Source organism: Molossus molossus, unplaced genomic scaffold (assembly GCF_014108415.1).
Source record: "Molossus molossus isolate mMolMol1 unplaced genomic scaffold, mMolMol1.p scaffold_m16_p_6, whole genome shotgun sequence".
NCBI classification, from domain to species: domain Eukaryota; kingdom Metazoa; phylum Chordata; class Mammalia; order Chiroptera; family Molossidae; genus Molossus; species Molossus molossus.
Window position 1 is genome coordinate 26,252,696 of NW_023425399.1, and position 117,151 is coordinate 26,369,846.

General features: G+C 47.2%; 4 protein-coding genes and 1 non-coding gene across 7 annotated transcripts; 3 read left to right on the forward strand and 2 right to left on the reverse strand.

The window, feature by feature from the left end:
- The first annotated feature begins 3,334 nt into the window (after nucleotides 1–3,334).
- On the forward strand, nucleotides 3,335–68,373 carry EBF4 (EBF family member 4). 2 transcript variants are annotated; one of them, XR_004957054.1, is made up of 18 exons: nucleotides 3,335–3,685; nucleotides 4,193–4,314; nucleotides 15,641–15,797; nucleotides 15,998–16,061; nucleotides 16,230–16,285; nucleotides 18,052–18,125; nucleotides 19,165–19,233; nucleotides 59,330–59,411; nucleotides 60,232–60,349; nucleotides 60,449–60,582; nucleotides 60,675–60,801; nucleotides 62,156–62,244; nucleotides 62,367–62,432; nucleotides 62,534–62,711; nucleotides 62,788–62,976; nucleotides 65,970–66,051; nucleotides 67,226–67,301; nucleotides 67,536–68,373. XR_004957054.1 is itself a non-coding variant. In XM_036244615.1 (18 exons), the coding sequence occupies exons 1-17, from the start codon at nucleotides 3,683–3,685 to the stop codon at nucleotides 67,294–67,296; spliced, it is 1,797 nt and encodes a 598-aa protein (XP_036100508.1). In that variant the 5' UTR covers nucleotides 3,421–3,682; the 3' UTR covers nucleotides 67,297–67,301; nucleotides 67,536–68,373. The 2 variants fall into 2 exon arrangements, 1 of the variants encoding a protein (XP_036100508.1); XM_036244615.1 differs by having other exon boundaries at nucleotides 3,421–3,685; nucleotides 65,854–66,051.
- A 14,762-nt stretch (nucleotides 68,374–83,135) lies between these two features.
- Nucleotides 83,136–83,242, reverse strand: LOC118619516. Its single transcript, XR_004957275.1, has one exon. It is a non-coding gene; the product is annotated as a U6 spliceosomal RNA (small nuclear RNA).
- An 8,781-nt stretch (nucleotides 83,243–92,023) lies between these two features.
- On the reverse strand, nucleotides 92,024–98,191 carry CPXM1 (carboxypeptidase X, M14 family member 1). Of its 2 annotated transcripts, XM_036245065.1 has the most exons (14): nucleotides 97,982–98,191; nucleotides 96,465–96,626; nucleotides 96,194–96,303; nucleotides 95,937–96,076; nucleotides 95,743–95,833; nucleotides 94,976–95,126; nucleotides 94,788–94,873; nucleotides 94,348–94,471; nucleotides 94,069–94,265; nucleotides 93,803–93,982; nucleotides 93,422–93,719; nucleotides 93,131–93,270; nucleotides 92,428–92,530; nucleotides 92,024–92,325 (listed from the first exon to the last, which is right to left on the reverse strand). In XM_036245065.1, the coding sequence occupies exons 1-14, from the start codon at nucleotides 98,151–98,153 to the stop codon at nucleotides 92,084–92,086; spliced, it is 2,196 nt and encodes a 731-aa protein (XP_036100958.1). In that variant the 5' UTR covers nucleotides 98,154–98,191; the 3' UTR covers nucleotides 92,024–92,083. The 2 variants fall into 2 exon arrangements, with proteins under 2 accessions (XP_036100958.1, XP_036100959.1); XM_036245066.1 differs by lacking the exons at nucleotides 94,348–94,471; nucleotides 94,788–94,873.
- A 6,875-nt stretch (nucleotides 98,192–105,066) lies between these two features.
- CUNH20orf141 (chromosome unknown C20orf141 homolog) lies at nucleotides 105,067–105,661 on the forward strand. The gene is made up of 2 exons (XM_036244123.1): nucleotides 105,067–105,332; nucleotides 105,424–105,661. Exons 1-2 carry the CDS (start codon nucleotides 105,067–105,069, stop codon nucleotides 105,659–105,661), a joined length of 504 nt encoding a protein of 167 aa, XP_036100016.1.
- Nucleotides 105,662–106,137: 476 nt separating this feature from the next.
- Nucleotides 106,138–106,816, forward strand: TMEM239 (transmembrane protein 239). Its single transcript, XM_036244003.1, has 2 exons — nucleotides 106,138–106,201; nucleotides 106,334–106,816. The coding sequence occupies exon 2, from the start codon at nucleotides 106,348–106,350 to the stop codon at nucleotides 106,801–106,803; it is 456 nt and encodes a 151-aa protein (XP_036099896.1). The 5' UTR covers nucleotides 106,138–106,201; nucleotides 106,334–106,347; the 3' UTR covers nucleotides 106,804–106,816.
- The last annotated feature ends 10,335 nt before the right edge of the window (nucleotides 106,817–117,151 follow it).

Below are 117,151 nucleotides of genomic sequence, written 5' to 3' on the forward strand. Positions count from 1 at the left end.
AGAGCGTGTGGGACCTGTGTCTGAGGAGCTGTGATCTTCTGCGTCAGGCAAGCAGGAGACTCACACAGCAAGAGAATGGAAGGAAGGCTGGCAAGAGACATTGGATCAGGCATCAAAGGACCTAGAATGTCCCTAAACTGAGTCCCTAAGTGTCTCCTTGGGGAGCCATGAGAGATGTTTGGAAGTTTCTAAAAAGGTGATGGCATGCTTTTAAAAAGCTGGCAGGAGGACTGAGGGTGGCTGTGGGGTGGACAGCTTGGGGCAGGGAGATAGCTAAGGAGGTTGTCATCAGACTGGGGTAAATGTCTCCTCCAGCCAGGGTGAAGCACAGGAGAAGACAAGTTTAATTGTTAAAGATATTCACTGTGGGCCCTGGGGTAGGGAGGACATAGAGGGAGAATCCTTAAGATCTGACAGAGGTGTCTGTGGGCAGGGAGAGTGAGGAAAGTATCAGAAATAAATGCCTGGGCCCCAAGCCTGGTGGGCATCAGGAGGAGGTGCCATAGGCAGACATAGGAGAGCCAGGAGGAAGAGCTGGTTTGTAGGGAATGGGCAATGTGGCCTGGGCATGTGCAGACAAAGCAGGCTGGGCCCAGGGGCAGAGCGATCCCTCAGTGGAGGCAGGTGCTTCCCTTCCCCAAGGGTCAAGCCCAGCTCTGTCCTCACCAGCTGATGTTCAGGACTGACAGAAGCAGGATGGAGGTCCATACTAGATCTTTTTCTACAGATGGCCTTCGAGACTGTGGCAAAGCATAAGTTCTCTGAGGGAAGAAGGGAGCAAGGCACAGAGGGGCTGCAGCACTCAGAGGGGTAAGAAGATAGACAGAGGGCTCTGGTCATCAGGATGGCTTTTCCAGGTGGGTGGGGAGCCCAATGCTGCAGGGGTCAGAGGCCTGAGGTAGAGAGAAGAGAGAACAGGCAGAGCTGGGAGGGGGCCAGACCACCAGGGCTCCAGAGTTGCTTGCTGGGGGCTGGCAAGAAAGGCATCGTTTGGGAGAGTGTGCCTGTGGATTTTCTCAGAAACAAGAGGGGTACAAGAAGATGGAGGTGGGGGGCAAGGGGACAGTTCTTTTAAGAATGGGGAGTTCATGCTAAACAGAGGAAAGGTGGATCAAAAGCCAAACAGATCAGATGGGGTAACATCAGAAGATGCAAAAGATAGGACTGAGCAAAGAGGTCCCTGCTACTTGCTTCTCCAAGGTGCAAGGAGAGGAGAGAATGGATGAAGAAACTGAGAAAAGACGAAAGACAGCTGAGACATACATAGCAGGATCCTGTCAAGACACCCTGTATCCTCTCCATTAAGTGAGAGGTAGGGTGTCTGCTTGAAATTTAAAAGCCAGAGGCAGGTTTAAAGACTGGAGAGAAGGGTGGAGCATGCATACAGCAGCTTTGGCAGGTCGTTCTATAACAATCCTGCTCAAATGTAATGTGTATACAAATCACCTGGGATCTTGTTAAAAGGCAGGTTCTGATTCAGGCAGAGCCTAAAGAGTCTACATTTCTTCTTTTTTATTTGTGGTTTTTGTTTTTTTTTTCCATTTTTTGTTCAGGTAGAGTGGGAGGGAGAGAGAGGAACAGAGAGAGAGAGAGAAACATCGATGTGAAAGGAACACATCGAGTGGCTGCCACCCACACAACCGACCAGGGCCGGGGACAAACTGCAACCGAGGCACGCGCCCCTAGCGGGAACCGAACCCAGGTCTCTCAGGACCACAGGCCGACGCTCTAACCGCTGAACCAAACCAGCCAGGGCATATTTGTTTTTCTTTATTGGTTTTTTAGAGAGAGAGGAAGAAAGAGAGAGAAACATCGATGAGAGAGAACATCAATTGACCGCCTCCTGCATGGCCCTCACTAGGGATTGGGCCCACAACCTGGGCATGTGCCCTGACTGGGAATTGAACCGGTGACCTCCTGGTGCATGGGTCGATGTTCAACCACTGAGCCACATTGGCCAGGCCAAGATTCTACATTTCTAATGAGTTTCCAGGTAATGCCAATGCTGCTAGTTCAAGGACCACACTGGGAGGCAGTAAGGATTTAGAGAGCCAGAGGAGGTGGAGAAAGAGGTTTGCATAATCACTTTAAGGAGAGACCTACTTTTGATAATCTCAACTGGGGGCAAAAGCTGAGACCTTGATTAGTCTGGGAGGGGGTGGCAGGCCCTGCAGGTAATGGAGAGGAGGGCAGGGAGAGGGAGGGGTGGTAAAGAGGACAGAGGTCAACAGGAGGTGAGGGGACCTTTGTGGTGGTAGGAGTCCCATCAGTGTCCCTGGGACCCCTCATCTGGATCCATGTGGGGAGGACCACTAACTGCAGACTGGAGATCCTTCAAAAAGAGGCTAGGAGTCAGTTGGGGCAGGAGAGTAGTATTCCAGGGGTCTGAGAGCGACACAGCAGGCAGGGCAGGCCACCCCATGCTGTCCTGGAGGAAAGTGCTGGACTCGTTCTGGGCTGGTGCAAAGTCTGGCAAGACGCACCAGGACAGAATGTGGGGAGAGGGGCAGAAATGGCTCTGCCTGGGGGTCAAGGGCATGATGATTTCTGTGCCAGGAACTAATAAAAGAGAATGAAATCTGAGAAGGGAGATTCTCTGGCTGAGGAGAAAGACAAAGTGAGTTGGCTCTGAGTCCCAGCTCCAAACCCTAAGTCTCCAACTTGCAATAAAAAATCAAGCGGTTTCTGAACGACACAGGTTGGAAAGAAAATGCTTTAGGTTTAGGCAACAGGGACTAGGGATGACGGAGCAGGGGGTGCAGGGACTCCACTCAGATTTTAGTCCTGGGCTGAGGTTAAACCGAGGTCAGCTTCATCAGAGAAATTCGGGGAGCACAACCGGGCGAGCAAAGAACATCACGAATAAAAGCTTGGAGGCGTCAAAATGAGCAGCAAGTACAGGACCAGGGCGTCGGCGTGAAGAGCGGCGGGTACCTAGATGAGGGAGCTGAGGCTGAGAAGCCTAAGGAACGTCCTGGGGCGACCCCGAGGTGGTGGCGGTTTCTGAGCGCTGCATGGCAGGCTCCTCCGCCTCCTGCCAGGCTCCCCTGCAGCACAGCCCCATCTGCTCACTGCCGGGGCCTCCCTGGTCTCGCAGGTCCCTCCAGTCCTTCCTGCAGCATCGGCCAGGCCGCAGCCCCCAGCCCCAGCGACAGACTCGCCAGGGTCCGCCCCGCCGCGGCGGCCCGGGCCCGGCCGCTCCTCCCCCGATGATGTCACGTCCCTGGCCGCCCCTCGGCCGGCCGCGCCGCCCCGCCCCCGCCTCCCCCGGCCCCCAGTCCCCTGGGCCCGCCCGCTCCCGCCATCCCTCCTCCCGCCCGCGCTCCCTCCCTTCGGCTCCCGCTCCCCCGGGAGCGGCGGCGGCGGCGGGATGGCCCGGGCCCGCGGCCAGGCCCTGGGGAGCGGCGGTCGGCGGCGGCCGCGGCGGGGCGGCGCGGGAACCGGGCCCCGGGGGGAGTCGGCCGGGCTGTTGCTGCTGCTGCTCCAGGTGCTGCCGCCCGGGGCTGCGGCAGGGCCGGGGCGCCGGGGCACGCGGGGAGCTGGCGGCGGCGGCGTCTGCTGGCCCGGCGCTGCCCCTGCCTTTCCCCGGGACGCGCGGCTGCTACTGCTCCTGCCTCCACTGCCGCCGCTGTCGCCGCCGCCGCCGCCGCCGAGCTCCGCGCCCTCAGCCTCCGCCTCCCGGATGGTAATCAGCGCCCCGCGCCGGCGCCGCGGGCGGGCGGGAGGTGGGGGCGGCGAGGGGGAAAGGGCGGGCAGCCCCGCGCCCCCTCCTCGCCGGAGGCAACTCCCGGGGCTCTCAGGCCCCCCTCCGACGACCACGGCCCTGGGCAGCCGCCAGAGCGCGCCTCTGGGGCGCCTCCGCGCGGACCGGGTGCCGGCTGCGCTCCCGCCCTCCCCACCCGCTCGCAGTCCGCCCGCCAGCGCTCAGGCCGCGGGGGAATCCCTCCATCTCCCCGCCCCGCGCCCCGGGAGGGGAGGGGACAGCGCCGGCGCTCGCGGACCCGCTTTCTCCGAGGGAGCGCCCCAGAGGCCAGTGCGCACTGAGCCGCCGGGACTCAGCGCTGCGCTGCGCTCTTAGAGGCGTCCGGTGCCGTCGGGTCCCGGGAAGCTGAGACGACTACAGCCACAGGGGGAGCGGATCCCCCGCGGTGGGGGCGCCCACCCACTGCGCGCCCTTATGTTCGCTGCGCAGGATGCTCTGCCCCGCAGTGGGCTGAACCTGAAGGAAGAACCGATACTGCCTGCCAGCCTGGGCTCGGTGCGCTCCTGGATGCAGGGCGCGGGCATCCTGGACGCCAGCACCGCAGCGCAGAGGTAAGCGCTCGGACGCGACCCAGCGCGCTGGGGTTGGACGGCTCCGCGCCGCCTTCGCTCAGCTTGCTGAGCTGCTAAAGAGAGAGCTGGAGGGAGCCCTAACTTTGGACAGTCCTAGCAAGCTCTCCCGCCCATCCTGCCCCGAGCGTCAGTGCCTCCTCCTGAGGATGTGGGGCGGGCTGGGCCGGGGCGGGGCTTCTGTCTCCCTACTCGGCTGTCCCAGCTTTGACTTCTGACTGTGGCAGTGGGCCCGGCCATCCATGGCTCTAGAGGACAAATGCCCGCCGTCCCAGAGCCATGCCCCACTGCCACCAGCCATCAAGGAATAGCCAGTCCCTGCTTCCTGGGCAATCCCAGTACCTCTCCAGATACAATTCCGTGGTTCTTTACCAGGAAAGGCACAAACCCAGCCCCCTTTCTGCTTCCTCAACCCCCACCCCCCACCCCCAGAGTTGGAGAATGGTTGTGCCGGGCTGGAGAAGTGGCAGGGGGCTGAAGAGGGGGGAAAGATGGGTGGGCAGTCCGCTTGGCTAGAGTGATTGGGGCTGGGAATGGGGCAGGGCCCCTCAAGTCCCGCCTCTCCTTAAGGTGTTTTTCCAGTGGGTCCTGCGGCAGACAGGGTGTCCCTGGGAACCCACCACCCACGCCCATCCCCTCTGATTCCTTTGCAGGAGTCTGGGCAGGGAGGCTGGGTGGGAGATGGACTCCTGGATTTGAAGAGGAAGTTGAAAGATTTGTTGACCTGCCCCCACAACACTAGGGCCCTCAGCTTTTTGTATCCCTGGTTGTGAGCATCGGGGTGGGGTAGGACTTGGAAGGTGCTACTTCTGCAGACAGCTGGGGCATGTGAAAGCCGAGCTTCCCAGATTTCTGAGCGGCTGCTTGCTTGTCCGGCAGCCTGAAGGGATTCTGCAAGGGAGTTGCCTGGGCAGACCAGGCCTGGCACACGAGCCATACATTCACATCCCAGTCCTAGCCTGGGGACACCCTCATAATTCAACCCCAACCTTACCCCTTAACAGACACACACCCCTTGTTTCGTGCTCAAACTGAACCAGTTCTGTGTTCCTGAGCTTTTATGACTGTCAGGAGGGAGCACAGTTCTCTCTGGAGCTCATCTCTTCAGGAAGAGAAAGGTCTTGCCTATGAATTAACTCACGATATAACTATAATTCAGAAAATTGGAAAATAGAAAATGAAATCCCATCTCTCTAATACAACTACTGTCAACATTTTAGTGTATTTCCTTCCCATCTTTCTTCTCATTACCATGTTGTTTTTTCTTTTCCTGTGCTGTGCATATAATTCTGTATCCTGCCTATTTTTCTGTTGGTTCTTTTTTTTTTTTAATTTAACTTGACATGGTCAATTTCTTAATGTGGCCCCATGTTTTTCTCCGTTATTGGCTGTGGGGTGAAAGCTCATTATAATAGTGAATAGGGAGTTCCAGTGAGGCCTCTGGGGTTCATCTTCCTGTTTCTTTTGGCCTCTCCCGTGTGCCCCAGCCCCAGGCAGCAGGTTGGATGAAGGAGCAGATAGATGTGAATGAGGCGGTGCCCTTGCAGCCTGTGTGGGTGCAGAAAGTTTGGGGATGAGGCTCTTCCAGGGGATTAGGCCACCAGCAGTGTTGTCTTCACTTGGGGGCCTCGAGTGGTGGTTGGGGGGTCAAATCTGAGTCTCCAGGGCCACACTGCTGGGACTCAGAAGGCTTCCCCAATTTGAAAAGGGACATTTCTTCAGGCTTGGGCTACTTATCTCCAATTCCAGAGACTTGTCTTAGGATACAGCCTCCCCTCCTCCACCATTGATTGACTCTGGGCCACATTCTTCCAGAAAGCAGGTTAATCCTTTCTCCTCATCTTCCTAAGGTAGCCCAGCCTCTCTCCTGTTTGTATCTCAACACCCTCCTCCCCCGCATTGGTCCTGTGCTCAGGTCTTCCCATCCTAAACATGGCAACAGTAAAACTTCCTTTCCCATCCCTGCCTCCCTCTTCAACCTCTGCCGGGTTCCTCTACCTCTCATCTCTAAGAAGCTTGCCCAGGAGCACTCCCCTAGGCTGCTCGGAATCTGACCATTGTCTTTGATGCTCTCCTCCACCTCATAGTCTCCTGGTTGTCAAGGCTTCTGGAAGTTCCCTCTGTGTCCTACTCCCAACTCAGGGCCCTGGCCAACTTTTAATGATGACAAGCCCTGGCCCTCCCCCACTTCCTCACTGGCTGAAGGTTAACCTGCCCAGGTTTCCTACTGTCCAGCCTCAGCCTCTCACCACTCCCCCAAATCATCTGCCCTGCACCGGGACCAAAGCAATATTTCCAAAGAACTTTTCTCTGAAAAACTTCAGTGACCCTACTTCCTCCCAGATATTCAGCATTCAAGTCCCATCACAGTCTGACTTCAAATTTCCTTGCAGCTTCTGTATGATACTTGTCACCCAGTAATGTCTCTTGAAACAGTTCCCCTGCCCCCAGCACCCACATGTCCACCGAACAGCCTTACCCAGTATCTTCTCTGTCTGTGCCCTCCCACCCCTCCCAGGGGAATGGTTCTTAGTGCTGCCTAAGGATGCTCACCACAGTCCAGAGTCAGCTGTGCCTGCCTCTCCCAAGCTTCCTTGCCCTGCCAGCATGTTCCTTCCCTCGGAGCAAGGGTGGTGGCTGGTGTCCACATCACAAATAGAGACTCGAGCAGTCAGTAGGGGGGCGATGAGCATCTGCTGAAGGAAACAGGAGTGCGTGTTAGAAGGTTCCCAGATCCCTTTCTGTTGGGCTCCCCTCTCCACACTGGTGGTCTCCAGGATCTGCCTGAGGCCAGGAATCAGGCACTGGAGCAGCTGCTGATGCAGAGAACTTTCCAGTGGGGAACTCTGCACAGGACCCTGGCCATTGCCATGACTGTCCCTGCTCTGGGCCAACAGGACTTTATCTCTGAGACCCATATCCCAGCTTGAGCCCACCTTCCCCGGCCTCCCCTTCAGACCTACATCCTCTTGTTAAAGTGCTCAGCACAGAAGCAGATGTCCTCTCTTTCTGATGTGGTTCCCAGCCTGGGGAGACTCCTGGAAGACTCAGCCCTCCCCCTTGAGCTGATTCCATCGCACTTTCAAGGCTCGGAGAGGCAAGCCAGCTGGGGCTGCCTTTCCTGTAAGCAGCTGCAGGCTCGCCTCCCTGCTAGGAAATGCTTTTGTTTGCTTTAATAATTAATAGCCGCTCCTCAGCCTGGGACCTGGCAGACAGGCCTGTGGATGGGTGGTGAAGGAGTGGGCAGAAAGAAGCAGGGTGGGCAGTCTCTTCCCCCCTTGTTTAGGGACCTCAGTGACTGAGACAATTTCCTGGGGCAGGTGATGAGAGCTGCTGCTGGGGCAGTGGGAGCAGAGGATATGAAGCAGCCCCCCAAAGCCTCCTCTCCTTCAGCAGGCTTCTCTGGACATAGGTTCTGAACAGCTGCCTCCAGCCACTAGGTCCTCCTCTGCGTGTGTGGTGGAGGTGGGTACACCCCCAACGAGCTCCTGCTTTTATCTTCTCTGGTCTGTGACACAGCCAGGCTCTGGGCATGTTGGGCTGGGCAGGGCTAGGCCAGTAGATCTTGGCTAGGCCAGGAATGCCAGGCCCAGCCTGATGGTTATCAGCAGTCCCCGGAGCTCTGGCGATGCCTGCAGGGAGTGTAGGGGCCAATGGGATGCTTGGAGGAAGCGAGAAAGCCGAGGAAAGGAAGGAGGCCACTTAAGGAACCATGACAGGATAGGGAAAGGAAGAGCAGGATTTAGCAGAGACTCGAGGAAAATCTGAGACCAGGGTTGAGATGCAGGAGACATACAATTTTTGTTACTTCCATCTTTGGGGGTGGGGAGTCAAAAAGAAGCCTTCCCTCATTGCTGATGACCCCAGGGCTTGTGCCCATCTCCCCATACTCCATGACTGATCAGGCCCAAGGCCAGGCACTGCTAAGACCCTTGGGCTGCCAGGGAGGGTGAGAGGGATGATTAGGTGGGGGACAGGGGAGGAAGAGGCCTCAGGGTGCCTCTGGGGAAAAGTCAAAGCTCCAGCTTCAGCCACTTGTCCTGTGGTTTGAGATGCTTGTTTTAAATTGCCAGTGTTTATAATAACCATGTAGTCAAGGATGCGAGGAACAACTACTGGCTTCTGAGGACAGAGCAGAGTCTGAGGGAGGTGTTGTGTGTACTACACAGTCATGGCGAAGTCCAGCAGCTTCTGTGGGAGGGACCCTGGGCGTCCTGCTCAGCCTCACAAAGGAGCGCCTCCAGGTACTGCTGGGTGGCCCTAGGACAACTGGGTGGTCCTAGCAACAGTAGCCAGACAACTGGGCAAACCCCAGCATGTCCCCATACACACCCACCCTTCCCCCTTACTCTGGAGCACAGGCCACCTGAATGTCCCAGGCTGTGAAGGTCAGGTTGTCCTTGGTATCACCTTGAACTTGGCCTCCCAGCACAGTACTCAGGAATCCATGCACACACCACGTTTGCGGCAAGGCCGGTTGTCCTCCCACCAAAAAATAGCAGGGCAAAGCAAAGCTTTTTTGTCACAGTCGCCTTTAACTTTGGGGCTATTTCAGATCAGAAGATGGGAAGGGGTGAGTAGGCCCTGGTGGAAATATGACAATGAGCACGTTCTCCTCCCACATCCTGGTTCTTTAGGAGCAAATGGCCCACCATCTCAGCACACTCGGAGTTGATAGGAAAGTGTTTTAAACGTTTTGTTGAAAACAATCTTTTTAAGAAAGCGAGATGTGTAACTCATTTTGGGGTCTTACAGAAAGTGGTTAATGTGGCCGTTTTTATCACTCAGCCACATTTATCTGAAAAAGGCGCTCGTGTGGCAGGCTTTGTGTACTAATGATGCTACATGACCGAGCTGAATTCTAGGCCCAGCCACACACGCTCCAGGTGAGGCGGTCCTTGTGCCTATCTGTCAGGTTGCACTCAGGCCCTGGGGCTGGAGTTTGCTGTCTCCCTCCCATCGTACCACTGGTAGTTGGTACCCTGCCCATGCCCTGTTGGAGCCTTGTAAAGGGTCTGCTTTTCCTGCCAGTATCTAATTCCTAAGACTTAAAGAGCCTGCTCTTTCCACTTGCACATCAGGCCAGAAGGACCTGAGAGTATCCCAGAAGTCCTTGACCAATGACTGGCTGGAGTTGGTGGATAAATACTGCAGCTTTCTGGTGCAGTAACTCAAAAATCCACGATCTAGATGTTTCCAGAGCTCCCTGGGATGGAGCTGCAGTTGTCCACAGGGGCAACTTCTCAATAATGCACCCTTTATTTTATTTTTCCTTTATTGGTTTTCAGAGAGAGGAAGGGGGAGGGAAAGAGAGATAGAAACATCGATGAGAGAGAACATCGATTGGTCGCCTCCTGTATGCCCCCCACTTGGGATCTGGCCCACAACCTGGGCTATGTGCCCTGACCTGGAATCAAACCAGTAACCTCTGGTGCATGGGGTTGACACTCAACCACTGAGCCACACTGGCCGGGCAATAATGCACCCTTTATTGACTGCTTTTCCATTTCTCACTCCCCAACCCCATCAACGTTCCTGGACTCATTGCCCAAGTATGCTTTGCATGTGAGGGTCCTGCTTCTGGAGAAATGAAAATAAAACACATCCTCTCCAGACTCCGGGGGGGGGCTTTACACCTGCCCTCTTCCTTTTAGATAAAGGAGTCACATCAATAAACACCCTTGCAGTTTCTCTCCACACTCTGAACTTGGGCAACCCCACTATGAGACCACAGAATTGGAGACATTGGCCTTCATCCACATGTGTCTATAGCTAAGTTAGTGTCAGAGCAGACAGTGGTCCCTTTCCACCTCCCATCTGGATCCCATGCTCTGCACCCGGTCCCCGCAGGGCACTCAGACCTCTGCGAATCCCGCTGTCTCTCTTCTGAATTTGAGCTTTTCTCTGTGTTTCTTTTTTTCTATTCTTTAATCGTGGTTTGTTTTCGCATTACAAGAACATCAGCTATTCCCAAGGGGAGAAAAGCAAAAGTCTCTCCTTCCCTCTCTCAACTCTCTCCCTTTGGGGCTTATAGGTCCATTCAGGATGTTGGTTGGTCACCGACTGCACAGTGGGGGTAGAGATGCCTGGGGGAACCCGGAGAAGAAAGGCAGAGTCTAGACCAGCGTCTGGGGCTCTCATTGATGTGCTGACCCTTTGTCATTCTCTGTCTTTTGTTCATAGGAATACCAGGATGTCTTTAAAGTAAAACCTTTTCTATCTCACCTTGATCTCACATGTCCGGTCTGGGTGTGAACAGAGTAAGCTGGAGACACTCACAGACCAGGAGCAGCCCTGGGTGTGCCCAGCAGGGGGCAGTCTTCACCCGGTCTGCAGGGCTGGGGCTGTTATATTGTTCTGTTCAGGAGAGCAATCCTGTCTCACACAGTAGCCACCTCTGGCCCATCGCTTTGTGGGGGTGGGGGTGAGCCCAGCAGGATGATTGTGCCTCAGACCCACCAAACTAGTTGGGGAAGAGAGGATGATGCTGGGCTGTCTCAGGAGAAGGGGAACTGAGCCTGATCCTATCATGGGGTAGAGCACAGGCCTATGAGGCAATGTAGCCCCTCCCTACACCCCGGCCCCCAGCACCAGTGTCCACAGACCCTAGGCAAGGGTACCTGACCTCCCTGAGAATCCCCTCCCGTGGGGAGAGTGGGCCCTGTGAAAGGAGCTTGGCTTGGGGCTTAGGCCAGACTTCCCAGGTCTGGTCCTTAGGAGCCTGGCAGGAGCCAACCGGCAGCCAGGACCCAGGACTGACTGATACCCGCCAAGAGGGATGGATGGGAGAGGCCAGCATCATTGATTTACTCTTGGCCTGGGACTACAAGGGTGTCTGTGTAAAAAGGGTGTATTGAGTGGTGTAGGGGATTGTGTTACTGCCCAGCATCCACACCTCCTCCTTTAAGACCTTTTTTCTCTGCATCCTTACTCCCTGCTGTCTGACAGCTTTCCCGTGCCTTCCTGGACTAGATGGCAGAGTAAAGGGCAGAGGGATCTGGATGGTTCCATAGGCCCGCCCCCTCTGGCCTTCTCTTATCTCAGGTGGTCCTGGAACCAGTCCCTGGGAGCCTTTCTCCCCCTAGTGGTCCTGGGGACTGGAGGGAGGAGTCAGGGTTGCTGCTTCATTAGCATATTCATCAACAGTAATCAGGGACCTGCTGTGATCAAAGCCCTCTTCTGGCTTCCCCGACTCCTGGTAAATGGGAATTTGGAGGGTCAAGGCCAGGACTGTAGCCTGAGGGAGAAGGGGGGAGGGGAGAGGAAGGACGAGGGAGAAAGGGGGAAGGACATCCTGAGAGAAAGGAACTTGTGTAGAAAAACCTTTGATGGGGAAGAGGTAGCACCCCCCACCTCCCCACCCTGGCTCCTCATCTTGATATGGAAAAACAAACCCATCACTTCTGCCTCTGAAACCAACATTTCCCATGGACCACCGAGGCTCCCAAGCAGGCTTTCAAGAGGAGGAACAGTTTTCATTCTATCATTTATGAATTTACTGTAATCTATGAGTACAAACACAACAAGCCTCTCAACTCCCAAGCCCGTGACATCCCAAATATTATGGCTTCACATGAAGTTGAGTAAGTTGATTTTAAATTATATGAAGGAAATCTTAAGTAGTGATGACTACGGCAGACCTTGTCCCAGTGGCATGTCCATGATGGGACTCTGGTCTAAGCGGCTGTCAGGCAGTCCCACCCCACCCCCACCCCCTTCCGCCTGTAGCCCCTTCTAAGCCCTGCCTGGCTTCAGAATCTTCTGGTGGCCTTTAGTCCTGTTTCCCAAGCCACATCCCTCAACAGAACTGCTTCATAGTCAAGTAAACATGGTATCTTAGTTATCAAGTACCACACACACAAAAATTGCCCCAAAACTCAGCCGCATAAGACCACAAACATTCATTATCTTACACTGTTTGCGAGGGTCAGCCGTCAGGGAGCAGCACAGGGGGGTGGTTCTGGCTCAGGGGTTCTTTCTTTTTTTGTAAAAGCAAGTAATTTATTTTTTAAATTAAAATATAATTGACACAGAATTATATTAGTTTCAGGTGTACAACATAATGATTCGATATTTATATTTGTTTCAAAATTATCACCCCAGTAATCTAGTTAATATCTGTCACCACTAAGTTACAAATTATTTTCTTATAATAACTTGTTTTTGTTTTTTTAATCCTCACCACAGGATATTTTTCCATTGATTTTTTTTTTTTTTTTTTTTTTTTTTTAGAGAGAGTGGAAGGAAAGGAGGGAGAGAGAGAAACATCAATGTGAGAGATAGACATTGATTGGTTGCCTCCTGCATACACCCCTACCAGGGCTGGGGATTGAACTTGCAACCCAGGCACATGCCCTTGACTAGGAATCAAACCCTCAACCCTTCAGTGTGCAGGCTGACGCTCTAATCACTGAGCCACATTGGCCAGGGCTTCTTGTGATAACATTTTTTATTATTATTATTTTTTTTATTTTTTTATTTTATTTTTGTTACAGATGTTTCTCCTTTTTTACCCCATTGATACCCTCCTCCTCTTCCCTCCCCCCGTCCGCGGCTTTGTTGTCCATGTCCATTGGTTATGCATACATGCATATAAGTTCTGTGGTTTATCTCTTCCCACCCCCCACCCACCCCCTCTTCTGAGGGTTGTCAGTCTGTACCCTACTTCTGTGTTTCTGGGTCTACCCTATTCCTCAGACTGTTATGTACATTATATTCCTTATATAAGTGAGATCATGTGGTATTTGTCTTTTTCTGCTTGGCTTGTTTCACTTAGGATAATACTTTCCAGGTCCCTCCATGTCGTCTCAAAGGATAAGAGATCTTTCATTCTTACAGCTGCATAGTACTCCATCGTGTATATGTACCACTGCTTTTTTATCCATTCGTCTACTGATGGATACTTGGGCTATTTCCAGATCTTAGCTATTGTAAATAGTGCTGCTACAAACATGGGGGTACATATATTCTTTCTGATTGGTGTTTCAGGCTTCTTAGGGTATATTCCTAGAAGCGGGATCACTGGGTCAAATGGAAGTTCAATTTTTAATTTTTTGAGGTAAGACCATAGTGTTTTCCATAGTGGCTGCAGCAGTCTGCATTCCCACCAGCAGTGCACTAGAGTCCCCTTTTCTCCACACCCTCGCCAACACTTGTTTGATGATTTGTTGATGGTGGCCATTCTGACAGGTGTGAAGTGATACCTCATTGTAGTTTTAATTTGCATCTCTCTGATGATTAGTGATGTTGAACATTTCTTCATATGTCTCTTGGCCATTTGTATGTCCTGTTTGGAGAGGTGTCTATTCAGCTCCTCTGCCCATTTTTTAATTGGGTTCTTTGTCTTCCTTTTGTTGAATTGTATGAGTACTCTATATATTTTGGAAATTAGCCCCATATCTGATGTATCATTGGCAATGATGTTCTCCCATGCAGTGGGTTGCCTTTCCATTTTGACGGTTGTTTCTTTTGCTGTGCAGAAGCTTTTGAGTTTGATGTAGTCCCATGTGTTCATTTCTTCCTTTGTTTCTGTTGCCTTAGGTGATGTATCAGTGAAAATTCTGCTGCGTATGATGTCCGAAATTTTGTTGCCTACATTTTCTTCTAGGATTTTTATGGATTCGCGGGTTACATTTAAGTCTTTTTTCCATTTTGAATTTATTTTTGTGTATGGTATAAGTTGATGGTCTAGTTTCATTTTTTTTGCATGTAGCTGTCCAATTTTCCCAACACCATTTATTAAAGAGGCTGTCTTTACTCTATTGTATGCTCTTGCCACCTTTGTCAAATATTAATTGAGCATATTGCCTTGGGTCCATTTCTGGGTTCTCTATTCTGTTCCACTGGTCTATATGCCTGTTCTTGTGCTAGTACCAGGCTGTTTTGATTATAGTCGCTTTGTAGTATAACTTGATACTTGGTATTGTGATCCCACCTACTTTGTCCTTCTTTTTCAAAATTGCTGTGGCTATTCGGGGTCTTTTTTGGTTCCATATGAACTTTTGAAGTATTTGTTCTAGTTCTGTGAAATATGTCATTGGTATTTTGATGGGGTCTTGTGATAATTTTTAAGATCTACTCTCTTGGCAACTTCAAATATACAATACAATATTATTAACAATAGTCACCAAGGCTCAGGGTGTCTTATGAGGCTGCAGTCGAGGTGACAGCCAGGGCTATAGTCCTCTGAAGGCTTGAAAGAAAGTCTAAACTCTGATTTTTGTGTCCCTGCATAGTCTAGCTCTTCCAAAACAGCCTTTTCTCACCTGATTCACTTTTGAAATATGTAGTCCAGTCACACTAATCCTCTCACCTACAGCCATTTCTTATGCTGTTTGGTCTGCTCTTTTGTCTGCTGCACCTGTTGAACTCCTATTCATCCCTCAAGGACCAGGTAAAAAGCCTCCGTCTCCATGAAGTCTTTCCCTCATTTCTCACAGAAAGAATTCACTTTCTTCTTCCTGTGCTTCTATATTTTTTTTACACAGTAACATCTCTTGGAGGTCTTTGTGTTACAGCTCTCTGTCTTCCCGCCCCTCCCAGGCATCTAACTCCAGCCCCTCGGTGCCATGTGTTCAGTGGTATGTCACTGGAGGTCAGGAAATACTGGGCGAAAGGGTCTTGGTCCTCCTACTCCTGCTCTCACCTGCCCTTGCTTCTGGCAATAGTTTCTGGTGAACCAGGAGAAAGCCCTTGGCAAGGCCAGACCAAAAGATCCTCCTGACCAAGGAAGCCTTTCCCAAAGCGTGGAGGCAGGTCCCTCCACACTTGGAGAGGGCATCCCCTACCTTCAGCCATAGCCCAGGAGCCAGGCTGGGCGGGCTGATGGCCCTGAGCCAGTGTGATATCTCTGAGAGTCCGGTGGAGCGCATCTCCCAGGCAATGCTGCAAGCTCGTGTACCCAACCATGGACTGGGGTACAGGGGGGTATTTGTTCCAGAACCTCCTAACTGCCCCTCAATGCCCTAAAGGGCAGTCACAGGAGCCTCTGATCAGTAAGATGAGGTGTTCATGAATTTGGTTTTGGAGATCAACCTTTCAAAATGCGGGGCCCAGGGAAAAGCCTGGGAGGGATCCTGGCAGGGACACCTTCGTTGCCACTGCCTGTTCCCAAGGGAGCAGGCTGGGGCAGCCTCAGGGCTGAGACACCTCTGCCTGGACCTGAGATGACACTGGCAAGGGCGAAGCAGGCCCCTCCAATGTATTCCTTGCCCACACTCCTGCCGTATCAGAGCCACCACCTGGGCAGAGACGTGGGGGTCTCTCTCCGAGATACTTCAGTGGCTTCCCGGCTCCTTTGCTCCCACAGTGGCGTGGGCCTGGCACGAGCACATTTTGAGAAGCAGCCTCCCTCCAACCTCAGGAAATCTAACTTCTTCCACTTCGTGCTGGCCATGTATGACCGGCAGGGGCAGCCCGTGGAGGTGGAGCGCACGGCCTTCATCGACTTCGTGGAAAAGGACCGAGTGAGAGGCTCGTGGGCTCGGCTGGGGCAGAGAATGGGGCAGGAGGGCTTCAGGGACCCCCCTCACTCAGGGGCAGATAAATGGACAGCTGGTGGAGGCGTGGAGAAGGGGACGGGTGGCAGGGAGGGAAGACGGTGGGTTTAGAGAGGAGGGCTTGGGGGGAAATCCCTGGGAGCATCCTCCCCATCTTGGCCCTGTAGGAACCTGGGGCTGAAAAGACGAACAACGGGATCCATTACCGCCTCCGGCTGGTGTATAACAATGGTGAGTGAAGCCCACTGCACGCTGGGTGCCAGAGCCCAGGAGACACAAAATACCCCGTCCTCAGGGCTGAGGAGGCCCTGCCTCCAGGTGGGGAGCGTGGAGCGCTCTAGTCGTCAAGACCACAGATGCTCCCCGCACAGCAAGCCCTCTCCACCTTCCCACCCTCAGGGCTTCGGACGGAGCAGGACCTCTATGTGCGTCTCATCGACTCCATGTCCAAGCAGGTGAGCCAGCCCAGAGATGCTCTGGCCTTCTTGGACCCCATCTCCTGGTGAGAGTGAGCATCCTCATCCCTGCCCCCGCCTCCCCGTGCTGTCATCCCCATGGGTCTGGCTCCCTCCTTTCTCACCCCAGCCTGTGTGACCTTTGCCGTCTAGACTAGAAAAAGGCAATCTCTGTACAAAGACCTCATCCTAGGTCGTGTTCCCTAGGAGCCCAGCCTAGACACAGGGGTCTGTGCAGCAGGTTTACTGGGGAGTCAGACAGGAGCTCTCAGGAGAAGGGAGGGAGGGTAGCAGACAGGGCAGGGAATGCTCAGCAAGCATGAGGTCTCAGCTGGAGTCTAATCTCAGCCTGATCCACAGGGAGCTCTGGAGAAGCAGTGACAACAGAGTTGTCTCCCCTTGAGGCAAGGAGGCCAGGATTCTGTACCCTGTATGAGTCAGTGATTGGCTGGGGAACACTCCCCAGGGGAGCCTGTAACCTTCCAGACGTTTTCAGGCAAGGCAGCGCCTATCTGCTGAGAGCCATTCTCAAGAGAAAGCACATAGCTGCCAACACTAACTGAAACTGGGGGGCAGGTGCACTAGGGGCGGGTGTACTGGGGGCAGGTGCACTGGGGGCGGGTGTACTGGGGGCAGGTGCACTGGGGGGCAGGTGTACTGGGGGCAGGTGTACTGGGGGGCAGGTGCACTGGGGGGCAGGTGTACTGGGGGCAGGTGCACTGGGGGGCAGGTGTACTGGGGGCAGGTGCACTGGTCCAGGAAAGGGGATGAGGTGAGGCCCCAGAACTTCTACTGCAGACCTTCAGCACCCTGCTGATGTGGAAGGTCACTGGAAGGAGGCTCAGGGGCCAGGGTCCTCAGACGCTCTGGGGGACTGATACCTGAATGAGCCCTGATGGGCTCTTACTAAGACAGGCTGCGAATCTTGGGTTTTGCAGAGAAGTGATAGCTGGGAAAGAGGGAGCTGAGCTCAGATGGGCTGATCAGTAGCCCTGAGTGCAAGGTGGACACTTGGGCTTTCTCACACAGGCAGGATGTTCCAGCGGCCTCCACCTAACCCCAGGACAGAGGAAGAAATGGTTCCTTTCTGGAAACCCTGTGGTCACTGTCATGGGGGAGGCAGACAGGCAGGCAGTGGCAAAGTGGGATTGTGGGGGGGCTGGGTATGGAAGGGGCTGGGTAAGTCCAGAGAAAGAAGGATTCCACCAGTGGGAGACGGCTAAGAGGCTCGGGGTTATGAAGTGGGAAGCCAGATTTGCAGTTTGCTTCAGGGCAGAAGTGGGGGGAGGGCTGTGAGGAAGGTGGTCCAATAGCCCAAAGGAGAGCTGCTGGCCTGGGCTGGTGAGGTGATAAGGATGCGGGTGGGGGGCTGCCTAACCAGCTGGGATAGCCTAGAGGACAGTGTTTGTGAACAGAAGCGGAGGTCCACTCGGGCCGTGGGAAGGGTGGGGATAGGAGTGTCTAACCCCATCCCAGCCGACCGTGGTCTTTGGTCTGGGCACCTCCCTGGTCCCAAGCAGAGCTGGACCTGGAAAGAGTTGCTTCTGGACAAATAGAATCTGTAGACCTCATGCCGCTGTTGCCCACCCTGGTGGTAATCCTGGTTTGGGGAGCCAGGCTCCCAGCTCCTGCTTTGCACTCCTAGGCGCCCCCAGAGCGACTTGGAGGGTATGATCTTCCCAAGGGGCAGGTCCCACCTCCCCCTACACTGGGACATAAGAGGAGCCTACTGCCACTTGAGCCAGTGCTCTTCCTCCCTCCCTCAGGCCATAATCTATGAGGGGCAGGACAAGAACCCCGAAATGTGCCGAGTGCTGCTCACCCACGAGATCATGTGCAGGTAAGAAGGGCTGTGTCACTTGCACCTGACCGTTGGCCAAGATGTTGCCAGAAACCCCCACCAGGCCCTGCCCCCTGCCACTGCCACCACCCCCTCCCTGTTGCTTCCTGGGAAAGCCTGGTGGGGGAGGCGATGTGGGAAGAGGGAGGCCCCTGGGCACAGTGCTGGCTGAGGAGAGGGTCCTTGAGGCCCCATTAGCCCAGCCTGTTTATGTGGCTTCTTGGAGTGTTTTTGTAAGAGAGGCCTCTCGCCACTGCTGGGAAGCTTAACTAACAAAGCTCAGGGGACAGCTCTCTGGGGAAGTGGGGGCAGGGCCTGGCCTCCTGGATTCCCTCCAGAACAGGAGAAAGGAAACTTTGCTGCCTCCTGCTTGACCCTGGGGCACTTCCTGGGTGGGGCAGGGTGGAGTGGGGGACACAGCTCCTGGCTCCCCTTCTCCATTACTACAGCACTGGCATTTCTAGGCAAGGTCTCCCCAGGAGATGCCGGTCAGACAGCATCCAGTTCCTCGTACATGGAAGAGAATACAGTGTTCGAATATCTGGTTGGGATGATGGCTACCTTGGGAAGAGTAGTGACAAGAAGGGGGCTCGCGGGGGCTTCTGGGGCCCTGGGCACATACGTGGTATTTCTCGTCTGGGTGCTGGTTACACGGGTGGGTTCACTTTGCGATGATTCATGAGCTGCATGCTTATAATCTGAGCTGGTCTCTGTGTGAATAAAAAGTGTCCACAGAGAGAGTGAGGCCCTGTGGGTGGCCAGCAGCCTGCCCTTTCCTGCCTCCTCCAGGAGCAGTGTGCCTTTAGGAGGAGGTTTCCCTGCCAGTCCGCCAGCTTTATCCCCAGGCCTGGGCTCTCCAGGTCCCTGTCACAGGACCCTCACTGCCTTTCTCCCCCAGACCCCTGGGAGTGAGCCCCACTGGCCCAAGGATTCCATACCCAGAGGCTGCACATCAGCACCCTCACCCCACAGGGACACACACACACACACACACACTGTAATCTCCCTCTCCTTCTCTCCCTCCTCTTCTTTCCATCAGCCGGTGCTGTGACCGGAAGAGCTGTGGCAACCGGAATGAGACACCCTCAGACCCCGTCATTATTGACAGGTACAGGCTGGGGGAGGGGGCCTGGGCAGGCTGGGCTCAGTCACAGGGCACGGTGGTGGCTCCAGGGAGGGACGGAGCTGCCCACCATGTGACTGGCTCTCAGCAGAGAACAGAGAAAAACTGGACATTTTGGCTGTTTTCATTTTTCAGGGGTAAAATATGCTGCAATGACTTACTTTGTCCATGTGTCATTTTGCACATGTATGAATCTTATGAAAGATATTAGTAGAAGTAGAATTGCTGAGTCAAAAATCTGTGTGCATTTAGCCCTGGCCGGTTTGGCTCAGCGGTTAGAGCATCGGCCCGTGGAACAAAAGGTCTCAGGTTTAATTCTCAGTCAAGAGCACGTACCTGGGTTGCAGGTTTGATTCTCAGCCCCTGTCGATATTGTGCGGGAGGCAACCAGTTGGTGTGTCTCTCTCACATTGATGTTTCTCTCTCTCCCCCTACTTCCACTCTATCTAAAAAATTAATGGAAAAATATCCTCAGGTGAGGATTAACAACAAAAGATATATGCATTTGTAATTCTGATAGTTATTGCCAGTTTACCCTCTGTAAAGATTATGCTGATTGGCATTCATACCAACAATTTTGAGAATGCCTGTTCCCCACACTCTGGCCAATTATGTATGTGGTTATTCATTCAACAAATAATTTTTTAACATCGACTCTGTGCTAGGGTCTCTTCTACATTCTAGGATTAAGCAGTGACCAAAATGGACAAAAAACTTTGTGTTCATGGCCTTATGATCTGGTAGGAGGGATAGACCTAAACTGAGTGGATAGAACGTATAGCATGTTAGGTGGTGACAACAGCTCAGGAGAAACGGAGAGCTCAGTGTGCCCAGGAAGGGAGCATTGCAGTTTTAGATCATGGAATGAAGGTCTCACTGAGAAGGTGACGTCTGAGCCAAGACCTGAAGGAAGAAAGGGAGTGAGCCATGTATGAATCTGGGGGGAAATGTTCCTGGCAGGAGTGTACCTGGTGTGGTTAAGGAACAGCGGGACTGCACAGGTGACTGGAGGAGGTGATGTCAGAGAGTTAATCGTGGGGCAGGAGAAAGGCAAGATCATGCAAGGCCGTGTGGGCCATTGTAGGACTTTGGCTTTTATTCTGAATGACATGGGAGCCACTGGGGGTTTTGAGAAGAATTATATGACCTGATTTATATTTCAGCAAGATCCCTCTAGCTCCTGTGTTGAAGATGACCTGTAGGACGAAAGGGAGGAAGCGGGGAGATGAGTTAGGAAGCCTTTGCAGTTATCCAGGTGAGAGATGATGGAGGCCAAGACCAGCGATGTTATAACAAGGGGCTGTAAGAAGTGGTTAGATTTGGGGTGTATTTCGCAGGCAGAACGGACAAGATTTGTTATGGAAGGAGAGACAGTGACAGAGAGAAGTCAATGATGTCTCCAAGGTTTCCGATGTGTGCAAATCTTATTAACTGAGGAGGAGGAGATTTATTTATTGGGAGGAGGAAGATCAGGAGTTTGGTTGTGGATGTATTCTGTTTAAGACGGGAATGTTGACAAGCAGCTAAAACATGAGTGTGCCTCTCAAGGGAGAGGTCCAGCTGCAGATAGAAATTTGAATGAATGGAATCATCGAGGGAATGAGTCTTGATAGAAAATAGAACAGGTTCAAGAACTTAATCCTGGGCTGTCCACTGTTTGGAAGACAGAGAGATATGGAACCAGCAAAGAAGAAGGAGAAGGAGCAGCCAGGGAAATCAGGGGAGTGGTGTGTCCTGGGGACCTCGATAAGGAAATATTCCAAAAGGGAAGTAGTGGTCAACAGTGTCACATGCTGCTTGTGGATATGATAAAAAGACTAAGGATTAACCGTTGGATTGGGCAATGTGGGGGGCATGAGTGACATCAACAAGAGCTATTTCAGTGGAGTGGAGAAGCAGAAGTCTGACGGGTAGGTTTAAGAAAGAATCAGAGAAGAGAGATTAGAGACAATGACTAGAGGAATTCTTTTGAATTTTGCTCTAAAGGGATCAAAGAAATGGGGTGATGGCTGGAGTACTATGTAAGGCCAAGAAAAAAATATAGCTTGTTCATATGCTGATCAGAAAAACTCAGTAGAAAAGGGGGAAATTATGAAGCAAGAGATAGAAGAGAGAATTGCTAAAGCCATGTTCTTTAGTTGGCAAAGGGCATGGCACCCTGTGCACAGGACTGGTTTTAGCTGGAAGCACAAACAGTTATCCATGGAAAAGCAGTGAAGACAGAAAAGCGAGGCTCAGAGATGGGTAAACGGGTATATCCAGCGTGGGAGCTTGCGGACGTTCTCTTCTGATTGCTTTGTTTTCTCAGCAAAATAGGAAGCAAGGTCAATGATTGAGGATGAGGATGGAAAGGGAGACATTAGGGCACAAAATAGTTGTCCAGGGCAGTAAATGGACCATGGAAATGTTGTGTGATTGCCAAGCAGCACTAAGGACTCACCTGAGGTTTGTGGTCGTAAATTTAAAGTGAGAACTCTCTCCAGCCAAGCAGAGCCATACAAATGCAGGTACAGAGTAGGGAGTGGTGGCGGATAACCAGTTAGGGGTTTGCCGGATGAGTACAATGAAACATGAAAGGGCAAGAGAGTGAAAGTGTATGCGAGGGATGTTTACAAAAATGGAACAAGAAATTTAAGCTGGCCCTGACTGGCTGGCTCAGTTGGTTGGAGCATCGGCCCGTGCACCAAAAGGTTGCATGTTTGATTCCCAGTCAGAGCACATACCTAAGTTTTCTAGGTTGATCCTTGGTCTGGTGCATATGGGAGCAACTGATCAATGTTTCTCTCTCACATCTATGCTTCCCTCTCTCTCTCTTCCTCTCTCTCTCAAATTAATAATAAAAACGCATCCTCGGGTGAGAATTTAAAAAAATTTTCAGCTGAAGCCTGGCTGGTTTGGATCAGCAGTTAGAGCATGGGCCCACAGACCAATGAGTCTCGGGTTCAATTCCAGTCAAGGGCATGTACCTCGGTTGCAGTTCATCCCCGGCCCTGGTTGGGTCGTGTGGGAGGCAGCCAGTCGATGTGGCTCTATCACACTGACGTTTCTCTCTGTCTCTGTGTCTCTCTCTCCCTCCCACTCTATCTGATGATAATTGGAAAAGTATCCTCCGGTGAGGAATAAAAAAAAATTTTGTTTTTTAAAGCAGGCTAAGGAGAGGAGTGTGGGAGACTGAAGAGAAGGCAGGATAAATGGAACATGGGTTCTGATAGAGCCAAAGAATTATTGGAGTTGATGTACTAGAAGGGGGTTACAGAGAGGACTGCCTGTAGGTAGGATGATTTGGGGATTGCATTTATTGGTAATGTGTGATCTAGCGGGGCTGGAGACAAGGATGTTGCAAGAGAGATGCTCAAGGAATGGAGAGGACAATGTGTTGGAAGAATTATATACCTATATCTATATTGATATTGAAGTCACCAAGAATTAGGACCAGTTTGGCTCAGTGGACTGAGAGATCCCAGTTCCATTCTGGGTCAGGGCACATGCCTGGGTTTCTGGCTTGATTCCCAGTATGGGGCATGCAGGAGGCAGCAGATTGATGTTTCTTTCTCACATCGATGTTTCTATCTCTCTCTCAAAAAAAAAAATCAATAGTAAAAACATATTTTAAAAACATCTTCAAGGAGCCCAACTGGTATGGCTCACTGGTTGAGCATTGACCCATGCACCAAGAGATCACTGGTTCGATTCCTGGTCAGGGCACATGCCCAGGTTGTGAACCCGATCTCCAGTGGGGGGCATGCAGGAGGCGGTCAATCGATGTTCTCTCTCATCGATGTTTCTATCTCTCTCTCTCTCTCCCCCTCTTCCTTCCTCTCTCTCTAAAGTCAACAAAGAAAAAATATTTTTTTAAAAATCTTTAAGGAATAAAGGCAAGTGATCTCAGGGTTGAGAAATGACTGCAACAAGCAGTGGTCGCTATCATTTTCTCCCACCTTCTTTACCGTGCAGGTCAGCTGTGATATCCCAGTGAATTCCGTTTCTCTTCCTCTGAGCTTGAGCACATTTTCATGTATTTAAAGTCTATTTGTATTTCCATTTCTGTGAACTGTCAGTTTGTAGCCTTTGTTTTTTTTTTCTTTTCTTAAATATGTTTTTTTTCTTTTTGTTTTTTTGGGGGGTTTTTTAGGCCTGAGAATTGGGGGGGCTGATGGTGTAAGTCCTGATCTGAGTCTGAAAGTCCAAGAAGTAGAGCACTAGTGCCCAAGGGCAGGAGATTGTTGTCTCAGCTCAAGCAGAGAGAGAGAGAGAGATTAAAATATGTTTTATTGATTTATTTTTTTAGAGAGAGAGGGATGGAGAGAGAGAAAGAAACTTTGATGTGGGAGAGAAACATTGATCAGCTGCCTCCTGCACACCCCTACTGGGGATTGAGCCCACAGCCCAGGCATGTGCCTTGACCAGGAATCGAACCCAGACCTCTCAGTCCATGGGACGATGCTCAGTCCACTGAGCCACACCAGCTGGGTCCTTTGTTTATTTTGCTATGAAGGATTGGCTTTTGTTACCAAGTTGTAGGAGTATACATTAAGGAAATTAGCCCTTTGTCATAAGTTGCACATATTTTTTTCTAGTTGGTTGTTGTCTTATAACTTTTTATGGTGAAATTCACCCAATTCCTCAATCTTTTAAGTATTGGATTTTTATTATGTTTAGAAAGGCCTTTATCAAGCCGAGATCATTTTAAAAAATCTATCCTTTGGTTTCTTCTAGTACTTTCATAGTTTCATTGTTTACAATAAATATTTGATCCATTTGAAAAACTTTTAAGTTATTATGTCCTAGATAATACATAGAAAAAAATATTATAACAAAATAAAAATTAGGAAGCATAATAATCAATGTATACTTGTGAACCTACCAACAAACTTAAACTTAGAACATTAAAAATACATTTGATACCACCACAATCTTCCTTCCCTGTCTCATACCACTGCCTGCCCAGCTCCTAAAGGTAATGAGAATGTGGAGGTTTGTGTTTATCATGATCTTGCTCTTTAAAAAATAATTGCTCACAGGTTGTATAACATTAAACAATATGTTGTTTAGTTGTGCTTATGTTTAACTCTATAAAAATGATGTTATTTTATATATAGCAGTCTTCTAAATTTTATTTATTTATTTATTTACTTATTTACTTATTTACTTATTTATTTTCTCCTCACCCGAGGACATTTTTCCATTTTTTGTTCAGGTAGAGTGGGAGGGAGAGAGAGGAAGAGAGAGAGAGAGAGAGAGAGAGAGAGAGAGAGAAACATTGATGTGAAAGGAACACATCGAGTGGCTGCCACCCGCACAACCGACCAGGGCCGGGGACAAACTGCAACCGAGGTACATGCCCTTAGCGGGAACCGAATCCGGGTCTCTCTGGACCGCAGGCCGACGCTCTCACCACTGAGCCAAACCAGCCAGGGCTACAATGTTTTTTTTTTAATTCAGCATTATATTTCTAAGATTTTTCTATTGCTATATTTAGCTGTAGTTTGTTGTATTTCATTTTTCCTATGCTATGCACATTCTTTTTTTTTAAACAGAAAGTGCCAATTGTTTATTATTTTTTTTAATATTTCTTTTTTATTGATTTTAGAGAGAGAGGAATGGAGAGGGGGAGAGAGATAGAAATATCAATGAAAGAGAACATCAACTGGCTGCCTCCTGCATGCCCCCTATTTGGGATTGGGCCCACAACCTGGGAGACCTCTTGGTGCATGGGTTGACGTTCAACCAGTGAGCCACACCGGCAGGGCTGCTCTGCACATTTTTGTTTGTATCTTCTAATTTGAATAGGTAGAACAGTTTGTTTAGGATATAAACTTGGCACTGGAATGCAATGTCTTTCATTTATTTTTCTTTATTTTTTTAATTAACTTATTTATTTTTGTTACAGATGTTTCTCCTTTTTCCCCCACTGATTCCCCCCCCACCCTGTCCCCAGCTTTGTTGTCCATGTCCATTGTTTATATATACATGCATTTAAGTTCTGTGGTTTATCTCTTCCCCCTCACCCCTTCTTCTGGGGATTGTCAGTCTGTACCCCACTTCCACGTCTCTGGGACTACCCTGTTCCTCGACTGTTATGTTCATTATATTCCACAAATAAGTGAGATCATGTGATATTTGTCTTTCTGTGCTTGGCTTGTTTCGCTTAGGATAATATTCTCCAGGTCCCTCCATGTCATCTCAAAGGATAAGAGATCTTTCTTTCTTACAGCTGCATAGTACTCCATCGTGTATATGTACCACTGCTTTTTTATCCATTCGTCAACTGATGGATATTTGGGCTTTTCCAGATCTTAGCTATTGTAAATAGTGCTGCTACAAACATGGGGGTACATATATTCTTTCTGATTGGTGTTTCAGGCTTCTTAGGGTATATTCCTAGAAGCGGGATCACTGGGATCACTGGGTTTTAATTTTTTGAGGTAAGACCATAGTGTTTTCCATAGTGGCTGCACCAGTCTGCATTCCCACCAGCAGTGCACTAGAGTCCCCTTTTCTCCACACCCTTGCCAACACTTGTTGTTTGATGATTTGTTGATGGCGGCCATTCTGACAGGTGTGAGGTGATACCTCATTGTAGTTTTAATTTGCATCTCTCTGATGATTAGTGATGTTGAGCATTTCTTCATATGTCTCTTAGCCATTTGTATGTCCTGTTTGGAGAAGTGTCTATTTAGTTCCTCTGCCCATTTTTTAATTGGGTTTTTTGTCTTCCTTTTGTTGAGTTTTATGAGCACTCTATATATATTGGAAATTAACCCCTTATTTGATATATCTGATATATTGGCAATTATGCTCTCCCATACAGTGGGTTGCCTTTCCATTTTGATGATTATATCTTTTGCTGTGCAAAAGCTTTTGAGTTTGATGTAGTCCCATGTGTTCATTTTCTCCTTTGTTTCTGTTGCCTTAGGGGATGTATCAGTGAAAATTCTGCTGCGTATAATGTCTGAAATTTTGTTGCCTACATTTTCTTCTAGGATCAGTTATTTTTCTTGCCCGGTTGTATTAGACCTTCTAGTACAATGTTGAATAGCAGTGAGAGTGGACATCTGTCTTCTTTCTGATCTTAGGTAGAAAGTACTCAGTCTGTCTGTCTGTCTGTATGTGTGTGTATGTATGTATGTATGTGTGTGTATGTATGTTTGTGTGTATGTAGCTATATGTTTTTCATAGATGCCTTTTATCAGGTTGAGGAAGTTCTCTACTATTTTTAGTTATTGAGAGTTTTTATCAGAAATGGATGTTAGACCTTTTCTTTTTTTTTTTTTTTTTTTTAGTTTAACATGATTAATTACATCAATTGGTTTTCCAATGTTAAACCAACCCTACATTTCCCAGATAAACTTTACATGGTCATGGTGTAGTATCTTTTTAATATACTGTTAGATTTGATTTCATAAAATTTTATTTAGAATTTTTACATCTATGTTCATAGTGGATATTTGTCTCTAGTTTTCTTGCAACTTCTTTGTCTGGTTTGGGTATCAAATATAATATGCTTGCCTTATAGAATGAGCTGGGAGGTATTTCCTCCTCTTCAGTCTTATGAGTTTGGGTAGAATGGTATTACTTCTTCCTTAAGCTCTTCTAGAATGAGATTTGTGAATTTGTATCTTTCAAGGAATTTGTCTATTTCTTACAGGTTGCTGAATTTGTTGGCATAAAATTGTTAATAATATCCCCTATCCATTTAATATATCTAGAATCTTTGACAATGTCACTATTCTCATTTCTGATATTGGCAGATTGTATCTTCTCTCTTTTTTTTCCTGAGCAATATATGGCTACAGGTTTATCTATTTTATTGATTGGTGTTTCAGGCTTCTAAAAGAACTAGCTTTTGATTTCATTGATTTTCTGTTTTTATATTTTTTAGTTCCTTTCATCTGCTTACTTTGGGTTTTATTTCCTCTCCTTTTCTGGTTTCCTAGAGTGGAACTGAGGCCTTTCTTTTTGTCTAAAACAGGCTTTTAATGCTGTACATTTCTCCCTCAGTACTGCTTTGGGAGTATACCACAAATTCTGACATGTTATGTTTTCATTTTTAATCAGTTAAAATGCTCTCTAATTTTTCTTTTGAGTGTTTTTTATACCTATGTGTTATTTAGTTTCCAAAATTTGAGCCAGTCTCCTAGAATCTTACCATTATTGATTTCTAATTGAATTCTTTTGTTGTCAGAGAGTATATACTTTGTACATCTTGAATTGTTTTTAATTTACTGAGACTTGTTTTATGCCCAGGATAGGCCTACCTGATAAATGTTTTGTGTCCACTTACGAAGAATGAGTATTGCATTGTTATTGGGTGAAGTGTTCTATAAATATCAAACAGGTCAAGTTAGTTGATAGTATTGTTTGAGTCTAGTGATTTTCTGCCTGTTTATTCCACTGTTGAGAGAAGGGTATGAAAATCACCAATAATTATTGTGTATTTGTCTATTTCTCCTTGAGATCTTATCAGTTTTGCTTCATATAATTTGAGAAACTATTATTAGGTACATAGATATTTAGGATTATTATGTCCCCTTGTTTAATTGACCTCTTTATCATGAATCCATGAAATCTACTTTGTTTTTTTGTTTTGTTTTGTTTTGTTTTTTTTATCCTCACCCGAGGACATTTTTCCATTTTTTACTCAGATAGAGCGGGAAGGAGAAAGAGGAAGAGAGAGAAACATCAATGTGAAAGGGACACATCGAGTGGCTGCCACCCACACGACCCAACCAGGGGCGGGGACAAACTGCAGCCAAGGTACATGCCCTTAGCGGGAACCGAACCCGGGTCTCTGTGGACCGCAGGCTGACGCTCTAACCGCTGAGCCAAACCGGCCAGGGCCATGAAATCTACTTTGATAATAATGTAGCCACTCCAGCTTTCTTTTGACTAGTATTGGCATGATAAATCTTTCTCCATCCTTTTTACATTTAACCTATTTATGCCTTTATATTAAAAGTGCATTTCTTGTAGGCAGCATATAGTTTGGTCTTTTTAAAAAAAATTCAATCTGATAATTTCCACCTTTTAATTGGAATATTTAGGTTATTTACATTTAATGTGATTATTAGTATGGTTAGGTTTGAGTTTATCATCTTGACATGCTTTCCATTCTTCTATTTTTTGTTCTTTTCTTTTTTTAAAAAAAATTATTTTAGATTTGGGGATTTTTATTATTCTATTTTATCTTCATTAGCAAAATTTTATTTTGTTACTTTAGTGATTGCTTTAGCACTTACAGTGTACATCTTTAACTTATTGCAATCTACTTTATTATGCCACTTCATGTATAGTATGTTATTGTGTCATGAATATTATGTTTATATAGGTTCTAAAATACACAATACATTGTTATTTTTGTTTAAACAGCCAAGTATTTTTCTGTTGTTATTGTTAATCCTTACCTGAGGATATTTTTCCATTGATTTTTAGATAGAGTGGAAGGGAGGGAAGGAGAGAAAGAGAGAGAGACAGACAGAGAGAGAGAGGGAGAAACATTAATGTGAGAGAGACACATCAATTGGTTGCCTCCTGCATGACCCCAACCAGGGTCAGGGATCAAATCTGCAAGCCAAGTACATGCCCTTGATTGGGAATCAAACCCAAGACCATGTGCCATTGCTCTAACTGCTGAGCCAAACTAGCCAGGGCAACAGCCAAGTATTTTTAAAGAGAGTTAAATAATATGAAAACATTTTATATATTTACCCATGTAATTACCATTTCCATTGTTTGTTTGTTTGTTTTACTTATTGATATTTTTTAGAGAGGAAGAGAGAGATAGAGAGGGAGAAATATTGATTTGTTGTTCTACTCATTTATGCATTCATTGGTTGATTCTTATCTGTGCCCTGACTGGGGATCAAACCCACTACTTTGGCATATAGGCACAACACTCCAACCAACTGAGGTATCCAGCCAGGGCTCCATTGTTTTTTAGTCCTTTCTATAGATTTTGATTTCCAGCTGTTATCCTTTTTTTTTTAATCCTTACCCGAGGATATGTTTTCATTGATTTCTAGAGAGACAGAAACACTGATGTGAGAGATAAACATTGATCGGTTGCCTCCAATACAAGACCCGACTGGGGTTGAACCCACAACCTAAGTATGTGCCCTTACCAGGAATTGAACCCACAACCTTTTGGTGAACAGGATAACACTCCAACCAATTGAACCACCCTGCCAGGGCTCCAGCTGTTATCATTTTTGTTATTTGAAGGGCATCCTTTAATATGTCTTGTAATTTTTTTTTTTTTTTGGAAAGATATTTTCACTGGGTATAGAATTTTAGATTGACAGTTGCTATTTTAAGATGTTCTGTGTTCTCTCTTGCATTTCTGATGAGATATTTGATACCATCGTTTTCTTTTTAACATGTGTCTTTTATCTCTATCTGCTTTTAAGATTTTCCCTTTAGTATTCATTTTTAGCAACTTGATTATTATGTGCCTTGGTATAATTTTCTTCCTGTTTCTTGTGCTCGTAGTTTATTGATATTCTTGAATATATGCATTTACAGTTTTCATTACATTTGGAAAGTGTTTGACCATTATTTTTAAAATATTTTTCTGCCCAGCCAGTATGGCTCAGTGGATTGAGCATCATCCCATGGACTGAGAGGTCCTGGTTCGATTCCCAGGCAGGGCACATGATGGGGTTTCGGGCTCAATTCCCCAGGAGGGGGCATGCAGGAAGCAACCAATCCATGTTTTTCTCTCACATCAATGTTTCTGTCTCTCCATCTCCCTTCCTCTCTCTCTAAAAAAAAAAAAAATCAATAAAAACACATTTAAAATATATATATAGCCCTGGACAGTTTGGGTCAGCGGTTGGAGCGTGGATTCAATCATGGGTTCAGTTCCGGTCAAGGGCTTATACCTCGGTTGCAGTTCGTTCCCAGACCTGGTTAGGGTTGTGCAGGAGGCAGTCAGTCAGTGTATCCCTCTCACGTCGATGTTTCTCTCTCTGTCTCTCTCCCGCTCTCCCACTCTATCTGAAGATAAATAGAAAAATATTTTCAGATGAGGATTAAAAAAATAATAAAATAAAATATATTTTTTCTGACACTCCTCTTTTGGGGACTCCTATTATCCATATATTAAAGTGCTTCAGGTTGTCCGGTAGCTCACTGATAATTCATTCTCTGTGTTTTATTTTTGGATAGTTTCTACTGCTGTGCCTTCAATTTTTTTCCTAATCTTTTCTTCTGCAATATCTTTTCTGCTATTAATCCCATCCAATGTATTTTTTATCTCAGACATTGTAGTTTTCATTTCTACAAGTTTGATTTGTACCTTTTTTATATCTTTACTGTCTCTTCTTAAATTTTTGAACATACCAAATATAGTTATAATAACTCTTTTAATGTTTTTTTCTGCTAATTCTAACATCTGTGTCTCTTCTGTGTCAGTTTCAGTGGATTGTTCTCTTTACTATGGACCATATTGTTTTTTGCATTTTGTCCTCTTTGGATAGTAGATATTTTTATATTTGTAAAATCTCCTTGAGCTTTGTTCTAGATACAATTAAGTTACTTGGAAAGTCTTTGGTATTTTTGAGTCTTGCTTTTATGACTTAGTAGATGGGTTCACAGCAATAATCAGTCTGGGACTAATTATTCCTCACTACTAAAGTAAGACCTTCTTGAGAACTCTACAATTCCCCACGAGTTATTAGTTTTCTTCAGTCTAACTGGTAAAAATCGACATTATTCCTATTCCTATGTGAGCACCAGAACTCTTCCCTTTATTCATTTATTTTTTCTTTATTGATTTTAGAGAGAGGAAGGGAGAGGGAGAGAGAAACATCGATGAGAGAGAATATCGATTGGTCACCTCCTGCATGCTCCCCACTGGGGACTGGGCTCACAACCTGGGGCATGTGCCCTGACTGGGAATCGAACTGGCGACCTCTTAGTGCATGGATCTACGCTCAACCAGTGAGCCACACCTGCTGGACATCCCTTTATTTTTTTAGGGTGAGTCTTCCCCTGGCCTTGGGTAGTTCCTTCACATGAATACACTGATGAGTAGTCTACTAAATACTCAAGTGCGACCCTCCACAAAATTTCTGGGATTCTCTTTTTATGCACTTTTCTCCTCTGTGAGACTCTGTCCTATGAAGTCTAGCTACTTTCATCCCCCTGAGCTCTCAGTTCCTTCTCCTCAACTCGGGAAGTCTGCTAGACTCTGCCTCAGTTTCCCCTCCCTGTGCTGTGGGCTAGAAAATCTCAAAGCATCACGCTGGGAAATTTGTAAGGTTCACCTTGTTTATTTACCATTTCTCAGGGACCACTACCCTTTGTTGTCTAATACTTATTGTCTTGAAAAGTGTTGTTTTGCGTATCTTGTCTGGTTTGTTTTATTTTCAGGTCATAGGTAAATGCGGTCTCTGTTACTCCATTTTGGCTTAAGCAGAAGTAAAAGTGTGTTTCTTAATTTCAAAACAAGTAGTACTTTTCTAGTTATCTTTTGTTATTAATTTCTAACATAATTGAGTTAGTAGTCTAAGTGAGTCTACTGTTTTATATATGGCCATTAAATTAAAATTGTTAGTTGTATTGTTCAGATCTAACTTTACTTATTGTCTGCTTGACCTATTAAAAATTAAGAGATGAGCCCTGGCCGGTTTGGCTCAGCGGTTAGAGCGTTGGCCTGCTGTCCTGAGAGACCTGGGTTCGGTTCCCGCTAAGGGCACGTACCTCGGTTGCAGTTTGTCCCCGGCCCTGGTTGGTTGTGCGGGTGGCAACCACTCAATGTGTCCCTTCACATCGATGTTTCTCTCTCTCTGTTCCTCTCTCTCCCTCCCACTCTACTGAACAAAAAATGGAAAAATGTCCTTGGGTGAGGATAAAAAATAAATAAAAATAAATAAAATAAAATTCTTAAAAAAAAAAAATTAAGAGATGAGCCCCGGCCGGTTTGGTTCAGCGGTTAGAGCGTCGGCCTGTAGTCCAGAGAGACCTGGATTTGGTTCCTGCTAAGGTCATGTACCTCGGTTGTGGTTTGTTCCCGGCCCTGGTTGGGTCGTGCAGGTGGCAGCCACTCTGTGTGTCCCTTTCACGTAGATGTTTCTCTCTCTCTCACTCTCTCCCTCCCACTCTATCTGAACAAAAAATGGAAAAATGTCCTTGGGTGAGGTTAAAAAAAAAAATTAAGAGATGAGCCTGGCTGGTGTGGCTCAGTAGATTGAGCAACATTTTATGGACTGAGAGGTCCTGGTTCCAATCACAGTTGGGGGCTCAATCCCCAGCAGGGGGCGTGCAGGAGGCAGCTGATCAATGTTTCTTTGATGTTTCTAGTTCTCCCTTCCTCTCTAAAAAAAGTCAATAAAAACACTTTTTTTTTTTTTTTTGGTACGTGCCCCTAGCAGAAAGCAAACCCGGGACTCTCTGGTCCGAGGCCAATGCTCAACCACTGAGCCAAACTGGCCAGGGCAATAAAAACATTTTAAAAACAATTAAGAGATGAATGTTAAGTTTATCCTTGTGGACTCCATCAATTTTTTAAAATATGTTTTTATTGATATTTTTAGAGATAGAAATAGAAACATCTATGTGAGAAATATCCATCGGCTGCCTCCTGCATGCCCCCTACTGGGGATCGAGTCTGCAACCTGGGCATGTGCCCTGGCCAGGAATGGAACCAGGACCTCTCAATGCATGGGGCGAAGCTCAGTCCACTGAGCAACACCAGCTGGGCGTTCCATCAAGTTTTGATACATATATATTAACTATTTTATTATGTGTGGACAAGTTTAAAATCTTGTAGCTTCCTTCTGAGTTTTTCCTTACATCAGTATTTATTGATCCTTTATTTTTAATAATATTTTTGCTTTAAAGTCTATTTCATAGATATTATTTTCAGGCTTTATCAACTTACTCTCGGTTACATTTGCCTCATATTGCTTTTTTTTTTTTTATCCTCACCCGAGGACATTTTTCCATTTTTTGTTCAGGTAGAGTAGGAGGGGGAGAGAGGAACAGAGAGAGAGAGAAACATCGACGTGAAGGGACACATCGAGTGGCTGCCACCCGCACGACTGACCAGAGCCGGGGACAAACTGCAACCGAGGTACATGCCCTTAGCGGGAACCGAACCCGGGTCTCTCGGGACCGCAGGCCGACGCTCTAACCGCTGAGCCAAACCGGCCAGGGCTCATATTGCTTTTTACATCCTACTGTTTCCAACTATTATGTCCTTATGTTCCAGATATTTCTTTTAACAGCATATTGCGGCATTTATTTTTTTTTTAATCTAGTCTGTTTTATTTCCAATTTTTATTAATTTATTTTTGTTACAGATGTTTCTCCTTTTTCCCCCCAGACACCCTCCTCCCCATTCCACCCCCCTCCCTCCTAGCATTGCTGTCTATGTCCATTTGTTATGCATACATGCAGATAAGTTCTTTGGTTCATCTCATCCATTCCCCCTGCCCCCCTACTCTGAGGTTTGTCAGTCTGAACTATACTCGTTTCTATGTCTCTGGGTCTATTTCATTTCATCAGCCTACCTTGTTCATTATATTCCACAAATAAGTGAGATTATGTGATATTTGTCTTTCTCTGATTAGTTTATTTCGCTTAGCATAATACTCTCGAGGTCCCTCCATGTTGTCTGAAAGGTTAAGAGGTCTTTCTTTCTTTCTTACAGCTGTGTAGTACTCCATTGTGTATATGTACCACTGCTTTTTTATCCATTTGTCTACTGATGGACACTTGGGCTGTTTCCAGATCTTAGCTATTGTAAATAGTGCTGCTATGAACATAGGGGTACATATATTCTCTCTGGTGTTTCAGGGTTCTTAAGATATATTCCTAGAAGTGGGATCACTGGGTCAAATGGCAATTCAAATTTTAAGTTTTTGAGGAAACACCATACTGTTTTCCATAGTGGCTGCACCAGTCTGCATTCCCACCAACAGTGTACTAGAGTCCCCTTTTCTCCACACCCTCGCCAACACTCGTTTGAAGATTTGTTGATGGCAGCCATTCTAGCAGGTGTGAGGTGATACCTCATAGTTGTTTTAATTTGCATCTCTCTGATGATTAATGATGTTGAACATTTCTTCATATGTCTCTTGGTCATTTGTATGTCTTTTTTGGAGAGGTGTCTATTGAGGTCCTCTGCCCATTTTTTAATTGGGTTCTTTGTCTTCCTTTTGTTGAATTATATGAGTACTCTATATATTTTGGAAATTAACCCCATATCTGATGTATTATTGGCAATGATGTTCTCCCATACAGTGGGTTGCCTTTCCATTTTGATGATTATATCTTTTGCTGTGCAGAAGCTTTTTAGTTTTATGTAGTCCCATGTGTTCATTTCATTTTTTCTTTTGTTTCTCTTGCCTTAGGTGATGTATCAGTGAAAATTCTGCTGCGTATGATGTCCGAAATTTTGTTGCCTACATTTTCTTCTAGGATTTTTATGGATTCATGAGTCACATTTAAGTCTTTTATCCATTTTGAGTTTATTCTTGTGTATGGTGTAAGTTGGTGGTATAGTTCCATTTTTTGCATGTAGCTGTCCAGTTTTCCCAACACCATTTATTAAAGAGGCTGTCTTTACTCCATTGTATGCTCTTGCCACCTTTGTCAAATATTAATTGAGCACAATGTCTTGGGTCAATTTCTGGGTTCTCTATTCTGTTCCATTGATTTATATGTCTGATCTTGTGCCAGTACCAGGTTGTTTTGATTATAGAAGCTTTGTAATATAACCTGATACTTGGTATTGTGATCCCACCTACTTTGTCCTTCTTTTTCAAGATTGCTGTGGCTATTTGGGGTCTTTTTTGGTTCCATATGAAATTTTAAAGTATTTGTTCTAGTTCTGTGAAGTATGTCATTGGTATTTTGATAGGGATTGCATTGAATCTATAGATTGCTTTGGGTAGTGTGGACATTTTAATGATGTTAATTCTTCCAATCCATGAACAAAGTATGTGCTTCCACTTTTTTATATCTTCCTCTATTTCTTTTTTCAATGTCCTGTAGGTTTCTGCAAATAGGTCCTTTACTTCTTTGGTTAAGTTTATTCCTAGGTATCTTAATTTTTTTGCTGCAATGATAAATGAGATTTTTTTTTTTAGTTTCTCTTTCTGTGTGTTCATTATTAGTGTATAAAAATGTCGATTTCTTTTTTTTTTTAGTCCTCACCCGAGGACACTTTTTTGATATTTTGTTCAGACAGAGTGGGAGGGAGAGAGAGAGAGAGAAACATCGACGTGAAAGGGACACATCGAGTGGTCGCCACCCACATGACCCAACCAGGGCTGGGGACAAACTGCAACCGAGGTACATGCCCTTAGCGGGAACCGAACCTGAGTCTCTCCGGACCGCAGGTCAACGCTCTAACCGCTGAGCCAAACTGGCCAGGGCTAAAAATGTCGATTTCTTGATGTTAATTTTATATCCTGCTAACTTGCCAAATTCGTTTATTAAATCTAGCAGATTTTTGATGGAGTCTTTAGGGTTTTTTATGTATAATATCATGTCATCTGAGAATAATGAAAGTTTCACTTCCTCCTTTCTACTTTGGATCCCTTTTATGTTTTTCTTCCTGTCTGATTGCTGTGGCTAAGACTTCCAGTACTATGTTAAATAAGAGTGGTGAAAGTGGGCATCTCTGTCTTGTTCCTATTCTTAAGGGAAATGCTTGTAGTTTTTGAGTATGATGTTGGCTGTAGGTTTTTCATATATGGCCCTTATTATGTCGAGATATGATCCCTCTATTCCCACATTGCTGAGCGTTTTTATCAGAAATGGGTGCTGGATTTTGTCTAATGCTTTTTCAGCATCTATTGATATGATCATGTGGTTTTTATCTTTCATTTTGTTTATGTGGTAGATCACATTTATTGATTTGCGAATATTGTATCAGCCTTGCATCCCTGGCATGAATCCCACTTGGTCATGTTCATTTTTGAATAATTTTTTTAATGTATTGCTGGATCTGATTTGCTAATATTTCGTTCAGGATTTTGGCATCTATGTTCATCAGGGATATTGGCCTGTTGTTTTCTTTCTTTCTTTGTAGTGTCTTTATCTGGTTTTGGGATTAGAATTATGCTGGCCTCATAAAATGAGTTTGGAAGGCTTCCTTCTTCTTGAATTTTTTGGAATAGTTTGAGGAGAATGGGTGTTATATCTTCTTTTAATGTTCGGTAAAACTCTCCCGTGAAGCCGTCAGGGCCTGGGCTTTTGTTTGCTGGGAGAGTCTTGATTACATCTTCAATTTCCTTAGTTGTTACTGGCCTGTTCAAGTTTTCTATTTCTTCCCAGTTCAGTTTTGGGAGACTACGTGTTTCAAGAAATTTGTCCATTTTGCTTAGATTGTCCAATTTGTTGCTGTATAATTGTTCATAGTATTTATTAATGATTCTTTGTATTTCTGTGGTGTCAGTTGTTACTTCTCCTCTTTCATTTCTGATTTTGTGTATTTGGGTTCTCTCTCTTTGTTTCTTGGTGAGTTTAGCTAAGGGTCCATCAACCTTGTTTATATTTTAGAAGAACTAGCTCTTTGTTTCATTGATCTTTTGGGGTTTTTTTGTTTTTGTTTTTGTTTTTTTTTTTGGTCTCTATGTTGTTTATTTCTGCTCTGATCTTTACTATTTACTTCCTTCTACTTGCTCTGGGTTTTCTTTTAGTTTGCTTTCTAGTTCTTTAAGTTGTGAGGTTAAATAGTCAATTAGAAATTTTTCTTGTTTCTTGAGGTAGGCCTGTAGTGCTATAAACTTCCCTCTCAGAACTGCTTTCACTGCATCCCATAGATTTTGTGTTGTGTGTTCATTTTCATTGATTTCCAGGAAGTTTTTAATTTCTTCCTTGATCTCCTTAGTAACTCATTCATTGTTTAATAACATGCATTCAATATATTTCAGGCCCTGGCCAGTTTGGCTCAGTGGTTAGAGCGTCGGCCAGCAGTCCAGAGAGACCCAGGTTCAGTTCCTGCTAAGGGCACGTACCTCGGTTGCAGTTTGTTCCCGGCCCTGGTTGGGTTGTGTGGCGACCACTCAATGTTTCCCTTTCATGTCGATGTTTCTCTCTCTCTCTCTCTCTCTCTCTCTCTCTCTCTCTCTCTCCCTCTCCTTTCCACTCTATCTGAACAAAAAATGGGGGGAAGGTGTCCTCGGGTGAGGAGATATATGTGCTTCTATATTGGGTGCATATATGTTTACCAAGGTTATATCTTCCAGCTGGATAGATCCTTTCAATATTATGTAGTGGCCTGCTTTGTCTCTAGTTATGGCCTTCATTTTGAAATCTATTTGATCAAATATGAATATTGCTACCCCAGTTTTTTTTTCCTTTCCATTTTCTTGGAAGATTTTTTTCCATCCCTTTACTTTCAAACTATGGGAGTCTTTTGTTGTGAGGTGGGTCTCTTGTAAACAATATATATATGAGTCATGCTTTCTTATCCAATCAGCTACTCTGTCTTTTGATCAGAGCATTCAACCCATCTACATTTAAGGTTATTATTGATATGTACTTATTTATTGCCATTTTTGTTTATTGTGGTTATATTTTTCTTTCCATTTCTTCTAATTACAGCATTCCTTTTAACATTTCTTGAAGTGCTGGTTTAGGCTAATATATTTCCTTAGCCTATTTTTGTCTGGAAAGCTCTTTATTTCACCTTCTATTTTGAATTATCATTGCTGAATAGAGTAGTCTCAGATTCGGATCCTTGTTTTTTATTACCTTGATTACTTCATGTCATTCTCTTCTGGCCTGTAGTGTTTCTGTTGAGAAGTCAGCTGATAGCCTTATGGGGTTTCCTTTGTAGGTAACCTGTTGCTTATCTCTTGCTTCCTTCAGGATTTTCTCTTTGTCTTTAATTTTTGGCATTTTAATTATTATATGTCTTGGTATGGGCCTGTTTAGGTTCTTCTTACTTGGGGCTCTCTGTGCTTCTTGAACTTGAATGCCTTCTTGCTTCACCAAGTTATGGAAGTTTTCTGTCACTGTTTCTTCAAATATATTCTCTAACTCTTGCTCATTTTCATCTTCTTCTGGAACTCCTATGATGCGAATGTTGTTACATTTCCAGTTGTCCCACAGTTCTCTTAAGCTGACTTCCTATTTTTTAATTGTTTTTTCCTTTTGCTTTTCTGAATGGTTGATTTTTTTTCTACCCTGTCTTCTAATTCACTGATCTGGTCCTCAGCTTCCTCTACTCTACTGGTTATTACTTCCCACGTGTTCTTTATTTCTGCTATGTCATTTTTCATTTCCACTTCTTTGGTTTTCAGTGTTTCTATATCTTTACTCATGGTGTTGAGGTCCTTACTCATGCTGTTGAGCTTCCTCAAGATCATGGCTCTGAACTCTACCTCTGATAACTTGCTTAACTGCATTTCATTTATCGCATCTTCAGTAGAGTTCTCTTGTTCTTTCATTTGGGATGTGTTTCTTTGTCTCATCATTTTGGCTATCTCAGTGGGTTTTGGAGCCTGCTAAATCTTCCTTGTGGGTGTTGGTGTTCTGCTTTTTGTGGCTTCCTCTACTAGGTTTGGATAAGTGTGGGAGGACTCACATTCAACACCACTGTCGAGTCTTACTTTCATGAGTAGATTTGCAAACCCAGGAAAGGTTCAGTTATCTTCTAGCTTTTTGCCTGGAGGCTATTAGTCTCAGTTACTTGATGAGCCTTGGGTTGTAGCCCTCAGCTGAATGAAAAACTCCCTCAGGTGTTCAACGTAAGAGGATTTCCAGAGGGTGGGGCAGATGCTGGTTGTTAATGAGCCTCAATTTGCATATCTCTGGCCCAGCTGGGTAGGGTTAAATCTCCAAGGGAGGTGGGGGGCTGCTGCTTCTCTCCAAAGCTCCAGGAAGGGGCTTCCAAGCAAGATGGCCACTGTCCTGTGTGGCCGTGACTCAGCAAAAACTCTGAGCACCCTGCAAATCCCAAGTGTCTCCACACAGTTCCAGTCCAGTCCAGTCCACCCTCCCTCTGCCGGAACCCAAGGTGAGTGGCTGTAGCTAATTTAGTGCTCTGTCCCGGCCCTCTGCACTGTAGAACCAGCTTGGGATTTTAACCCCGAGGGAGCTTCTCACAGCTAAAACACCTGCTGCCCATGGGCTCCCAGCTTGCCCTCTTGCACCTCCACAGACCTACCAGGTTTGATTCAGTGTTCTTTGTTCCTGTTCCTGGTTATATGGGTCCTCTCCAGCTGCTTTTCTGTTGCCTTTTCCTGACGATTTGTCTTTCTTTTAGTTGTAAGTCCCGTTTGGTCCTGGGAGATGGTCTGTGTAGCTTCCATTCACTCCACTGCCATTTTGGAATCTGTAATCTGTTTTTTTACCTGGCAAGTTTCATCCATTTACTTTATTGAGATTATGGTTTATTTCAACTATGTCTTCTATCATCTTTGTGCTTTCTATTTTCCACTGCTTCTATGTTTCTTTGTTCTCTTTTCATGCTATTTAAAATTGTTTGACTATTTTGTTTGATGTGGTATATGTGTTTGTTTTTTCAATCCTCACCCAAGGATATTTTTCTATTTATCTTCAGATAGAGTGGAAGGGAGAGAAAGGGATAGAAGGCAAGAGAGAAACAGTGATGTGACAGAGACACATTGACTGGTTTCCTCCCATATGACCAGACCAGGGCTGGGGATAAACCCGCAATTAAGGGAAAGAGAATGAGAGAAATACATTGGTTGGTTGCCTCCTGTACCTGCCCCGACCAGGACTGAGGATCAAGCCTACAAACCAGGTACGTGCTCTTGACCAGGAATCAAACCCAAGACCCTTCAGTACACGGGCCAACATTCTAACCACGGAGCCATACTGGTCAGGGAAAATTTACTATATATTCTTTTTTTTTTTTTTTTTTTTGGTACGTGCCCCTAGTGGGAACCGACCCTGGAACTCTCTGGTCCACAGGCCAATGCTCCAACCACTGAGCCAAACTGGCCAGGGCTACTATATATTCTTAACAAAGTCATAATTGTGTTCCTGAGCTGGCTCATATAGACCCACAAGAGCTAATTATTAGCACTCCTCTCAACTCCATATTCAGAAACTTCACATCAGTAGCTTGCAATCAGCCATGAGGGGAACATATAACCATGGAAATCGACAAACACTATATATCAGGGTTTTCTTCCCTTTGTAAATGGTTATTAAACATTTACCAGCATATCATAGATCTTAGGTCATTCTATTACCCCATGAATTGTAATTATTTTTTATTTTTTTTTAATTATTTTTTAAATTCTACACATTATTATTATTTTCATTATATATAAACTTTTTTTTAGATTTACCTGATTTTTGCTCATCTTTTTTTCCTTGCATCTCAAACAACTTTTTGTGGGGTCATTTTTGGAAGTACATCTTTTGGAAATTTCTCCTTTAGTGAAAGTCTGCTGATGGTAAAACATTCTCACTTTTGTTTTACTATAAATGTCTTTATATCACTTTCTTTCTTGAAAGATAGTTTTCCTGGGAACACAATTCTAGATATCTTGGAAGTTATTTTTTACTTAGCACTTTGAAAATATTTTCATTGTTGCTGTTGAAAAGTATGACATAGTTGTCATTCTTTTGTGGGTAAACTGTCTTTCCTCTCTGGCTGTATATAAGAGCTCCTCTTTGTCTTTAAAGTTCTTTAATGGATGGATTATTCAATAATTTTTCTTAGGACAACTGGCAGCTACCTGAAAAAAATAGAGGTAGATTGAATAGTCTATCCTTCCCCACCAGTTGTAAATATCACCCATGCTATATTCTAAGTATAATTGTGTGTATTCCTGCACTTTTCATCCTATTTCATTATTTCATTTATTTATTTATGTGGAAACATGATGCTGTTTTTTGAAGATTTATAATATGTTTTAGGCCCTGGCCGTTTTGGCTCAGTGGTAGAGCGTCAGCTCAAAGACCAATGAGTCACAGGCTCGATTCCAGCCAAGGGCATGTACCGCGGTTGAGGTTCGTCCCTTGCCCAAGTCGGGGTCCTGTGGGAGGCAACCAGTTGATGTGTCCCTCTCACATTGATGTCTGTCACTCTCCCTCTCTCTCCCTCCAACTCTATCTGAAGATAAATAGAAAAGTATTCTCGGGGTGAGGATTAAATAAATAAATAATAAAATGTTTTTGTAACTGATAGATCTTGCACTTCTTCGCCTTTACTCTTACATTTTAGAATTTTTCCAACTCTTCTTGATTATTTTTTTCATATTAACTTTACAATTAGATTGTCTAGGTCACTTCAAAATGACTTCCTGGTGTCATTTTTAAAACTGTGGTAAAGAAACACATTACATAAAATTTACCATCTTTACTGTTTTTAAGTATACAATTCAGTAGTGTTAAGTATATTCACATTGTTGTACCACAGATCTCCAGAACTTTTTCTTCTTACAAAACTGAAACTCTATACCCATTAAACTACAACTCCACATTTTTCCCTCTCCCAGTCCTGGACCCACCAGTCTACTTTCTGTTTCTATGAATTTGGCTACTTGAAATACTTCATATAAGTGGAATCATACAGTATTTGTCTTTTTGTGACTGACTTATTTCACTTAGCATATAATTCCTCAAGGTTCATCCATGTTGTAGGATATAAAGGGCTTTCTTCCTTATTAAGTCTGAATAATATTCCCTTTTATGTAGATACATTCATCCATCAGTGGCCATGTCGGTGATTTCATCTCTTGGCTATTGTGAATAATGCTGCTATGAATATGAGTGTGAGAATATTTCTTTGAGATATTGATATTTGAGATATCAATATTTTTGCATATATACTCAGAAGTGGTATTGCTGGATCTTAAGATAGATCTTAATTTTTTTTTAGGAACTCAATACTGTTTTCCATAGCAGTTGCACAATTTCACAATTCCACCAGCAGTGCACAAGGATTTTTATATTTCAAAACTTGTTACTTTATTTTTTTATGTAGTAGCCGTCCTAATGGGTGTGAATGAATTCTCACTATGGTTTATATTTTTTGTTTCTCTAATGATAAGTGATGCTAGGCATCTTTTCACATGATTTTGGGCCATTTGTATATCATCTTTAGAGAAATAAAGTCCTTTACCCATGTTTAAATTGGGTTATTTGGGTTTTGTTGTTGTTGAGTAGTAGGAGTTCTTTGTATATTCTGGATATTAACCCCTTATCAGATAAATGATCTGCAAATATTCTCTCCCATTTTATAGTTGTCTTTCCATTTCATGTGTCATTTTTATTGAGATTGTGTTTAATTGAGATAAACCTAGGTGTAAATGAAGTTTTTATAATGGTGATTATTAAAAATGCTATGTAAAAATGTAACATTTATTTTATGAGGTGCAATAGGGAGGGTTTTTCAGGTCTTTTATTTCATTGATGACCTTCTGTCTAATAGTTCTACCCATTATTAGAAAGTAGGCCATTGAATCTCCAACTATTATTGTTGAATTATCTATTTTTTCCTTTAATTCTGTCATTTTTTGCTTCATGTATTTTGGAGCTCTATTATCAAGTGCACAGATGTTTATAGTTGTTATTCTTTCTGATAGATTGACATTTTTATCATTATAAAATGTCTTTCTTTGTCTCACAACAATTTTGTCTCAAAGTCTATTTTGTGTGATATCAATAAAACTGCTCCAGTTCTCTATTGGTTAGTGTTTGCTTGATATATCTTTTCCAATCCTTTTATTTTCAACCTATTCCTATCTTTGAATCTAAACTATGTCTCACATAGACATATAGTTATATTTTTTATTTTGAGGGTTTTGTTTTTTTTAATCCTCATCTGAGGATACTGTTCCATTTATCTTCAGATAAGAGAGAGGAAGAGAGAAACATCAGTGTGAGAGAGACACATCAATTGGTTGCCTCCTGCATGACCTCGACCAGGGCCAGGACCAAACCGTAACCAAGGTACGTGGCCTTGACCGGAATTGAACCAGCAATTCTTTGGTCTGTGGGCTAAAGTTCCAACCACTAAGCCAAACTGGCCAGGGCTTAAGGGGTTTTTTGTCTGCAAAAATAGTTCATTTAATAATAATGTATTACAACAAAATTATGTATTCAAACAACTTAAAGAATTAATTTCAGTAACATGATGTTGACAGTGGCACTCTCTTTCCACAATGCTTCAGATTCACAATTGTGGAGTGTTCAGTATATTTAACACCAATAGTGAGCCCACAGTCTATTAGGTGAGATGGACATATAGAAAAATAATTATAATGCAACATTACAAATCACCATGCATTAGAATACAAGGTATTCCTGGGCTGATAAAGAAGTAATAATGGAGAAGTCTAAATTCAAGAGCAACCTAATGCATAAAAATATGTGTCAGCTCTAACCTCTTTAGCTACCTATGCAACTCAACAGACTGTAAAACTTCAATTTTGCATTCTCTGCATGTAAATGGATTAAATTCTCCAATTAAAAGGCATAAGTTGGCCAAATTGATTCAAAAAACATAATCTTTGGGGTGGTGAATCAATTTGGCCAGCTTCTGCCTTTTAATTGGAGAATTTATCCATTTACATTTAATGTAATTACTGATAAAGTGGGATATATGACTGCCATTTTGCTGTGTATTTTCTGTCCTATTTTTTGTTGTTGTTGTTTTCTCTATTATTCCACTACTGCCTTTTTTGTCTTAACTGGACAGCTTTCAATGTATTTTATAATTTTGTTGTTGTTGTCTAATTTTTGAGTAATTTTCTTAGTGATTTCCCTGGGAATATCAATTAATATCTTAATTTAAAACAATCTAATTTAGCCCTGACCAGTTTGGCTCAGTGATTAGAATGTCAACCTGTGGACCGAAGGGTGTCTGGTTCAGTTCTGGTCAAGGGCACGTACCTGTGTTGCAGGTTTGATCCCCGGCCTTGGTTGGGGCCATGTAAGAGGCATCTAATTGATGTGTCTCTCTCACATTGATGTTCCCTTTCTCCCTTCCACTCTATCTAAAAATCAATGGAGTGAGGATTAGCAAAAATAAAAAATAAAGCAATCTAATTTATATTAGAAACTTTATTTTAATAGTATACCAAAACAATGCTTCAATATAGCTCCATTCCCTCTCCTCTCCTTTTCTATGTCCTTGTCAATCACAGTGTGTGTTTGTTTTGTTTTCACAGTGTATGTTTATACTTCAAAAACCCATCAACAGTTTTATAAGTACTGCTTTATGCAGTTTTCTTTAATATATTTTATTTTTTAGAGCAGTGTTAAGTTTACAGGAAAAGTGAGCAGAAAGTACAGAGAATTGACATACATGATCTGCCCCCCACACATGCAGTTGTCTTTTAAATTAGGTAGGAAAACAAAATAGTTAACAAACAAAAATGCATATTTAATGACTTTTATAGTTACCTGTGCAATTATTTTACAATATTTTTAATTTCTTCGTGTGCATTCAAATTAGTCTTATGTCCTTTCATTTTAGACTGAAGGATTCCTGTTAATATTTCTTCTTATTATTATTTTTTATTTTATTATTATTTTTTGTTATCCTCACTTGAGGACATTTTTGCATTCATCTTCAGATAGAGCGGGAGGGAGAGAGGGAGGAAGAGAGAGAGAGAAACATTGACATGCGAGAGACACATCGAGTGGTTGCCACCCACATGACCAGGGACTAACTGCAACCAAGGTATGTGCCCTTAGTGGGAATCGAACCCAGGTCTCTTTGGACTGCAGGCTCATGCTCTAACCACCGAGCCAAACCGGCCAGGGCTCTGTTAATATTTCTCACATGAAAAATCTGTTAGTGATTAATTCCCTCAGTTTTTGTTTATATGGAAATGTCTTAAATCATCCTTTGTATTTATTTCATTATAATTTATACTTCATGTTTGAAGGATCGTTTTGCTGGAATTTGTGGTTGACAGTTGTTGTTTTTCAGTACTTTGAATATGTCATTTCACTGTCTTCTGACCTTCCTGGTTTTACAGTATGTTTTTTTTTAATCAATTTGAGAGAGAGAGAAAGGAGAGGAAGGGAGAGAGAAAAATACATCAATTAGCTGCCTCCTGCACGCCTCCTACTGGGGATGGAGCCCACCAATCCAGGCAGGTGCCCTGACTGGAAATTGAATAGGTGACCTCTCAGTGCATGGGACAACACTCAACCAACTGAGTACACAGGCCAGGGTGTGACCTCTGTGTTTTTTTGCTTTGTTTTGTTTTTAAATTGATTTTATAGAGAGAGAAGGGAGAGGGAGTGAGAGATAGAAACATCAGTGAGAGAATCATTGATTGGCTGCCTCCTGCATGTCCCCTACTGGGAATCAAGCTCATAACTCAGGCATGTGCCCTAGCCAGGAATCGAACCAGTGACCTCTTGGTGCCTCTTGGTGCTCAACCAACTGAGCCACACTGGCTCAGCAACCTCCATGGTTTTTAATGATAAGTCAGCTGTTAATCTTATTGAAGATCCCTTGTCTGTGATGAGTTGCTTTTCTCTCTTGTTGCTTCCTAGGTTCTTTCTTTGGCTTTTGACAGTTTGAGTATGTCTGTGTGCATCTCTTTGAGTTCATACTTCTTGGAGTTCATTAAGCTTTTTGGATGTGCAAATTAAGATTTTTCATCATATTTGGGAAGTTTTGGGCCATTATTTCTTTCAACTTTCTTCCTGCCCATTTCCTTTTCTTCTTTCCTGCTGTGTATATTGGTATGCCTAATGGTGTCCCACAACATCTTAGGCTCTGTTCATTTTTTTGTCATTCTTTTTTCTTTCTGTTCCAGAACTAGATCATCTCAATTGATTTATCTTAAGGTTTACTGATTTTTTTTTTCTTCTATCAACTCAGATATGCAATTGAGTTCCTCTAGAAAATTTTTTTTCAGTTGTTCTTTTCAACTCCAGAATTTAATTGTTTTTTTATCCTCATCTGAGGACATTTTTCTATTTTTTGTTCAGATAGAGTGGCAGGGGGAGAGAGAGAGAGAGAGAGAGAAACATCAACATGAAAGGGACACATCGAGTGGCTGCCACCCGCATGACCCAACCAGGGCCAGGGACAAACTGCAACCAAGGTACATGCCCTTAGCGGGAACCAAACCCGGGTCTCTCTGGACCGCAGGCCAACGCTCTAACCGCTGAGCCAAACTGGCCAGGGCATGGTTCTTTTTTAAAATTTGTGTCTCTTTATTGATGTTCTCTATTTGTGAGATATTATTCTCATACTTTCTTTTATTCTTTAGACGTGGTTTCCTTTCATTCTTAAAGTATTTATAATAGCTAATTTAAAGTGTTTGTTTAGTAAGTTTAACATGTGGGCTTCCTCAAGGGCAGTTTCTACTAATTGCTTTATTTCTCATGTATGAGCCATAGTTTCTTGTTACTTTGCATGTTTCATAATTATTTGTTGAAAACTGAATATTTTAGTAATATAATGTGGTAACTCTGTAAATCAGATTCCCTCTCTTAATGTTTGTTGTTGTTGCTGTTTGTTTAGTGACTTTCCTGGACAGATTCTATAAAGTCTGTATTTCTTGTCATATGTGGCCACTAAAGTTTCTGCTGTTCATTTAGTATTGTGGTCTTCTCATGATTGGACAGACACTTCCTTAATTACCTTGGACCAATAAGTCGTAAACCTTTTGCCAAAAGGTTCTGGCCCTGGCCAGTTTGGTTCAGTGGTTAGAGCATTGGCACACAGACTGGAGAGACCCGGGTTCAGTTCCCGTTAAGGGCACGTACCTCGGTTGCAGTTTGTCCCCATCCGTGGCTGGGGTTGTGTGGGTGGTGACCAGTCAATGTGTCTCTCTCACATCACTGTTTCTCTCTCTCTCTTTCTCCCTCTCTCCCTCTCGCTCTATCTGAAGATAAATGCAAAAAAAAAAAAAAAAATGTCCTTGGGTGAGGATAAAAAATATAAGGTTCTGTATACATTGGGGCAGCTCTGCCTTTACCTTCACCTGCTGCTTGTGCAAGGTTTCGGGGTCAGCCAGAGATGAAATACTAGGAAGGGCTTTCTGAGATCTTTCCTGGACAAATGCTCTTCCCTGCATATACACATGGCCTTCTAAGTCTCCAGGAATATATAAAAGCTTTTCAGAACCACCTATGAATATTTCATTTTTATTTCTTCCAGACTTCTGTTTGCCCCAACTAGTACCACTGCCTCAAGCAACAGCAGTGTTGAACAGTTGCCACAGGTTATTTTCAACCCTGAGGGTAGGTCTTTTTCCTCTAAGCAAGCTCTGAGTCAGGTCAAATAACAAGAACTGAGAATGGGGCTATTAGGGAGCCACCAGGCAGATCAAATAGTAACAATTGTCTAGAAATACACACTGTTGAGAAGTTCCAAACTCAATCTGTCTTTTCCAGTGGTTACTAGAATGCTGATTTTCACAACTACCATGGTTTTTGTTTTTTGTTTTTGTTTTTTTGGTACGTGCCCCTAGTGGGGACCGAACCCAGGACTCTCTGGTCCGCAGGCCAATGCTCCAACTGCTGAGCCAAACTGGCCAGGGCACAACTACCATGGTTTTAAGGCTGCTGGTTTTCAAGGCTACCACAGAGCTGGGGAGAGGGGGATAGGACAAGTTAAAACACCACAAAGCTCTCTGTTCTTATTAAGATTACAGAGCTGTTGATATAAAACATAATTGTGTAAGCTCTGGCTGGGTAGCTCAGTTAGAGTGTTGTCCCGATACATCAAGGTTGCGGGTTTGATCCCCAGTCAGGAGCAATCAATTAATTCATAAATAAGTGGAACAACAAATCGAAGTCTCTCTCTCTCTCCCTCTTTCCCTCTCTAAAACCAATCAATAACTAAAATTTTAATAGCCACATTAAAATGGCTATCTTATTGGTAATCGCAGCTCTAAGATTAAATAGTTGCTTGATTGGTCAGGATAACCATGGTACAGGAGTGGGTGGGACAGATTTCCTCCCATGAGAGGCCCATAGCTCTCCTCATCTGGCTCCTGGGGTGGACAGGAGCTGTGGGTTATAGACATTCTCTGACATGTAATTGTGCCTGATGCACAGTGGGTATTGCTCAGTAACTGTTGAAACAGGTCATGTCTGAACCACCTGGCCAAGGTAAGCTCTCACATACCCTGTTGGCCACAAACTTAAACCCCAATCCCTGGATCAAGTACAATCTGACAAATGCGATCTGATGAGAAGGGGTTGTAGGAGCTGTGAAAGAATATGCCCCTCTTCTTAGTCCAATTCTTAGTCCAATAGTCGGTGGAATATTTCCTGTTTTCCTCTGTAGCCACAAAACAAGCCCATGATAGCATCTGTTTCCTTCCACCCTTTCCAGCAGGGTCTCTTTTCTCCCGCACTGATTCTGCAGGTACAAGCTTCTGTGTAGGGTCCATTCTGGTGATTCCCCTTGAGTTTCCAGAACCTCCCTGCTGGGTCAGTGCTGAAGTGGGACTGAAATTTTTCCTCTTGTTTGCAGAATGAACTGCACGTCCTTCATCTGACCCCGCTTCAGAGCTGGGAACATTTGAGGGAGGGAGTAGAGAAGGTTCATGAGAGATTCCGCCATGTGCCCAGGGGTTCATGTGAGCCTGGATGCCAGTCACAAAGGCAAGGGTCTCCAAGCCATCCTTAATCCAGGGATTTCAGGTAAAATGTTTGGGCAGCTGAAACCAAGCTTGAGATCAGCGTGGCCCCCATGCTGAGGCTGGAGTGGAGCTGTGGACAGTGCCCCCAGAGGATATTTGTGGAGAGTGAAAATATAGGCATGACTAATAGGTGGAGTGGGGGAAAGCTAGTGAATGAGCTGTCTGCAGTTTGAATGACAAGTGCTTACCATAAAGTTACGGGCTATTCAGGGTTGGCAGGGTCAAGCCAACTTGGAATGTCTGGCCATATGACTCTGAGTAAGGTCTCACCTTTCTCAGCTTCAGTTTCCTCATTTGTAAAAATGGAGCTGACTCTTAACCCCAACTTGTAGGAATATTGTGAAGTTAAGTAAAAAGTATTTACGCAGCCTGGCTGTTGTGGCTTAGCGGTTGAACATCGACCCATGTACCAAGAGGTCCCAGTTCGATTCCTGGTCAGGGCACATGCCCAGGTTGTGGGCCCGATCCCCAGTTGGGGCATGCAGGAGGTGGCCAATTGATCTCTCTCATCGATGTTTCTCTCTCCCTCTCCAATCAGTGTTCTCTTTCATCGATGTTTCTATCTCTCTCTCCTTCTCCCTTTCTCTCTCTAAAAAATCGATAAAGGAAAAAAATTTTTTTCTAAGTATTTATACAATGCTCAGTACAGTGCCTGCCCCAATATCATTTCTCACCCAAACCCACCCTTACCTTGATTGATCATCTTAGAAGGTAAGTGCAACTGGACCTAGACAGCAACAAGAAAGTCAGAGGCAGAGATGAACTTCCTGATTCTGACCACAGTCAAAGAGCAGGAGAGAGGAGCTGAGCCTCTGCCAGGAGCCCTGGGATGTCTGTCTGTAAATAGGAAGGGGGCACCACACAGCCTTCTATATATTCCCTCTTCCCGAAGTCACTTAGTGCATTACAGCAGGTGCCAGGCCTTGCCAGCCCCCCACCTCTGCCTCTCTCATGATTCATAAATATAAGTTACCAAGATCCTGGCTTTGGAACCTGGCTCACCCACCCATGGCCAGAGGAACACGTAACTTCTTCCCTTCAGTCTCAGGACCCCCGTCTTCCCCTTATGTCTCCAAAGTACCCACAAGCATACCTTCATCTTCTGTGGCTTCCTTCTGCCCATCCATCCCCAGCCCTCCATTCATCCTCCTTCTTGTCCAGCCCTCCTTCTCTTCTGTTCCTCCCACCCTGCATTCACAGAAGACTCCCTGGGCTGGAGGTACATGCAGGGGACTTGTGTATCTCTGTGTCTACATAGAAGCAGTGACCCACTGTAACCATGCTCCAGCCTGTCCCTGTCACTTCACATGGGGTGCCCAGAGGCCTCTCATTAGCAGCCTCTCCACCCCTCCCCGCAGGCCCCATTAAGGGGAAGTAGAGTCACCACCACTCTTCATGGGCAGCTGGGGGCCGCTTAGCAGTCTCTCCACCTCCTCCCCCCCTCTCCTCAGGCCCCATGCCCAGCCCTGAGGTTTGGAGAGCCTAGTAAGTGCCCTATCAACATGTTAATCAAATTACTTAGGAGCTAAAATTGACGCTGTTCATTAATTATACAAGATTATGCTAATTGTGCATGCAAATGCATGCAGGGAAACAGAAGGTGTTCAGGCGCATGGTGGGCCATTAGCATAGAGGATGGGGTTCGGGTGCATTGGCATGCTAATGTATGCACCCTGGCTATTTATAGTCCCCCAGCCCATCTGCACTGCAGCCACCTCTGCCCCAGTGAGGATCACGGTGGGGAGGCCAGGTCCAGGCCTGGCAGGTGGCTGTGCCCCTGGGGACCCTGGGCCTTGGCTGCTGCCTCAGGCCAAGACCGGGAAGTAGCATGGGCCACCCACATTGTGGTCACTCTCACCTGGGCCTGAACTACCCCTCACACCAACCTCCTCACTCACCATCCCTTCACTGGCCTAGGCCCTTTGGTACCTGCTTCTCCATGGAAGCAGAGTGACTTCCAAATGACACAGCCAATAAGTCCTCCCCACTGACTTCCTATCACCCACAGGGTCCAAATCGCACATGATTTGGTGCCAGTTCTCACCCAGGCCCTGGTCTACAGCTGCCCTCCTTGGTCTTGTCAGGCATCACTGGGACAGTCTTCCATGCATCCCACCTGTCCCTTGGCCGGGCGGTTATTCCCTTTGCATTTGGGGCCCCTTCTCCCACTTCTCTTCGAGGGAAACTGTCTCTGGTCCTCCAAGACCCCAAATACCCAAGATCACATGTGACCTCAAAGACCCCTTCCACTTCTCCCAGGCAGAGTGGCTGCTACAGATTACACTTGGCAAGTTACCCTGCTATGCCCCCTGCTCTTTCTTATTAGCTGTGCTTTAACCTTTTCTCTGTCCTGCTGTATTGTAATTTTCTTAAGATCTTGTTCATCTCTAGATTCCACTGCCTGACACATAGGTGTTTAATACATCTTTATAAATGGACATATTGAATGAATAAGGGAATCAATGGTCCAGCCATCTGTGTCCTTTTCTAGCCTTGAGCTGGGAGCGGGGGCAGCAGACAAGAAAAACAGTGGTGAGCACAGACCCTGCCCCAAAAGATGTCCCGTTTCTCCTGAGGCTCATGAGCTCAAAAGCAAACCCTTTGGGGTGAAAATTAGTGGAGGAGTCTCACCCTGTCCTCCACCCTGCTTTTCCTCATCCCTAGCTACAGTGCCATCTTTGGTCTCGGAAATAAATCTCTTGTTTTATTCTACCCTTTGCTCCCAATCTGCATTCTTTTCCAAGGCCTTCACGGGACACTTGTTTTGAACACCCTGCCCTAACCCATGTATCCATTCACCACACTTCCTCTTCCTAGCTCTGTACTGTCTGATATGGTGGCCATGAGCCACATGTGACCATTTAAATATAAATTAATTAAAATTAAATCCAAATTTTAGTTTCTCAATCACACTAGCCACACTTCAAGTGCTCAATAGCCACATGTGGCTAGTGGATATCAATTTTTTTTTATTCCTCACCCGAGGATACTTTTCTATTTATCATCAGATAGAGTGGGAGAGAGGGAGAGACAGAGAGAAATATCAGTGTAATAGAGCCAGATCGACTGGTCGCCTCCTGCTCAACCCGACCAGGGAGGAGATGAACCGCAACCAAGGTACGTGCCCTTGACTGGAACCGAACCCGAGACACACTGGTCCACGGGCTGATGCTCTAACCGCTGAGCCAGACCAGCCAGGGCAAGTGGATATCATTTTGGAAGAAGTTCTATTGAACAGCACTTGTAATCTAGACATTCATTTCCTTGCTCCTGATAGTTCTGTAGTTGCAAGCACCCTTGGGCTCAGTTGCTAATAGCTTTCTCTTTGGAAGTGGGAACATAATTTCAGCTCTAAGTAAGGGTCTCACAGGGATGTAGGGAGAAAAATGCTGTGTGACCTGGTTTCTTAGGATGACATTCCTAGAAGCAGGGCTGGAGATGGGGAGTCTTGTGAAGGGGATGTATTGGCGGAGAGTTCTGGAGAGACAAGGATGAGGCAAGCAGGGCTGGGCAGGAAAAGGAGTTGGTAAGAAGGTGGTCTCGGCTGGAGTGTACTGGCAGCCTGATCCCTTGGGGAGTTTGGGAGTATGAACAGCACTAAGAGTTGATCATCCTTGTGATGTCAGCCTGATCCCTTGGGGAGTTTGGGAGTATGAACAGCACTAAGAGTTGATCATCCTTGTGATGTCAGCCTGATCCCTTGGGGAGTTTGGGAGTATGAACAGCACTGAGAGTTGATCATCCTTGTGATGTCAGCCTGATCCCTTGGGGAGTTTGGGAGTATGAACAGCACTGAGAGTTGATCATCCTTGTGATGTCAGCCTGATCCCTTGGGGAGTTTGGGAGTATGAACAGCACTAAGAGTTGATCATCCTTGTGATGTCAGCCTGATCCCTTGGGGAGTTTGGGAGTATGAACAGCACTAAAAGTTGATCATCCTTGTGATATCCATCTGTTTTGGCTGTGGGCTGCTGGTGGGGACCACACTTCTGGCTGAGGATAATTCACAGGGAGTGGGGGCAGCTGTGAATTCTTTTTTTATTTTATTTTCACCCTAGACTGCTTCACCATCCACCGCCCACTGCCCACTTCAGCTGTGAATTCTTTAACAGCCAACGCTCATAGAAGCTGGCGGTGAGGGAATCCAGGCAGGCACCAACTCACCATTACAAGTGCTGTCCAATAGAACTTCCAAAATGGTATCCACTTGCCCTGGCTGGTTTGGCTTAGCGGTTAGAGCATCAGCCCGTGGACCAATGAGTCTCAGGTTCAATGCCTGGACACTGCCTTCCAAAGAGCAGCTCAGTCCCACTCGCTCTCCAGCCCCTGAGAACCCAGATGGACTCACATTAATCACCTCCACATCTTCCTCATCTCTTGCCTCTTTCGAGTGTGGTGCTAAGGGAGGTATTGTGCAGTGGTGTCACCCCTGGGATAAGTCAAATATTTGCACTTAAGTCATAGTAAATCCCGCATCTGCTTCTTTGATAGGGAATATTTCATTGACAAGAAAGGTTCATTTTCATTTTCATCTTGAGTCGTTTTTACAGGGATGAATAAAAAGCACTTATAGAAACGATTAAGAAGGCTAAACGAAGTCCAGGCGGTGGTAAGGGAGGTGTGTGAGTGAACTGCTCCTACGCTTCCTTGAAGCCTTAGGCACCCAGAGTCACGATGTGTAACTACCACTCTGCATCGCTTTATTAGTTGGACGAGCACTATCCACAGCTCTTCATCGGGTCTTTTATTAAGCTTTCTGTCATGGAGAATGTTGGACATATGGACAGAACAGAATAATGAAACCATGTGTACCCTTCACTGAACTGCAACGCTGATCACCTTTTGGCTCATCTTGGGCAACTGATCTTTAATTGTAAAAACCTGCTCAGACTGAGAGCAGTAGTGACGACAGTCACTGGGGGTAAAGAGACCTGAATTTCCTTCGCAACCCTGATGAATGTGTAGTCTTGAGGAAATCCCCATCCAAGGGCCCCTGGTCCCTGCATGGTCTGCCTCTTTCGAAGGATGACTTGCTGCACAGGAGCTTCCTGGCTGGGGCTAGGGTGGACTCTGGGAACCTCGCTAGAGGGACTTTTCCGTAATTCTTATCAATATCTTTGGTGTATAAAGTCCCAAGTTCATATCCCAACTTTGGCATTCACTGTGACCTTGTAGCTTATTCTTGCTTATCCTCAGTTTTCTCATTCGTCATTGGGAATGATTGCAGGCCTGTACCACCTCAGGACTGTGAGAGGATTAAACAAGATAATGCAAGCAAGAATCCAGCAGTTCCAGGACCTGGATGACTTTTTAGATTTCTTTTTGAAGTTTTGTATTTTATTTGTAACTCATGCTTGCATTTATGGTGTTTTCTTTCTAGTAATTCCCATTGCAGCTGCTGGGACTTGACCTTTCTCTTACCACCATTTCTGTGGGATTATGCCCATAAAGAGCCTCATGGCCACAATGGGGATGGCACTGGGCACAGGTCCTGCCTGACCTAGGGCATCCTAAAATGCTCACCCTCCACAGGAGTAAGGTCAGCCAGGGCTGTGGGCTTGGCTCTGCCCAGCCCCGTGGGGGTAGTGGTGCTTTTCAGGACACCCCCTCTTCCTCCATCCCCCCACCCTCCCCAAGCTCTGGAATTATCCAGGCTTTGGGGGAGGGGATGCTTTCCTGATAACAAGCAGGCTTCACAGCCCCTCCACGAAGTTCACATCCCTTCCTGCCTTTGGTCCCTGTAGGGTAGCCCTGGCCCCGGAGCAGGATGGCTCGATCCTCACTCACCCAGACATGCCAGGCTCTCTTCTTTCCAGGGGAGCATATAGTTATGGAGAAGGGTGGAAGGACAATAAATAAAATTGTAACCTTTACGGCTAATTTCTCTACCATACAGAAATTACTTCTCCCTTCAAAAATCACTTGCATCTTATCATTTTTCTGTAGATTAGCACCTAACTTTATGTCATCTGAGCCCCAGTCCATAGCAGATATGAGTCAAAGTTACTTTCCCCTGGAGAATCAGCTAACTCTGAGATGGCTTTGTTAACACAGTACCAGAGCAACATTGCCAATATATATATAATGCAAGCCACATATGTCATTTAAAATTTTCTAGTGGCCACATTTATTTTTAAAGGAGTAACTGGTAACAATAATTGTGACAATATATTTTATTTAATCCAATGTATCCAAAATTATTATCATTGCAATATGTAATCAATACCAAAAAATTCACCAATGAGGTATTTTACGTTCTTTTTTCCTAACTAAGCAGTTGCACTCTGATAGGTATTTTGTTCTTAAGCACAGCTCAGTTCAGACTCACGGCGTGTGAAGTGCTCAGTGCCACGCGGGGCTCCTGGCTGTTGCTCGGGGGAGAGCAGCTCCGGAGCAGTGCTTCTCAGACTTCAGGGGGCATCAGAATCTCCTGGAGCGCTCATGAACACGCACGTGGCCCTGGCCGGTTTAGCTCAGCAGTTAGAGCGTTCGCCTCTGGACCAAAGAGTCCTGGGTTCGATTCCAGCCAAGGGCACGTACCTCAGTTGCGGTTCGTCTGTGGCCCTGTTGGGGTCATGCGGGTGGCAACCAATTGATGTATCTCTCTCACATAGATGTTTCCCTCTCCTACTCTGTCTGAAGATAAATGTAAAAATATCCTCAGGTAAGGATTCAAAAAAAGAAAGAAAGAAAACAGGTGGCTAGGCCCCACCCCCAAGAGTTTCTGATTCAGTGTTTCTGAGGTGAGGCCTAAAACTCTGCATTTCTACCAAGTTCCCAGGTGCTGCTGCTGGTCTGGGTACCACACTTTTTTTTTTTTTTTTTTAGAGAGAGGAAGGGAGAAGGAGAGAAAGATAGAAACATCGATGAGAGAGAACATCAACTGGCCACCCCTGCATGCTCCCCACTGGGGATTGGGCCCACAACCTGGGCATGTGCCCTAACTGGGATTTGAACCTGTGACCTCTTGGTGCATGGTCAATGCTCAACCACTGAGCCACACCAGCCGGGCAAGGGTACCACACTTTGAAAACCACTGTTCCAGGATGACTTTGAAAGGGCTCACGGTCATCTTTTTATCTTATTTGCAAGTTGTGTATAATGTTTGTTGACAGCCCCGAGGCTGGCAGGGGGCAGGGCACATGCTGCTGCAGCAACAGGCTCTCTGGAGAGTGTGCATTGGCTCAGCCTCTGACTGGGTGGGAGCAGCCTCATGGGCTGCCAGCGGCAGTGGGTGAGATTTCAGCAGCTCCACCATTGATGGCATTGACTGTGCAGTTCTGAGCTAGAGGGAAGGGAAAAGGGGACCGACTCTCATCACCTCCACAGAGGGCTCAGGCCCTGTGTGGCTGCTTCTTACTCAACAGCATTCTTCAGGTAATGCCAACCAGGCTCAAAAACTGAGATGTCCTGTAGCAGATTCACGTAGGTGGAGGTGCCAGCAGGTCCTGGGGGCTCTCAGGGACAGGGGTACCCAAAGGCCAGACAGGAAGTGGGAATTGCTGTGGACCCAAAGGACAATGCAACCTGTACTGGAAAGGGAAAGGGTGGGAAGACCTTCTAAGCAAGGGCTGTGGGAAAGACCAAGAGGGAGTTCCCCCAGGGGAGCCAGGACCCTGCAGGAAACTGCAGCCTGGGGCATTGAGGAGGTAGGCAAGAAAGGATGTCCCAGAGACAGGACGAGAAGGCCCCTCAGCAGCCATCAGTTACTACTCTCCTGGTTCATGGCTGAAGATGGATGCCAGAGATTCAGGATTTACCCCAGACCACACAGTGAGTCAGTGCCTGGGCCAGAGCCTAGCTCTCCCCCATCCCAGGGACCCTTCCTCAGGATTCTGTAGGTTTGGGAGTGGGGTTGCATGCAGTGGGCATGTGTGAGTGTGTAAGGGAAGTGTGTGTCATCTTTGGGGCACTCCCATGCTTATTGAATTATCAGTGACATCCAAGGGTTAGCATTAATCCCCTCCAGGACAGGGACTATGTCCTATCCCGCTCTTTTGCCCTTCTCAGTTTACCACCTTGTAAAGGACTAAATACATTAATGTGGAATTTAAATAAACTGGTCTATACTGTGTGTGATTATATGACACTCTGTCATATAAATATGGGACATACTGTGGGCATAGAGGTATCTACACCATGGGGTGTCTTATAGGAGTGTAGGGAGTCTTTACTATGGCATATACTGTGACATAAATAAATGGAGTGTCTACACTGTGCAGGTATACTATTTGGGAGCGTTTGAGGTGTCTGCATCTTGGGGAGGACCTGTTGGATTATATATGGCACCTACACTGTGGTGACTGCCATTTGGGGATACATATGCTGTCTGCACTGCAGGGTATCCTGTAGGGTGGATGGAGTGTATACATGATGAGTGTGCACTATTTAGGGTCACATGACATGTCTGTACCTCAGAGTGTTCTACAAGGGTGTGTAGAAGGTCTACACTTTGTGAAAGTATTTTGGGGGTGTCCACTGTAAATATGTGCTGATGTAATGTGCATAGGGAAGGGGAACTAAAGGGGGTTCCCAGAGGGGTGCCCATTGTGTAGGGGGAAATGACAGGTGCTAAGGGGTCAGCAGTGGGACAGAGGCAAGTCCTAGGATAAGGTGCATCTGCAGGAAAGTGACTGGTACCAGCACCCAGTGAGGGTCCCTCCAGGACACCCCTCTTCCAGAAGTGGTACCCACCACTCCCAGCACTTGGGGACCTCCTCTGTGGGGACTAGATTTCAGAGCCTATAACAGATCTTCCTCTGAACATGAATTTCATGTTTGTTGACTTTGAAGGCAACTCTGATGAGTTAAAATGGATGTTCAAATTTGGAGTTCAAAACCAGGAGGTGGTGATAAAGCTGATCAGAGGAGGTCAAAGAACAGCCCAGGAGGCTGTACACGTGCCAGGACTCCTGCAGATGTTAGCCCTGTACACTACAAGTTTGTACAGGGCATCTCCCCAGATGCTCACAGAGCCCCATAGGAACTAAGGCACATAGTGATAGTATTCTGAATTTACTAAGAGTACAAAACCAGAAGATTATTCATGATTACCTCACTGGCGGGTGGCAGGACCAAGGCCCCACCATCCCAGCCAATTGCCTGGAAGGATAGAAGACCAAGTGCTCATGTGTTGGTCTAAAAAGCAGCCTCATCAATGCATATACTTTGCTTTTTTCCAATTACTTTATGTGAAAAAGAAGGTATTCACTATACATGTACTGTGTGTCTGACAGGTACACCATGCGTATATGATGGGTATAGGCTCAGTGTGATTAGGTTTTTGCTTTGTGTATAATGGATATAGAATATGTATGAGGAAGATCTCTCTGAGGGTACTGGGGCGAGGGTCTTCTATATGTGAGTGAGCTCTGCTGTGCGTAAGGGGGATTTTGGGGAGATCTGCTGCGAAGGAGGAAGGGAGGTCTGCTTACTGCATGTGACGACTATACAGCATTTGCGGTGACTATATTTTGGGTAATCATACAACATAAAGTGGTACGTTAATATGCATACTGCCATATTCTTTCTGTGCATATATACTGTAGAAGATGGGCATACACTGCGTAATGGGTAGAGACTCTGTGTGTGATTAGTATACCATATGTGTATGATAACTACAGGCTGTATGTGGAGTATATATTGTACAGGCTTATATGAAGGGTATACCCTGAGTGTGGTGGATATGCACTATTTGTGATGGCTATTTTTTGTGAGTAATAATAGTATATAAGGCATATGCAGTATATAGAATGGATATACTGTTTATAACAAATATACACCGTGTGGGTGACAGATACACTCTGGGGGGGACATGCTATGTGATATGGATGCACTATGTGTGTGATTGGCATATACTGGAAGTGGGATAAGTTTCCAGGTATGTGTGAGTACCTGCTGCATATGTATACATTGTGTGGTGGGTATAATTCATGAGTATTAGGTACATATAGTATATATAATGGACATTTTTTTTTTTATCCTCACCCGAGGACACCTTCCCATTTTTTGTTCCGATAGAGTGGGAGGGAGAGAGAGAGAGAAACATTGACAGGAAAGGGACGCATCGAGTGGCTGCCTCCCACACGACCCAACCAGGGCCAGGGACAAATGCAACCGAGGTACGTGCCCTTAGCGGGAACCAAACCTGGGTCTCTCTGGAACTGCAGGCCGATGCTCTAAACACTGAGCAAACTGGCCAGGGCAATGGACATATTTTTTAAAAATACATTTTGTGTAGTTGTGATGAATATACACTTTGGGGGACAAACAGGCACTGTGTGATTCCTACACTATGGAAGATAATCTGTATACAAAGTTAATGTTGGGACGGGTCTACTCCATGGATATGGTGCATCTTGTGCATGTGCAGCTTGTGATGGGAATATGGGGTGTGTGCCTACATATGAGCAGACAGAATGGAGTCCCTCTGCTGGGAGGAGGCATGGCAGGAAGCATTTGGATCTTCATCTGTTTCCAGAACCCCCAGACCCTTGAGCCCACCGACTATACTGTTTCAGGTTCTTCCTCAAGTTCTTCCTCAAATGCAACCAGAACTGCCTAAAGAATGCAGGGAATCCCCGAGACATGCGTCGCTTCCAGGTGGGTCTGGGGAGAGGGTTCTCCCTTGCAAACCCACCCTTTCCTGATAGTGGGAGTCGGAGGAAGGCTATGGCCCTGCCACCCTGGGAAAGGCCTAGAGGACAGATCCCTGCCCAGCCCAGCCCTGTGCTTTGGGTCTGGTGCCTGCTGGGGGTGGGGCAGTTCCATCTCAACTTATGCTGGCTGCCAGGGGAGGCTTCATTAGAGTCCCACTTAAGGAGATGCTAATTGTGACATTTTTACATGATTAACGACCCAACTAATTTGCATAACGTGAAGCTGAGAGCAGCTGCCCTTAGCACATCCCCAACCTGCACACCCATCCCAGTGAAGGAGGGGGGAAGGAGGCAGCCCCTGCTTCCTCCCAAAGAGGGGAGGGCTTCTGCTGATGGGTTCTCAAGCTGATGCTGCCTCACCCACCCACCCCACCCCCAATCAAAACTCTCACTCCCACTTGCCTAAGACCCATTCCTGCCTTGGAACCCCTGACATGCAGCTGGGCTACCGTGTGTGTGCAAAAACAGTAACCGTTCCACCCAAGGAGACAGTTTCTTTTCTTTTTTTCCAGAGCTCTCGATTGTTCTAGCTCCTGGGGGTCAGTTTCCCTGAGCAGCCAGAGATTGTGCTTCTGGGGTGTCACTTGACCCAGCTGGCTCCCCTTCCACCAGCTCAGCCCCTGAGGGCCTAAAGCTCTTCCCCATGCCAATGACCCTGAATTCTAGCATCCAGTCACCAGTCTCAAGTTGCTGGTGTCCCACAGCAGCTCCCCCCTGGGAGCCCCTCTTCCCCAGGGCTCCAGCCAGGCTGGCTCTCCCTGCAGGTGGTGGTGTCCACAACCGTGAGCGTGGACGGACACGTGCTGGCCGTGTCTGACAACATGTTTGTGCACAACAACTCCAAGCATGGCCGCAGGGCGCGCCGCCTCGACCCCTCCGAAGGTCAGGACTCCCGGTCCAGTCCGCCTGCCCCAGGCCCAGCCAGCCTCCTGTCCCCACCTTGGGGCCAGCCCCTGACCTGGCTCCTCTCCTGTCTCCCAGCTGCCACCCCCTGCATAAAGGCCATCAGCCCCGGGGAGGGCTGGACCACAGGCGGCGCCACCGTCATTGTCATCGGCGACAACTTCTTCGACGGGTTGCAGGTGGTGTTCGGGAACGTGCTCGTGTGGAGCGAGGTGGGCCACCCCCGCCAGACTCCCTGGGGCCTCCGGGCTGGGCCCTCCCCTTGCCTGGTCGGAACTCGCAGGCCTCCTCTCTCCCCTCGCAGCTCATCACCCCCCACGCCATTCGGGTGCAGACGCCCCCGCGGCACATTCCCGGGGTGGTGGAGGTGACTCTGTCCTACAAGTCCAAGCAGTTTTGCAAAGGAGCCCCCGGTCGTTTTGTCTACACAGGTAAGGAGTCAGGCGGGGGACCGGATGCCTAAGATTAGCAGACGGAACCCCATCCTGCCAATGTCGACAGTGTGGCCTCGCCCCCTAGCGGCTGCTTTCCTCCCTATCCCCGACCTTATACCTTACATACCTCCTCGCACAACTTTATTTCCTCATTTTTCTCTCTCGCTAGCCTTTGGCTCCTCAGTCCCCTCCCACGAGTGGAGTCTCCACCCTCCTCCACAGTTTCTCTGTCTCGGGCTTTCTCACCAGGGTGTCTAATAGGCTCTCACATAGGCTTGCTACTCCCTGAATTCTCCCTGGGTCTCTTGGATCCCCTAATCACACTCAGCATGTACACACACACACACACACACACACACGCCTTGCAGGAAGTTAACACAAAACCTGAATTCTCCCTGGGTCTCTTGGATCCTCTAATCAAACTCAGCATGTACACGCGCGCGCGCACACACACACACACACACACACACACACACACGCCTTGCGGGAAAGTTAACACAAAACCTGAATGAAAGCCACTCCCTGAAGACGGGGTAGACTCTCCCATCCCAGCTGTATTCGGGCACTGTCCAGAATCCTCTCCACCTCCGCCCCAGCCTACGCCACCCACTTCTCCCCATCTCCCTCACCCTACCCAAATGACACTATCTGAGTCCTTTGCAGGGCTCCCTCCACTCGGTAGTGACCCTACTTACCGAGGGAGTTCCGGTCTAACTAGGGAATGGAGCAGTGGACACAGTGTTGGGTGGGTGAAGAAGATACACGATGGAGGGGTTGGCCACCAGGGAATTCCTCCTGGAGAGAGTGCGAACTAAACTGGGACAGAAAGGAGGAATAGGGAGACAGAGATGGGGAAGGAAAGTCGTCCAGGGAGAGGGAACGCAAGTGCAAGGACCCAGAGTGAGTGTTTTTAGGCTTTGGGGTAAATTAAAGGAAATTCTCTAACTCTGAAGTCGCAGGTGAAGGTAGGTAACGCTTTGACTCTGGTGAGTTAGGTTGGGGTGAGGTGCTGCTGAGAGCGCACCTGAGCTGTGATAAATGGAGATTGTTAGGAGTTTTCTTTTTCATAGCAAATAACTGATATACTACTGATAGGACCAAATGCAGACAAAAAAAACCTCTCTCTCCAGTCCTGCAGAAGCTAATATGTAGGGATAGTTTCCATTTTTGTAGTAAGAAAGGAACTGAGGAAACTTCGAACCTCGCTGACCTGTGTGCCGGGAATTTTCTGAGAAGTTTGGGAGGCTTGGTGGAGGGGTCTGCAGCTAGGTCCCCGACTGGTTGCTGGCAGGCTGGACCCTGCACCCGGCGCTGGGAGGGGGCGTCCTTCAAACGATGTTGCTCTTCCCAGCCTTGAACGAACCCACCATTGACTACGGATTCCAGAGGCTACAGAAAGTCATTCCCAGACACCCCGGAGATCCTGAAAGGCTGCCCAAGGTACTCAGAGGGGCGCAGCGGGGCGGGGGTGAGGGTGTTCTGTGGCCGAGGGGGAAGTAGGGGGCTCTCGGCCCCTCTGTCACCCCCAGGGACTGCTCCTTGGTCTCCTCCCCTGCCCCCAGGAAGTGCTGTTGAAGCGGGCAGCCGACTTGGCGGAGGCCCTGTACGGAGTGCCCAGCAGTAACCAGGTATGGCGCCTCCGGCCGCCTCCCAGCGCCGCCCAGCCCCGGGCTGTCCCTGTCCTGGCGCCTGCGGCTGCCCCGGCCGTGCCCTGCTCTTGTCTTCGCAGGAGCTCCTCCTGAAGCGCGCAGCGGATGTAGCCGAGGCTCTGTACAGTGCCCCCCGCGCCCCGGCGCCCCTCGGACCCCTGGCCCCCAGCCACCCGCACCCCGCAGTCATGGGCATCAACGCCTTCAGCAGCCCGCTGGCCATCGCGGTGGGGGAAGCCACGCCAGGTCCGGAGCCGGGTGCGTCCTGCAGCCCCCAGCGCGCAGACAGCCCCTTCCCTGCGGCGCTGCACCCCTGACAGCCGCTCTCCCGCAGGCTACGCGCGCAGCTGCAGCAGTGCGTCCCCCCGCGGGTTCCCGCCCAGCCCCGGCTCGCAGCAGAGCAGCTACAGCGGCGGCCTAGGAGCTGGCCTCGGCGGCTACGGGGCGCCGGGAGTGGCTGGCCTGGGTGTGCCCGGCTCCCCTAGCTTCCTCAATGGCTCCACGGCCACTTCACCCTTCGCCAGTGAGTGCCCCCTGCCCACTGGAGGGAGGGACCGGGATCCCCGGGAGCAGAGCAGGGCTCAGCCATGCCCCTCCCAGCCCTTTGGGGGTAGAGGCTTCCGGTACCGGTCCCTTGAGGATCCACACCGGCCATGCCAGCTGTCAGCGGGCGACCTCTCTCTGACGTTGGGCACCCACCCCTCGGCTTCATATCTCGGGCCCTGGGACCGGGGACATTCTTGCACCTTTAGCTCTCTTTGCTGACTGCACTGGTACACGTCGCTTCCAGCCCTCCGGGCCTCCTGAAACAGGTTTTTAACTAGGGGACGTTCCCCTGAAATCTGGCGGTCTGCCACCTTTCCATCTTATACCAGGACTTGGGGAGGAGGATGGCGCCCCCTGCCAGAAGCCTGAGGGAACTCAAGGCTCAAGAAAAGTGGCCTTCCACCTGACCTCACACTCCCCTGGAGCGTTGGTCTGAGAGGCAGGGGAGGCGTGGCTCTCTGCGATGGGGTCATGCAGAGCCAGTGAATTCTGTGTGGTCAGACAGCTGGATGCAGAGTTTGAGTGTCCAAATCAGGAGCTGTCTGACATTCAGCAAGTTAATTACTTTGAACATCAGTTTCTTCACTGTTAAATGGGATCACCCCTTGCTTAGGGTTGTTCTCAGATCTGAATGTGTCACTGGGTAGTAATCATTCTCTCTCTGAACTAGGCGGGCAGTTTGAAACTAGGTGTGTGGGCAACAGGATGTTTATGCTTTTACCATGTGCACTGCCCTCAAGTCCCTCTTTCCAACACCAAATTCCAGAGAAGCCTGTTTTCAGCTCCTTATAGCTTAGCTATTCAGCAGACATTTATAAAGCACCTACCATGCTGCAAAGCACCTCCCTATCAATTGTAAGAGAGTGCGCCTCAAGTCCTGGGGAACGCTGCCGAGCCTGGAGGAAGGCTACCCAAGGAGAAGCCAGTTGTGACCTTTCCTGTGGTTTCCTCCCTGTCTTATATTTGCTACTACTCAGGATAGAAATATCTGGCCACCTGCCTAACCTTCCTTGCCAGTGGCCTGTATCCTGGGTACTGCTTTTTCTGGCTGTGGATTTGAGTCTGGCGCTCCCTTCCCTTCCTGGGCTCAACTTCTGGAACCCTATGCCCTATTGCAGCATCCACACAGACCATGACCCTCTGACGTCCCTCCTAAGGCCAGGCTCAGGCCAGGCCCCTCTGCTCTTGCTTCCCGTTAGTTCTGGGACAGTACTCTTACAAACCTCTCTCTGGGTGTCCCCCGGATTTGAAGCTGGTGGAATCTGGATCGCCAACCTCCCTCCCCCAGTATACACACAGTGCCATCAGCTGTGGAGGAATACACTGCCCCAGCAGGCAGAAGCCAGGCCACTTGGGGTCTCCCCAATCAGCAGAGGGTTGAGAGTCCTAGAGCTGCTTTTGCCCCACTTCCAGCATCACCTGGAGACACCCTGGATTTGGTTGAGTCCCATCTTATAATGTTGTCTTGCCTAGTGCTTACCCAGGTCCCCATTCACTCCTCATGTGCAGAGTACTTTATGGTATAGCTTCAGGGGCTGTCATTTTCACTGAGTGTGCCAGGATGTGCCTGGAATGACATCCAGAACTGTCCCAGCCAGAGGGTCTGGGGCTATCTGTTTGGGCTGCCCCTTGGTCTTCTACTTTGGCCACCAGTAGCCCTGGGCTGATCCACAACTCCCAGTTCTATCCAAGCTACAAACTGTGTCTGTGAGACCCTGGCCTTGAGAGATGGAAACATTTGTCTCAAGCCCTCCGTGGAGCTCATGGCTTCATTGGCTAGCAGCGAACATTGTCTTGAAGGAGATGGCCATCCATTGGCTGAGGACATTTGGAACAGGGACAGCAATGTATCAATGCGGGGGGTGGGGGGGTGCTTTATGCCAAAAGCAGCTAGCCTTCTCAGGCTATTGGTTTCTTCCAGAAAGCCTCTACCCCCATCCCATAGTCAGCTGCTTAAACAACACGGAAATCACAGCCTGATTGGTCTTTAGGAAAAGCAGAGAATTGGGTTCAGATGAGGAATTAGGAAGAAGGATCCAGAGATACCCTGGGCAGGAGTCCCGAGGAGAGGAGGCCGCAGGAAGGAGGGACAGACAAAACCTCTATGTAGGAGAACAAGCCACAGCTCTGGGTGGCTAGGGGTTTGGAAGACAGGAAAACCTGGGGATGTGGACCCCTATGCCTTTCTTTAAAATTGACCAGCTGGAAGAGGGTGATATAGGTCCCAGGCTGGAGATGACAAGGACCTGCATTAAACTGGAAGAGAACAAAGTACCGGGGGAGAGGGGTGCTTGTTAAGGGGAGCATATTTATTTATACTTGTGTGAGCTCTGGTCCTGGACGGAGAGACCTTGTAACAGAAGCCTTCATATACCCCAAACTTTGTTCCTGACCACTTGCCCCAGCTCCACTCTGAACCCCGCTCTTTGACTCTAACTTTGGTACTCCAGGGCCCGTAAATGTTTCTCAGCATCTCAGACTCCCAGTGGTTTTCAGCAGGAATCCTGGGCTGTTCTATCTCTTGCTCATCTCTCATCTTTGGGGCCACCTCCCAGTATTTGATTTTGTTGGATATTCTGGTTTTGCTTTTGTTTTTACCCAGTCTGAGTCTGCCACCTCCAGCCCTGAGAAAGGGTCTCCAGAACCCCTAAAAAGGCCAGTGTTGTCCCAGGACCTCAAGGTTTTCAGCCGGCCTCCACCCTACGCTGTACTGGTCTCCCCAGGACTCTCACAGCCCCCAGTGAGGTCTGGGCCTGGGGTCAGCAGCCCACGCTGCTCACTCTGGTGCTGTCTCCCTGTTGTGTCTTCCACTGCCTTCCCTGCTGCACCTGCCCCTGCCCGCCCCGCCCCGGAGTCATGCCCTCTAGCCCCCCGCTGGCTGCTGCCTCCTCCATGTCCCTCCCGGCTGCTGCCCCCACCACCAGCGTCTTCTCCTTCTCACCTGTCAACATGATCTCCGCTGTCAAACAGAGGAGCGCCTTTGCCCCCGTGCTGCGCCCACCCAGCTCCCCACCCCAGGCCTGCCCCAGAGCCCACGGAGAGGGGCTTCCAGGTGAGTGGTTCATTCTGCCCCACTGTGGCCTGGCGGAGCAGCTGGGTTTGAGGGGCCCATGCCATCCATATCTCACCAGAGCCTCATGCCAGTTGACCAGTTCTCCCTGGAGGGTGCAGAGCAAGGAGCTCTAAAGGGGTCCATCTAGACTCCACTTCCCTGGGCCTCGTAGCTTGAGGTGGTCACCACTCTGGATGCTATCAACTGGCCACTTGACCAAGGGAAAGGGGGCTCAAGTTCCAACTGGAGAAGAGCTAAAAACCACCCCAAGGCCCCACCCCCATCCAGTTGAACCCAGAGCAGAGGCCCAATACTCAGCTGGAGGAGCCCCATGTGGACTGCATGCTTTTGACCTGTGTGTCCACTGGAGGGTAGCACATACCACTCTGAGGGACTTGGTCACTCGCTGGATGGAAGGGGACTGGCTTTGGACAAGGTTTAGCCCAGCTTCCCCTCCCCCCTTTTACAGATAAAAACTTGAGACCACATCCCAATTGTGAAGTGGTTGTCATTTGCCATTTATCAATCTCCTCCAACTTAACATCCAATTTAACAGAGCCTGAGCCCTAACCTGTAGTGTATTTCAAGTCAAAAAAGTCACATCCCCTAAAGGAAGATGATTCTGAGGACGGGTTTATTAGATAATGCTCTAGGATGATTTGAAAGGGAAGTTATTTTTTGCCTTGTTTTCCTTAACCTCGGAGTGTCTAGAGCGTAAAATGTGAGGGATGGGGAGGACAGAGGGCCATTGATTTTTCCTGCCAACACAGCGAACCATGGAGGGGGTTAGGCAGGGGCAAGGGGTGTTGGAAGTAGGGTTTCACGGACATAGGAGAGGAAGACATGCTACTGTGGCACTGGGTGTCAGTGCTCCTGGAGGTGACCTCTGCTTCCTCACCTTGAACCAGCCCCTCTGGGCTGGCTGGGGAAGGGGAGCCCAGAGTCCTCTCTCAGTTGAGGAAGGTAGAGCAGCAAAGGTTAGGTGAAGGGCACCTACCTCTCCGCAGTGCTGCTCCCAGGCCAGAGCTAGGGATGGCTGACTACCTTCAAGGCTCTTGATAGCTCTGTACTCAGGACATGTTTCATGACTGCATACTGTCCCCAGCCACAGAGGGCGGGCAGGTAAGATCCCAGGCTGCACATGCCTTACAGCCCCTCCCTTTGGTTACCACAGACCAGCCTTTTGAGGATTCTGAGAAGTTCCACTCTCCAGCCCGGGGGCTTCAGGGCCTGGCGTACTCCTAATCACGGTAGGTTTCTGGCTGGTCTTGCCTCCTTTCCCAGCTCTGGACGGGCGGTTTCTCCAAAAGACTTTAGCAGGGATGGGGAGTTGGTGTCCATCTCTTCCTTTCCAGGGCCCATCTAGACAGCTGTCAGGGCCACGTAGCCCACACAGTGGCCCAAACTGAACAAGTGTAGAGAGGTGGCTTCCTGTCCCTTTGCAGCCGGCCTTCCTCCAGGATCTTCTCTCCGTCTCCCAACAGGTCTGCAGGTCTGGCCCCTGCTGGCCTGGACTGGAGGGCCCACCGGGATTCACACCCACGCCCTGGATGGCAGCACAGACAGATGCAGGGCCAGGGCTGTGGACAGACCTCAGCCCATGGGCCTGGATGGGGAGAGGACTTCCTCCCCATGCTCAAGCCCCCACCCCACCCCAGCCCCACAGGCTTCTTTCACCTCCCTTTCTTGGGGCTGGTCAGAAGCCCCAGCACTGTGCTGATGCTCTCGGCAGGAGAGCATCCCAGGGAGGTGCTGGGAAGCAGGACTTCACTCTCTGGGTCCGTTCCCCTGGAAGAGATGGACTTTGTACAGACCTGGGGCAGTGGGTGACAGGAACACAGGAAGGGGATGTGGGAAAGAGGGTAGCTCAGGGAGAGGTGGCCGGGGAAGGGCCCGTTTGTGTCTGGCCCATCTCACTGGCCCAGCAGCATCCCACTTCTCTCTCGGGTACAGGAGATGCCCAGCAGCCTCAGGCTTGCACAGGCTCCCATGGAGCTTCCAGCGGCCGCGTGCCCCACGGCTGCCCCACTCCCATGCGGCCTGTACTCCCATGCTTGCCACCTCATGAATCCCAGTGGGGGCTTTGGGCCTGGCAGTGCAGAAGAGGGGGCACCAAGGCCCCTGAATTGTGGGTCTTCCTCCCAGTAGATGTCTCATGGACTCTGCCCCCGCCCCCACGTGACACTGCTGGTCCCATAGAACCATGTAATGGGCCCAGCTGCCCCTGGACTCACACTCTGCTCTGCTGAGGGTGGAGAAAACAGAACAATAAACACAGATGCAGGTGGCCACGCGGCCTCCCCTGCCTGCTTCTTTGGCGTGGGTCTGCTTTTCTGAGCAGTTCTGTAGCTCTCGTGTAGCCCCTCCAAAACATGCCCCTGGGCGGACTTCTTGCACCTTGGGCTTTTTCAGCAGCCCCGAAGTTCAACTGAGCGTGTATTCCCTGCGCAGGTCTGCTTTCAGGTACTGTGGGGGGGTGTGAGGAGGTTTACAGGCCTGGGGACCCAGGACGTGGGCTCAGTCCTGAGAGCTTTGGCCACTGAGGACTCCGCCCCCTAGCTGTCTGGCCAGGACCAAAGTAGGTATTGTCATCCCCCAAGAGAACCAGAACCAGAACAGAGCAAACTAAACATTACCTAGGGGTACGCAGGCCCAGAAGTAAGATCCCTCCTGACTGGAGGCTCTGGGGCCTCACCTGGGTTGGGTGGGGTAGCTTTGGGCTCCCAAGGTTTCTGTCTGAGCGAGTCCTGACCCCAGGTCTAGGCAAATTCTGTCTTTCTTGTCTCAGAGTTTTGGAGCAAGGGTAGTAAAGATGCAAAATTCCTGGGCTCACTCCCTTTCCTGGTTTGAATCCCTGTTTCCCCCTGAGACATGTGCCCTAGACCCCAAAGATCTATCTGTGTGACCCTGGGAGACACTTTTTTGACCCACTGTCCAGGGATCCCAGTGTCCAGCCCCAAGCCTCTGGCTTTCTGCTCTCTCCTGGCAGCACTCTTTGGCTCTGACCTCTGGAAACCCCGTCCTTTCCTGACCCATGTGTCCCTGTTCTGCAGCCCTCTGGACAAATATATTTGCCAAGGCAGATGGGCTGTCCCGCCACTTCCTTCTCTTGTGTTCCTGGGACCCATAACAGGTAGTCTCCTGGTCATCCTCCCCTATTTTCAGTGCTTGCCTGGCCTCCCATCAGTTGCTGCTTCCAGCCTGTGTTGCAGAACCTTGAAGCCTGCCAGCCCACACCCTGCTCCGTTCAGATGAGCTGTTCCCGCTGCCTGGGGCCCTCTCGGGCTGAGAGCCTGCAGAACCCTAATCTCTACTGGCACAGGTGGTAACTGGACAGTGGTCACATTCTGGTTCCTGAGATGGGTCAGGTGCCATGGTTGATAGGCATGAGATATGATACCTGTTCTCAAACATCTCTCAACTGCTCAAGCCACCATTTGAGTTGACACTGCCCACTCCCAGGTCCAGAGCTGGCACAGCTAATCAGTTTGGTGGATTGAATTGTGTCCTCCCCAAATCCGTACATTCAAGCCCTAACCCTTTCCCCCATGTGACTGTATTTAGAGATAGGGCCTTTAAGGAGGTGATTAGGGTTAAACAAGGTCATGAGAGTCATGCACTAATCTGATAGAACAGGTGTCCTTGTCAGAAGAGACCCCAGAGCTCTCTCTTCACTATGTGTGGACACAATGAGAAGGTGGCTGTCTACAAGCCAGGAAGAAAGTCCTCACCAGGAACCAAATCCACTGGCACTTTGATCGCTGGTACTTGTAGCTTCCAGAACAATGAGAAAATAAATTTCTATTGTTTCAGCCACCCCGCGTATAGCATTTTGTTATGGCAGCCCAGGCTGGCTTATATAATTTTCTTTCCCATATGTCTTAGCTTGGGTTCCCCTAGAAACGGGACCTGAGACACGTTTCCTGCTGGAGAATTTGGTTAGACAGTGTAGAGTCTTTCCACCCAAGGAGCAAGGGAGGTGGAGTATTTATACACCAAATTCCATCCGTCAGTGGTGAGGGCTACTGGGGGGAGGGGGAGAGCACTACCTTTCTGGCACTTCCAGTCAGCCCATGGGTGGTAAAACGGGTCCCGAAAGCTAGAGAAAATTTTCAAGCAAAAAAATACAGGTGTTGGCAGATGGGAGTCCGACAGGTGTACACTGAAAAGATGAAGATGAGGGGATGTGGGTGGGGCACAGCAGTGTCTGCCGTGGAGGTGCTCCCTGGCCATCAACATGTGGAAAAGGAAGTTATTTTTTGTACCTGAAGTAAGTTCAGAGTGGGTGTGGATTTTCCTTTATCTGCAAGTCCCAATTCTCCTGAGACCACATGACGGAAACTCTGCCCAGGTTGTTTCTAGATGCCAGGTAACAGACCCTTCTCAGCATCAGCCCACCCACAGATTTTTTTTCCCACAGGGCCAATTGGGAGTGGGGGTAGAATGGAGATTAGACACTTGGTTACTCAATCTTCAGAGAGAATATCTCCCAGAAATCCTCTGCTCTCTTGCCATGTATTTCCAAGCAGAACTAGGCTGCTGTGTTCTGCATCCTACTCTGGGGATCAGGCAGACTCTGAGGCTGCATTTCGACTCAGACAGGACCCACTGTGGCCTGGGCTCAATGATACAATGGATGCCAGGTAGCAGCTGAGACCATACTGCTGACTATTCTGCAAAAGGTCCTTCTCCCCATCCCCACCCATATTGGTGGGGACCTTAGCCTCTTCCAAAAACAAAAGTTTCCAGAAAAATGGAAACTGCCGTGCAATGGGGAAAGGATGGTTTTTCAATAAATGGCATTGGGTCAATTGGATAGTCATATGGAAAAAATTAAACTTGACCTCTATTTCATATCATACACCAAAATCAATTCCAGGTGCATTGTGGATCTCAATGTGAAGACTAAAACAATAAAGCTCCATGACCTCGAAGATAGTCTACAAACTATTTCACCACCACACAGTCAACTTTAGAATGAGGCAATCATTGAACATGTTTGAGGTGGTTCCAATGGACCCCAAAATCTCTTTTCTCTAGAATAACTTCTCCAAATAGGAAGAAGTTTACAGATCAGTGTCTCTCTCCCCTGGAAGAGACATACTCTTCATAATTAAGTGGTTCTCTGAAGCTTCTAGCTTCCGAGCCTAGGATGGTTCCTTTCCCCCTTTGCATTCATACACTGGAGCTTCCTCCACTACCATCTCAGTGGAAGCAACAACAGTCATCGGATGATAGAAGGGAATGAGCCACCTCCTTGAAGCCACAAGGAGACCCCACTGAGAGGGTCTTGATGGGAGCAGGGCATTGACCACTCATTCCTGTGGACTCAGATCCCCCTATCACTTCTTTCAAACTTCCCTCTCTTCACTCCCAGGGAATTTTTGATGACTAGAAACTTCTTAATTGAATGTCATCTGACTTATAGATCTTTTCTTTATGATTAGTGCTGTTTATCCTTTTAAAAAAATTCTTACTTATCCCAAAATCAAGAAGATATTTTGGTTGTTGTGTATAAAATAAGACAGCAATCTGCTCCGTAGCTCAGGGTTAGAGCGCTGGTCTCGTAAAATAAGACAGCAATCAGTTTGGTTTTGGTTTTGGTTTTGGTTTTTGTGTGGATAACCAGTGGGCTCAGCACCATTTATTAAAATGCCCATCTTTTCCTCACTGCACTGCAGTGACAACTTGATCATAACAAGTGTCCATAAATGTATGGGTCTGTTCTGGATTCTCTGTTCTGATCCATTGATCTCTTTATCTATCTTTATACTAATACTACACTATTATAATTACTTTAAATTAGTGAGTTTTGATATTCGGTACAGCAAGTCATCCAACTTAGTTCTTCATGATTATTTTGGCTATACTTGGCCCTTAGCATTTCCATATAAATTTTATAATCAGTTTATTAATTTCAATTTTTTTAAAAAACTTTCTGAATTTCCTTTGGGGTTGTATTAAATTTATTAATCAACAACTAGTGAAGAATTGATACCTTTGATATACTGAGTATTTTAAGTCATGGATATTTAGACCTTTTAAAAGTTTTGTGTTTTTTTTTATCCTCCCCTGAGGACATTTTTTTGCATTTATCTTCAGATAGAGTGGGAGAGAGAAGGGGAGAAGAGAGAGAGAGAAACATCTATGCAAGAGAGACACATCGACTGGTTGCCACCCATAGAACCCCAACCACAAGACCCCAACCAGGGCTGGGGACAAACTGCAACCGAGGTACGTGCCCTTAGCAGGAACCAAACCCAGACTCTCTGGCCCGTGGGCCGACGCTCTAACCGCTGAACCAAACCGGCCAGTGCTAAAAGTTTTCTTAATAGTATTTTATAGGCCTCTGGAAGTCTTACACATCTTTAATTTATTCCCCAGCATTTTATTGTTTATGCTATTATAAATATGTCATTTTCTTTTTTTCTTTTTTCCAAACGGGAGGGAAAAGACAGAAAGATTGCAGCATCATGTTGCTTTAATAAACCTCTCTGTTTTTAATTTCTTGGCATTCATAACCACTGCATTCATAACTGCTGCAGAGAAAATACACAGATGAGGTTAAGAGTGTAGTAAGAGGGGGAAGAAAGACAGGAAGGAAGGAAAGAAGAAAAAGAGAGCAAGGAAGGAAGAAGGAAATAGCCAGCCAGCTATCAGCCACCTCAGAAATGACATTATCTTTTCATCTGTGCAAGTTAATGATTTTTTTCATTTGAAGCAATGTAAAAGCAAGTAATTATTGTTATTCCTAATATCCTAATGCCAAATTTAAAAGTTTTGTGTTAAACCCAGGGAGCTGGGGAAATAAATGGGGTGCTGCCTTGATGAACCATGTGTGGAGATGGCTGCTGATAAAGTGCCATTCTGTAACGTGACCGGGTAGCCAAGATCCGCATTGACGGCTCCACTGGCATTGATGTGTCTGTTTGCTTGGTGTCAGGTTCCTCACTCCGGAAAATAAAAAATAAAAACAATTTGCAGAAACCCATGTGGCTGGGTAGCTTCACCCCGGGAACCCCTCGGGTGTTCTCAATATGTCATTTTAAAATCTCAATTTATGTTTGTTTGGGCATATAGAAATACAAATGATTTTTGTACAATAATCTTGTATCCAGCAACCTTGCCTATCTCACTTATAGTAATACTTGACCCTCATACTATCTTGAATTTTCTAAAATACATAATTGTATCATCTGCAGAGGACAATTTTAGTTTTTCATTTCCAACCCTTATTTCTGTTATTTCCTTTTCTTGCATAAACACAGTGTTTGAAACCTCCACTAGAATGTTGAATAAGATGTAGTGCTAGTGGACATCTTTGTTTTGTTCCTGATGTAAGGCAAACTTTTAACATTTCACCATTTAGTATCATGTTTGGTTTTATAGATAGCCTTTTATTCTTAATTTTCTTTTTTTTTTTTTTTTTTTTTTTTTTTATCCTCACTCGAGGACATTTTTCCATTTTTTGTTCAGATAGAGCGGGAGGGAGAGAGAGGAAGAGAGAGAGAGAGAGAAACATCGACGTGAAAGGGACACATCGAGTGGCTGCCACCCGCACGACCAACCAGGGCCGGGGACAAACTGCAACCGAGGTACATGCCCTTAGCGGGAACCGAACCCGGGTCTCTCTGTACCGCAGGCCGACGCTCTAACCGCTGAGCCAAACCGGCCAGGGCTATTCTTAATTTTCTTTAAAAAATTTTAAATTATGAATAGATGCCAAATTTTATTAAATGCTCTTCTGCATGTATTGAGATAATCATGTGACTTCCTCCAATATTTTGTTAATATGCTGAATTACATTCATTATATGTCTAGTGTTAAACCATTGCATTAACTAATTACATGTTTGTTTGTTTGTTTGTTTGTTTGTTTGTTTGTTTTTAATCCTCACCCAAGGATATTTTTACATTTATCCTCAGACAGAGTGGGGTGGGGGAGAGAGTGAGAGAGAAAGAAACATCAGTGTGAGAGAGACACATCGACTGGTTGCCACCTGCACAACCCCAACCAGGGCCAGGGACGAACCGCAACCGAGGCACGAGCCCTTAGCTGGAATCAAACCTGGGTCTCTTTGGTCTGAGAGCCGACGCCCTAACCGCTGAGCCAAACCGGCCAGGGCTAATTACATGTTTCAATGGTATACTCCTGTCTATTTTTCACCCAGGGTAGACCAATTGTTAATATGTAGCACCACTCCCCATACCCCTCTTTCTCTCTCTCTTTACACTACTCCCCCAGAAGGCACCCGTTGGCCCTTATCTTCCCCACTTCTCCTCAAGAAGCTTGGCTTTTGGGAAACAAAATGCAGAGATCTACAGACCACCTCAGTACTTCACCCTGCCATGCCATCTTCTGCTAACTTCTTGGGCTAGGGGAGGGAAAGATACAAGGACAAACACAAGTTAATCTCTCACTGAGTCATTCTACCTCGATAACCTCTCTTCCCAGCGGGACTCGGCTCGGAGTCCCCCTGTTGGCATTCCAGAAGAGTGCTCACGGCAGTCTGTCCAGGAGCCCTGCCTCCACTCACTTCCCAAAGAAGATGTGGAAGCCTCCCCACCTTGCCTCAGCCTTGGTGGGGAGCACAAAGTGGCAGCCCCCAAGGGGAAGGGGAACTGAGTGGAGAGCTGCAGGGATTGCCAGTGAGAATGGATGGGAGGGTTCTGAGTACACAAAGCTCCTTCACTGGAAACAGAATGGAAGAGACTTCATGGCTCTAAAGATGTAGAAGAGGCTTCCCAGCAGGGTGGTAACAGAAACAAGACCATTTTTATTTTATTCCTGGAGAGAGAAGGAGCCAAGTGTTTAAAGGGGGAAGGAAAAATGCTATAAAGTAGCAGGTCTGCTGCTCCTTGGGGCCCAGCATCCTGGCATCTTGATTCTCCAAAGCCTTTCCTTTCCCATCGCCTGCCAGGCTGGGAATGAAAGCTGCTTCTGATGCCCCCTTGGCTTGCAGGGGCCCCTCAGGCTAGGCTGCGCCGGGCTCCAGGGCTGAGCTGGAGGGAGCTGCTGAGAGAGAGGGGAGGTGGGGATATCTCCCCATGGCAGGGTTGTACAGGGCTGTCTATCTGGCACTGTGGCCAAGGGCCACTCCAGAGCAGGACAGCCATCCTTTGAATCCAGTCCCTGGTGGCCTGTCAGGATGGAGTGTCATCAGGAAAGTCCTCTGGCCTGGGTCTCTGCTTCTGCTGCCTCTCTTGGGGTTCACTCACCTGGGAGCCTGGCTCTCCTCCACACATCCTCCCCCTCCCCACTCACCCACAGCATGAATCTGCCGTCAGGTGAGCAGAGGAGGGTCTGACCACTTTCGGGCTGGCACCAACTCAAGTCCAGCCAGTTTTGGCTTCTGTGGTGAAAGCTGGTTTGTCTGGGCTGCTCCCCAGGCGCTTCTTGGAGCTGGGCCCAGAGGGCCATCTTGCCAAGACAAATTGTGGCTGCTGGGTGGAATGTGGCGGGGTGGCTGCTGAGCAGGCCCCAACCTGGCAGGCCTGTTAATGGTGTCCCCAGGGCAGGTTCCACAGCACAAGGCCCTGTAGGATCAGGCCAGGCCTGGAGCAGGTACCAAGAGACCTCCCGACATCTCTTTGCTCCCCTCCATCTCTTTGCTCCCCTCGAGTGAGGCAGAGACATTCCCTCTTGATCTCACCTGAAAACCAAAAGCCCCTAATCAAGCCTCAAGGTTCACAGAATTCCTCCCAACCCCTTCCCTGGAGTGAGGGGGGGGGGTGCAGCTCAATAGCAGAAGGCCAGGGGGAGGGGATCTCAGGAGGTACATGTGCCTGTGTGGGGGTGGGGGTGGGCTGCCAGAGCAGATGAGCCCCAGCAGGTCCTCTTCCCTCGGCAGTGCAGTGTGAGGGGGCTCCATTGCCATCAGCTCTCCAGTTTCCTCAGCACTGGCCATAATTTCATTCCATTAGGCTGGGTTCCCTGGAAGCAGAGCCTGGAACGGGGATTTGTGTGCATGTGAAAGTGCTCCCTGGGAGAGGGGTGAGAGGCAGGACAGTGTGGCCGGGGAAAGAGCTAAGCAAGAATGTGGTGTCAGCAGGAATGTAGCATGATTCCCTATCCCCCTCCCCCACCCCAGGCTGTGGAGCATGAAGGGCACCACAGCTGGACCTTCGGGGTGGCAAGGAGATGGCTATACCACCCCCCGCTCCAGTCACTGGCTGCAGGCTGCCAGAGTGGGGTGAAGCATGTAACCTCTGGGTCAAGCAGCTCCTACTTGGCCACAACTAGTTCTTGGAGGGAAGTGGGTAGTTGTGAGCTGTTAGCAGCCCACACTCTCCACAGTTAGGGGCTGGGTGCACTGGCTGGCAAGGATGATCTGGGTGGGACACTCTGGGCCTCCAGTGTACCCATCAACCTAATACTTCCAAGAGCAGGGGCTAGGCCTTCTTTTAGGATTACAACTTCTTGGGTGGCAAGGACCTCCCTTCTGTATACTTCAGTCCCATTTATGGGAGTGTCCTGGGCCACTGACATGCAAAGGGCAGGAATTCACCCAGGGAGGTCAGACGAGGCTCAGCAGAACTCTGCAGCAGAGGTGAACAAACAACAAACATAGCCCATGTTACAGTTGACTCAATAGCGGTCATTCATGGAAGGGCATGGGGGGTGTCTACCTTGGCTCTACTGACCTGGGGCTCTCCAGCCATTGCTAAAGATGTCTCTGAAAGCTGACCATCCCTCTTACGCTTGTCCTTTTCCTCCTCCCCAGCCCCACTACACAAGTTGGGCCCTATTTCCCTTCTCCTCTCCCTCCCAGAGCAGGCGACCCTCAGCCAGTTCCCTAGGTAAGGGGAAAGGTGGCAGTCTTGCTGTCCCTCTAGTCTCTTTCCAAGATACCATCTTGGCATCAACCTGCTTCCCTCGGGCCTGCCTTAAGAGCCAATTTCCAAAACAAAACAAAAATACTGAGCCTGCTCTGTTTCTCCCTCTGGGTTTCTGGGACAGCCATCTTAGCTCTACTTTGGGCAATGTGGACATCCTGCCTGACAAGGGGAAGAGCACAGAATGAGAAAAGGGGGGAGGGACGTCCAAGGGGAGGATACAGTGTCCAGAGAGGAAAGAGAGCGGGGCTGCGGGAGGGTCAGCTCTGGGCTGGGGAGCACTCAGCAGGAAGCTGATAGAAGAAGCATCAGGAAAAAATCAAGGATGTGTAGAAAGCACTTTACGCACCAAAACCAAATAAACAAAAGAGCAGCAGAGACGTTCACTTCGGAGAGAATGGAGTAGATGTACATCTCTAGTCCTTCGCTAAGTGTAACTTAAAACCCTGGACATTATATATAAAACAATCATGAAAAAGACTCTGAACGGTGGAGAAAGAAGGCAGATTATGTGGGGACCTCAGTCCTGAGGAAAGACTCAACAGCGAGTTCTCTGGGTTTTCTTTGTGCCGCACATGTCCCAGGTTTGTAACTGTAGAAACCAGAAATTCCGAGCAACAACAACAAAAAGCATCGCCCCCAAACATGCTTTTTCTAGCCAAGGGACCATGAAAGGAGCAACTTGGTAAGACAGAAGCTTTTAGGCAACATGTTTTTGTTTTGTTTTTTATCCTCACCCGAGGACATTTTTCCATATTTTGTTAAGATAGAGTGGGAGGGAGAGAGAGAAAAACATTGATGTGAAAGGGATACATCGAATGGCTGCCACCCGCACAACCCAGGGCCAGGGACAAACCGCAACCCCGCAACCGAGGTACGTGCCCTTAGCAGGAACCGAACCTGGGTCTCTCTGGACCGCAGGCCAACGCTCTAACCCCCGAGCCAAACCAGCCAGGGCTAGACAACATGTTTTTAATCTCTAACCTAACTGTGACCTCACCTACACCCACACCAGCAAAGGCCCAGTGAGGAACCTCAACTTGTACCCTTGCAGACTGCAGTGTGGTACCCCAACACCCCCTCCAGAGCCATGTCCCCACTGGCTGGTAATGAGGTTCCCCCACCCCACCCACATGTTCTCACTGGCTCCTCAGTGAAAACCATGTGAGGAACCTGGATTTCCACCCCACTCAGCAGTAACAAGGTGACTCTTACCCTCCATGCTGGGAGAGTATCACAGGAAGCTGAACAGTCAGGACTTTCACCGCGGCCCAGAGGTGGAAGGCTACCCGAACCTGTGGTGTCAGTGGAGATCACTCTTGGAGCCAGACCTCCCACCTCTGCCCATCAGCAAAAAGGATCCGCCCCCACATGCACCCCCCATCCCTGGTCCCATCAAAGGACCAAATTTCAAGGACTTTTTGGAGTGGACCAAATGTCTCTGTGGACGTTTTGGATAAGACCAAATGTCCTACAAGGAAAAAGACATTTGTAACTTCAAAACTCTAAGAAGCCAGTGGAGTTGGGTCACTATACGGGGTGTGCTCCCCCAATTCTTTCTGCACACAGATTTTAGTAGGTGACAATTTGAAATTAAATTGTGAGCCTGTGGCCTTTATTTCCTCCACACTGCGTTCACAAACTTGGGGGCACTTACCCGGCGACTTCTCTCTCGCTGGCTGAAACCACCTCTGCCTTTCTGTCCATGGATATCAAATAGCTTTTATCCCGAGCATATGCTAATACATATGGTATCTCTGTACAAATTAGAAAAAGATGTCCCTTCCTCCTGTAAAAAAAAAAAAAAAAGTGTTTCTTAACAATAATAAGTAGGACAAACATAGCAAAGCACCTGCTTCCCCCAAAGCCCAGAGCCTGTGTCGCCTGCCATCTACACTGGAGCAGTGTTCCCAGATGGTGAATGTGTTGTTTCCAGAATCCCAGAGGTCCCCAGGCATCGTGCTTTCTTCTTTGAGGTGAGGAATTCAAGATGAAGCAGTTAGTGTCTTACTCTGGAGGAGATAACCTGGCATGCCCTCGATTAATGGACCCCATCAAATTTCATTGAAGTGGTGGTTCCCTAATCTTCACAGGGTTTTTTTCCCAGAGTGCAAGGGTCTTACCAAGGCCTCTGTGTGACAGCCTTGTTGTGCTCATCCTGCCCAATGAGCATGATGGCAGCAATATAAAAGGCCATCATAGTGGTCTGCACAGCGTACAGATGATCCAGATATCTCCAAACTGTATTATTATAGAGACTGGGCAAGTTAAACTTTAAACAAAAAGCAAAACTCTGAACAAATACTTTTGTCCATTCTACATGAAAAAGAACCGTTTCTGATCCTCTTTTCTAATTGAAATGGATTCTAAGGTAGAATTCACCATATTAGCAAACTAAAAAAGAACTATGTAATCATTTCCATAGATGAAGAAGAAGCATTTGACAAAAATCTAACATCCATTCCTACTAAATATTCTCAGTAAATTAGATTTAGAAGGGAACCTTCTAAACATGGTAAAGGGCATCTGTAAAAACCTAATAGCTGGCTCTAAATGAATGTTCTCCTCCTAAAATCAGGAATGAGGCAAGGATGTTCTCATTTGCCATTTCAGTATGGGGTTTCCTGTGCTGCTTTGATCTGCAGATGTATGTCTTTCACCAAATTTAGGGAGTTTTCTGCCATTGTTTCTTAATTTATATTTAATATAATACTGGAAGTCCTAGCAAGTTAAATAAGGCAAGAAAAAGAAATAAGGGGCTTAATATTGTGAAGGAATAAATAAAACTATCCCTATTCACAGATGACATGATCATCCATGGAGAAAATCCTACAGAATCTATTTTTTAAAAAGCTCCTAGAACTGCCTGGCCAGTGTGGCTCAGTGGTTGACCATCAACCCATGCACCAACAGGTCACTGGCTCGATTCCCAGTCAGGGCACATGCCCAGGTTGTGGGCCAAATCCCCTGTGGGGGGCATGCAGGAGGCGGCCAATCAATGTTCTCTCTCATCGATGTTTCTCTCTCTCCAGCTCTCCTTCTTCTCTCTCTAAGAATCAATAAAGAAAAAAAAAAAAAAAAAAGCTCCTAGAACTAATAAGCAAGTCTAGCAAGGTCACAGGATTTGATATCAATACATAAAAATCAATCGCATATCAACATACTAGTCTTGGACAACTGAAAAATAAAATTTTCAAAAATAGAACCTATATTAGTTTGCTAGGGCTGTTGCAGGTGGGGTGGCTAGAACCAAAGAAATTTATTTTCCCACAGTTCTGGCTGTAAAGTTCAAGATCAAGGTGTTTGAAGATGTGGTTTCTCCTGACACATCTCTCCTTGGTTTATTGGTGGACATCTTTTCACTGTGCCCTCAGCCACTTCTCTGTGCATGCACGTCCCTGGTGTCTCTCTTTTTATAAGGACATCAGTCATATTGGATTAGGACCCACCCATCTGACCTTAGGTAACCCTAATTACTTCTTTAAAGCCTCTATCTCCACATAGAGGATATAATCAATAATATTGCAATGACTATGTATGGTATCAAGGGGGTACTGGACTTATTGGGGGGATCACTTTGTAAGTTATATAAATGGCTAACTACCATGCTGTGCACGTGAAATATAATATTGAATGTAAATTATGAATGAAAAAATTTTTTTAAATTCGCCCTGGCCGGTTTGGCTCAGCGGTTAGAGCGTCGGCCTGCGGTCCTGAGAGACCCGGGTTCGGTTCCCGCTAAGGGCATGTACCTCGGTTGCAGTTTGTCCCCGGCCCTGGTCGGTCGTGCGGGTGGCAGCCACTCGATGTGTCCCTTTCACATCGATGTTTCTCTCTCTCTCTCTGTTCCTCTCTCTCCCTCCCACTCTATCTGAACAAAAAATGGAAAAATGTCCTCGGGTGAGGATTAAAAAAAAAAAAAAAAAAAATTTAAGGCTTGCCCTGGCTGGGTTTCTCAGTGGTTAGAGCATCGACCTGCAGACCGAAGAGTCATATGCTCAATTCCTGGTCAAGGGCACGTACCTCGGTTGCAGGTTCAATCCCCGGGTCATTTGGAAGGCAACCAATCGATAAATCTCTCTCACATCGATGTCTCTCTCCTCCCGCCCCACTCTATCTAAAAAAAAAAAATTAAGGGAAAAATGTCCTCTAATGAGGATTTACAAAAAGATGTAAGACTCTCTTCAAATAAAGTAACATTCTGAGGTTCTGGGGATTGGGACTTCAACATATGAATTTGGGGGTGTGTGCAATTTAGTTCATACAGTATCGTTTACAGTAGCATAAAAAGTGAAATACTTAGATATAAATCTCACAAAATATGTACAGGGTCCAGCTAGAAACTACAACATGCTAATGAAAATTATCAAAGAAAAACTAATAAAAGGAAAAACATACTGTGTTCATAAATTGGAAGACATAGTACATTTGAGATGCCAATTCTTCCCCAAAGTGACCTATAAATTTAATGCAACTTCTATCAAAATCCCAGCAGGATTCTTTGTAGATATAAATAAGCTAAATCTAAAATGTACATAGAAGGGTTAAGAACAAACAAACTAGAATACCCAAAATAATTTTGAAAAAAGAGAAACTAAGATGTAGGATTCACACTAGCCACTTTTAGAAGGGTTTTTAATTTTGTTGATTGTGGTAAAATTTACTTTTCTAAGAATTTTTAAGTGTACAGTTCATGACAATAAGTACATTCACAATGTTGTAATACTGGAAGTACTATCTATTTCTAGAACTTTTTTTATCATCCCAAACAGAAATACTGTACCCATTAAATAACTCTCCATTCCCCTCCCCTAGACTCTGATAATCTCTATTCTACTTTCTGTCTATGAATCTACCTAGTTTCAGTATCTCGTATAAGTGTAATGATATGATATTTGTGCTTTTGTGTCTGGATTATTTTACTTAGCAGAATATTTTTTACTAACAAGTTTTGTCTTTATTGGAGCTTATATCAGAATGTTATCCCTTTTCATGGCTGAGTAATATTCTAGTGTATATGTATACTATGTTTTGTTTATTAATTCAGTTTTGTTTTTTTGTTTTGCTAGGTGAGAGCATATTCACTTTTTATTTTTTATTTTTATTTTTTTATGAATTTTTTATTTATTTTTTTGTTACAGATATTTTACCTTTTTACCCAATTGGCACCCCCCACCCCACCCCACCTCCGCCCCGTCCCCGGCTTAGTTGTCCATGTCCGTTGGTCATGCATACATGCATATAAGTTCTGTGATTTATCTCTTCTCACCCCCCACCCCCCCACTCCCTCTTCTGAGGGATGTCAGTCTGTGCCCTACTTCCATGTTTCTGGGTCTACTGTATTCCTCAGACTGTTATGTTCATTATATTCCGTATATAAGTGAGATCATGTGGTATTTGTCTTTTTCTGCTTGGCTTCTTTCACTTAGGATAATACTTTCCAGGTCCCTCCATGTCGTCTCAAAGGATAAGAGATCTTTCTTTCTTACCGCTGCATAGTACTCCATTGTGTATATGTACCACAGCTTTTTTATCCATTCGTCTACTGGTGGACACTTGGGCTGTTTCCAGATCTTAGCTATTGTAAATAGTGCTGCTATGAACATGGGGGTACATATATTCTTCCTGATTGGTGTTTCAGGCTTCTTAGGGTATATTCCCAGCAGTGGGATCACTGGGTCAAATGGAAGTTCAATATTTAATTTTTCGAGGTAGCACCATATTGTTTTCCATAGCGGCTGCACCAGTCTGCATTCCCACCAGCAGTGTATTAGAGTCCCCTTTTCTCCACACCCTCGCCAACACTTGTTGTTTGATGATTTGTTGATGGCGGCCATTCTGACAGGTGTGAGGTGATACCTCATTGTTGTTTTAATTTGCATCTCTCTGATGATTAGTGATGATGAGCATTTCTTCATATGTCATTTGGCCATTTGTATGTCCTGTTTGGAGAGGTGTCTATTCAGCTCCTCTGCCCATTTTTTAATTGGGTTCTTTGTCTGCCTTTTGTTGAGTTGTATGAGCACTCTATGTATATTGGAAATTAACCCCTTATCTGATACATCATTGGCAATGATGTTCTCCCATACAGTGGGTTGCCTTTCCATTTTGATGATTGTTTCTTTTGCTGTGCAGAAGCTTTTTAGTTTGATGTAGTCCCATGTGTTCATTTTCTCCTTTATTTCTGTTGCCTTAGGTGATGTATCAGTGAAAATTCTGCTCCGTATGATGTCCGAAATTTTGTTGCCTAAAAATATGGAACGCTTCACGAATTTGCGTGTCATCCTTGCGCAGGGGCCATGCTAATCTTCTCTGTATCGTTCCAATTTTAGTATATGTGCTGCCGAAGCGAGCACTATTAATTCAGTTTTTGATAGACATGAGTTGTGTCTACCTTTTGGCTATTGTGAATAATGTTTCTATGAACATTGATTGTTATACAAGTTTCTGTTTGAGTTCCTGCTTTAAAATTTGAGGGTATATACCTGGGGGTGAAATTGCTGGGTCATTCGGTAATTCTACATCTAATTTTTTGAGGAACCATTAAAACTCTTTTAACAGCAAATGTAACATTTTACATTCTCATTAGCAATACACAAGGGTTTCCATTTCTCCACATTATTGCCTACACTTCTTATTTTCCATTTTATTGGTAATAGTCATCCTAATGGGTGTGAAATGCTATCTCATTGTGGTTCTGATGTGCATTTAACTAATGACTAATGATGTTGAACATCTTTTCATATACTTATTGGACATTTATATAACTTCTTTAAAGAAATGTGTTCAAGTCCTTTGCCCATTTTTTTTTTCTTGTTAGAGAAAGAGGAAGGAAGAGAGAGAGAGAACTGTCGATGTGAGAGAGAACATTGATCAGCAGCCTCCTGCATGCCTCCCACAGAGAATCAAACTTGAAACCTGGGTATGTGCCTTGACTGGGAATCTAACCAGGACCTCTCCATCATGGGGCAATGCTCAATCCACTGAGCCACACCAGCCAGGCTGCCCTTTTTCTTTTTTAATCCTCACCTGAGGATATATATTTTTTCTATTTATCTTCAGATAGAGTGGGAGGGAGAGAGAGAAACATCTACATGAGAGAGACACCTTGACTGGCTGCTTCCCACATGACACCAACCAGGGCCATGGACAAACCACAACCAAAGTATGTGCCCTTGACCAGAATTGAACCTGAGACTCTTGGTCTGCAGATGGATGCTCTACCGCTGAGCAAAACTGGCCAGGGCTGCCCATTTATAATTGGTTTATTTTGTTGTCAAATATAGGTATTTTTATATTTTTTGGATACTTAAATTTCTTTTTTTAAATTTATCTTTGTTGTTGAATGTATTACAGATGTTCCTCATATTTCCCCTACTGAACCCCTCCTCCCCACTCCCACCCCCCTCCTGCCTTTCCCTACACTGTTGTCTGTCTCCATTGGTTATGCATATATACATATAAGTTCTTTGGTTTATTCCCAACCACCAACCCCCCTTCCCTTTGAGGTTTATCAGTCTAACAACCAATTTGTACTTCTTAATCCCTTCACCCATTCCCCCAACTCCCCTCCCATCTGGCAACCAACAAAATGTTCTCTGTATCTAAAAGAATGCTTGTGTTCTGCCTGTTTATTTTGTTTGTAGATTGAATTGTCGATAGATATGTATTCATTGCCATTTTGTTTGTTCATATTTTTTATCTTTTTCTTCAAAAAGACCCTTCAACATTTCATATAATAATGGTTTGGTGGTGATGAACTCCTTTAACTTTTTCTTGTCTGGGAAAGTCTTTATATGGCCATTGATTCTAAATGACGGCTTTGCAGGATAGAGTAATCTTGGTTGTAAGTTCTTGTTTTTATCACCCTGAATATTTCTTGCCACTCCCTTCTGGCCTGCAAAGTTTCTTTTGAGAAATCAGCTGACAGCCTTATAGAAACTACCTTGTAGGTAACTAACTGCTTTTCTCTTGCTGCTTTTAAGATTCTCTCTTTGTCTTGAACCTTTCACATTTTGATGATGATGTGTCTTGGTGTGGGCCTCTTGGTGTTCATCTTGTTTGAGACTCTCTGTGCTTCCTGGACTTGTATGTCTGTTTCCTTCGCCAAGTTAGGGAAGTTTTCTGCCATTATTGTTTAAAATAGGTTTTCGATTTCTTGTTCTCTCTCTTCTCCTTCTGGCACCCCGAAGATGTGAATGTTGGTACACTTGAAGTTGACTCAGAGGCTCCTTACACTCTCCTCATTTTCTTGATTTTTTTTCTTTTTGCTGTTCTGATTGGGTGTTTTTTGCTTCCTTGTATTCCAAATTGATGGTTTGCTTCTTGGCTTTACCTACTCTACTATTGAGTCTGTGTAAATTATTCTTTATTTCAGTTAGTGCCTCCTTCATTTCTGACTATGCATTCTTTATTTCTGACTGATCCTTTTGTATGCTCTTGAGGCCCTCACTAAGTTCACTGAGGTTCTCACTAAGTTCATTGAGCATCCTTACAAGCAGTGTTTTGAACTCTGCATCTGTTAGGTTACTTATCTCCATTTTGCTTAGTTCTTTTCCTGTAGTTTTGTTCTGTTCTTTCATTTGGGACCTGTTTCTTTGTCTCCTCATTTTGGCTGTCTCCCTGTGTTTGTTTCTATGTATTACTTAACAAGAGGTATGGAGCTATCTGAGACCAGATGCTGCTTGTTTGAAAGAATTTAGGATAACCTGAAGCAGGATCCAAGACAGGCCAATCCTATGGTAAAGCAACTGGCAACAGATTGGGTGGGCCTGAAAGTTGGGTGGGGCAGGGCCTCAGGGAATCACCAGGGCGGAGCAACCAGTGTGAGCCAGGTTGCTGGAGTCCCAGATATGGTGGCTGTCTGCCGCCCTTAGGGAAGGGCTCACCAAAGGAACAAAGGCCTCTGATAGCATGTTTTTCCAGGAGAAAGCCGCCTCTCCAGCCCTTGCTCCAATGCCAAACAACTCAGTTCTTCCCCATATGTCTCTGGTGCCTTTTAAGCTGCCTTTCCCACGCTGATGCCTGGAGGGTGTGAGTCTGAGTAAGTCCGTGCACGGGCCCTTTAAGAGGAGCTGCCTGGGGCTCAGCTGCCTCAGCCTCTCTCAGCCTCAGTTCCCGATGGTTTTTCCAGCCAGAAGTTTTGGGGACTTCTCTTCCTGGCACTGGAACCCTGAGCTGGGCACCTGGTGTGGGATGGGGACCCCTCAGTCCTCAGGGAGGACCTTCCCAGCAGAGGTGTCCTTCTAATTTTTCCTGCCACACGTGGGTGTGGGACCAGCCCCTCCGCCTCCGCCCCTCCTACCAGTCTCCGTGTGGCTGCTGCTTTAATTCCGTAGTTGTAGGACTTCCATTCAGCTTGATTTCAGGTGGTTTCGAATGACGGTTGTTTTGTAGTTTAGTTGTAACTTTGTTGTGGTTGTGGGAGGACGCAATACTGCGGTTACCTATGCCGCCATCTTCACCGGAAGTCCTGGATACTTAAATTTCTGTAAATATTTTCTCCCATTCTGTGTATTGTCTTTTCACTCTCTTGCAGTATTCTATGATGCACATAAGTTTTTAATTTTGATGAAGTCTAAGTTACCTACTTTTTCTTTTGTTGCCTATGCTTTTGGTGTTATATCCAAGAAATCATCAAAAATCCAATGTCATGCCTGGACGGTGTGGCCCAGTGGATAGAGCTAGGGTCCCATGGACTGAGAGGTCCTGGTTGGATTCCTGGTAAGGGCGCATGCTGGGTTTCGGGTTCCATCCCCAGTAGGTGGCGTGCAGGAGACAGCCAAGTGATGTTTCTCTCTCACATGGATGTTTCTATCTCTCCCTTCCCCTCTCTCTAAAAAATCAATAAAAACATATAAAAAACAACAATGTCATAAAGATTTTTCTGTTTTCTTTTAGGAATTTTATAGTTTTACCCCTTAAGCTTAGATTTTTTAGCCATTTTTTTAGTTAATTTTTGTATTAGGGTCCAATTTCATTCTTTTGCATGTTCATTCTAACCAATTTTTAGATGTGCCATAAAGCTACAGTCGTCAAGATAGTGTGGTACTGGTAAAAGGATAGACATATACCAATGCAACAGACTACAAATTCCAGGAATAGACCCACATGAATGGCATTCTAATGGAGAAAGCATAGTTTTTCAACAAAAGGTGCTGGAAAAACCAGACCTTTGTATGAAATAAAATAAACCTTGACTTACAACTCACACGTATAAACCTAATTCAAAGGGATTATAAATCTACTTGTAATATGTAAAACTGTAAAATTCTCAGATGAAAACATAGGGGAAATCTTCATGATTTTTGATTAATCAAAGAGTTCTCAAATAGAACACCAAAAAATATTATCTACAAAAGAAAAATATGGTAAATTGAACTTGAAACATTGAAAACTTTTGCTTTGCAAAGAACACTATTAAGAGAATACAAAGACAAGCCACCAATTAGGAGAAAATATTTGCAAGTCACATATCAAATAAAGGATTTGTATCCAACTCTCAAAACTCAAAAATAAGAAAACAAACTACCCTTTTTTTTTTTTTAATGGACGAAGCTCTGTTTTGTCCCAATACATGACCTGTCACTTCTCTCTCTTTTTGTTGTCAGGGTTCTCTCTGTCTTTGGCTTTTGACAATTTAATTCTATGTCTAGATATAGATTTCTTTGAGTTTATCCTGCTGAGTTCATTGAGCTAATGCAAAAATACAGGAACAGACAAGTGATTCGTGCTTGCCTAGAGTTGGTCTGGGAGGAGAGTCTGAATACAACAGGCCAGCATAAGGGAGTTCTTTTTTTTTTTTTTAATTGATTTATTTTTGTTACAGATGTTTCTCCTTCCCCCCCCCCTGATTCCCCCCTCTCCCCCCTCCCTTATCTGTCCCCAGCTTTGTTGTCCATGTCCATTGTTCATGCATACATGCATATGAATTCTGTGGTTTTTCTCCCCCTCTTCTGAGGATTGTCAGTCTGTACCCCACTTCCACGTCTCTGGGACTACCCCATTCCTCAGACTGTTATGTTCATTATATTCCACAAATAAGTGAGATCGTGTGATATTTGTCTTTCTCTGCTTGGCTTGTTTCGCTTAGGATAATACTCTCCAGGTCCCTCCATGTCATCTCAAAGGATAAGAGATCTTTCTTTCTTACAGCTGCATAGTACTCCATCGTGTATATGTACCACTGCTTTTTTATCCATTCGTCAACTGATGGACATTTGGGCTGTTTCCAGATCTTAGCTATTGTAAATAGTGCTGCTATGAACATGGGAGTACATATATTCTTTCTGATTGGTGTTTCAGGCTTCTTAGGGCATATTCCTGGAAGTGGGATCACTGGGTCAAATGGCAGTTCAATTTTTAATTTTTGAGGTAACACCATATTGTTTTCCATAGTGGCTGCACCAGTCTGCATTCCCACCAGCAGTGTACTAGAGTCCCCACAAGGAAATTCTTTAAGTCTGTCTGTGGTGGTGGTTACAAGAATCTATACATATAACTCACTGAAGTGTATATCCAAAAACTGGATTTTGCCCTGGCTGGTATGGCTCAGCAGTAAGAGCATCCCTCACGGACCAAAGAGTCTGGGTTTGATTCTGGCCAAGGGCACGTAACTCGGTTGCGGTTCATCCCCAGCCCTCGTTGGGGTCGAGTGGGTGGCAACCAATCAATGTGTCTCTCTCACGTCAATGTTCCTCTCTCTCTCTCTTCCTCTCTCTCTCCCTCCAGCTCTATCTGAAGATTAATGTAAAAATATCCTCAGGTGAGGATAAAAACAAGCATACTGGATTTTATTATATGCAAATTTTAAATAAATGAAAATGAACACTTTTTATAAATTGATTTGAGAGACAGGAAGCAAGAGAGAGAAACATCGATTTGTCATTCCACTTATTTATGTACTCATTGGTTGATTCTTGTATGTGCCCTGACCAGGGACCAAACATGTAACCTTGGTGTATCAGGACAATGCTCTAACCAACTGAGCTACCATACCAGGGCTGAAAATGAATGCTTTTTAAGTACATAAAATGTTCAGACAATGTTCAACATATATTTTTAAATGAACATCAATGTACTCCCATCAGATAAAGGAAAAGTATATTGCTAACACCCCAGAACCCCCAGGTCCTCTCCCTGATTGTTGTCCCATGGCTCCCCCAGAATCAATCACTATCCTGAACTTTATCATAATCATGTTCTTGATTTCCTTTATTATTTTATCATTCATACATTCATTAACAATATAAATCAATTTTCCTTTTGTGTTTTGCTTATTTCACTCAAAATTGTTTTTGTGAGTCACCCATGTGTGTGTATAGTGATTATTTTCATTCCTGTATACAATTCTATTACATTGATGACCATATTTTATTCCACATTCTACTGTTGATGGACATTTGAGCTGACTCTAATTTGAGTCTATCACAAATAAGGCTGCTATAAGCAGTTGTATATATGTATCTTTTTTGCATACGTGTAAGAGCTTCCCTATAGTATCCATTGTACACAGGGCATCTGTGTCTTCAGTGTTACTAGACATACTGAAGTGTTCTTCATCTTGTCATAAATGGCAAGTGGAATGCAAAGGCAAATGCCGCTAATGACACATGGTACAGACGGTTATTTGGAATTCATTGGAGGGAACTTACAGGCAAAATGTTGGGAGAATGCATGTATTGTCCCAGTCTCTTTATCCAAAAGGTGGGTTGCTAAGCCAGGCAGGGCTGATCTCACTGTTAAAAGAGCTCCGGGACGCCCTGGCTGGTTTGGCTCAGCAGTTAGGGTGTCAGCCCATGAACCAAAGACTCAAGGGTTGGATTCCGGTCAAGGGCACGTACCTTGGTTGCAGTTCAGTCCTGGCCCTGGTCAGGGTCATGCAGAAGGTGACCAACTGATGTGTCTCTCTCAAATAGATGTCTCTCTCTCTCTTTTTCTCTCTCTCTCTCTCTCCCCCTCCCACTCTGACTAATGATAAATGGAAAAAGTTTTCTCGTAAGGGTTAAAAAAAGAGCTGCAGGAGGAGGGCCCCATTCTCATTCTACTTTACATATTTATGAGGAAAGTAGGAAGGATCTGGGAACCTCTTGGCAACTATGTAAGAGAGGGAGCTTGCTGGCCAGGGAAATGTCTTGCTAGAAATGGAGGAAATCCAGAGCTTGGACATCAGCTGGGGGAGTTCACAAGCCATTTCGGTTATGCTGAATTAGCGGATTCTAGGCTACCCAAGGGACAAACCTGGGTGTGTTCAGTTATATTGTTATATAATGATGTCCTTTTCTGTCTCTGGTAATTGTCTTTGCCCTGAAGTCAACTTTATCTGATATTAAGCTAGTCATCCCTGCTTTCCTTATTGTTTGCATGATATTTTTGTCATTCTCTTCCTTTCAAGGTGCCTATATCTTTATATTTTAAGTGATTTTATTGCAATTATAGTCAGGCCATGTCTTTTAGTTCACTCTGCCAATAAGTGGTACACTTACGTGCATTTTCATTATGTACATTAAACTCTGATTAATAAAAACAAAAAATTTTTTTTAATCCTCGCCCAACAATATTCTTTTATTTATCTTCAGATAGAGTGGGAGGGAGGGAGAACGAAACATCGATGTGAGAGGGACATATCGACTGGTTGCCTCCTGCAGGGCCCGGACCAGGCCGGGGACAACATGCAACAAACCGCAACCGAGGTACATGCCCTTGACCGGAATCAAACCCGCGACTCTGGTCCGCAGGCCAACGCTCTAACCTCTGAGCCAAACTGGCCAGGGCCAAATTTTTTAAAAATTGATGTTGTATAAGAGGAGTTGGAGGTGGGAAGAAAAAGAGCAGGCAGGTGGGAGCTGTGACATTTAATCCTTGTGGTGGTCTGAGATAGAAAATATGAGGGGCAGAGACAGAAACAGTACAACAGCCCATCACTAGGCAGATGACAAAAGGCTACATGGCTTTCTTTGCACCACGTTACCTGTTAGTATTTGCCCCGTTCCTGCCCCTGTAAGCCCTCTTCTGAATTGCACTGGGACAGAGAGCCTGGAAACTACATTTTGTGGGCTTCCTTACAAGCTACACTCATTATATTTTGCCAGTGGACTTCATTGGAGATTAGAAAGTGGGAGGAAGAAATTATTCTGCTTCTGGATCTAGCCATGGCAAGTGACCACAGTGACCATAGGTGGCCCAGGTCATTGTGGGCTCAAATACCAACATCAGCAAAATACAGGCTTATAACACCTGACCACATGTGTTCTCAGCTTCCTGAATTCTAGGTAAAATTCCCTTCTCCCTCCCTTTTTCATCTGATTCTTCCAACACCTGGATATCCAATTTCCAGCATCACATTTCCCTCTGCTTTAAATACCTAAAGTGGGTTGTTTTCCTGGCAAAACACAGGCTGACACGTAACTTCTCCCTCAGTCTGAAAGAAACTAATTGAATCCTGCCATTTTTACCAACACTTTCCAAAAGTGGCTGATGAAGGAAAGTCAAATGCTCAGCTATTCTATCTTTGGTTGTCTCCTTCTTGGGGAATATCCCTCTCCGTACCCCCACACTTTGCCCACCTCCCACCTAAACTCCTAGAACCATCACCTTTATCGCATCCTTGGCTGTTCAAGTCCCCATGGATCTGCAGCGCTGTATTTCACATGTATGGCATGCCCCTGTCTGTGCCCCACAGCAACTGGCCTCTGCCTCAGCACCCCTCACACTATACTGAACTGTCCCCTCTCTTGACTGGGAGCCCCAGCTTGTGTGGGCACTGTTTGTCCTTGACTCCTTGCATACTTGGCACTGAGTTGCTTCCAGAATGTTCAACAGCACTGTATGGCGCCAGCTGCAGAAATTGATGAGTTGCTCTACCAAGCCCTAAGTTAAAAAAGAAGAGTTGCTCTACCAAGCCCTAAGTTAAAAAAGAACTCAGGTGGGGTCCTCTCTCCACACTATTTTTCCAGAAGTCAACCGATGCAAGTATGCAAGTATGTGCAGAATCGGATCGGGGAGGAGGAGGAGCTGAGGCCCGACCCAGGGAGAGGGTCTGGGACAGAGTTCACAGGAAGATTGGCTGAGGTGCCAAGTAGCTTTAATGACCCGAGCACCTCTTCCCCCACTTTACCCCTCCCCTCACTTAGTCCCCCTCCTTCAGTTCAGGACAGGTCCAGCCTGCCCAAGGCTCTGGGGCTCTCCAGCCAGAGGTGTTAATCCTTCTGTCCCCTCAGCCGCTCCAGCCGCCTCCGGAGGTCTGGGGGCACCTTAGCCCCGGCTGCCAGCAGCTCTCGCAGTCTCTGTTTGGGAGTCTTGGTGAGGTGGAAATTGCAGGGGACAGGGCCCTCTTCAAAGGTGACCCGGCAGCTCCGTGTCACTGAGTGGTAACCTTCAGCACTGGCAGTCACCATATAGTCTCCGGGGGTCAGCAGGCGCCAGTAATCCCCACCCCACGCTGAGAAGAGTGAAGAGAAGATCAGGACCCAATGATCCTCAGCAGTCTGACCCAGCCTGAAGCCCTCCCACACCTCCACCGACCCCTCCCGGCCACACAAACCCGTTGTCACATCATGGTTAAGCCCGTCCACAGCAATGACAGCATCAGCAATCCCGAGCTCCGTGTCCTTGTCCCGCACAACTCCCGCAATGCCCATGCGCACCTGTGAGGGGAAAGGTTATCAGACCCTTTCCTTCTGCATGAGACTGTGATCTTCCGTTCTTTTTCTGGCTCTGTTCCCCTACAAACTTAATGAAGCTGGTACGTCTACTGTGTAACAAAACCCTGGTCAAAATATCTTCTGTTGATAAACTGCATCAGGACTGGGAGAACTAGAAATACCTGGTAGGAAGAATTATTTTAGGCAGTTGCCAAGCTCAGGGACCCTTGTTATGGGCTTGTCGTTTTGGAACCCTTGGAAGCTATATTTACAGAGTTGTCACAAGGGACATGAGTTCCTGTGGAATATGAAATGTCTACACCACAGTACCTCCTGCACTTGCTTAAGGTGAGTCTTTTCTAAGAACAGCTTAAACTGCTTCGGGGTCTGCTCCTACGGGCTATCAGAGTCTGAGCCACCCTGTTGGCAAACTGTGCTTCCTGTCCTACAGCCCTTCTGGTCAATTGGATGGCCAGTGGCATCTTGTGAGTCAGCATGCTCAGTGGAACCTCAGATGACCCCATCCATGGTGGGAGCTGCAACCTGAATGGAGAGCAGGCCCATCAGGAGTGGCGGGCTGGCTGGGGGGGATTTGAGTCCGACCTGTTCCAGGTAGGTGAGGAGGGCCTCTTTGTTGTTCTCCCACTCCTGGGGCAGCTCGGTCTCGTGAGGGAACTTGTCACAGGACAGTTCCACAGTGATCTCAAAGCAGTTGGTGTGCAGGTAGCTGAAGTCATTCATGCCTAGGGGAACCACAGACACTGGAGCCCAAGGGGGCAGGATGGGAGCCCGCCCTTCTGGTACCCTCCTCTGGGAGACACTCCCTGGCCGGAAGTGACTCTGGTGCTATATGTGACAGCGGATTCTTATTGGGGCAGGGTTATGGGCACATACTCCCAGGGACTGTGTGCCAGTCAGCCCCGTTGATGATGTTGCCATATAAGGAGAAGTCCTGGTTGTGGCAGGGTCGGCGATCTGGGTCCTGCATGGCCCAGTTAGTGCCAGCATAGACGGTGCTAAGCCAGCGAAACACGGCGTCATCCGGGGTGGGTGTGAGCTCGCGGGCAGCCCACGGGGTCCGAGTCATGTCGAATGGGTAGGACACCACAAGCTCACCCCCGTGGAGGTTGGCGCTCAGCACGAAGGGGATTCGCTCCATCCACTCAATCACTGCCCGAGTTTCAGGAGCCACCTGGACAGGGGCAGGTCAGGATAGGTGGGAGTCAGAGACAAGGGCCCCCAGGGTGGCCCTCCACCCCCCCCCAAAATACTCACAGTGGCATTAGGCAGGGTATAGTAAGTGGGCAGTGGCAGGTGGTGGTTGGGGACAGTGTCAGGAATCAACCCATCATCCTCTGCTTCCCACAGTGGTGTGTTGAGGTCAGCAAAATTATGGTTAAGGTCAATGCCCTGCTGGTTCCAGCGGCCCTCTGCCCAGCCCACCAGCTCCGAACCCTGTCGGGAAAGGGACTTGGTCAGCCAACCAGACTCCAGGGGCCAGGGGAGAAGCAGCAGGGTGGCCCTCACGCCAGGTGGCTTACCCGGCGGAAGGCAGTCTCATAGCCATCAGGGTTCATGGAAGGCAGCAGATGAATGCGTGTCTCTGTGAGCAGCCGAGTCACCCGTGGGTCCCCTCGCAGGAACTCACGGCACAGGAACTGCATCAGAAGCAGGAGCAACTCCCGACCCAGGGCCTCATTTCCGTGCATGCCGGCCACATACCGCACCTCAGGCTCTCCTGGGAACACACAGGGGCTCACATCTGGCTCACGCCCACAGCTCTCCCCTGCGCCTGCCCCTCCCACCCCGCCTGCCAGTACCCAGCTCATGCTCCCCAGGATTGTCCGACATTTCCATCACATACAGCTTCAGACCCTGGTAGCTCTTCCCGATGCTGTAGACGCGGGTGATGTTGGGGCATTGCTCATTCACCTCCTTCATCAGCTGGGTGGGGCGGGGGCGGGGTCAGTGCCCATGTGACCATGGAAGGTCTTACAAAAGCCAGTGGTGGCCCACACAGATGGGGACACCATGGCACAGCCCAGGCAAGGAGCAGCAGCAGAAGTGAAGAAAGGCTCAGACAGGAAAGTGCCATAACAAGGGACACTGGGGCAGAGTTTAGGGGTCAATAGGAAAGAAGGGTGAGGCAGCGAAGGTGGGAGAGGGGGCAGGAGGGCAGTCATAGCAGGCTATGCTCTGGTGAGAAGGGGACCTGAGATAGGCAGCTTCTCCCTCTTGGGTCATAGGGGTTATGTCTGACCTTCCTCATGGCCTTATAATTATGATGCCGGAAATCCAGGTCGGAGGATGCCAGTGCAAGGGTCTCAGGGAACAGACTGCTAGGATCTGGGGAGGGGTGTGTTCATGGTAACGGATGAGTTCACGGTAAAGGGTGAGTTCACAGTGAAGGATGCACCCTGCCCACCCAGCTCTTGCCCAACTGCCCACCTGAGACTGGGCAGGCCAGGATCTCTGCCCGGAGGCAAGATGCTCCGCCCTGGAGCCAGGTCTGGGGCAGCAGGCGAATGAAGCGGGCCACCTGGGGCTCAGGCAAGACGTTCAGCACTGGTGTCTCTGGGTCCGAATTGGCAGGAAATACCTGGGGGTGTCAAGTCCTTTGATGGGGCTTCTCAAACCCCAGCAACCTGGCCCAGGACCCAGGAAGGGTTCTCAGGCCTCCAAACTCCCCATCAAACCCACCCTGGTGGACTTGGCTGAAAAGTTGTACTTGGCATTGAACATGGACCCTGGCCCACAGCTCCTGCCAAAGGGCAGCCCTTGGCAGCCATGCTTTCTGGCTGGCTCACAGCTCATTAGACAAATATGGCCACATGACTCAGGAGCAGCCGATCCTAAAACCAGCCAGGACCCCACACTGTAGCCTGGTGCATAAAATGAGATGGGGAGGTGAGAAGTGATTCAAGGACCAGAGACCCATTGCCACAGGGGACTTCCATCAGGAAGCCATGGCATGAAGTGGTACCCACCCCATGGAACAAGTATTTGGGGAGAATGCAGGCATGTTCCAAAGCAGCCTGGCTCCCAAGGCTGCCTTCTTGGCACCACCCATCCTGACAACAACCCCTTTCACCTGGAATGCCCAGTGGGCATCTGTTCCTTGTCCCCAGAGGAGCCCCAGGCCAGCCCAGCACCCTAAATGGGCTGGGTAGCCAACTCCCAGCATAGAGGGCCCAAGCCAACATGGTACTACGCACCGCGTCCATCCCACTGCTGCGGTTCCTACTCCCCCACCAGGTCCGACTGTCATTGCTGAACTGGACCTTATATGAGGTGACCCAGTCATACCTGGCAGGAGATGTGGGAAGAGATCACTGGTGGCCCTCAGGACTCCCCCCCAGCCCTCCTGAATCTGCCCATGAATTCCTGGCCTGGGGCTAGCCTGCCTCACCTCCAGATAGAGTTCCTGCCCTGGGTGATAATGCCCGAGAAGCGGATGGGGTGCCTAGCATCCACCTGAAGCCACGGCTCAGCGTCCTGCTCCTCAGCACACCAGGCTCCATCATATAGATCACCATCTTCCAGGCCTGACTGTGGGCACAGAACACGGTGATCAGGCCCAGGTGGGCAGTGTAGGGTGGACCAGAATTAGTGGAGGACAGGAAAGAAGGTCCTAGGGGTTGCCTTGCTCTGAGCCAGAGTGCTGACCTGGATGTTGAGCCGTCCTCGGTGTGGTCCAAGACCAAGGGACTGGCTGCTGGATGCCTCAAGCTGGTTATCTGAAACTCGCAGGGACTCCAGGCCCAAAGGTGGACAGCCTGGAGGCAGGGACAGAGCAGTGACATCGGACAAGAGAGAGATGGTCAAGGCAAGTGGGAAGCTGAGTCTAAGCTGGCCCAGCTGGGGGCATACCTATGTTCTCAAGGTCGAGTTACTCTGGGGGCTGCAAATCTGGGCAGGGCCCCTGGAGGGGCAGTACCTGGTTCTTTCTTCTGAGGAAGGTCAAGGGTCCCTGCAGAGCTAGTGTTCACCGGAGGCCTGGCAGTCACCAGGAGACTGGGGCTAGTGAGCTTCTTTCGCTTCTTTATAATGACCCTTTTCTTCTTGATGATACGAATCCGGACATGCTGTTGTGAGGTGTCTGTGGCCCAGGGTGGCACAGCATCAGGGAAGGAAGAATGGCATGAAACTCCAGATACAGAGGTCTGTCATCCCAAGAAGGCCTGCAAGCCCACAGCAGGCCCCGCCACGAGTATCTAAGGACCTGAACATGGACTTAAAGACCTGCAGAGTCTGATCCAAACCTGCCTCTCAGCCACTTCCTTGGCTCCTTCTCCTTCCTGATGTGACTACAATGCTTAGCCAGCCTCCTCGGACCCCTCCAGTGGAGAGCTACACCCAGCCACTAGGAACTACTTGGTTGCTCCAAAGAGCTGAGTTTGGTTCTTTACCTTGCACTGGCTGTCCCCTCCCCATCATACCACCCACCACCACCTCTGATTTTATTGCCTAATTCCCATTCTCTCTTCACATCTCAGGAGCCCTTCACACCTTCAAGGAGCCCTCCTTAGCTCCAGACTCAGTCTCCAAAAGCCTGCGCCACCTCCATCATTGCATCTGCCCTCTGCGCTGAGATAGCCTATCCTCAAGTCCAGTCTGCCTGGATGCTCAGGCCCCCAGGGCTAGGCCTGTGTCCTGCTCACCCATCAGCACAGGGCCTAGCACAGGGCAGGCCCCACCTAAGTTCCATAGGTACCTCCGGGGCACACTGAACATTTTCATGTCTGGTGCCCCTGTGCCTTTGTACATGCAGTTTCCTTCTTGGCTGCCCTCCTCTTCAGCAAGCCCCGCTTCAGATGGTCATCCTTTGTGAGCAAGGACCCAATGTCCACTTGCCTCCTCTGAGAAGCCTTCCTTGACTGCCATCCCCTTTGCCTTTCTTCTCTATGCACCCACATTTGGGAGTCAGGCAGCCTGCCTCTGCTCCTGCCAACAATGCCCCATTCCTCCAGACATCCTTCCCTTTCTCTTGTTCCTTCCTTCTAGGCCCTGCCCTCAAACTCTCCTACACCTACAGTCTTGCTCTGAACCTTTCCTGTCAGTGCCTTTGTCTACCCCTCTCTCTCCCCTCCTCCTGACTCTGGTCTCAGTCTCCTCATCTATGAACCGGAAGGTTTGGGGCTGCAAGAGGCAGCATCCCACTGGCTCCCGTCCCAGGACTGCTGACTGGCCTGGAACTGGGGCTGCTGAGTCAGCATCCACTGCACCGGTCAGAATGTGTGTGTGTGAGTGTGTGTGTGAGTGTGAGTGTGTGTGTGTGTGTGTGTGTGTGTGTGTGTGTTGGGGAAGGGTCACCACACCGGGCACCGGGCAGAATGTGTGTGTGTGTGTGTGTGTGTGTGTGTTGGGGAAGGGTCACCACACCGGGTACAGGGGTGTGGGGACAACCGACCTGCGGGAGTCCTGTGGGAGCATGGGTCCTGCGGGAGAGCTCACCGTTATTCTTCCTCGCGGGCGGCTGTGCCGGGCTGCTAGGCAGGGCTGAGGTAGAGTTCGGGGCCTTGGTGGTCGCTGGAGGTGCAAGGCCCGGCACGGAGTTGCTGGGCGCCCCCAGACCCTGGCCGACGGCGGGCGCGAAGGTGGCCAAGGCGAGAAGGAGACCCCACATGGCGAAGTCTAGAGGTGCGGAGGCTCTGGGCAGCGGCGGTCGGTGGGTTCGCCTTTTCCTGCCACCAGCTCCGGAGCCCCCCGCCCCTTCCTGCTGCTGCCACACGCCCCCTGAAGCCTCAGGCCCGCCCACAGCCCGCTCACTGGCCCGGGACCCCAAGAGGAGGGCAGGGGAGGGCGGAGCGGAGGGAGCGGGGCGGACCCCCGACGGGCAGCCGGACGTCTCCACACTCCGACCGCGCCCCTCCCTCTCAGGGCTCCCTGGTGAGCTGCCCGTCACCGTTGCAAAGCCCCTCGGCAGCCCCGGTCTCACTGGGAGGTGTCTGTCCCGCAGTGGGCACCCACTTTGTGCCATGCACCATTCCAGGAGCTTCACGCGTGGCCTCTCAATCCAACCTCATTTCACAAACTGATAAACTGATCAAAGCGGCTGCTGACTTAGCCAAGGTAGCAAAGCTGAGAACTTTGGGGGAGGAAACTACAACCTAAGAGGGAAATCCATCTAGAGGCAGAAGCCGCCTGCCAAGCCGGTTGGGACTTAGGGCGGAAAGAAGAGTGAGGGGAAACTGAGCCGGGGTTGGGGAGATGGGAGGAAGGCTGGCCCTCGAGGAATCCTCCTGATGGACAGCCCAAGGGGCCGAGCGGAGGCTGCGTCCCAGCACCACCAACCCCCCACCCCCGGCTCCGCCTCCCCTCTCGTTTTTCCCTCCCTTCCCCTCCTCCTTTGCTTACCCGCTGCCACGTTCTGGTGTTATGTAACCCAAGGAGAGGAGCCCCAGCGATACCCAGTGGGCTGGGGCCGGAGGTGGATGGGCTGAGGCTTGTTGGGTGTCCCGCCCTCCCCTTCCTCACAGCCCCTGCCTCATTCTCCTCCCAGAGCCCGCAGCCCTGGGTCTCTGTCCGGGGAATACCCCCATCCTTGGATTCCGGAGCGCAGGAACCTGCTCATTCCCCCTCAAAGACCCTTTGACTCTCCCCTGCTCCGGTCGCCTTCCCAGGTGGAAGGAAATGCGTCCACTGTGCGCCTCTGGCCGATGCTTTGCCTTTGCAAAGATCCCGCAGAGAGATACTGCCATCCCCACGTGAGAAGTGATGCTCAGAGGTGGCTAGGAATCTTCTAGAGGACGCAGAGCCCTGATCAATTTTTTTTTTTTTTTTGCAGGATCACTATCTATATAAAAAATTTGAATCACCCAAAGCCAGTGTCTCAGCACCATCCTGATGGCCCTAACTCGGTGTGTCTTTGTAACTGAGAACACCACCAGCCCAGACAACTTCATAAATACGAGTCCTGGAGCTCCTCGGGCATCTGGTCCACCCCAGGCACACTGGGTAGAGGGACCTGTTGTGGGTAGCGAGAATGGCACCAGGTGTTAGACCAGTGGGGTCAGATCAGACCTGGGTTCAGCAACCTCCCTACTTGAGTCTGGCTAGGAAAGAATTCAGAGCCAAGACTCAAACTATAAGAAAACATTTATGTAGAAAAGCACAGAGGTAGAAGAAGTAATTCACAGAAGAAATGGGCTTAGGAAACAGGTTATAGAGGCAAAGGAAGGGCCCTTGGACCTCAGATGTGAGGAAGGTACATGCCTGGAGGGAGGGGAAAGGGAAAGGCACTGGTGTGCTCCTGGGAGGGAGAGTGGCTGGGTCCTCTATCCTAAGGGTTTTTAAAGGTGGAGAGTTTAGGGGAGGTCCCAGGGGAAGATCTCAGTACACTATTCAGCAGCTTCCCAGGTGTGTCCTTTAAGGGCTGGGGTCTCCACTGATTGATTGCCCTGTGCCAGTGCAGGGGGTCATTATTCAATGCAGCTGGTCCTGAGGTCAGTCAGAGAGTTGCTTGTCCGGTTTCACTGCTTTTCTGGGCCTGGAGCTGAAACACAACTGAGGTGTAGATGTTATGTCTAGGGAGGAAAGGTCAGGGGTCCAAACCACATAACCAAATGCTAGGGGAGGAAAGGTCACCCTGAGGACAAGGTTCTACCCTACAATTGTTCTTTGCTAGGCACCCAGGGCTTTCGGTCCTGGTGACCTTCTGTACCTGGCCCATTGTCCTTGATCTGCTCATGCCTGTCTAACTGCCTACCACAGCCCTAACGGGAGCAACTGGGACAGGACCCACTTGGAGCACCGCGTCTGGACCCAGGCACCAGTGGGGCACTTAGAAAAACTCAGGGTAGGGGCACCGCACCAAAGCCTGAAGTGCGAACCAGGTCAGGGGCAGAAGGATGGTACTGCAGTGGGGAGGGGATGGGGGATGGAAAGCCAGGACAGGCTCCTGTGGAGTGAGAAGCAGGTCTGAACAAAGCCCAGTCTGTCCACTGTCCTGTCTCTGGCACCCACCACCATCCAAGTTTTGCAGAGGAGTGTGAGGACTAGGACAGCTCAGCCTCCTGAGACGCCCACTCCCTCCAAGTCGGTCCCCTCACAGCAGCCAAATCCTGTCAAGTTCCTTCTGGCTTAAGGCCCTCGCCTGCAAGACCCTTCATGACAAGGTTCTCCACCCACACCTTTCCCACCTCATCTCTCCATGCTCACATCCCTCCAACCACACAGGCATTCTAGCTGTTCTCCAATGCACCCACTCCATCCAGCCCCAGGGCCTTTGCATTGTCTCACCTCATCATTCAGATTTGCACCCTCATCGTTCAGATGGCCTTTCAGTGTCACCTGCTTCCAAGGGCTTTCCCTGACCATTCTGCTGAAAGTAAGCTCCATCCTCTACACACACTCTGTCCTCTCACCCTGTCTTACTATGTTGTCTTCAGGCACTCAACAGGACAGATTATCTTGTTTAATTTGTTATGTGTTCACTGTCAGGTCCCTCCTCCCCTGCAGCAGGAGGTAAGCAACCCTCTGAGAGAGCCATTTGCACCCAAATGTTCACAATTGCACCTCAGGGCCTAGGAAAAGTGCCTGGTCCCTAGTCAGTGATCAAAAAGTATATGTGTAATACATTCAGTGTTAGAGAGAAACAAGCAGAGCTGGAGGGAGGTTGACCCTTCCTAACCATACCAGGTTTTATGGGAGGGGAGATGTCAGGCCATGAACTGGGACACCCACCCCCACAAAGGGACTGGCAGGACAGGGCATGTTGACCACCTCCCACCATTCTCTTAGAGGCTGGGATTTGCAGAACATGAATACCTTTTGTGTTCCAGGTACCCACATCCCTCGTCTTACCCTTTTGTACCCCTTGTCTCCCTGCCCTATTGCAACCTTTAGGGCCCCTTTACATCCCTCTAAGCCCCCTGAGCCCCTGAGCACCTTCTCATGCCACTGTATAACTTCCTCATCCCCTCACACCCCACTGTGCTCCCAGCCAGGCTGTTGCCTTTGGCCCTTGCTACTGGGTACCTGGGGCTGCAATGCCACGAAGCCTGGAAGCACATTCTGGAGGTGGCAGCTCCTGGGGGGCAATAACAGGTCTGCACTCAAGTACTGGCACAGCCAGGTCTCTAGCCCCAGGAGCAGGTAGAAAATCTTCCGTAGCCTCACAAGGGCAAGGCTACTTGGCAAGCACACCTGAGCCAGACTGGGTGGGGACACCTGCCTAACGGGATCTTGGTTTAAGGGATAGGCTGGGAATTTCCTGCCAGCTCTCTGGTGTGGTCAGGTGGCTGGAAGTGGAGAGGATAAATGACCTCGAAGCCACACTGGTTTAATTTCACACAGGGTTTCTGCCGTTTATTTGTTTGGGTATCCTTGGAAAGTAATTTCACCTCTGAACCTCAGCTTCCTCATCTGTAAAATGGGAATGATATATTTTCCTCCCAGGGTTACTGTGATGGTAAAGTGAGATGATCAGTGGTTCCAAAGGTCCCTGACGTTAACCAGATGAATTAAAGATGGAGGAAAACAGCTTAACACAGTCCTCTTCCTCCCACATACATGGATGGGCTAGAACAATATTTAAAAAGGAGGCTATGTGTTTGGCTGCACAAATAGAAAAGTAGTGAAATCTACTGCCTGCCTGTGCCTACTAATCTGTCCTGGTGCTGAGGCAGAACTCACTGCCCACTAGGTGCTCCCCCTATGGTGCAGGACTCCCATGGCCCATCCTCTTCTCACCACCACCTCCCCAAGCTGTCCCTCTTTTGTGTATCAGTGTCTTAGAGAGCCTTGCTCCTGAAAGTGTGGCCAGGGATCAACAGCATCAGCTCCCCTGGGAGCTTGTTAGAAATGCAGAATCCCTGCCCCAGACCTTCTGAATCAGAACCTGCATTTTAACAAGGTCCCAAGAGGACTCAACCCCAGGAGAGGCGTGTGCACATTAAAGGCCGAGAAGTACTAGATGGAGGTTCAGAGCACCTGCACTTAAAATGCATGAGATTCACAACTTTCTGAATTTTATGGTATTTGATGCTGTCACTGGAAATATCATCTCAAGCCACAAGAATACATCCACATAACATTAGGAAATTGGTATTTCATTTACCCTGGGAAGAAGTATTTCTGATCTCCACAATATGACCTTATGTTGATTTACTTTAAAAAAAAAAAAAAACTAGATTATTATCAAAATACTTTATAATATAATTTTAGAGGTAATTCTCATTTAGGTTTGTAATAAAAAACTTTTCTTTTTGTCTTTATTAATTTTTAGAGAGAGAGGAAGGGAGAGGGAGAGAGAGATAGAAACATTGATGAGAGAGAACATTAATTGGCCGCCTCCTGCATGCCCCCCACTAGGGATCAGGCCCACAACCTGGGCATGTGCCCTGACTGGGAATTGAACCAGTGACCTCTTGGTGCATGGGTCAATGCCCAACCAGTGAGCTACACTGGCTAGGCAGAAGACTTTTCTATGCTTCTTCATTCCCAAGTCAACCACTTTAAATTCTTTGTGCTATTTTTCCTTGTATTTGCCTTTATGCTTCTATTGTTATTTCTTGATTTGTCTATGTTTAGATGTTATCTGTGAATTTCCTGCTATGGAATTAAGAATCTAGCTTTTCACCTATCCTCCCACCCATATACATCAAATACACAAACATACACTTCTCCTCCTTCCATTTTCCCAAAAGAGCCAAATAACGTGGGTCAATATGCAGAGCTTATGTTATGACCATGTAAACATATTGTTCAACTTTGTGCTCCCTGGAGTTAGTCATTACTTTGTTTTATCATTTGCTTGGTTTTTTAGGCACCAATTGCCAACTCAATCCCAAAGTTTCCAACAGAACTGAACATTTATTTTGAATATGTCTAAAAACAGATAATTTATTTTATTTTCTTCTAGATTTCGGGCTGGGTTGCTTGCTGTCTTTACCTGGGAGCCAGCTGATGTCCCAGGCCTTGCTCAACATTTCTCTTCTGTGTTTAGCCTCACTTCTTAAATCCCATACTGTCCTCTTTCTTAGTTTAATTCCTTGTTTTTCTGAAGCACATCCTCCAGTAACTTTCTAAGAAAAGTGTATGCAAAATCACATTTTTGAGACCTTGTATGGCTTAAAGTCTTTATTCTGCCTTCATACTTGAAAGCATTTGAACAGATATGTGTTTCGAAGTTGAAAATCATTTTCCTCCTTAATTTTGTGGGCACTGCTTTATTGCTCTGGGAAGAGGCAGAGTAAAGGCAATCAATAAATGGTCCCGAGGGCTGGTGGCATTGGCTCCATGGGCTGTTGAGCTCATCACCACCAAAGATGTCAAAGCCACTAAGCTTGAGTCTTTGGCCAGGGCCCACTGGAGGCAGATATGCAGCCTGATTCTCTCTCCTCTACGAGGGGCTATACAGCCACTGTCCCCTTGCCCTTCGAAGTTCCAGTTTTCCTTCGAAGTATGATATGTGGACAAGGATTAAGTTCTCTCAATTATGATCCATTTCTATTCTGGCCTCTCAAGTCACTAAACTGAGATGTGTTGGAACCATCACCCAAATACAGACTATCAATGGGTGTAGGTTTTTTTTTACCTAGGTGATCGATCCCTTCATTACATGTTCTTTCTTTCTTTCTTTCTTTCTTTCTTTCTTTCTTTCTTTCTTTCTTCTTTCTTTCTTTCTTTCTTTTCTTTGGTATGTGCCCCTAGCAGGAATCAAACCCAGGACTCTGGTCCACAGGCCAATGCTCCAACCGCTGAGCCAAACTGGCCAGGGCTATTTTTCTTAATTTCATTCTGAGAGAGTAACTCTAACCTTTGGTTTTGGGGGTTACTATGTTGTAGTCCTCTATGCTATTTCTAGAATCCCAGTATCCCTACCACCTCCTACAAACCATAGTACTTAAAATGCTTAAACAGCTGCCTCTTGCCCCGCTCCCGTGTGGCCGGCCACCGGTGAGCGCAGCCCTGGAAAGCCTCTGGTGGTTTCCTGACGGTCCATCTCTGCATTCCTGGGCTGCAGTCCTGAAAAATCCACCTCGAGGGCCCACGGGCATCACCCTACTCTCAGGGGAGAGAGCACTGGACAGGAAGATTGAATGACTTGCCCCAGGACAGAGCTCCAATACCCGCAGGAAAAAGAAAGCAGCCCTTTTTCCCTTGGTCAGCCACCCATGTAGTGATGGGGTTAGAATGCTTTCTTGGCAACTCAGGTCCCCGTGGAAGGGCCCTAGGGCAGAAAATTAGCAGAAGCAAGAGGGTGAGTCTTAATCTCAGAAACAGCTGACCTCTGGCTGAGTCCTACCTGAGCCACTAGCTGCTTATGAGGCCAGACCAGCAGCAGCCCCTCCCTACCCCAGAGCCCCACCTGGCAAGAGGTCACAATGCCCCAGCTGCCCAGTCGCAGAATGGCTGACCACAGTGGGAGGAGGTGAAGAGGGTTTGTGGGTGGGTGGGTATGTGGGAAGGGGAGATTCCCAAGGAGCCCAGTTCTTCACTCCCTGAGTTCATCCTTGAATGTCTGCCATCCCCTCCCACACTCCTACCTCCCATACTCCCTTCCAGCAACCTTCCTGTAACCTCCACCTCCCTCCATGACCCAGCTCTGCTCACCTAGGCCTGAAGCTCTCGCTTATCCTATCCATGTCCCTCCCAGGGGCCTGGGTGCTGGGGAGGGGTTGGGTGGTTCAGTGGGTCCATGTGTGTTCTCCTGGGGCCCTAGCCCGGCCCAGCTCCTGGACAGTGTCCTAGGGCTGGGAGCACTGGGGTTGACAATTCGGGCAGTCTTTTCCATGGCTGGCCCACCCTTGCTGCTGCTGTTGCTCCTGGTCAGCTTCCTGGCCTTCGACCTGCTCCACAGGTACATGGGAGCAGCCTGGCAGGTGGGCGGTGCAGGCAAGTGAGCAAGTGGTCAGCCCCTGAGGCCCAGCTGCTACCCTCTCTCTCCACAGGCCCACAGGTCCCACCCGGACACAGCCTGCATTTCTCACAGGGAGCCAAAGTCAGGGGGCTGGTGAGGGTCCAAGACAGCAGGAGGCTCTGCTCCTTCAGACAGCGGCAGTCACAGGACGACTCAGCATTCAGGAGGCTCTGCTGCTGCTGCTCCTGGGCCTGGAGCTGTTCCTGGGAGCCCGCGGCATGCCCTTGGCCCTGCTTGGCCTGGCTTTCTGCCTCTATCCTTGGGCCTGACTGGCCTCCAGAAATACACTGGCCATGCTGCTTCTTCAGGCCTCCTTTGCTCCATCCTGGGCTGGGCAGGTGGGAGGGTACACCTTTGTCTCCAGGGACCTCCCACAGTGATAGAAGGTGAGATGAGATAAGGGACAGGGAGCCCAGGGCAGGATGTGGCAGCCATCTCAGAAGCTGCAGATCGGGGCTGGCCATTCTGGCCTCCTCTGTGGTTCTAAAGAATGAAGGTCCAGAGAGAAAGACTTGCAAGAGAGTGGAGTGGGACTCGCCACCAGCCAGCGGGGAGGGGACAGGGATCCAAAGGGGCTTTCCACAAGAAAGCGTGAGACACTACATCTGTGGGCTCCCCAGGCTCCCTTGCCAGCCCGAAGGGTCCACACCCTGCCCTGGCTCCTTTCTTGGCTGGACCCCACCCCACTCCGGGTCACAATGGGGCTCCTCTGGGGAGGGGAGGGAGAGTGAAAGAGGGGTTCAACTCTGGCTGCCAGGCCGTCCTGGGCCCTGCAGGAGGCAACATGACTTAGGGACCTCCGCCCAGAGGTAAGACCCAGACCCCAGCCCCAAGCCCCACCCCACCCACACTGGTGCACTCCTGACCCTGCACCCACACCTACCCTGAAGTCCCAGGCATCTCCAGGGCTGCTCCTGCAGCTGGTCTAGCCCTTTCCCCAGGTGCACCAGCTGTGATGCAGCAGCCTCGAATGGAGACAGATGCCATCGGGGCTGGCGAGGGGCCCCAGCCAGCGGTGCCCTGGTCAGCCTGGGTCACGCGGCAAGGTTGGGTGCGCTGGTGCTTGTGCCATGTGCCCCAGAGCTGGACCCAGTGGTGGGCCACATCAAGCTGGCGGCAACCGCTGCAGCGTATGCTGTGGAGTCTGGAAGGGATCCTCTACCTACTGCTGGCACTGATGCTGTGCCACGCGCTCTTCACTACTGGCTCCCACCTGCTGAGCTCCCTGTGGCCCGTGGTGGCCGCAGCGTGGCGCCATCTACTGCCTGCCATCCTGCTGCTGGTGCTCAGTGCCCTCCCAGCTCTGCTCTTCGCCGCCTCCTTCCTGCTGCTGTTCTCCACGCTGCTGAGCCTCTTGGGCCTCCTCACCTCCATGTCTCACCCAGGCTACGCTCAGGCCTTGGACCAATAGAAGGGCAACCCCATCCCGCTGCCTGTGTCTGTTGAGCCCTGGCCTAGGGCCTGAGGCCCGGGGAGAGGGAGGGCAGTGAGACCAGGGCCTTCCTGCTTCAGCAGGCCCAGACTTCCAGCCCCTAGCACTGGCTGAGGCGGGGGTGATGCTGCAGGAGCTGGCAGGATAGGCGGGCCTGACCCTGGGCACCTCCCTCAGGCTGATGCTGCAGGTACTTGTTATGGGGGGCCGGGGGCTTTGAGGAGAGGGGACAAGGCAGAAGGCTAAGGGCAGAGCTTGGCCGAAGCACCAAGAGTTCCCGTGTGGATGTGGCGACACCACCGGGGCCCCCTTAGCAACTGGCAGCATCTTTTTCTTGCAGCTGCCTCTGCTTCAGACCCATTGAGAACTTCCTGGGTACCCCTGGACTTGGCATTTCTCCCACCAACCCCCTCTTTCCACCTGCCCAAGCTCTAGGGCCTACTGACAGAAACCTAAATAGAAGACAGCTGGCCACAAGCCCCATGAGTCTTCAACTAACTCAGCTCCCAGACCTTTCTGCCCAGATATTCCCCCACTCCCTAGATACCTTAGCTCCTGCCTCACTCCACATCCCTGTCTGGAAAGCGGGCGGAACAGGGTAGTGAGGTTCTCAGAGCGTGCCCACTCTTTATGTCTCCTGAGGTCTGTTCTAGAAAAACAAGTACCATTTCACCCACCTACGAAATGTGTGGCCTTGGCCAATTAATAATTTTGAGCCTGTGCCAAGTGGATCCCAACCCTGTCCTGGAGTCTAGTCAAAGGCAATACCTATGTGTGAAGTGCTTTGCAAAGTTCAGGAAACAATAAGATATTATACTGAACTCTTAAGAACATTCTGTAGGCTCAGAAGTTCTTTTGAGCCCTAAGGCCACAGAAAGAGCAGAAAGCTTCCCTAGGCCTTCGGAGAAATGTTCTGTCACGGATACAATTATAGTGGTAAAAAGAGGATGGATGGGTGTGGACAAGATGTAAAAACGTCGTGTGTCATGAAATCTCAAAACCTGCAGATGTCAACTCTTCTGACTGTGAAATGCTTGGGCCTGGGGCTTAGTGCCAGGAGATGCTTGCACAGTATGTGAGTGGGAAAAGCGTAACCCATGGTTTCCAAAATGGTCCCAGCTGCTCAAAGCCCAGGAGGGTCTTGAAAGGTGGCATTCCTGATGCCCAGGGTGCTGGCTGTTTGCACATCTTCTACCCCTCCAAGCAAAACAGTGAGTGATCAACTATTACCAAGTAAGGTACATGATAGACAGCTTTACCCACAGCTAAGACCCAATCACCCGGCCCCTACCCAACTTCTAACTCCCACCCAATTCCTGACCATCCCCAACTCCTGCCCGACCCTAACCTACTTTACATCCAACCCCAAAAGCCCTGCTCCTAAAGCCCTAGACCCAAAGTCCCTCTTTCCTGCCACCTAAATATGCAAGCCCTGAGGACTGACCCCTAGAACCAGGGTTCATTTTTGCCAAAACCTATTTGCTGTGGAGTTTCATAACCCTGCATGCACTAGTTAGATGCCTTCATGCCTGAAATCCCAGGCACAGTCCTTCCTTCTCATTTCCTTGTAATTCTCCCTAAAATAAGGCTCGGTCGTAAGGGCAAGGCAGGACATGGAGGCGGCACAGCTCGTGGTGAGCATGGGCTCTGGTGTATTAGCTGAGGCTGGGTTTGAATCCCAATGTTGTCACTGCCTATCTCCACGGCTGTGGTGGAAATGGCTAAGCCTTCCTGAACTTTGTTTTCCTTGTGGGTAAAACAAAGGTAAGAAGCCCTGTCTTAGGCTGCTGTGGGGCTCTTGGCATGTGGATCAAGTTCCTAGACCAAGTGAGTCCTCACTCTGCAAATTAGCTATGCTGTTACCATTTCATTGTATTTATTTATTTATTCATTATTAGTATTATTTTTTAATTCTCACCCAAGGATATTTTTCCATCTATCTTCAAATAGAGTGGGAGGGCCCTGGCCGGTTTTGTTCAGTGGTTAGAGCATCGGCCTGCAGACCAGAGAGGCCTGGGTTCTGTTCCCACTAAGGGCATGTACCTCGGTTGCAGTTTGTCCCCAGCCCTGGTTGGGTTGTGCGGGTGGCGGCCACTCGATGTGTTCCTTTCACATCGATGTTTCTCTCTCTCTCTCTCTCTCTCTCTCTCTCTCTCTCTCTCTCGCTCTTCCTCTCTTTCCCTATCACTCTATCTGAACAAAAAAATGGAAAAATGTCCTCGGGTGAGGATTAAAAAAAAAAAAACTGAATGAGAAATAATACACTTCTTTTCATGTAAATTTCAAATGCATGCCAGCAGAACACACTTTGGTGGGGGGTGACAAGAACACATAAAAACGAAAACAGTTGAATGACTAACTCCAGTGGGCAGGCAAAGGGGAGTGGAGTATTCAGATAAAAGGGAATGAACTGAGGAAACTTGCAGAGACTAAAGAAAATTATCATGAACATAATTCCTGAAATTCCTTTAAATGTAGACCAAGTCATCCACTTGGAGTTAAAAGCTTAACAATGCAAGCCCAGGGAGAATGAGCATGCTGGAAGGAAGGCGTTCTAAGCCTTTCTGGTTTGGCTCAAGAAGAGAGAGCTGAGCTGTTCTGTTGGCCTGAGTGACCTGGGCGGCTGAAGCGCTCTGCCTGTCCTCCCCCACCCCGCCACAGCCCGCTCTGACGGGCCTGGGATGGGGGCGGGGATCCAGGAACCCGTGTGGCCTGGCCAGAAAAATAATCAGGTCAAGCTGGGAATGAGGAACGAAGTGGGGGAGGTGTCAGCCTCGAGGGACCTTGCATCTAAGAAAACAGCCGGATCCACAGCGGCTCACACACATCCCAGGCCCGCGGGAGCAGGAGCGCCCCGTGGTAGGACTTCTCTGCCCCAAGGAACTGGGAGCGATGAGTAGGAGCGGCCAAGACCGGGAGAGTGACGTCAAGGGGGCTCATGAGGCTGGGCACCATTTGAAACAGAGTTGTCAGTGGCCATCCTGGGGGAAGGTAGGGAGATCCCTAGTAGGAGGAGGCGCTCTCCCTCCGACTCGTGTGTGCAGGGGAACGGGGAGGCTATGTCCTGGCTGGGGGTTGAGGGAAGCAGCTCTCTTCACCCAGCAGTCCGTGGCCACAGAGGAGATGGGGAAGACCGGGTCGTGGCGGGAGGTAGCCCAAGAGCAGGTGCGAGGTGCGCAATCCCCCAGGCTCAAGTGCGCGGGAGAGGGACCAGGGCGAGGGCTGGAGAGCGTCGAGGTGGGCGCAGTGACTGAGCGGGCAGAGCGGGGCGGACAAGGACCTGAGGCTGGAAAGTAAATACCAAGCCTAGTCGGGGATTGGAGGGTTGTGGCCACCCACACCCGGAAGGTGCTAGATAGCCCTCCGGGAAAATCGACAGCTCGGGAATCGCAGTTTGCAGACCCCGCGACCGACGGTGCAAGGGCGCCCTCTGGCGGAAGTCCCTAGCTCTGGCAGCGAAGAATCAGCTTTGGTTGGGGTGTGGTAAGCAAACCAAGAAGGGGAGACGCATCTCACAGGCCAAGAGAGGGTGGATTCTGGGGCCAAGAAGGGTCTTCTCCGGCCCACTGTCCTCAACGGTGGCTTCGTTGACTCTTCACCCCTAACCCCAAATCTTCAGTCCGGGTACCCCAACCAGAAACCCAGAGGCATAGAGGTCTAAGCTCCTGAGAATCCTGGAGACAGAGGGGCCCCACCTCGCAGGCTTCACGGTGTCTTGGACTCCCGGCCCAGCCCTGTTCTGTCTGTCCATTCCTCCAAGGGTAAAGAGCTGTCTTTTGGGAGGTTCTGTCAGGGTCTGGAAGCAGCCAACTTTGGATAAGAAATCTTTTTCTGCTGAGCAAACATTTTCATCTATATTTTGGATCTTGCATCCTTTATACTGCCTTCTTACCTTTTAAATATTTCCCATTTTAAAAATAAAAGAACTTGATTTAAGATCTGTTGCTTCTACCATATTTTCTGGCCTGTGTTTTCAAGTGTCTAACCAAAATACAATTTTCTTTTATGCTCACCCGAGGACATTTTTCCATTTTTGTTCAGATAGAGTGGGAGGAAGAGAAACATCGACATGAAAGGGACACATCAAGTGGTTGCCTCCAGCACGACCCAACCAGGTCTGGGGACAAACGGCAACCGAGGTATGTGCCCTTAGCGGGAACCGAACCTGGGTCTCTCTGGACCGCAGGCCAACGCTCTAACCGCTGAGCCAAATTGTAATACTGCATACTTGCAAAATATTTGTAACATGAATGAAAGTTGTGAAGCCCTGGAAACTGAAGGATACCACGTGGATCTAAAAGCCAGAAGTTCTCAGGATAGGCCCCCTTCCTGTGTTCATCTTCTGCCTGTGCAAGCTGGGGTTTCCAGACGTGGAATTGCTGTTCATAGGTACCTTTGACTTGATCCTGATTTAAAAGGAACTGCTTCTCTGGTTGCACCTTTAGAAATCATGTAGATTACTGTTGAGTTTGGGTAGTTAACCTTTATCCAGTTAAAGAAATTCCTTTCCATTCCTAATTTGCTGACAGTTTTTAATCATGATAGAATGTTGGGGATAAAATTGTTTATTTCTGCATTTATTACAAGGACTATTTGGTTATTCTGTTTACATGGTAAATTACATTTTGGGGTATCTTTTACTATTAGACCATTCCCAGAAAGACCCATCCTGGTTACCTTTAAGAGTCTCATACTCTACCGACTGAGCTAGTCGGGAGCTCATCCTGGTTACCTTTAAATTGACATATAGCCCTGGCCGGTTTGGCTTAGCGGTTAGAATGTTGGCCTGCAGACCAAAGAGTCCCAGGTTCAATTCCGGCCAAGGGCACGTACCTCGGTTGTGGTTCATCCCTGGCCCCGGTTGGGGTCGTGCAGGTGGCAACCAATTGATGTGTCTCTCTCACATAGATGGTTTTTTTTTTCTCTCTCTCTCTACCTCCTACTCTGTCTGAAGATAAATGTAAAAATATCCTCGGGTGAGGATTAAAAATAAATAAATAAAAATAAATTGACATATAATTCACACATATTTTACATACAAATAAAATACTCAAGTCTTGAGAGTACAGCTCAGTGAATTTTTACATATTTGTGTGTGTGTGTACATGGAACTACCACCCAGATCAAGATATATAACTTTTCCATTATCCCAGAAAGTTTCATTATACCCTTTCCCAATCAATACCTCCCCCAAAAGGTAACCACTATTCTGACTTCTATCACCATAAATTAGCCAATTCTTGCCATTGTACAGAACAAAATCATACAAAATGTACTCTAGTGTCTGGCTTCTTTCAGGGCTACATCTGTGAGGTTTATCCATGTTGCTGCCTCTATCAGTAGTTTGTTTTCCTTGATGAGTGTGTACTATCCCTTTGTCTGGGGAGACAACAATTTATCCACTCTCCTGTTGATGGACATTTGGTTTTCAAGTTTTGGCTACTATGAATATTTTTGTACTAGTTTTTTGGTAGACAGATGCACTCATTTCTGTTGAAGTAAACTGTTAAACCATCGAATATGTAAAGTTTCAACTTTAGTAAATACTGCCCTGGGGTTTGTACCAAGCAGCAATTCCATTGCTTTTTTCAGCCTACTTCATTGTTTGGGATTTCTGCTTTCTCCTGGTCATCAGATCTTGTATTTACATTTTTGTGTCTCTTTTTCACTTTTGCTTGGGTGATTTTTGAGAGGAGGAAATACCATCTTTACTCTATTACCTTCAAACTGCACAACCCCTTTCCTTTTAACGTATTTATATGTTTTTTATTGATTTTTCAGAGAGGGAGAGAGGGATAGAAACATTTATGTGAGAGAGAAACATCAATCGGCTGCTTCCTGCGTGCCCCCTCTGGGGAATCCAGCCCACAACCCGGGCAAGTGCCCTGACCGGGAATCGAACTGGAACATCTCAGCTCATGGGACGATGCTCAATCTACTGAGCCACACTGACCGGGCCCCCTTTCCTTTTTAAAGCCAAGAATATAAGGTTGGTTTAACTTTGAAAAAGAAAAAAAAACAAAACACTAATGTAATTCACCATATCAAACTAAAATTTTTTTAAACATAAACATTTTGAAAGATACAGAAAAGGCATTTGACAAAATCCAACATCCATTCCTGCTTTTTAAAAAAATTCTCATTAAACTAGGAATTGAAGGAAACTTCCTCAACATTATAGAGGGCATCTATGAAAAAACCTACAGATAATCTCATACTAAATGGTGAAAAAAAAAAATGGAATACCTTTCCCCTAAGATCAGGAACAAGATAAGTATGTCTGTTCTCATCATTTCTATTAAACCCTGTACTGTATGTCCTGGCTAGTGTAATAGGGCAAGACATATAAATAAAAAGCATACAAATTGGAAAGCAAGAAGTAAAGCTGTCTTTATTCATAGCAACAGAATTGCCTATATAGAGAATCCAATGGAATCTATAATAAAGCTACTTGAACTGCCCTGGCTGGTTTGGCTCAGCAGTCAGAGTGTCAGCCCAAGGACCAAAGGGTCGCAGGTTTGATTCCAGTCAAGGGCATGTACCTAGGTTGCAAGTATGATCCCTAGCCCAGGTTGGGGTCATGTGGGAGGCAGCCAATCAATGTATCTCTCTCACATTGATGTTTCTCTCTCTCTCTCTCTCTCTCTCTCTCTCTCTCTCTCTCTCTCTCCCCCTTCTCCTTCCCTCCCTCCCTCCCTCCCTCCCTCCCTCCCTCCCTCCCACTCCTTCTAAAATAATCAGTGGAAAAAAATATCCTCAGGTGAGGATTAACAACAACCAAAAAGCTACTTGAACTAATAAGCAAATTTAACAAATGATTTAATATGTGTACATGGTCATGGTTATGATACCAGTTAATATTCAAAAACCAACTGTATTTCTTTGTACTAGCAATGAATGATCAGAAATAGACATTTTAAAATAATAAATGTACAATAAAAATATGAGCACTTAAGGGTAAACCCAACAAAAGATATGAAAGATCTGTATATTGAAAATTACAAAATATTACTGAGAGAAATTAAAGAAGACCTAAACAAATGAACAGATACATCCTGCTCATGGATTAGATGACTCCATATTGTTAAAATGTCATTTTTCCCATCAATACAAACACAATCAAGATCCCAGAATTTTTGTAGAAATTAACAAGCTAATTTTAAAACTCATATGGAAATTTAAAGGACCTAGAATAGCCAAAATAACTTTGATAAAGAAGAACAAAGTTGGAGGACTAACACTATGTGATTTCAAGACTTATCATAAAGCTATAGTAATAAACAAAAGGGTATGGTATTGCTATAAAGATGGACAAATATATCAATGAAAAGAAGAGTCCAGATATAGATCAATACATATATGTATAATTGATTTTTGACAAAGGTGCAAAGGGAATGTAGTGGAGAAAGAATAGTCTTCAACTAATAGTGCTGAAACCATTGGATATTCATATGCAAAAAATAATTTCAATTCATATATTGCACCATATATAAAAATTAATTCAAAATAGATCATAGACTTAAATATAAAACCTAAAACTATAGCCCAGTCGATGTGGCTCAGTGATTGAGCATTGACCCGTGCACCAAGATGTCACCAGTTTGATTCCCAGTCAGGGCACATGCCCAGATTGTGGGCCCAATCCCCACTGAGGGGCATGCAGGAGGCGACCAATCAATGTTCTCTCTCATCAATGTTTCTATATCTCTCTCCCTCTCCCTTCCTCTCTCTCTAAAATCAGTAAGGAAAAAAATATTTTTTAAAAAGAATAGATTACAAAACAAACAAACAAACAAACAAAAAAACACCTAAAACTATAAACCTTCTAGAAGAAAACACAAAGAAAAACACTTGTGATCTTTCATTAGGCAAAGACTGCTTAGATATGACATTAGAAGTATAATCCATGAAAGAAAATTTTAATAAACTGTCCTTGATAAAAATTAAAATGTTCTGTTCTCCAAAAGACACTCTTAAGAAAAAGGCATGGCCAAGAAGCAAACCATCAAATTGGAATATAAGGAGGCAAAAAACACCCAATTAGAACAGCAAAAAAAGAATCCCAAAAAATTAGGACAGTGTAAGGAGCCTTTGGGACAATTTTAAGTGTACCAACATTTGCATCATAGGGGTGCTAGAAGGAGAAGAGAAAAAACAAGAAAATGAAAACCTATTTGAAACAATAATGACAGAAAACTTCCCTAACTTGGTGAAGGAAACAGACATACAAGTTCAGGAAGCACAGAGAGTCCCAAAAAAGATGAACCCCAAGAGACCCACACCAAGACACATCATCATTAAAACACAAAAGATTCAAGACAAAGAGAGAATCTTAAAAGCAGCAAGAGAAAAGCAGATAGTTACCTACAAAGGCGCTCCCATAAGACTGTCAGCTGATTTCTAAAAAGAAACTTTGCAGGCCAGAAGGGAGTGGCAAGAAATATTCAGGGTGATAAAAACAAGAACCTACAACCAAGATTACTCTATCCTGCAAAGCTGTCATTTAGAATCGATGGCCATATAAAGAGTTTCCCAGACAAGAAAAAGCTAAAGGAGTTCATCAGCACCAAACCAGTATTATATGAAATGTTAAAGGGTCTTCTTGAAGGAGAAGAACAAAAACATGAACAATAAAATAACAATCAATGCATATATGTCAACAACTGAATCTATAAACAAAATAAGCAAGCAGAACAGAAACAGACTCATAGATACAGAGAACTTTTTGTTGCTTGCCAAATGGGAGGGGGCTGGGGGATAGGTGAAAAAAATGAAGGAATTAAGAAGTAAAAATTGATTCTAGACAGATGAACTTCAAAGGGAAGGAAGGAGGGAGGGCAGGAGATAAACCAAAGAACTTATCTTCATATATGCACAACTAATGGACACAGACAATAGTGTGGGGTAGGCAAGAGGAGGGTAGGATTGGGGAGGAGGGAGTCAAAGGGGGGGAAAGCGGGGGACATCTGTAATACATTCAACAATAAAGATAAGTTTAAAAAGAAAAAGGCATGCCACAGAAAGAAAATATTTGCAAACCACACAATTGATAGAGGACTTGGATCCAGAATAAAGAACCCTCAAAGCCCAATAGTAAGTTTTAAAAAGGTATAAGGGCCCAGCCGGTGTGGTCCAGCGGTTGAATGTTGATCCATGTGGCCAGCTTGATTCCTGGTCAGGGCCCATTCCCAAGTTGTGGGCCCGATCCCCAGTGGGGGGCATGCAGGAGGAGGCCAATCAATGTTCTTTCTCATCAATGTTTCTATCTCTCTACCTCTCCCTTCCTCTCTCTAAAAATCAATAAAGAAAAAAAAAAGGTTTAAGGGGATAGTAGGAACACAATTTGAACAGAAACTTTACCAAAGAAGATGTACAGATCACAAATAGGCACAGGAAAAGATGTCCAACATCAGTAGCCATTAGGGAAATGTGAATTTAAACCATATTACCCACCTATGAAAATGACTAATATTAAGAAGACTGACCAATACCAAGTGTTGGCCAGGATGTGAAGGAACTACAACCCTCATAAACTGCTAATGGGAATGTAAAATAGGACAACCACTTTGGAAAATCATTTAGTAGTTTTTTTTTTTAAGTTAAACATACATCTACCATATGATTCAGCCATTTCATTCTTAGATGTTTACCCAACAGAAATGAAAACACATGTCCATACAAAGATTTGTATATAAATGTTCATAGAAATTTTATTTGTCATAGCCAAAAACTAAAGTAACACAGAGGTCCATCAACAGGTGAAAGGATCAATAAACGTTGGTATAACCATAAAATGGAATGCTATGAACCTGTGAAAGAGTGAACTACTCATACACACAACAATATGGATGTTGTTCCATCAATCCCATTCATCAGACTTGGTGAAAGAAGCCAGATGAAAAAGAATACCTGTTGAATGATTCCATTTATATAATATTCTAGGAAATGCAAATTGATCTGTAGTAATAGAAAGCAGATCAAGAGTTGCTTGGGGATGGGAGTAGGGAGATGTGAGGAGGGGAGGCAGGGAAAGATTCTAAGGAGGCAGAAGGATAAATTTTGTTGTGATGGTAGTTTCAGATGTATATGTAAAAATATATCAAATTGCATTTGAAATATGTGCAGTTTGTTGTCAGTTACACCTCAATAAAGCAGGTTTTTAAAAAGTATAGGTCTATTTCCTTGCAATCAGAAAGTTTATCTTTATTATCTTTCACCAACATATACAGTATGTACTTAAACACTAAAATGAACTCAACACACAAATCTGTGCAACAAACTGGATAATGTAACTGAAGGCAAGTATCTTTTTGTTGGGAAACTTTGG

Bases quoted from the DNA above. Each gene is read 5' to 3' on its own strand.
- CUNH20orf141 (XM_036244123.1), top strand. From the start codon at position 105,067: ATGACCCAGCTCTGCTCACCTAGGCCTGAAGCTCTCGCTTATCCTATC. The intron at 105,333-105,423 runs GTACATGGGAGC...CTCTCTCCACAG, and splicing joins GCCTTCGACCTGCTCCACAG to GCCCACAGGTCCCACCCGGA.
- TMEM239 (XM_036244003.1), top strand. From the start codon at position 106,348: ATGCAGCAGCCTCGAATGGAGACAGATGCCATCGGGGCTGGCGAGGGG.
- EBF4 (XM_036244615.1), top strand. The intron at 16,062-16,229 runs GTGAGTGAAGCC...TCCCACCCTCAG, and splicing joins CCGGCTGGTGTATAACAATG to GGCTTCGGACGGAGCAGGAC. The intron at 60,350-60,448 runs GTCAGGACTCCC...CCTGTCTCCCAG, and splicing joins CCGCCTCGACCCCTCCGAAG to CTGCCACCCCCTGCATAAAG.
- CPXM1 (XM_036245065.1), bottom strand. From the start codon at position 98,153: ATGTGGGGTCTCCTTCTCGCCTTGGCCACCTTCGCGCCCGCCGTCGGC. The intron at 95,834-95,936 runs GTGAGGCAGGCT...ATCTCCTGCCAG, and splicing joins GGCAGGAACTCTATCTGGAG to GTATGACTGGGTCACCTCAT. The intron at 92,326-92,427 runs GTTTGTGTGGCC...CACTCTTCTCAG, and splicing joins TAACCATGATGTGACAACGG to CGTGGGGTGGGGATTACTGG.